At 35.9% G+C, this 124,520-nt stretch overlaps 1 long non-coding RNA gene across 1 annotated transcript; it reads right to left on the reverse strand.

Annotated features, from left to right (window-relative positions):
* Positions 1-2,104: 2,104 nt before the first annotated feature.
* Positions 2,105-91,856, reverse strand: LOC140326948 (uncharacterized). The gene is made up of 3 exons (XR_011919949.1): positions 91,609-91,856; positions 44,099-44,227; positions 2,105-2,159 (listed from the first exon to the last, which is right to left on the reverse strand). It is a non-coding gene; the product is annotated as an uncharacterized lncRNA (long non-coding RNA).
* Positions 91,857-124,520: the final 32,664 nt, after the last annotated feature.

The following is a 124,520-nucleotide window of genomic DNA, read 5'->3' on the forward strand; positions in this document are numbered from 1 at the left end:
AAAAAAAATTTCATGAAAAACAGTGGATCACTTTTGGTACAGAAATCTAGACCTTAGTGTAACGCTTAGGTGGTTAAAAAATTGGAAAACAACCTTTGATAACACAGAAAAAAACATCAAGGCTTTTATGAGCTTTAAATTACATAATATGTACAAAACTCATTCCATTGTATTGTAGCTGTTTATAAAAACATACTGGTATTGTTGCAGAGGTATTTTCTCATTAACAATTTATAAGAAATCATTTAATTATAAAACTTGAGATTTAGATTATTAAAGGAAAGACATGAGTGAGGTTGAAGAAAAAAAAAAGAATAAATTCACTACTTAGTTCCTAGCTAAGGCTCTGGCGGAAAGTTTGATTTGTTTCCCTAAAGCTTTTGTTAGGAGCTGAATGACCTCTTTATTAGAATGGAATGCATTTGTTCTATGCACCACAACATTTTTTTATAGACTGTCAGTAATGCTTGGTTAATGCGTGCCTTATGAATCCGTATATTCTTTCTTACCACACATAAATGAGAGGTATTGCATTAAGGTCTGCAAGATGCTAAAGTTTTTTGTTGTACTATTAACTATAACATTTAATAATATTAATAATAATACATAATAATACATAATAACCCTGAACATCTATTGTTTGTGTAAGACATATCAAGCAGTTTCTGGTTTTCAATAAAGTGGTTTTTTTTTAATAGACTCGCTATAGAAAAAGACATTTATTATTGTATGAATTCAGTGTGACAGCTCTGTTCCAAAATCAATCTAAAAGAGTTTTGACTATATAAAACAAATCAAACTATTCTGATAACTTTTTAATAATCCACTGTGTTAAAAAGAATGTGGTTTTGCATATTGTTTATTTTTTATGATATTCAAGACAAAACAGAAAAAAAGTCACTGCTTAGATGAATGTGACATGTGAACGTGACATATTTCTGTATTTTTATTTTATTTATTAATGGTTAAAAAAAATAGTTGGCCAAAATCCCATAGAGTTCATAGAAATCGACTTTATATGACCATTAAGCATGGCAGTTAAGAGGCTGCATTTGGCCTGCTTTGCAGTCCAATACATTGAACTTTCCTGGACACATTGGACCTGATTTATTAAGGGTCTCCAGGTCTACAAAAGAGACTAGACTGTCATGGGAGGACCTAGTTGATTCAGCAAACCTGGAATGGATTTCCTAAAAAAATGTTTCCTATTAGTTGGCAAATGTCTTCAATCATTGACAAGTTCCATTCCAGGATTACTTGATCAACAAGGATCTCCCATGAAGTTTCCCAGTCTTGGAGAGCTTTAATAAATCACAAAGTATGTTATAAGTAAGTATTTAGGTGTGTTACAATTGTATGCAAAGCAGGTCAAATGGAGCATTGGACAGGAATGCATACTGACATGAGCCATTACAGTGCTCAATATTTCACACTCATATAGTCCATTAAAAAAAAAAAAGGCCAAACAACAGAGACTGATTTAAAACCATAGCACACTAGCATAACTGTCTTGTGTTAAGGGTAAAAGGCTTAGATTTTGTTTATATGCTTACATCCAAATCTACGAGCCCCATTTCTCTATAGATTGTTCAGATGGAAAATCATTTCAGCTGCTTGCTAGCATGAGATTAAAATCGCGCTTGAATATATATCCCTAAAAGTAATTACATGATAATGAAATATTATTCTCAATAACTTAATTTTTGTTTCAGTCTTTTGTTCTGTTCCATATTCATTCAATAGTTCCCAGTAATTATTGGTAAAATTATTGTTTTTTATTCTAAAACCCAACATTTTACATAGGTATCTGAGTTATCTATGATGTGCAGCTATATCTTAACGTGTGAACTTATTTGTTACATTTGTCTCTTACTTGCTATACTCATGTCAATGGTAATAAAACTGTTGTTTTCCTACCATGTCATTGTATTGAACTGAGTGTTTTCTGGGCATGCTGCCTAGAGCTCCTTAGTTAACCAACACTTGAAGCTGTGAAACACCATGCTAGAATATCTAAACCACATAGACACAGAAGTAAACCAATTTCCCTTGCTATCTATCAACTAATGTTTTGACACCTCTCACTTTCATCTGCTCACTAACAAAAGTAAACATCTTAACCTACCTTTGTTTCTTGTCACTTCATGATGTCTTTCTTGCTGAAATCAAAAATAAAAAAATGTAAATTTGGCAGAATGAATTAGACATGGTTGCATACAACTAACAGCTGCATAGAATGAGAATCTAGTTAAAGTGGGTAAGGATGATCAGACAATTTTCACTAAGTTCTTGTTTCACAAGTATTACTACAAACATACAGAGTATGTACAGCCACTCCTAGCAACCAATAAATGATTCAACCATCCTATATAGGTTACAGAATAAGCCCTGGAAACAATGATTATGGTAAAGTTCCCCCTTTTTGTATATTATTTAGCAGATTCTCAATAAAGCTTCCTCAACAGTGAAATGCATTTGAAAATCATAATGCTTAGCAATCTAATAAACTGCTAAAAAAGTCAAAATCAAACAGTAACAAGCCTTAATATTTTACCTTCTTGATAATTCCTAATATTTTGCCAAAACGTTTGCAAAAATGTGTTTTTTACTAAACTTTCAGCAAATGTAAATTTCTAAGTTTCACTCATGTGATGGGTGTTATAGCCTTGAAACATTTATGGAAATGCCTGGAGATTGTTGAGATTTTCAATAAAGAGTGCAGGGTACAAGGTGCAGGTGCTTAATAAACACTACAAAATGTATTCATATGAACTTTTTTAATAAGCCAAAATGTACAAATACACGCTTGTGTAGTTCAGAAAAAAAAAAATAAAATTTAATCACAGCCGAATGTGACAGTCTAGGCAAACAAGTAGAATTTATTTTCTTTTTATTTCAGAACAAAATATTTAATCTACATAAAGATAACATAATGAAAAGTGACTTAACTAAGAGGCGAATAGTCAGGTCAAGGTTATGGGGACAGATTATAGCTGATGCTTTGGTTATATTTAGCTATGAACAAAGAAGATTAGGTTGCTGTGCGATAACTGTGTCTGAGATTTTAGAGGACTTTTGCAGAAAATCATCAGTTTGTTTTTCTTTCTAATACATTTAAAAAGAACAAAAACAACCACTTAAAACATATATTACCAAGGTTGCTAATGTTATTTTAACAGTATCTTTGAGAAGGGCAATGTGCCAAGATTTTAATTATTGTTTTCATTGCCTTTCGCAAAGTACTTTTGTATTTCACTCATAATTTTTTTCTTTTGTATATTGTCCCACAGAGATATTAATGGGACGCTATTGTAACATTTCACAGGCAGGCATTTCTACACTTTTCGATGTATTTACTCTTTTCTGTTGCTTTACAAACAATTGTTGCAAACAATAATTGTGCTTTAAACAATAATTTAAAGTTTGAGAATTAAATCAATCAATAGGTGAGTTTACATGCCTTAAGGCAAATCTGTGCTATTGCTGTGCTTGAAAAGTAAATACCCACCTTTCCTTTATTCCTCTGCTGATCTGTTGGAAGCTTTGGGGAACAAAAGAAAATACCCATTGTTTTTGGATATATAGGGGCATGGAACCAATTCTATGTAATAGTGCTGGACAAGTCATTAAATGCTGGTAAAGTCACATGGGGAGAGTTTTTAGCCCTGTGTTAGCTTTAGACTCCTTCCAGAAACCTGGGTATGTATAGTCAGGACAAAGGCATTGATGTGAACTTACTCATTTTCCTTTTCATAGGCAAAACACAGGTTTACATTATTTGTTACTGCCTAATGAATATATTTTTACATAGTCACCTTAAGGCTTGGTCTACAGGAACTGTTTTTTAAAACAGTTAAAAACTCCCATGCTTTTCAATGTGTTTATAAAAGCCTATATTGCTTTTATTAGGAGTTTGTAAAAGTTTAATTGAAAAACTTGTTAGTAAACTTTTATTGAAAAACACTTCTACATAAAAACCTGCCTCCTCCAAATGCTGTAGACTGGCCCATTGGAGTGCATGGACTTTAAAATGCTCAGGTTAAAGGCTTGGTAAAGAGTCCATGTAGACTAAGCTATAAGTATATGAAAGGCCAAAACTTGTTTCTGGTAGAATAGGGAAGGTTTAAAACTGACAGTATTTATTCTTGCAGTTTATATTTCATTGGAGAGATTTCCCTTCCGGCCCCTTACCCATACCAGGATATACTAATAAACCTTTCCAAAGTAGTAGATATCCTCTTAGACAATTTCCAATGCAACAGTTGTCTCCATAGGTAGTCTTTCCATTTGTTCCTGTTCTGGTGACAGCTTTTTGGATGTTCTCCCACTATGTTAGGTGACAATTGTAATAGGGCAAAAAATGAAAGTGAATCCCCATAGCAGGGACTCAAACTGAAGATAAAACCTTACATGGTTATCAACCTTGTCCACTTTATCTTAAATTTAAAAAAATGACAAAATACTTTTAAAAGTTCACCTTTACTTATATTACACAAATATTGTAATATAAAATGCTGAAATGATCAGGTATGTTTCCTAGTTCTTATAGAGGTTCTTGAAATGTTGACTGATTATTTTTAAACGATATAGTGGCTATAGGGGAACACTACACAAACATGTCTATGTAATGCCACTTTACATGAGCCCTCAAGAGAAAGACACAAGTTGTCTAACTGCCTTTGGATTCTCGACTTTCATTTGCAAATTGAGAACAAAACTTCAGCGAAGACTGAAAAAAATTCTATGTCAAAAAACAGGACACATACAATACATATAATTAGTAAAACTGATCATTTTCTGGCCTCTTAGGCTGCACTATACAAGTCAAAGCTAGAAAAAATTGCACAAGTTTTAGAATCAATGACACTAGTTTTCAAACCATTCTGCTTTTTACTCTGCTCTATTAAATAGGGATCCAGATGTTCTGCCTGGAATTTCAAACACCCAGAGTGAAAATAGAAGTCTTTAATCACAGCTAGTTCTAGAATTCACTTATAATAGCACCTAGTACATGAAGACGCTTTGCTGTTGCAGAAGCTTGATTAGAAAACCTCTAAAGCTTAATTGATGAATGTGAGGTATATATTTCCTCAAATATGAAGCTGTCTCTTTTAACAACACAATTGCAGGCACTAATTAGATAAACAACTTCCTATTTCATTGCTTTGTCTGGCTTTAAATTGCCCATTGACATTGAAGAGACTCATAAGAAAGCTCAATTGCATGCTAGTGATGACCTGTGAAGTGGTTTCTAGGGCAGGTAAAACAAAAGAAAACCAACATAAATACACATTTCAACTTTTAATTAATGGCTAGATAGAATGCTGCGCTATAATTTATTCCACTAGTATAAACTAAGGTTTAGAAATAAACCATGCATGTTGTTATGCAAATAAAAAATGTTTTCTTTCTTCATCCAAACTGGGAAGGTTAACAAATAGCATGTCCTTGAGGACATTTGAATGACTTACCTTCCTCAGATGTCCGGGGGGTATCTTAACAGCCATTTCAAAACTATCTCTTAAATGTTTTATTTAACTGACATTGTGCAGGCCACATTAAAGATTTGTACAGACCCATCATGAACACTGCTATTAGATCAGTGATGTAAGGAGGTATTAAACAAAGGATGATTATGATGTTTTATATATAGATCTGGCCCCAATATCCTTTTTTTTGGCCCCCAAAGGAATCCTAAATAGGAATTGCAGCTGGCCCGTCACTGCATTGAAATAGCGCTGCTACGGAAATTCCGGGCATCACTCACGTCTATGGACCAGCGGGCTCTCTGCCTATGCGTGAGCCCGCATTGGACTGTTTTATAGACACAAATAATGCCGGGAATTTTAGTAGCAGCACTATTTCAATGAGGAGGGAGATTCAGCGGCAGGCAACTCATAAGATTTAGCTCCGCATTGGCAGCATCTTGCATTTCCAGCACTCCCCCTCAGCTGTAAGTTTCCTTGCTACCCCAAGGCATGGACTTGAATAACTGGATTTTTATAGAAGAATTTTGTTATTATTTTTGTTAGCTTGTGCAAAAAGGTTACCATTGAAATTTAACTCAGAAGGCTACAGATAGAGAAAAAGGCATATGATTTTTTCTTAACTAAAATTAAAAACACAATGTATGCCTCTTTCTCTATTTTTTCATTGTTTCCATATGAAAAGGGTTTATATCTAATGAGAAGGAAAAATTTCCTCAATTTTTTCAATAAATTTCATGGTTGGTCCGCCACTTTATCTAAGTTTTTAATTTTGGCCCTCTGTGTATTTGAGTTTGACACCCTTGTTTTAGGAGGTCCTTTTTTTTCTTTTTGTTCTCGTTTTTTTCTTTTTATTACATAAGCCATGCAAAAGTAGAATAGGCATCCTTTATTATTCATCCATTATATAAAATACTCTTTCATTCCATGCAGTTTGGTAATATGGTCTTGCAATATCTTGCATCAATGCAACAGTGGGCTACGTCACCTGATCTCGCATCTGAGCAGTGCGAGATTGAGTGATGTAGCAAAAGGACCATAAGAGAAGAGCAAAGATGGAGGCGCCCAGTGCTTGCTCACTGCCTTAATTTTACATAATTTTGTGTTTCAAACTTTATTATACTCATACTAATATATTATATTGTAAAATAAAATTTCATGAAAAACAATGTACCGCTTTTAGATATAAATCCAGACAGAAATGTACCGCTAGGGAGGTTAAGGGAATAGGGGGATCTTTCTGGATCATGTACAACCCACACAAATCTTCAGTCCACACTGCTGACTCGCTTGGTTTCATGCTGACCTGCCTGGTTGAAGGATGAGGGGGAATGGGAGGGTTGCATCTGGGGTGGTGGAACTGTTCTAGAACAGCTCCGGTGCATGATTTTAGTGATGTTATAGCATTGCGATGTGTGTAGGACATCATAGGCTCGGTATACATGTGCAATGGTTCTCGTCTGATATTCGGCTCAGGACCCAGAATCTTGCATGTGTACAGTGCTTTTGTCCATCATCTGAGCGACTGTCCTACGGACGATGGACAACAAACGAACGTAATGCAAGTGAAGGTGAGAGAACGCAGCGTAGTGCCGCTCTGTCATTCTCCCCCTCCCCTCTCCATTGAGCAGAACGGTGTTGTACTCATTCATCGTGAAAGATCTTTTCCAACAACATTTATTGCATGTGTGTACTTAGCTATAGTGTCAGGCTGGGAAATTTTGGTAGCAAGTGATTTTTTTAAATGAATCAAAGAATGAAGTATCCCAATTTCCTGCAAATGCACAGCTCAGCATTTTATGACAGAAGAGGACAATGATCAGGCAGTAAAGAACATTTTATTGCAAAAGGCACATTGCCTGTCCCTTTCTGCAATAATGACCTACCTCAACTAATACAGCTCAGGCGTTTAGGTAATTTTGCACAATTGGAGGGTTTTCAATGCAGGAAAGTTTATATATTGAAGTTTACTAGCCAATAAATGAGGCTTGCCTTAAATTTTTTAATAATCCTGCAGTAAAACCTCCTGTCCCTGGGTGGCTGGGCTCACACACTGGGATGGATTCAATAAAGTTCTCCAAGGCTGGAGAGAAAACACTTTTATCAGTGAAGTTGAGTGATCCAGCAAACCTGGAATCGATCTGGTCCAGGATTGAAAACATTTGTTAACAAATAGCTATTGACTTTTAGGAAATCCAGGTTTGCTGGATTACCCAGCTTCACTGATGAAAGTGTATTATCTCCAGTCTTGGAGAACTTTAATAAATCAGTGCCACTGTATTTTTGTTAGGAGCCATGATTTTTACTCAGGCTGAACTTCAAACGTAACCAATATACTATTCTGCACAACTTTTGTGTGTGGTGCTCAACAATTGTTGCACTGTATAAATCCTAATAAAAAATGTCAGCACTCACAGTCCTTCAAATAACCTTTTATTGTGGTCCAATAGCAACCAACATAGTGCTTCAGGTGCACACAGGTCCTATTTGTCAAACCAATAAATGAATATTCAAAGAACAATGAGTACTGTAATTATTTTTATTTAGACTTTAGACTTGCTTTTGTAAAGCTCTCTTACATAGGGGTGGGGGGTATGATGAACTAAGTATTTTATAAAAAAGAAGATAACATTGTTTTTGCTTTCACTTACACACATCAAATGATTCTAGCCCAAACAGTCCTGCTTGGCTTCGGTGAAAATCTGCCATGTGCACAGTGAAGAGCCACTCACTTGTCCTCCCCACTTTCAAAGAACAGAATGGCACTGTATGTACAGTACTTATTCAATTATTTGTCACTGGAAATGATCACAAAAGATTGTTTCCAGCGACAATCATTTGACGTCCATTGGATGTCTGTACAGGGCTTAAAGGAAGTGGAAAGAACACTGACAAGGTCAAAAGTTTTTTTTCTACTCTGAGTCTGCAAAGTGAAATCTAAAGCAGTCACCACATCTAAGGAATAAACATATAGTACTGTTCTGGGGTTTAGTTATTCTTTAAGTTAAACTTTTAATACAAAAATGTAACTCCTAGCTTAAGTAACGAATCAGTGACCTTGAACACAGCCAACAATGTCTGAAACTGATAAAAGCACAGCCTTCATGCTTGTTTCACATGACTGCCTTATTTTTTAGCAAAAGTAGACACAATGACAATCCTTGAGCTTGTACCTTTAAAAAAAGTAAGCAATGACTGCTCCCCTATTTAGATTATAGGTTATCTTCACTAATATAACACAGGCTCTTTGCAGTGCCATGAAAAAATTATTCAATCCCTGTGCCAACAAATATTAAACAGATCCATGAAAACTGCTTCATAATATATAAAGTGCACAGTGAAAACAGGAAAATGCATTTAGATATTCTTTAACAAGGGATAAAAAAAAGATTGTCCACTAAGCCAAAATCAATCCAAAAATAAAAGTATGTAATCATTCCTTCAAACCTCAGTTTGTCTGAGCAATTTAATATTCCGCTGTCCTTGTTAAAATGTATGCTTTTACAACCCTTATTGTATTTTTATTTATTTTTTTTTTTTTACACAGCAGCGATCATAAAGTAATAATGTTGTCAAATACACTAAAGTGATTTTACGCTGTTGGCCATCAATTGCTTTTACTAGCAAAAGAGCTTATTTTGTTACATCAGAGCCTGATTTCTTCTACAAAAAGACCCATGTGTGGCAGGTTGCAAATAGATCTTAAGCTGCCTAGCTAGATTTGAGTCCATCTGGCTCTATTAGCACTGAGGTTAGAAAATAAAAAAAAGCTGACACAAGCGAGTTCTAATTTCGTGTTTTCTATAAATTACCACAAAATTGTCTCACTAAATCAAAGTTTTTAGTACTGCTGTTAAAGTGTTTTTTTTTTTTTTTTAAGATTATTTTTATCTTACTTCCTACTTGCTTTCATGGCTTACTTTCATTTATATTGGATGTTTTTGCCCTTGTAAAAGCTTTGGCTTTGTAGAAAGAGCAGGTGTAAGGCTTTGTTTAAATCGGTAAGCCAAGAATCACGGGTAAATTAAGTCCCACTGTTTTGAAGCACTGATTCAGAACAGTGATAAGGTGTCTAGGTTCAGATATGCACATTGCATGTAGGAGTTTGGGAAAGCACCCCAGAATGCAATTTAAGCACTGATACCGTGCAAACTGCTCTATTTTTTAGCCTAGATGATATGAATGATTTCAAATTTCATGCATTTTTTTATTTAACAATATAAATTGTGCAGTTTTTTTTCTCTTGCTCTTATAGTATATGTTTTTTACTTGTTCATTATGAATGACAGCCTAAACATACAAGTGTGCTTCAACACATTACAGTGCAATTCAAACATGTTTTAGCTGGAACTGGGTTTAAAATGCTAATCTGCCATAACAGCAAGTAATAAAGAACCAATCCATGAAACATAAAATAATTTGAATGCCTATGAAATCTGTATATTTAAAGAATCCCAGTCACCTATGTACCAGTTTACTTTTAAATTGTATTGTTTTTTAGTATATCAAGTCTCTCCACTTGCAGGCAGCTCTGGATAAACTCAGGAGATGAATCTTGCGTGTAGTAGTAGCCATGGCTTTCTGTAATGACGCATGCTGATACAGAAGAAAGTGACAGCAGGAGCTGCTTGCAAATAGTAAGCTCTAATTTAATTTTTTCATCCTGCAGCCCAGAACACTCTGGGGTGATTCTTTTTAAATCTGTTAGGGCTCCATGATCAAAACAAAATTTGGAATGATTCAAGCACTCAGTATGGACATAAACTGTGACATAATAGATGTGGGGGAGGTGTCAAACAGAAGAATGCAATTCTCCCTGAATTGCTGCACAATAGGAAACTGAGGACATCTATCAATCTAGAAGTATAAAAAAAGTGTTGGCGTAAATTCTTGACAATAAAACGATCCAAATATAAACCAAGGTACTCATTTTTGACTGAGAATACAGGAAACATTGTTGCTTTGACTCAAGTATAAACCTAACACACTAAATATGGCCATCACTGTTAATGTTAAAAACAGTAAATAATAGATATGTCAACAAAAGTAATGTGTATAAATATATTCATCCATCACATTTTTAAAAAAATTGTTTTCACATGGACACAGTTTGTATATGTTTTTCCAGATTTTTACAGAATATTTGTTTTGTACTTTGGTTATGATGAGTCAGTTACTACTAAATAACCTTTTGTGCAGGGTTGAGGCCACCAGTTATTGCTGCAATCTTTTTATGTGAAGTGTCCAACAAACTCTTTAACAACTGCACTTCTATCCAACAGCCCTGATCTGTCAAACCCCAGCACCGAAGACAAGTGCAGTTACTAGGACATTTCATTGGGTAAGACCCAAGTATAAACCAGGATTCTTATTGTAATAGCATTTTGAGGACAAAAAATATCTTGGTTTATGCTTGGGTTTTTACAATATATGCTGATGGGCTTTTGTTTGCTTGAATTGACTTTTGCCAGCAGCTTAACTGCAGATCAGATGATGGTCATCTGCAAATAATTGCATTGTCAATCATTTCTGAATGATCTTAGAGGTGTCTGATTTCAAACTGGTGCCATTGAAGCAAGCCAGTCAAGGGCTTAAAAATAAAAAGTGTGAACTGGTGTCAGAGTCTCTTTAAAGGACGGAATGACAGTTCCCTTTAGTGTTTAGTTCTCTAAATAAATATTCCGAAAGGAAATACACACAGGGATATTTTTATCTTCTTATAGATAAAAACATGTAAAGCAAAAGGACACCATTTACAGACTACATCAATGTGGCAAACTGCTAAAAAATTGTTCTAAATGAATGCAGCATTAAAAAAGAGAACCAAATAATCAATGAACTGGTGGGTTTGGGATGGTCTTGTGAATTGTGGGAGTTAAAATAATAAAAGCTGCACCTTATGATATGTGTGACCTATGTCCAGTAAACATTCACATATAGAATACCCATCTCTGTAACTGTAATTTACTAGTCTCTGCTCAGTTTCATATAGGAGAGATAGAAAGGAAGGATCTCATTCAAAGGTCAGACTGTTTCTTAAAGTTTACACCTTCTATATATCTCCAAAAAACTTTGAAGATACAACTGGGGCAAAAGTCAACACAATTTCTGCTTTTTTAACAATTAGACTTCAAAGTAACGTAGAAAAAAATGGAAAATAAACTACAAGTAGTGGTTCTGTTTTGTGTTCCCAAACAATAATGGAGCTTAGTCATCAGGGACATCAGTGCCCTATAATGATATACAACTACTGGTAATGCACAGCTACACCTTTGAAGTAATGTTATTTTCCCAGACAAGTATGAAATTGTAGCTCTTTCCCCTGCTCTAATTCCAAACTTGTTTAGGTCAATTTACTGTTTTTACCTTTGTTTGACAAAACAGTAGGAAATACGGCAACTATGTTAATCAATTATGTTTGCGGAGGGCACGCCACTCTCCAGCTATTGGTTAGGTTAACTGCTCGATTTCTTGTCAGAAATTTTGATTTAGTGGTTCTGAGCATGAACATGATAGAAACTGATAGCTGCCCTGGTTATTAAACTGTCTATCTTCATTTGCAATGTTAGGTAAAGATTAGGTAAATCATTCAATTTCTTGTTTCAAAATTATGTATTTGAAAGAGCTCATTCCCATCTGAAGTATTTTATTGTAATGTTTCTGTACTTGGCACCTAAAGACATTCAGGACAAAGAAGCCATACCACTGTGCCATATTGACCATGTAACAAGACTGAGATTGTTTTAAGTGGATTTAAACTAAAAAAAAAATAACAATTGTTCATTATGTCATTTTATTGAAAACATCTAAAAAAGGTCATTTCAAAATCAGTACTCCAAAAATGTTACCTTTTGTCTTGAAATATTCATTGGAGCTAATCCTTGGGTTTCATAGCTGTATATCAGTAGGGTTTGATCATAAAAACAATATTCATGTGCCATAATAGCCTTATATGATTTGGAGTGGAATTTGAATATGTTGCAACTGCACTGTTCATTGTTACTGGAGTGGAAGCTGTGCCAGAGAACTTGCAGTGGAACAAAACCTAAATAAAAAAAAACTTTAAGCATGCAGGTTCATTATTACAGAAGAGATAAGTGATGCCCTTCTGCCTGCTTGTTCGCAATCTTTTCCACAATGCACAATGCCAGGTATCCTGGCATACCCCCAGATGCAGAGAATAAACAATCCTGCATGCGTACGTGGGAGTTATATTAATGTGGCCTGACCAAATCAAGATTGTCAAAGATCTGGAACCCAGAGGAGGACCACGTGAATATAGTATCACCCAGCAAGAACAGGTGAGTGTAAGTAAAAAATTGCATCAGACAGGTACGTTTATTTTATTGTAGTAGCTATATCACCTGTCCCTTGCAATAAACAACCTGTCTTGTTGCAATTTTTCACTAGTTTAGTTTAGTTCTACTTTAAGTGACATAAAATTACACAATCATTAGTTATAGTGTCACTCACAGTGTTACCCTCAGATGATTTAAAATAGATTGAAAGTCTGAAAATGTATGCCAAAGTGTGTCTTAAAGTAGAATTAAACTTGTTGGTGGGTGGTAAACACTGAAAAGCATACTTGCTGAATATGGCATATACTAACCCTATGCAGTCAACCTGGAATGATGTCAGGTCCAGGATTTGTCATTTCTGCCTCCAAGGGAGCTGCCCTTTTAACCGGTGGACTTTTGCTGACATGACAACATTGCATGTCTCTTTTGTCAAATAATACTACCTCCTGGTGGTGTTTTGCTTTTCTTTTTAGTTTAGGTCTGCTTTACAAAAAAACAAATAGTATATTGCAGCTTTTTTGTTCTTAGATGTGTTGGACGAATGTGTTTTCTTTTCACCTGCGGGATCACCAGCAGCAACTGAGCTTCAGTGTGGTCTAAACACACTTGAAATTAAATACAGGTTCCGACTTGTATCTTTATTGCAGGATCGCTAATAAAACAGTAACAAATTAAAACAGTGGCTCGGCTTAGCATCTAACTGATTTACTTGCATTCTTGACTGACTAGAATGTAACGGAAATAAAGTCAGCTTCTAGTCAATACAGCAAACTCACATTTAGTGCAAGGTTTTTCATACGCTCTGTTCCCTCACATCTCTGGGGCCGGACTGAGCTCCTGGCTGCCTAATGCTGCCTGAATAAATAGCACACCTGTGCTTCACTTGCACAGGTGAAAATCAGGACATGAATCCAGTGGATCAAGGAAGCCCTCCCACCCTTTTTTACTGGTCAGGCTCCAGGAACCTAAAAATCCTTATCTTTCCAAAAAACACTGAAAAGCCAGACAATACAACATTTCCTGCAGCCTTAAAACATAATAAAATATCTTGGCCTGGGACAGTACACCCATCCAGTTCTTTCCCCACCAGGTTCCTTGGACACCTGAGAAAAAATAAAGAAAAGGGCAAAAACAAAATGCATAGTTGCTTTCCTGAAATTAACTTCGAGCACCCCTGCACATCATCTACATTGCGTAGACTGCAGTATACCAATTGCATTCCAGTACACCATTGCAATACACAAAGAAACCTGGGAAGGCTGATAAAATTGATTTTTCAGTATAGTGCACATTTGATTACAAGAAAACTAGGTTCCTGGAAGGATAACAGATATTTTTCTTGGCATTTGGTACACTATAATGCACCAAAATGCAATGCATTACAGTGAATGCATTCTTGGGGAGAACAAGCATTTAAATGACTAAAATGAAAAAAACATTGATATATTACTACTATTGATATAATATTACTATTATTACTTTAAACTTTGGTTAAAAAATATTTTATATAACATAGTAGTATTAAAGTAATTACAGTATCTTCTCACCTAGTAACTAGGGAAGAACTATTCTCATCTGGGATTGTTTACACACAACCAATGATACAATGTACTATACAATGTTTTGTTTAGCAGGAATAAAATACTTCTAAAAGTGAATCCAACAAACTTTTAGGATACTGACATCACTACCCTCAGCATTAAGTATTTAAGGGAAATCATTACGCTGTTACAAACGCTGTTAATTGATTCATACATTGTACAAACCTATGAAGAAAGTGTCACCTTTTTACAAGACTTGCAAAATAAATAAAGCATTGCAAGAAACCAAGCATGACAAATGAATTTTGTTGGAAGCTCCAAAGTAAAAAGTATATTGTACTTCTGTACACAGTTTGGAGCCAATGGAGTATATAGTCGTAATTACAAGAGAATAATGAAAATTCAGTTTCCTTTTAAACTTTGTAATTTGCTGGACCTCATTCTTTGGTTTGCAAGCCAGGTCGATAGTCCAAAATAACTTGCAAAGTGGGAAACATTTATTAATATTTCACTATTTTGTTTTCAAAATGAGATAAAGCTACGAAGGTGCTGCCCTAAAAGGGAAGTTCAATTCTATGGTATACATATATATATATATATATATATATATTTATATATACACACAATAACATTGGTGCTTCAGTCACTGTTTGGTTAATTGAAGTTTGCCCCTCCATCTACCCAAGCATCCTTAGGAATTGTTTGGACGGATCAGATCTCTATTGGGCTGGTAGCCTAGCAACAGCAAAAGAAACATTGTTCAGTGAAGGTGCAGGGGAGCTATTCAACTAATGAGTGAGAATTTGTGTCAAGTTTGTAGATAGCAGAACATAATGCGGCTGTATGAGGGAGAAAAGAAGACAAAGTTGATAAAGTTTTTTAAGAAGTAGATGGTTATAACGGCTTTTCAATATACTATTTTAGAGAGGAGAGAGACAACGAATGGAGAAAGCGTGAAACAAGAACAAAAAGATAAGAGAAAGACATACATATGCAGCTGATCTGGTAAAGCAAAACTAGACACTTGTTACAATAACAGTGTTGTTCACTGTGATAGAGCAAAAAGCTAAAATGCATCTGTGTTATCATTATAAAGTGAATCAAAATGGCCAAAAATATTCAATATGCAACACTTCAGTGTTAAAGAGAAAGTACCTGTATCCATTCTTGTCTAATACTGATATTTTTGCAGCAAAATTCCTTTGCCATATTGCAATCCCAGACAAGGTCTGTCTCAGAGCAATTCTAGGAAAATAAAGTATTTACGTAGAAGTGGTAGGGTAGGTAGGTAGGATGTGGCCCAAGGATAGGAGGTGTGTTACTGGCTGGAAAGTAGACTTATAAGTCAATAAACTGAGAAGTCATATTGGAAGAAATGGAGGAGAGGTACCCAAAAGTGAATGGTTCAAGCAAAAATATTATTTAAACCAAACAATGCTTTCTAACTTTGCTGTCCTGCTTTCCAATTATGTATTATTTTAATGCTTTACTATGTTTTGATGGTTTACAGTAGTTCCAGTTTAGGTATATTACAGGTTCATGTTAAATCCACTTTTTTTAAAAATACATCTAAAGCCTAAACTTTATTGTTGTTGTTGGTATAGGGTATAGAAGCATTAAAATACAATGCCATTAAAGAGATTTCCCTTACCATTTGAATGGTTTGAAAAGTTGCACATACAGTAGACAGCATGGTTAGAGACATGTAACAGGGAAATGTATTCTTAATGATGCAGTAACTAACTATCAGCATGCATGCGAGGGGAAATGGAGATACCTCCGTGTTTTCTATCCAGCCTGCCACCTTGCCCTGGATGTATGATGGTGGACAAGTAATGTATCACCAAGTGTAAGCTTCCCTAACTAAAAAAAGAAACCAGGTCAGAAACAATATTACCTAGTGGGGCTTAGATGTTTTATCACATGCAAATTTAAGCTTCAAGGCATTACATGCCAAATCCTATTGGTTTTGTCCAGTCTGACATACGCAACCTTCTTCCTAGTTAACTGAAAAGCAGGCCCTTTGTTTTATAATGACTCACTTTTTTCCTTGTTGTTAAACTAGGATATATTAAAAAATATGAGAAAAAAATCATAAACCATTTTGCACAGGAGAAACTCCAAGGAATATATTAATCAAGAATCTAAATATTAATAATTTGTTTTAGTTGAGTGTCACATCTTGGCAAATAGCTAAAGGCAACTGATTTATTATGCAGTGGCACCTTTACCATGTTCCTCAATAGAACTAATCCACAGTGATTTATGCTTAAGTTTATTAATGCCTATCAAGATAGAGAGAACAAAATTTTAATTATCTTTACATAATTCATATACTGCCCCAAAGTAATAAGAATTATGTATATCTAGATTAGTAAATAATTTTCTTTTTCATACAAAGACTGTACTTTAAAGGATGGGTCATGCAAAAATTACATTTAGGAGAATATAAAAAAGGTTTTATGTATTTTGGGCAATTTGTGCTTTTGTGTAGTCAAGAATAAAATTCTAAAAAGTCAAACACCATGAAATTGCTAGTCCTGAACAATACTAATGTTGATGATGTTTAAAATGCCAAAAAATCTGATTGCAAACGGATGTCATTAAATCAAACAAGTCAAGGGCTTAAAAATAAAAAGTGTGAGAAGTGTGAACTGGTTTTAGAGCTTCTTTAAAGAGCAGAATGATAGTTGCCTCAAGTGTTTAGTTCTCTATGTTAATATTCCTAAGGGAAATACATGCAGGGAGACTTTTATCTTCTCATAGGTATAAAAATTGGGTAAAGCAAAAGGGTACAATTTACAAACTAGTAATAGGGATAAGCAATGTATTCCTGTGAACTTAAATTCAATTTTATCATGTGGTCAGTTCCATAGAAGGATGTTCATCACACTTCTGCGTTGTGTTTCTAATATACTGACAGCCAGTTGAATGTTTTCAAGTAGCAATGAAAAGGCTAATATCATATACAGCCCCATCAGCCCCATAGTGTACCAAGTTACAAAATGCCAAAAGTGACATTGATATACCAGTGTAGACGAACTAGTTTCCACTGGCAGTGGTCTAACCCTTCCTTTAACAGTTAGGTATATTTGATAATCTAAAAATAGGTACAAAATCTTAGAATGATTGGGGAAATTAATTCCCACTTTCTGATAAAACCAAATTTGATGCAAACAGAGCAAAACTGAGGTGCAATATATTGGGTTATTGGGTAGTCAATTTACAAAAACAGTAAACTATCATTTTCATTCTACAATCCACTGTTGTGTAGAGGTACTAAAATAACATTGGAAAAGAAATAGCAACACGTTTTTCCCTGCTGCCCTTCGCTTATCTTAACATGGACAGCAAAAAAAATAATAGTATACTGATAAACCATGATGACAGCATGACTTATCTCATGCAACAGCAGTGCACATGTGATTCTTCCAATTCTTCCCTCCACTCTAAACTCTAAAGAAGTAAGTAGGATCAGTGTCCACTTACAGTGTGATTTTCCAACTGTGCAATATCATATATCTCTGGCTTCCTGAGGATCTCATTATTGCCTCCAGGTCAGGGCCATGACAAACGGCCCAATAATCTAAAGAATTGTTTGAAAACGGGACTATCGCTTGTTTCTTTTAAGCCGTTTAGGGCCAGCTTTTCTCTTCTTCTTTATTTCACATCTAAATGTTAGAAAATCCCCCTACAGACATTTCTGTTTTAAAGACAAAGGCTTCAATGGGAGAGTAGTACTGTAAGAGTCTAAAAATGATTATCCCACAAGTGTCTGGATCAGCAGGGATAGAACTGTTAAACTGTGAAAGTACTGTTCCTTGTACAATTGAACCAACCTCAAAAGTACAAAGTGATTAAACTAAAATAAATAAATATATCATCATACTTAACTTCCCCGAAAGCACTATAAAATATATATGGCACATGCTGCTTCCACACGACGTAGACAACTGATATGTAAAACAAAATACAGTTGAACTACGAAATGATAACCTGAGGGAATCTTGTACCAATTAGGAATTTAGAAAATGTTCAGTTTTAAAGGATAGCAGTTGCTTTGTAATGCAGTTGTCGAGGTAAGAATTGTTATTCATCTTTGATGTTTAAAACTCCTTATGAAGTGTGAAATTAAATGCTTTTAAAACCTTTCAAATACAAAATGCCCTGAAATAATAGTGGAAAGGAATAATGCAGAAACTGTTGTAAAGATCAGACATGTAAAAGAAATATTCCCTCAGAAAGCTCTTGCAGTGATTCAGATGAGAAAATGTTCCATGGAGTTAATGATGCTGATGTAGATATGGATACTGACTGTACAGAAGCTGATGGAACTGATTTTGTAAGACCTCTGTTATTTCTGCAGATTTTGACTTCTTCATTTGACCAAATCATAACTGTAGTTGAACAAATAATCAATTATCACCTCCCATGACATTCAGCTCTACCCCATATTTTGTGTACCAGGTTAACTTGTATCTGTGACATGTACCAAAGGGAATTATTATTTACAAAGAATAATTCATTTACCTCAGTGAAATAAAGACTTCCAAATAAATGCAATCCAAAATTATGTTTTTTAGAGTTCCTTACACATGATTGTGTATTATTTTTAAAAAGCCACAAAACGATAACTAAGCATGACACCCATGTCATTTACTCCTACCTCATCAAAAATATACCCCCCCCCCCAAAAAAAAAACAATAATAATAATATACTATGTTGGTAACAGTCCATATACCATTTGACACAGAGCAAAAAAAGATTGGCCGTAAGCCTTTTATAAACAGCTACGTGCTGAAGGACACTAGTTTTTCCATACTTCGAGCAACCAGATGGAGGTTAAGTAATATAAAAGGTTTTTATGCATCCCCTTCCCAGGGTACCTCATTACTAGTGTTGCTGTTCAGATTCAAACATTTCTGATTTATCTCTATTCAGTTTGAATCAAACATTGGCCAAAGTTAGCTCTTTTTTTTACAACTTCTTTTTAAACTAAAATCTTATCTGGTGCACAGGAGACTTGCACTGTAACTGAATACGATAGCTCACTAGTACTGCTGGTTGTATTTATACCCCAACCTTTTCCAGTTTATTAAGGTGAATAAAACACTCCGCTGAGATTTTGTCATGAAATATGTATATAGTTTGGCATTAAAAGTTGTGTAAATGGGTTACAATTTAGTTTCAAGAAAGTCCCTTTCAGCCCATATAAGCAATATATGAGGTTTTCTAAAAGACAAAGCCATTTAGAATAAGGGGTGAGTGTTGGAGTTTTTTTTCACACTCTTAATAGTCAATTGGTGTTAATTAACTGTGATACTTTCTGTTACATTTTAAATGAGATATATAAATTGAAACATGTTTTTAATGAGTGTAGTAATTTAGTGAATTCTATTTTTATTAAAAATTGTCACACTCCAGAACTTTATTATACTACTAAAAGTGAAATATACTACCATGCCTATAATATTCTTTTACATACATACACCTAAAACCATGACCCTGAGTCTCCTCTCTATTTTCCTTTTTATAGAAGGAGGGTGTCTATGTAATGAAAAAGAAACTTTCTATTGGCAATTCAACAAATCGATTCAACTGCAATCTAGTCTTCTCCACTAGATACAGACCCAACAGGGGACCTGGATGCTGAGTACATATTGCTTCACAAGGTAACAAAACAAATCTGAAAGAAATGCACATTTCCTGCTAGTTGTCTAGAGATGGGGTCCTCTCAAGATCCGACAATAGTTGATTTGGCCCTCATACAAACTGACGAGACCAGCCATAGATCCTGGTACCAAAGCAATAGGCAATGTCAGAGTCAGGTACAATCCAAAGGTCAAAGGAATGAGCAGAAGATGGTAACAAAAGAAGCAGCATGATAAAAATAATGGAGCACAGAGAGTAATGACATGCTTCTAGAATGCTGAGAGACACCCCTTTAAATTATGCATTATTTAGGAGATCTGTGATCTGATTGGTGCCACCTCTCTGGGTAGAATCTGAAAATGTTGGCATCTGTGTACCAGAGGAGGAATCCAGTACTGACATGCAATAAATGCTATATATGGTAAGAATTATGTGAAACTGTGCTTCAAGTACAAAAGCTTGAAATTAAAATGAATGAATTAAAAAAAAAAAAAAACTAACACTGTCTCAAGTTAAACACCAACTTTAAGAAAAAACCAACCACCTCACAATTTAGTTTATTGAATTAAAATAAAAGAAGAACTTTATTCATTTTATAATGTATTTTTTTTTTTAACAAATGAGATTTGGCTGATCTCCTCTTTTCTAACAGCTGCAGCTTTGGTTAGTGAAGGAAGATGTAATATAGAAGGCAGCAGGAAACGATTCTTTACAAATTTTCTCTGTTCTTTGTGAACCCGACAATGGTTATCACATGATCACTAACCTCCAAGAGAGATTACTGGTCAAGCCATTGGGTTTCCCAGCAGCCCACCCATGGAGATCAAAGGTATCTCTGGAGCATGCTGCAGCTGCTTAGAGAGACAGGGATTATTATGAACTACAGCAAATCATACTTAAAGCATCTCTTTTTTTTAGGAAATGCTAAATCCTAATTTATTAAGTTAACCTACAACACTGCTATAGCAGAATGAGGAAATGATGTTAATAAAACATTGAAAAAAGGAAATTCATGACTATAGTTCATAGTAACAAATCAGCAAATACAGAGGAGTTAGGGTAAGCCTGAAATCTGGAAAGCTAAATCATTTTGCTTCCAGTGTTCAATAATCAGCCCCAGTGCAATGTTTTAAATCAAAGGAATATTGTAGATCATCATCATAATGTTTAACGTTCCAGTCGTATTTTACCAACTTATTTGATCCAAAGAATATCCTAAAGATTTGATCCTAAGAAGTGTAATATAGCCAGATCTGTCTCACTTAACACACACAACATGACGAAAGATCTGACTATAACACTGATACAGCACTTTTATGTGTTTTAGCTGAGACTAATGCCATCTCCTACCGTAGTTCTTTTTTTTTTTTTCTTTGTTCCAGTTTTTGCACAAGAGTTACATTAAGATCAGCACTGAATGATGCTGTCTTGGATAGAAAGTTCATAGGTTATAAGTCATAGTTATTGACAAGAATATTGAAGATTAAGACTTACACTGAGCTCCTATGCCTGACAAATAACATTTTAGCTAGGGCCTAATGGATTGCCATTATAAAGTATACTGGGATCCAAGTTTCTCCCTTATACAATCTACTAGGAATTAGGGATTTCCATTGTAATGTAGTTGTCAATGATCTATTTCTAAAAACATTTCACTAAGTCAGATATTGCAGTATACATTTTGCCTAAAATCTAGTGACTACATATTACACCAAATATTGATTAGTTAGTCAATACTTAATTCCATTCCATTTCCAGGTAAATACTAACCATCTTCCCACCCTTTCCCACACCTCATCTTTCACCAATCTTTTCCATACATATATTTATATATAGGTATATATTTACTGTCCAGGTCACTTGACAGTTCCGTTTCTGGGTAGCCATTGTCCCTACATCAACCAGTCCCCTACTCTCCCTTCGCTCACGTCACTGTTGCAGACATCTATTCTGGATTAGGAGATTCTAAATAATCTGTATCTCAAACCTTTTTAGGGTTCATGCCCTCCTTAAACTATTATACTATATACCTGAAGAAGATCCTGACCTCTGTTCTTGACATCTACTGGTTTAATTAATCAATTATGCGCTATATAGCAATGGCATACAACATATAACATTTTATATATATATATATATATATATATATACCATGCACGCCCAAGCCATCACACTGCCTCCGCCATGTTTTACAGATGATGTGCTATGCTTTGGATCATGAGCTGTTCCACGCCTTCTCCATACTTTTTTCTTGTCATCATTCTGGTAAAGGTTGATCTATTCTCTTTATGGTAGACTTGGATATCGATACGCCTACTTCCTAGAGAGTGTTGTTCACTTGGTTGGCTGTTGTGAAGGGGTTTCTCTTTACCATGGAAATGATTCTGCAATCATCCACCACTGTTGTCTTCCGTGGACGTCCAGGTCTTTTGGCATTGCTAAGTTCACCAGTGCTTTGTTTCTTTCTCATGATGTACCAAACTGTAGATTTTGCCAGTTTTTCAGTTTTTGCAGCTTAAGGATGGCTTGTTTCACCTGCATGGAGAGCTCCTATGACTGCATGTTGTCTGTTCACAGCAAAATCTTCCACATACAAGCACCCCCCTCAAATCAACTTCAGGCCTTTTATCTGTTTAATTGATAATGACATACCAAAGGCATTGCCCACACCAGCCCATGAAATAGCCTTTGAGTCAATTGTCCAATTACTTTTGAGCCCCTAAAATGAAGTGATTGTTTAAAAAAGGGATTTAGTTCCTCACATTTCTATGCAATCTTTTTGTTCAACCCATTGAATTAGAAATGAAAGTCTTCAGTTCTACTGCATCTGAGTTGTTTCATTTAAAATTAGTGGTAATGTACCAAACCAAAATTAGAAAAAAGTTGTCTCCGTCGAAATATTTATGGACCTAACTGTATACTGCATCATCTCGATAAATGTACTCATTCCTTGATCTTTGATCCGGTAGATCTACTGTGGCATCTAGAAAGGGTTAGGAAAATTCTCCCCGAAAACTGAGCAGTGACAACTAGTTTTATAGCATTTTAGAAGACTTGATTTAAAGTGTACGTAAACCCCAAATCTATTTTCCAGTATGTTTGGTACCAAGGCTTATTATATCATGTTTTCACAATGTAAACTTGCTGCAGTATTTCTTATCTGGAGATCATGCTACAACAGCACTTTTGTTTGCAAGCTGACAATGCTAAGACACTATAATTGGAATAAGTATTTACTCCCTATTATAATATGCTATAAAGAGGCAGGTTCATTTATGTTTATGATAAAGTAAATGTTTGCTTAGGACAGCCATGTTTAAATGAGAGAAAAAATGAGGGAGTTCAAAGAAGCAATGTCAGAATACCTGGCTACTCTAGCAGCAGGGGGGATGGTGCATGGTGGTAGAGGTAGTCCCCGGGTTAAGAACAGCTGATATACGGATGCCTCCTAGATACAAATGGGGCTTCCCTGCTTGCTCTGTGCACTATGAAGAGTGGAGCTGATCTGTAACAGCCTTGTAACTCTTTAATGACCAAGATAAACTCTGCAGTTGCTTCTTTTTGCATATCAAAATACAGCTTGATCCAGAAGATAATGAATGTCTTTTTTGCTGTGTTTGTGATTTACTCACAGTGAGGATTTTATACGGTAACTGACACCTCACTGCCACTCCCGCATGTAACCCGGGGACTACCTGTACAGCATAATATGAAACAGTCCAAAAGGGACTTCAACTTCCAAAAAACCTTTACAAGCACATATGGAGTAAAAAGGTTCACTTGAAGATTCCCACAATTATTTGTGTGAACATTCCCAACTTCTACAGTAAACTAACCTCTAATAGTCTATTATTAAACTAATTTGTCCTTAAAAATGTTTACACTTCTGATCTTAAAACAACAGATTGGCTTCACAATCTCCTACTCCCTGCTAACCACCCTCTACCTATCCATTACATACTAATTGATTTGTACTCACTATAATAGGCGACATAATAATATACCTTTGTTGTATTCTTTTTCAAGTTCATGTTCACTTGAATGTACCCTTATTCCTGCTCATATTATACTTTTTGTTTGTTTGTACCCACATGTTTTATTTAGCCTGACCTACAATGCACTTCTTTTTTGATTTACTACAATAGAAATAGAATTTAAAAACTTTTTGATCTTGTAATATTACACAAAGATTTAAAAAAAATTTAGGCTGAACTTTTTGTATAAAAGTATTATTTCTTATACAGTTGCAGACCAAAAGCATCTATAAAAAATATTTTGGCATTTCAATTTTTCCCAGCTGGTTAAAGAGACTCATGACATGTCTTTTAAATATAATAAATATTGGAAAATCCTTGTTAGCCATAAAAAGCACCTCTGATGGTCATACATATTTTTACTTGTTAACCCTGTGCAATAATGAAAACAAATCAGGAATGGGAATCCATCAAAATCTGCAATCCACAAGTGCACCTTTAGTACTTAGCAATAACTGTTCTTTTATAGTTATATTTCACACTTTTTGAGAAGCAGTGTCAGTTCAGTGTCAGAATGTAAAGCCCCCATAAACAGGGGATAAGACAGTCTATGGCCACATACACTTGTCCGATGGTTGTAACCAAGATGAACAGTCGTGCTTGACTTGGGTTAAATCTAAGATGGGTACAGTGGTTCCCCGACATCATCCATCATTTCACCATGGTGGATTGTTGAATGACGACTGGGGTACAACTGCTGTGCACTTCTATGGAGGAACACACAGCAGGTGCTGCTTGCTCGCCCTCTCCTCTATGGAATAGATTTGTGTTTGTATATCTGTGACTGGAAATGATCACAAAAGATCATTTCTAGTGAGAGTAATCTGACAAATTTTACCAAATAAGAGCTGAAATTGCTATTTCTGAAAAGTAAGGCTGCAGTATTACAACAATGTGAAGGAGGGAATTCAGATTGTGACAATGCTCATTCTTGACTTATTCTCATTCCAGGTTTGCTGGATCACCCAGCTTCACTAATAAAAGTGTATGCTTTCCAGCATTTGAAGAGCTTTATAAATCAGGCCCATTGAGTCGACATACTTTCCACCATGCTTGAACCAAGCATGGACAGTGTCTGTTAAAAACATTTTTTGTTTGCAGGTAACTTAAAATAAAAAACATATGTGTGGATTAAGGTTCATGCAATGGTTTTATAGCTAGATACAATAACATAAAGTCATGGTAACTGTTAATTCTTGTAAAAGAAATGCAAACCTGTGTTAACTATGTGTCCCTCTTGGTTTTCTTTTTAAAGGCTGCTCGGTGCCTTCTTTTCATTGCTTTTCAGTGCTATGGGAACAAAGCTTCCTTTCAAGTACCAGCAATCTATTCAAGGTGCAATGCAGTAATCACCCGATTCTGATTAACCAAATAGCTTGAGGATATGATGAAAATGTTACTTGTAGAGCTTTTAAGCTTGGATTTTACTTTGGTAAAAATGGAAGAAAATGTAATGCATTATTTCTATTTCTATTAACACATAAAACACTGTATGATACCTTTGTTTACTCAAAAAAATCAATTGGCCCATTTCTTATCCATTTAATATTCCAAATAATATTAATACAAAGTAATATTAAAATCCAAATACATAAAAATAATATTAATATCCAAACACAGGTTGACATTCAAAAATCTGGCCATCGATAATCGAGTTCCTTCTGATGGAAGGATTTCGGAGCACATTTTCAAACTAACACTGATTTCTGGAAGCGCTGCTTATGTTTTGATGGCGCCGTACTCCAGAATCAGCTGTTGGGTCTTGCTTGTACGTGCTTTCCTGCTCATTCCTTCTCATTTATTTGCTGCTGTAAAGCTCCAAAATGGATTCAGCTACCATTTAAAGGACTGTACAGGTAGTCATTTTCTGTTATCGATATACAGCATATATAACCGTAAAAAATCTGGAATTTTTGAAAATCTGGCACTCCTCAGGGTCAGAGGTTGCCGGATTTTTGAATGTCAACCTGTATATAAAAGTCCAAATGTTAATAATAAAAAAAATTACAATATTCTTATTGATACCAAGTTTTATTAATGCTTAGGACTAATGTACCCATGCTTTTAGATTAATGAGTATCACATAAGGTACACAATAGTCAGACATGGTACGGACAACAGCAGGTACCAACCAGACAAATGCTGAACTGCCCAGGTTGTCTTTTGCCTCGGTGCAGAAATTAGGGTAAAGCTTTAGGTCACAGCACATGCTTACCTCAAACTAATATTCAATAATAGTTACATGATATGTAAACACTAGTAACACTATTTAAAACCAGAAAAAATAAAATTATTCAAAAATATCCCCCCTTAAAAGAAGATTTTTATTATTTACCTCCCTTTTCAAAATACTACTCATTAGTGTGTCCTGTAGAGATGTAAGGATTAACAGGATGTGAGTGCAGCAGGGGACCAAGAATTTGATACTCCCAGAAAGATTTGATTCAGAACAATACAGCGATGATTGCTGACAAAGGCAGCAGGGGAGCTGAGTATTACATTTCTTCTTGGCACATTATGGACTGTTTTTTTATTTAGAGACAGAGTCACCTTAAATTTACCAATGCCAAATATTAAAGTACATTTAAGGTTTTCACCTTCCTGGGAAAATACCATCTCCTTTTAACAACATTGGTAACAAGTCCAATTTGTATGGCCAGGCCTGTAAACTACTGGCCAGGTGGTAACCCTATGTTCTAAAGACTATTTTTTTGTGAAAAAGTGTGCTTTAAAAAGACTTACAAGAAAAAAACCTTTTCATTTTTTATTTCACAGTTTTTACCTATTCTCCTAAGAATTCAACTGTAAAATATGACATAGAAAGACTGACTGTTATCAATCCTAAAATAATATTGTTTAATTGGGAAAATTAATTTCAACCGCAAGGGCGCTGATTGTTACTATTCCCTCTCCTATATAATGCATTACAAGATGTTAATCATGTACAATAGCATTAGAAATTAGCTCTTGACTGTAATCCTGTAGTCCTTTTAATTAACAAATATAATAAAGCCATAAAACAAATTTGGCATTATGCTTCAATCATAACTTTGACTAAAGGTAGTTTTGCTTAAAGTAAAATAGTCACAGTTCTAATAAAGAAAAAAATCTTTGGGCAGGCTTACCTATAAAGAACTCATAAGTGTCATCTAGTTTAGTGTTAGCGTGTCTCATAATTTTGTCCTGCATTTCATTGACATCTTCAGCCATCCTGATTGGCTAGACCTGTATGATGTGAGTTCCCAGCACACACAGGAAAATCCTGGATTGCTGGGTATTCTGATAACCAAAACTGATCTGCCCATTACAGTTTCCTAGAGCTATAAAGCGGGTAGGAGGGATTACTGCAGAATAGACATCGCCTGTCCCTTTCTACAATATTGGCCTTCCTGATCAAGCACTTAAAAAAATGGAAGTTAAGTTGAACTTTGAGGTTATCTCTGGTAATGAGTTATATGTCATGTTTAGGTACAGTTAGTGGATTTTAAATAAAGGGGCACAAATAAACCTTTCAAAGGTAAGCTTGCAGTATTAAAGTCTTGTAGAATAACTATGGTTGCACAATTACAGTAATTTAAAACTGAATATTTGGTTACTTGCACAAACCGTGACCAGTTCTCTTTAATGTCACATTTAAATTATGGAAATTCTGGCATTTTTCATTTTAAGGGTTAAAAAATGAAACCTCAGGGGTTCTTTGCAAGAAAAAAAAGAATGCCACCCTTTAAATGATGGATGTTTGAAATATTCAGAATAGCAAGTTAGTAATTTCTCATTAAACAACATTTAATGATCTTAGAGATGAATCCGGTGACAATGAATATGAATAATCAGACACTTAACATTCATTTCTGTATTCATGCCACAATTTTTGATCTTTCTAACAAGCAAATACAACCACAAAAAAAGGTGACATTATGAGCAGACCACATTTTAGGAAATCTAAGTTGTGATTTAAACCCTCTTTAATGTCAAAAACACTTGTCAACAGCAAATTCAACCTTTAGGAAATCTTCCCACTGGAAGATTTGAAAGATATTTTGTTAGATATGATTTTTTTATATTATGAATGAGATTTATTAAGACTGTATATAATGTAGTTTCAGATGTTTGAAGACATGTCTAGCTGCTGTATATTGGATATGTTTTGGACTCTAGGAAGCAGTGAAGACGTAGCAGAGGGCAAAGGAAACACATAAAGCATTAACAAGATTCCTAAAACTATGGTTTGGTCAAGGACAAGTATGTTACTTTTTTCCATATCGACCAACTTTACCAAGAACCACTAAAACTGACTACTAGCCCTCACTGCCTTTCTCTGTAGAATGTAAAGTGTTTTCATGTAATTTGTTCCTATCTCGTATGTGACTTTTTCTTGCAACACATAATTTTCTGTTCCAGGTTATAGAAAATGTGATTTTCAACATTCAATCTAGCCACAATGTTTTCCACGGATATCTACAGACTATAAACCGGAATTATCATTAAGTCATCCTGACTGTCGGATGTTTTTTAAATTTCTGCTTGCATTTATATGTCATATGAAAGTGCATAAGAATAGTGAAATTACTTAGATAAAATACAAAATCAGAAATAGCTATACAAAACAAATTCATCTACTGCTAGAGGTATAGTTTATTTAAAGGAGTTCTAAAGTCATAGCCATCACATAAAAGTTGTAAAGAGCAAAAATTACTCAACCATATTTAAAAAAAAAAATGTTCTTACTTTAAAAAAGGTGTTGGTTTATGCGCCCAGTCTGCTTAAAAGCTGCTGGTGGGGTTCACTATTTCTGGAGAATAATTCAAATACTGCCTACCTATGGAAAAACGCCAAGTCTCATGATTCTTTGCATTCTGTATTATGGATGTGAGTCTTTACAACAGTAGTCTCAGCTCCCTACACAATAGGGTGGCTACAAACGGAGATATTCTAAACAAAGCAAGAATTGGAGCCACATGCCTATAAGGCTTTGGCATTCTCTCCACAGGAAATCAGATGTATAAAGAGGAACTAAACAGGTTTTAGAACAAGAGAAGGAATGTTTTATTATAACAATATGCTCTTCCTTGCATTAATGACACATTAAGGCACATTTCTTTAAGTAATATCAAACTCAGGACAATCACATTATGTGAAAACAAAGGGGGTTGTCTTTCACTGGCATTTTATTTTTGGTGGACAGGGGTGTAACTAGACATCAATAGGTGTCCAGAAAAACTCGCCCACAAAGAAAAATAAAAGACCCTCCCCCCACCACCACCCCCAAACAAAATATGGTCTAGGATTATCCTACATGGCTGCAGTAATCTCACTTGCTTCTGAATTAGAGAAGATTACAATACTAAGTATTAATAACCCTTCCATCCTTCTTCACCTATTCCTACCTTTTGTATCAGCAAATCATAAAGGCCTAGAGGTGATTTGACTCTTTCTAAAGAAGTGCAATTTGCTAGTAAATTCTTAAAGGCACGCTGCAAGCCAAAAAAAAAAATAATTTATTAAAGCAAAACTTGATTTTTCTGTATTTTTACCAGCAAATGTTTAAAGTAAAAGGGTTTAAATGTTTAAGGTGAAAGGGTTTAAGTGAAATGTTTAAGGTGAAAGGTGAACATATCTAAGAAATGATATAAGCACTTTTATTGTAAATACATACTGTGCATGATAACTGATTCACAAATATAAAATAATATATAATGCTGCAACAGCAGATTACATACAGTCCAACAAAAGGTATCACCAAGGAGCAAATCATAATGTAATAAACCATAATTGTCAATTGTATTATAACCATTTATACTGCAGTGAAAATATACAACAATGGCAAATGTTGTAGGAAAACCTTTTCCTAAACCATTTTTGAGTTTGAAAAGTATGCCATAGTTTAAGTACAGTATTATAGTTTAAGTAAAAATATGGTGAAACAGTATCATTCTGAACTTTTCTGCAGTTATAATAGTCTTTCTGTTTGCTGTGTTGGTGTGGTGCTGTTTTTTCCAAAAAAAAAAAAAAAAAAGTTCAAAACTATATTGCAAAGAGAAATAGAGGAAGACAAGTCATGTAAATCTTTTTAAACTCTACGTTTAGGGTAAATAAAAAAAAAATAACCTGAAAATAACAGTATATAGTTTTAGGAAAACTGTCATGAATTTCGAAATCAGCACAGCTGTACAGCTTTGTATATGACAGGAGGAGAGAAAGCCACACCAAAATTTTCTTTGTGCTAGTAGTGAATACAAGTAACCATTTTCTACATGGTACAGGGAATGCACATAGTGAATATTATTTAGGAAAATTGCAGAAAGCGCTATCACTCTTTCATTGAAAGATTTGGTCTTGGTATGGGGTTCTTGGGAGCTGTGGTAGTTTTTCATCATAACAAGTAGGAAGTCTACAGCTTTTCTAACTGTAATGAAAAAAAAAAGATTCTTACATAAAATGATCCCCACATATGTGAACCTCAGCTATTTGAGAACTAAAATTGTAAATAACACCCTTGAAGATGTATTTTCCCCGGAAGAAAGAGTATTTTTAATTCTGAACTTAACAAACTTTGGTACACTTCAATAGGCTGGTGGCTGCCAGGGTCAGGTCTACCACTAACAACCATCAGCAAATAGAAGTATGGCTTACGGTTTATCAAGGTGACCAGCTAAAAACAGACCTTTATATTCACCACTTACCAGGTTCTATTTTATAAGATAACCATAGTTCCCTTTACTGAGAAATTGAGTAGCAAACCTTCAGTTTCACTAAATTTGCCCTGAACAAAGGTCTATATTTCACCAAAAGTATTTTAGTGTTGGGTACATTCACTCAAAGCTACGTTGGTAATACAGTAAAGAACATTTAATCATCGATATTCGCACAACAATTCACACAACAACAATAAACCAATGGTTTATAAAGATTCTTTGACCTACTGTGCAAATGTTCTTTGGATTTCTAACACTATTTCACTCCTTATTTAATAAATACTAACCTCAATCTGCACCAGAAGCCTTATCATTAAAATAGAACTAAAGACCCACTTTGAAAATTGGCAATAAGGCAGGTGTTTATTGCAGAAAGAGACAGGTGCTATCCATTCTGCAATAACTATTATTACCTTCCTGATCGCCACCCTGCTGTCAAATTTTGCTGAATTGCACATAAAAAGCTCATCATTTGATGCCATGAATACCAGGTACTGGCAGCTTCTCTTGTGTGCACAAGGAATAAGTGAACCTCATCTGGCCTGGCCAATCACGATAGCTGAAGATCAGGATATGGAAGGATATAATGGAGAAGATTGTGATGCCCACTTTATTGCAGGCAAGTCCCATGCCCAAAATAAGTGTCTAACTCTTAAGATACGGGTTTGTAAGAATTAGGTTGCTTATCCCTAGCAGTAATGAATAACAACAAATTTACTTTTAACATATGGCCATCTTATTTCAGACTAAATGTGTATATATTCAGAGAAATACAACTATATGTTATAAACACAAAAAAAAACCAACACTGAATACAATTTAAAGCACTTTTACCCATATAAGTTCATAAAATACTAAAATTATTGTAGCAGCAGCATAAAGTAACACATCCTTATTATGCTTTAGAAATGTAAAGCAGAGAGAGACATTTCATTGGTGCACACAGTTCTGTTGTCAATCTGAATAAATACACCTAGCAGTCTTCTGATTTCCAGAAATGAGCCATTGTGTATCATTTGATAAAGATATCAACCATCTTCAAAGCCCCTAGATGCATTGCATATCGTTTATTCCTATGAACTGAGAGCACAGGTGTGGGTATAATGTAATTCTGTCCCCAGATACCACCTCTAGCGCCTTGCCACATTTAACATATACAGCTTTCCTATTGTTTCATTATAATAGGAAACAAATATGCACCAGGCAAACAAAAAGCATCTGAAAGCGCTGCAGGGTTGCCTAGAAAAGTATTTATGAATTCCTGAGCAGTTCATTTATTTTGCACATCACAGGATATTACAGCCTTTAAACTACAGCTGGAAATGTAGCAGTGGCGGAACCCCTAATTTTCACTTGTATAAATGTGTCAATTTAGTGCAAAGCATATTCTCGGGTTTCAAAACACAATTTTAAAAAAGAAGATCATTATATTTCACTAAAATTAACATGTAAGAATTTAAATTATGTACAATTTATAGAAACTGTATTTTTTATTGTGTTAGCCTATGAAAATCTAAAGCTATTCTTTAAAATGAAAATAATTACAAAATGATATGAACAATGTGTGTGTGTGTTTCTGATATATTATTTTGCTTACAAATATGGAAAATAGAAGAATTTCACTGTTAATGTATTTTATAGGTTATATTAGGTCAGTGGGAGAATGAGCTACATGAAATTCAACTTTATGTATTGACCACTTCTTGATTTGGACTATAGTATATTTATGTTGGAGGCTTCATTTAGTTTTCAATGGATGCCATAAAAGAGGACTAGCCCTAGTTACAAATAGTGAATGCAAGCATGTGCTCAGAAGGCTAATCGCTAAAAACTACTAATTTCAAATGCAGTGATCATTCAATAAAACTCTGTAAATACAGTGACATGACAATGGATTCTGTCAAGTAATGCACAATATATCAGCGCTATATAAATGCATGATATTAATAATACTTGCAAAGTTTCACCTATAGTTACCACAGTGCTTTCTGCCCATTTATTATCTTAATCGAAAAAACTTTAATAATAAATAACGTCAGCCTTTATGAACGTTTTCTCTTTTATTCTTATTAATTATTCTGATTATTTTTTTTACCATTCAATTATACATTTTTTTTTGTAAGGTACTTTTTCTGTGTATTATATATAGGAAAAATGATATGTTATCTCTACAGTCTCCCACTCTCCAACTGACTTTTTCAAGGAAAGAATGTGGTCTGCAATATTCAACTAAACATGGATTATCCCTTAAATGATAGTATTGTAAAGGTATGGACTGAAATAAAAGAAGAATATTTTACCTTCCCCCTTCTACCACCTTTTACCACCACCACCACTTTCCCATTCTTAACAATTTTGCATTACTGCCTGGATTAGGATTCTAATTATTGCAAAACTTTTAAAAGGAATAATATCAAAAAAAGCACAAAAGCTTAAGGGAGACAGATGGACCCCTTTCACAATGTTAAAGAATCCCCCCTGATCCAGGAGGCACATATGGGGGGATGTTTGCAGATTAAACATTTAATTATTTCAAGAATTTATGTATAGATTAATGATATCAAGATGGAAAAAGTTGTCAGATGAGCAATGATGGATGGTAGTTCTGGAGAAACTCTAGGGTTCTATAAAACCCCAGTTGGTAAACAATGTTTTAAGGTGTCTGAGTGTCTGTCTGAATTTATTCATATTCCCATGTTGAGTCTTCTTCTGTCCTTTTAAAACATTATCAGTCGCTGACTTTTTTTACAGGCTCCTCCAAATTTAGTCCTAGAATAATGGGCTACACAAGTCTACTCATTACGTCCTGTTTAGTTCTGAAGTTTTCTTTTTTAAGGAAATAGTAAAAAAAAACTTGAAATAATAATGGTTTAGTGTGTTCTGATAAAATTAAATCAGCTGGGATTCAGACCAATTTTACACTGCAATGAGCTCAGTATTCAAATTATTGCTGAAATATTCAAATGTATCTTCAAATGACCAGATAATCATATAAAGCCTGGGTATATAACAACTTTTAAAACCTAAGAGGGCCAGGCTGTGAAATTAGAAAAAAAAGACAGACTTGTTTTATGTACCCATTACAGAAAATTAAATCGGAGGATATTACCCTATTTGTAGCAAAATTAAAGAAAGTAATTTTATGATCACCTAACAACCTTGAGACATAAGCTCCCTTAGGCAATGTAATTCACAGTTGGATATTTTATATCCCCAATAACCTGCCTAAGGCATCAGAAAAGCAAGGGTACAAAGCAACAAACGCTCCTCTTCTGGAAGACCCTTCTATAAATTTGATAGTAGAAGGTTAGAGATAAATTGAATTCAGTCTGATGTAGCCTAATATTCGTAAAGCTTTTGATGTACGGCAGACATCACATTTTTTTTTCAGCCCTGCTTCTGTAGTAAGCATATCAACACTCCATTATTGCACTAATCCAGGACCTCACTGGCATTTTACATTCCTGTCATTTGTTGTTTGATTATGTATCAAATACTTTCCCATAAAATAAAATAAATCGCTAACACACATTTACAATATAAGATAAAAACATGGAAAAAAATCCACGTTCTATATTATGAAGCTTTTATTGGAAATATTGTATAATTGTAAGGCAATGAGTGGTAGGTGGCAATTAATAGCATATCAGAAATATGCTGGTAAATTTGCATATGGTACACTCCTTTGCATTTACCTTGTATTCGTGTAATGGAATCTTTAGAAAAAATAAAATAGGTTAGCATAAGCATAACTACACTGTTGTAATACAATATAAATTTAGGCAGAACTACATTTTCTTTCTTTGCAGAAGGGATATGTTACGTCCTTTCTGAATTAAAACAAACTTACCTATCTGTTTTCAATTTTCTGTTATTATTATTATTGTACAGTATTTATATAGCGTAGACAAATTATACTGAGCTGCCCATGCGCAGCTCAGTGTAAGATTTTGACATAGCCAGTTGTCAGGAATCAATGAACTCCCATGCGCATGCTCAAAAGTTAAGTCATTAAGGTAAGTCATCTGGGCAATCAAGATGGCCAAGGACCCACACCCAGAAAAAAACTGCCTGAAGTTGTGGGCATTGACCATGGAGGAAAGACAGGTAAGTTGAAAAGAATAATTTATTAGTTCTTCTCACTAGGCAGTCACATAGAGTGGGGTAAATTCCCCCCCAGCAGGGTCAGGAGAAGGACACCACTGGGAGGGTGCACCAGCCAGAGCCGCGGACCATGACTTTCGTATGAATTGCTGGCTCAGAGCGGTGGGAGAATGGGTGGGTTCTGGCATCATGACGTTACTCTCGGGAAGTTCCTTCCCCTTTGAGTGACATACAAGCTCCCCAGCCATGCACGGTTCGGAGGCTGTAAATTTAGTGATCCATGAGCTCCAAAAGGTTGGTGACCTCTGTGGTAAACTACAATGCTTACATTTTTGTTTTGTTTGTGAAAAGTAAAAATCTAGCCAAGTGTTTTGCAACAATAATTATACAATTAGTATGTTTCCCAATGAGAACACCAGTTTCAGAGACACCTTTCCTTTGTTGCCCTGTGCCATATATTAACTTCCCCAGCAGTAAGCCCGAGTCACACTTGGTGTAGTTAAAAAAGTTTAAAAAAAAAGCTTTACCTGGTCCCATCGGCATCCTCCAGTATCCTGTCATCGTCTGGTTGCGTCATCTTCCTCGATCTGTCCTCCAGCATGTACAGCCGCCACTAGGGGCACGGTGGGAAATGCTAATTATTTTGTATTGCATTCAATACAAAATAACTGTATTGAATGCAATACACTGAAATTTATATGTCTAAAAGTAGTAAATTTTTTTTCATTACACATTTATTTTACAGTATAATATGAAAAACAATGTACCTCTTTTAGACATATAAATCCAGAAATCAATCGCCCAGGGGGGAAATATACAAGCTGCTATACTAGCAATAGCACTTCTTAAATCACAGACCTAAAACAAGTATCAAATGTTCTAATATCACTTAGACTTCACTGCATGCTTGTTTTAGGTCAGTGACTTGAAAAGTATTAAAGCCATACACAAGCAACAGGCTTAAAAAAAAAATTGCAGAAATCCTTAACTACCTAATAATTTCACAACAATTTTCAAAGGCTTTAAAGTACTGCAGAATATCTCTGATCTTGAAAACATTAACTGACTGTAAATTAAAAAGAAATTGAATGCTGGTAATCCTATTTACAGATTATCAAGGGCATAACACATTTTCATTAATTTGAGCCACGGCTTTAGTATCTAGTCGCTATATTTGACATTTATCCTAAATGTTCCAAAAGCCAGAGACTGACTGTTTCAGTTTTCAAAGTGCACCTTAATACGCTATATTTATGATACCTTAGAAATGAAAATATTTGCCTGTTCTAAATAATGAGAAGTGAATGGAAAATATTAGATTTGAAGATTATCGTTATGAAGGAGCTTAAGGCATGCAGTGGCATACTTATTCATGATCCATTAACATAAATAGTTCTGTTTTCTCCACAGAATTCATTTCAAGCATTCCTAGAAAACGGATGCTCTTTCATTCATTGCATATCATTCTGCCCTTAAATTGGGAGCTTTGTGTTTCCATGGCGTGCAGCTTCAATGCAGAAATTCCTGCAATTGCTCTATGGGTAATGAATTGGATCTGGTGTATGAAACCATTATTAGAATTCTGCAAAACAATCACTTATGTTTCTTCTGGTCCTGTGTATTGAATTAGTGTTCCCATATGTGGCAGATACACAAGAAGCCTTGCTTTTACATTGTTGATCTTTGAAAGAAAAATCTATTTCCTTTCAGTAGGGAAAGAAGTCTTGTAAGGAATTTGCATTTCTTTGTTCCTTCTAAGTTGAATAGTTTTTTTCAAGCTAAATTAAACTGCAACTACTGGTTATGTTGACTTCCTCCACCCAGCAGCCTTTGGCACCAGTGGTAAGACCCCTGTAAATTGTTCATTTGGAAGAAACCGTTCCAACATTTTACATTTGATAGTTGTCATTGCCAATCAATAAATCTTTCTGCTTTATCAAGTTTTACCTGGCTATTGTCCAAGTGGACATATCTTCAATACAGACTTGTGTCCTAATAACATAATTTTATTTTATTTAATTCACAACTGCTTACTAGTAAGGTACTTACTAGTAAGTACTAGAATGAATAATTCTGTGAAATAATAATTTGCTGAGTGGGTATAAACTAAATTTGCTGTGGGTTCACAGAATTACTCACATAACGGCAGGCGTACCCCCTAATGTACCTCCCTTCAGGATATGCATTCCCTCTTATTGCTCCATGCACTGTCACTGCCGTCTTCTTTGTGGCTTCTTCCCATCAGGCATTTTTTATTTTGAGTCATCGAGCCTGATTTATTAAAGCTCTCTAATGCTGGAGAAAATACACTGAATTACCCAGCTTCACTGATGAAAGTGAGAGCTTGGAGAGCTTTAATAAATCAGGTTTATTGGGTTAGATTTATTTTTTACCTTATTTATTATGTTCTTTAACATTGAAATTGAAATTTCGGAATCCCGAGCCAGTCTCATGGTGGAATTGAGGTCCTCATAAGCCCACGGCGTCCTCCAGCGAAGCCGGCCCGGCATCTAGATCCATTTGGTGATGCCTGGCATCTGCCTCCCCTAGCCACTCATCCTGGCGTGTGAGCGTTGAAGATGTGAGGCTAGGGCAGGCATGTCCACAGTCCAACCCCGGGGCCATTTGCGGCACGTGTTCAGATTTCCACCGGCCCGCAGCCTCTGGCACAGGGAGTCCCCTACATCATTATAGTGGGCATGTGCTGTGCAGGACCCGCGCAGACTACGCCCACACTAACCCTGAGTACGTGCTGAATAGTTGGTCCCCACATTTTCACCTCACTAAATCTGGCCTCTTTGCAAAAAGTTTTGACACCCCTGGGCTAGGGGATGCAGATGCTGGCCGGGTATGCGATGTGTATGTGGGCGGTCTGCATGCATCAGGGGAGGGGGACGGTGGGAAATTTGGAATTAGAAGTATATTTTCATGTCAAATGTACTGATTTGACATGTAAAAATACTCAAATAATCATACTGCCAGGGAGGTTAAGATCGGAGAATATAGAATATCATAGTAGAACCTTGATTATACATTTTTTTTAAATTTTAAGTTTAATACCATTTTAAGGTTACCTATATGTTATGATATGATAACACAGTCGTCTTTAGATTTGCTACCAAATAGAGAGATTGCATAATTTTATATACAATAAAGGAATGTAGTTTAGCCTAAGCCATAGCAATGTATTGAAATTTTGGTTTTATGTTGTATATGTTTATTGTACCAACAGCAATGTGTTTAGTGTGTTGCATCACCCAGCAGCAGCTCCATGGGAAATAAATAGGGGCGGCAGTGAGCATTTACTAGTACCACTCACTGATAGCAGCTGTCAAATGTGCAGACTCTGCGGAGCAAGTGACCAAGCCACTGGAAGCCGAGCAGGATAACTTAATCTCAGAGCAGGTTTGTACTGGCAAAAATTGTTCCAGGTAATCTTGCCATCATGGTTCTTGATTAGTCACTTCCTGTTATAGAATGACAACACTGTCCCAGTCTTCTTAGTGTACTGCTGCAATGCCAGGCTGTCACATGGGCTTCCAATAAAGACTAAAAAGGGGGATTTAAATACAGTATCATCAGGATATCCACTGAGCACCATGCAGCCATTGCTGGAGTGCATGCATGTAAACCAAATGTTGCTGAGATCTTCAGAAATCATTTACTACAGTTGGCAAGAAAACTAACACTATTTTAACACTCCAAGTTTTCAGCTTCTACTATGTTATGCAGCAACACAGTTTATCAAAAAAAAACTCTTGGTTGTGTGGAAATCAGAAAAGGTAAATATATACACTTTATTTGGAGATATGCTCAGTCAAGCCCTGTTAAGTTAAAAGATAATTTCTGGTTTCAGCCAAAGCCAAACTAAGCTGTACCTCACTAAACTTTGAAGTCCCTTTCCCTTGTGACCACTAGCAAATGCTTAGCACTATTTTCATGGACAATGTCCCACAGTCTATTGTTAACCTACACTAGTAGCAACTGTCATTGATTGTACATTGAAGAGATACCGGAACTTGAACAATGCTAATGTTAGTTTAGGTAGCTCAGAACCGAACTGAAAGTGTAAATGTTTGGGCCAAATTTACAATCAGCCCAAATTTTAACAGTAACACTAGTTGCCTTAAAGTTTAAAAATAAATCATTCTGCATTTTGCTTTGGACTACAACACTAAAAAATACATGTCAAATAATAATATTATCTACTCATTATTTTTAAAATACCTGGTCATGACCTAAAAATTTAATATACAGCCTACATTGTTTAGACTGTCTTTGTCTCTGTGTTACTAGCCCCAGATTGACAGTTCAGGTTCTAGGAAATGGATATTCACCACTTCCTTATTGCTTGTATCATTTAAGATTTACCAGCACTCTCTATAGCTAGAATGTAAATTAAATGTGCTTGGAGACAAAGTATATTATTACTATGGAAAAGGAGGAACAGCAACAAAAGAGAGTCACTTGCTGATTCTGCAACAGTTCATTGCCTGACAGTTCCAGGCTCATACAGAAATACAGTTCTAAAAGAATGAAATATGTAGAAATCATACAGTATTTATAAATACTGGACAATTCATCTAGTGCAGCCATACTATGAAGCTCTGAAACTGGCACAATGTGTTAGATCTTTTACTGCATAATGCGGTACTAGTTTATTTTCCTAATCTAGTACAACAAGAGCAAGGTGGAAAAAGTATGAGAACTTCTGTTCCTAAATAATATTTTGGTGCAAAATATAATTTTAGTGTGAACAGTCATTATTAATACATTTAACGTGCAATTCTATAGTAGTATAGTATATTAACCAACACCTTAGACAGTCTACAGGTGTGTCAACTGCCTATCAGAGGTGCTCACAATCTAAAATCCCAAACTTAGGCTACGTACACACATCAGAGGTTCCTCGTCCGTAATCGCATCAGGGTGATATTGTATGAGAATCTGGCGTGTGTGATCCGTCCTGTCGGATCCACGATCGGCAAACAATTGTAATGGAAGTGAAGGGGAGAGAGCACAGCAGGGTGCTGCTTCATCATTCTCCCCCCTCCCCTAACCATCTATATGTAAAGCGCTCGTTCATGCATTGTTGAGTCTTAGTTTAAGGTCAATTTTAATGGGGAGCCAATCAAACTACCGGTATGTTTTTTGGGGATGTGGGGGGGACCAAACACAAAAATATACAATTTCCAAGCAAATAGTCCACAGACCAATATATAAATATAGGACCCTAGTCATGTGAGAGTGCTAGCCACTGAGCCACCCATAGGTATATAGTTGGCCAAGTAGAGAAAACACATGTGCATTAAGTTCAACCCAAACACACAAAAAAACAATATGAGGGGGTGCTGAGAAGTTCCTGGCTTTGCCCCCTTCCAGATAAAATAGAAAAATGAGTGTGAGGGCATATGACAGCCTAATATCTTAGAATGTAACTGTGCAAATACCAGGTCTTTGCGATTCTTAAAACTGTTTTTTATTTTAGTGAGAAGCTTTGATGGCAAAGGCACAAGCAAGTTTCACGTCATTGGAGGTATGGGCCATCATGAAGTTTTTGTTTCTCCAGTGAAAGTCAGCAAAGGACATTCACACTGAGATGTCACAAACACTGGGGGAGAGGTGTCCTTCCTACAGCACTGTCTAAATTGGATCTCTCATTTCAAGACTGGGCATTTCACCGTTAAAGATGAGCCCCGCAGTGGGCACCCCCCAACCTCAATTGACTGGGCATTCTGCGATGCTGTTCATGAGCTGATTATTGAGGACCAATGCATATTCGCAAAAAAGATAGCACAGATACTTGACATCTCACGAGAGCATGTTTGGGTATAGCGAAGTGGGTGCCCAAATGTTTGAACAGTGATCAGAAGAAGGAAAAAGTTAAAGCATCCAAAGCCGTTTTGGCCAATTTTTGGCCAATGCACAGGACTTTTTGGCTAGGTTAGTGACTGAGGATGAAACCTGGCTCCAGATCCATGATCCTGAAACCAAGGAATAGTCAAAGGAATGGCATCACAGTGGGTCCCTGCGGCCAAAAAAGTTTCAAACCCAAAAATCAGCCAAAAAAGCCATGGCGTCCATTTTCTGGGACAAGGACAGTATTCTGTCGGTGGACTATCTACCTCAGGGCTCTAGTATCACTGGACAGTATTATGCTAACCTCCTGGACCAGCTGAAGGAGGCAATTAGGACGAAATGCCATGGAAAGTTGACCAAAGGGATCCTTTTTTTGCAGGACAATGCACCTGCGCACACGTCCAACGTTGTGGCTGCCAAATTGAAAACCCTGGGTTTCCAATTGGTCCACCATCCCCCCTACTCACCTGACCTTGCCCCTTCGGACTATTATCTGTTCACGAATTTGAAGAAACACCTGAAGGGGCAATGTTTTGAAGACATTTCTGACGTCAAAGATGCTGCTGAGAGCTGGTTTGAGGCCCAACCAAAGAAAGGACTTTTATTTGAACGGTCTAGAAAAGCTGCAACTATGCTGTAGCAAGTGCATCAGTCTCAGGGGGGAATATGTTGAATAAATGTGTTATTTCATAACTCTGGCTCTCTTCTTTCTGGGCAAAGCCAGGAACTTCTCAGCACCCCCTTGTATAAAAGCCTGCATCAACCAGAATTGTTCACCTGCTAACTAAATAATGCGTATGAAGTTATGCAATGTCAATCTAACATTTTGTTTCAGTACAATTCACCAAGTGTGTGTGCTCAGTAAGTGTTATGTAGCAGAGGAGCATAGGATGGAGTTCTGAAGTATGATAATGCCTATCCATTAGAGAGGCTTTGGTGGGCAAAGGGAAGATTCTCAAGCCCTAGGTGTCCTCCAGGACAAAACCTAACACATTATAATTGGGAGAGTGACCTTTATTCTGTGGGGCTTTGCTGTAAATTTGACAGAAGCACTGACTGCTACTGTAAAACTGAAATTTGAGCCATATAGACCAAGCCTTTGACAGCTTACTCCCAATGTAATAAGCAGGACTATACTGTTAGTTGAACAATTTTGGGTGGAGAACCTGCACTCTCAAAGTACAGAGGTTTCCATCATTATTCTTCAAGTAAAACTGATATCACTGAAAAAAATCTCTTCCCTGAAAAATAAGGTGGCCCATGTCTACTGTATTCTCTGTCACAGTGGTTCCATCTTCCAACCTATACCTCAATACTGTGTCCAGTAGTGCCATAGTAAACTGAAGGATTGAACCATGGCATGCAACAAAATCAAGATTTGAAGATAGGAGACACACAAACCTAAATAGTTAATATATATTCTTTTGCAGGGAAGTTTTTTGGCAACAGTGTCTTATTAAATGCTAGTTACTTAGTTGTTTTAATTTATTATTGCTACTCCAGACCGATGGCTGGAGTTTTGTTTTTATTAGAACCTACTTGCACCAATAAAATGCAGTATGCAGCCATGTGCCTTATCCATGCAACTTACAGCATATATATATATATATATATATATATATATATATATATTATTGATAAACTATAAGTATTTTATGTGGATCCACGGTTTCCAGTATCATTCTGAAGAGGAAACTATATAGGAATATTGATGCAACATAGAACAAAACTTGCCATATAATTGTATATTATGTATAATCATGTTTTTTTATCCCTATGTAATATTTTACAGGATCTGTAATGGTGAATTTATAGGTTTTGCATCAATTGAAGCATTATAAGAATAGCTAGCATCTGTAGTAATATTTTGTACTGAATGTTATGCAGAGCTTCAGATAGATGTTGTTATCTATAAAAGCCCTATTATGCATTACAGCTGTGATTCTCCAAACTGTACCAGCCATACAGAAAAACAAAAACCATGCTGGGTAATCAAGCAACTATTTCTTGTCACAGCATGTTGTATAGTCTGGATAAAAAAAAAAGTGTTGCTGTGTTTTTAATGCTCTGCCGCATGGATGTATATATACCAAAATCTTTCTAGTTTAAAATACTTTTTTAAGTGAAAAACTTTTATATTTGTACCTCAACAAAAATGTGATTATTAATCAGATCCACCTACTTTGATGCAAATGGAAGCGACAAAAGGTGAACAGGAGGGACAACAGCAGGTCAATACACAAAGAGGAAACAGTTTTTACTACCGACCATATCTTTGCTTACTATTCCTGACTGATTTTTCATCCTGTCTTGCATTCCAACAGTAGCCTTGTCACTAATGCTACTCTACAGTAGAATATACCAGTATCTAAAGCCCACTGGGAATTCACATGTAGTCCAGATCCTCCAAGATGGCCCATCCATACATGCTGTTGGCGATGTTAAAGATAACAGGAGATGCATGTTGGACAGGACCGTAGAAGGGATTACGAGGAGGAACAGGATGACCGCTAGCAAGCTACTTGTGTATTGTGCATGTTTCTGACTAAACTCACAGCAACAGACTCCATTAAGCTACGTACACACGTCAGATTTTTATCGCCCGATAATCGGCATTGGGCGAAAATCTGCCGTGTGTACAGTCGGTGTCGTCCATCGTCCGGATGACCGATCTGCCGGATCCACGGACGATGGACGACAGCCGATCCTAATGAAAGGGAAGGGGAGAGCGCGCAGCAGGGTGCCGCTCCGTCGCTCTCCCCCTCCCCTCTCCATAGAGCATGAACGGTGCTGTATGTACAGCATCGTTCATGCATCGTGTAGTCCCTTGTCGTTGGAAAGGATCGTGAAAGATCCTTTCCAACGACAAAAATTGGAAGTGTGTACGCAGCTTTAGGGTGGCATGAGGGCCTGACATTCGTTATCAGGAAACACAAAATCAACAAGTTCACCATTGGCAAAAGATGAGAAAGCGTTCATACTGAACACATTTGACAGACGGGAAAGAGTTTCAAGACACCATGGTGAATGCCATGCTGCCTGCAATATTATCCAAAATGAAGATGGGAGTTTAACAGTGGTTCAGTGATGGTCTAGGTGGAATACCACTGGGAGCATATCCATGTGCTACCTAATTGTACCTTGACTGACGTTAGGTACCAGGATAAAATTCTTAGACCCATTGTCAGACCTTATGTGGGTACAGTGGGACTGTTCCTCCTGGTGCAGGACAATGCCTGGTGTCATATGGCCAAAGGGTATAGGAAGTTCCTGCATGACAAAGGCATAAATGACACTGACTGGCCTCCATGTCCCTCTGATCAAAATTCAATAGAGATAAATTTTATATAAGTGCATGTTACTGCACAAAGGATTACTATAGTATTTCCAGTGGCTTACTGATACAAAAATAAAGATTTATGTATTACCTTGTGCCGTAGCCTGATGAATGGTGAAAAAGGCTTAACACCAAACTCTTCTTTTCCTGGTCTCGCTTGAATTAGCAGGAAAAAGCAGCCCATGCATAAAATAATTGTGTGCCAAGATGACATCTTGTCCTGATAAAACACAAGAAAAGCAATTATACTATGCACATAGGATAACTTACAAAATATTTAACTTTTTGTTAATATATAAATGCAGTGATTACAGTAAAGGATGATAGATTTCCAGGGTGGTTTAGCAAATTTGATAAGCAAATACCAATCAAGCTAACATCATTACAGATTTCATATGGAACTAATTATCTACATTCCAGCCAGTGCGCTTTTATTTACTAAGTATAAAAGTGACACAGAACAGAAGTATCCTTACCAGAGTCATTATTATTAATGCATTTATGCAAACTTTCTGATGATAAAAAATGAATTTCTGGTTGACACACTAGCAGATTTACAAAAAATGGATAACAAGCTTGCACTCTAAAAACATTGTAACATTGACCCAACCTGTGCAGCATTTTCTTAAAAGCAAACCTAATTAATCTTTTACATAAATAGTAGCAAGCATGTGTTATGCATTATTCCTGGGCCGTTACTAACAGCTTATTCTTGTCATGTTCTTCCGGACACTTCCTGTCCAATTTTGCCATACCATCTTTGGGAACAATGGACTTATCAATGCCTAGACAACTATTGTTCTATGTATTTCTGTAATTAGGTGCATGTTTTTTTTAAATAGGAGAGTTTCCTTCCTCTAGACCTGATTGGCAGCAGAATATCTCTATTCCACTTAAGAAAGCAGAAGGTCTAGGAATCTAGGCCTAGATTGAAGTTACCAGATACATTTATCCTACAATGGCAAAAGTGTGAACCTCTGTACAAATGCTTTAAATGCTTTCAACTGCAATAATTCTAATGCTTCAACTAGGGTAGGGTTCACAAGAAGGGGCAGAGCTTACGCTAGAGACCTCATATGCATCTGGCCTGGCATTTAAAAAAAAAGACTTCAAAGGGATTAAAATAGATTTAAAATTTAACACAGGTAGAGTAAAATTGATCCAGGTAATAAATCCACGTAGGCTGAAAAATATACCTAATTTATAACTCAATGGTAAGTTTAGTTTTAACCCTGGTCAGGTTCACATTTAAAAAACTATGTCAAATTCTAAAATTGGGTGGTAAATTCCAGCTTTGACCTGTAAAGTGTTAAATCATTTATATTCCTGTTGCCAACAATTAAAATGTAAAAATTAGGTACTGAAAAAGATGCAAGAGTTATTCTGGGAACAAGTAGGCTTGCGCTCTCTGGCATGATAGACTACATGTGAATAATAGGAACAGAAGTTATAGAAATGTCAGATACACAACACAGATACACTACAGTATTCAAAAATAGAATACCAATAGAATACCAAGAAATACCAATATATAAAGGGTACAAGCAAATATTGCTCATTCAAAGGATAAAACATGATTATTATTAAAATGTACCCTGCACCTTAAAGTTACTTTATAAAGTTATATACATTTAAGCATTGTTCACCATAAATATTCACAAATTCCAAAGCTTACTTTAAAAAAAAACCTTGATTAGTACTCACATAATCCTTCTTATTAGGATTGATCCACAATATATCCATTTATAATGACATTATTTAACCATACCAAAGTAATAATTCTAATTCTCAATGTTCATTTAAGCAACAACAAATACCATCATGAACCCATCTAGTATTCACAAGATTCTAGTATCCAACTAGATTGTAGTATTCAACAAGTATTCTAGATTTAAGACTAGTACTCATAAGTTAGAATCATGCGGTTATGATTACAATATTATCTGTAGATCCTGATATCAGCACACAGGTAAACATTAACCTATTTACATAAAGGGGACCATTTTGCAATCTAAGTACTTAGAGTACAAAAACTGCTGAATTATGGCAAAGTTTTGTAACCAAATGTTGTGTCGACATAGTAAAGAATTATGTTTCATTTTTAGAGCTATTTTACAGTCACAAATGTAAGGGATCTTATGGTCTCTTAATCATGCTAAAATTTGTCCGTATCTCTACAAATACACCTCACTATGCCAAGGAAGAAAAATACAGTTAGAACTGCACATAACTAAATTCACTGAAAACTTAAACTGCAGAGCCTTTGTGTGCAACAAACACATATCCAACATTTTCTCAGCCAGTGAAGCCACATGGAAAACTAATGACAGTCTTCAGTCCCCTTGCCCAAATGTTTGAACCTAGAAAAGGCCAGATTCCTGATTAGATCTGCTGAGTCTTCAAAACAGACTGCATAAAATACCCATGAGGAATAAAGGTACTCCAAAACAATGCTGCCAACTTATACACGTCACTTTCATAACAGGTTGGAGTGAACCTTTATTAAAACTGTGGAAATGTTTGAATAATGTTAGTATAATACAGTAAGTATAACTAAGTTACAATAAAAAAATAATAACATTCATAGGAATGATTCTGTTTATTGGGCTCAAGAAAAATGTTTTTTTTTATAGTTGATAGTTCATGGTGTTCTGCATTAGGAGATTCACAGAGTAGTCAAATTTGTAGATGAAAAATGTAATATATACCTAAGTGGAGTTTTTATTTGTCACATTACAGCAAGATATATCCTTGTTTATGCCTCCATTATAGAACACTGTAAAATACAGTGTGGCCTATTAAAAAAAGATTTTTTGCTCAAATACCAAGAGGAACGGAATAGATTAGGGCAAGTTTTAAGAACCAAGGAGGTTAAACAAATTGTCACTTCATAAATAATGCTATGTTTGTTATGTAAGCAGCTTTTGGATGAACTATCAATCACATCGATCAATCAATCACACACAATGAAAGCAAGAAAAAGAGACATATAGATGGCACAATCTTGCATTTGTTCTGACTTATTTGCATGACATGTCTTCTTGTTAATGTTGGTTACAACCCAAAACATGTCATGTAATAATTTCAGTACAATTTCAAGTTCATGCCAATGTTGTACATTTTTGTCACTCTTGTTCGCAGCAATTTGTAATTTTGGTGGGCCGATGAAGAACAGCATACAGAATTCAATATGGGGTCTGGCTAATATATCTGGTGATAGATGGAATTGTAAAATTGTTCAGTCCAGACAGAAGACAGATTAATCAAACATATGAAACAGTCAGCAGAATAACGTCTTTGTCAATATACTCCAATAAATAACAAATTATGCATTTATTAAAGATTTTTGTCTTCTCTGTACTCAAGCATTCATATATATAGTCTACTTCAGAAGAACAGATAAAACAGACAGTCTGCAACCAAGTGCTCACATTCTCAAAATGAGATATCTCTAATATACATCTAAAACTTGTGCACAACCACATACAGTCACATACTAAGGTCACCAGCCTGATTTTTCAAATAAACAGATGATTGGAAACCCCACATCCACTTCATTAATCAAATCCCAAATGTTTCCTTTTCATAAAAGCAATCTGAGAAAAAGACACAATTTGTAAAATAATACTAAAGTGTTAAATATTTTTCCTTACCATAAATATATTTCCTTACCATTTTTTACAGCACTTTATAACTTTTTATAGGCACTTATAGGTGTTAATGTGTTTTTTTTGTGTTTATATACTTGTGGAAATTGGAAGTCTGTGCAGTGTTGCATTTTTGGAGTAAATGGGTCCCAACTACCCTTTTTAGGATTCTGGATATGGACATATTTAGATGTTCCACCTCTCCTTCTGATTGTTTTTGAGCAAATATATTTAGGAATTTAGATCACTTAGAATTTAGATAGGGATGTTCGTCTGTCTACCGCTGCCTGTATTGAATTTCCTGTTGGCTCTTTTGAGAGAGGTTGGTAGTCAATGTGATGTGGACTGGATAATCTTTGTAAATATATATATTTTGTAAGTTTGGATATATATCTTTTGGAACTTGTTTGATTTTGGATACATTATGCTTTATGGATCTCATTTGTCTCCTGAGGAAGTGTACTAAGATCTGCGAAACGTATTGAAAGCATAATTGTTTACAATTGAGCTGTATGAACACAATCATGAACAATTGAGTTATGTTTTTAATAAGTGTATTTAAATGTTATTGTCAATAAAACTTGTTCAAATTTTATAAACTTGATATTGATTGATGCCTTTTAAAGTCCCCCAAATGATTTTTGTGACCATTTTTTACAGAAACTAACAGGAACTACATTTTTTTTACCACTAACAGGAACAACAAATTTACAAATAAAACTTAAATAATTTGTTTGCCTTTCAGAAATTATTTTACAAAACATAATGTCTTGTGCAAGCTAACCTGTTTAAAGGTTTTTTCATATGAAAGGCAAATGTCAATGTTTTGCTCCTTTTACTCAGATATGGGGAATATTTAAAAAAGTATTCAAACAATGACTTAGTCATCAAAAAGTGTTTGTGTATTTGTTGTGTGTGAATTAGGTGTGTGAGTTAAGTCTAGAGTTCATCAGTAGTTGTGCTAATGGCGATAATCAAATTTTACGGGTGCTGTTGGGTGTAACATAAAAAACAAGAAACACTAAACAAGAAAAACTAAATGTAAAACCATGCACTACAAAATGTTAAGTTTGTGTAACTGCACATTGCATACACAAAGGTGTAATGTGCTATTTATAATCTTATTATATGGTATTGAGGTTGCAGTAAAGCTGTCAGTGAAGGGGGTAGGATATGCTTATGTTATATGGGGTTGGCTGGAGCTGATAGTTTTTACCGTAAACAATGGCTTTGGTCTGTCACTAGTGTATACCGTGGTCGCTTTCCTAGTGACTGGTAGTTACTAATAAACTAATAAACTTATTCTTTCTGCTGCATAAGGTAACAGCAGTGGGACGATTATTCCCACATTTATGCTGATTATTACAGCTACATACATCTTCTACTACATCTACTTCATCCTCTACTACATACATCTTCTACACCTATATGAGTGCTTCCCCTATTATCCAACATCACAACTCTTATCATCCAGTCCCCACCCAAATATCAGTTGCAAACTGTTGCAATACAATGCAATGTATTAGTGATTTTGTTAGAGGAGTGGCAATGTACAAGGTTTAGGGGAAACAGCTCTGACTGAACCTAATAAAACAAATAGCCCTACTACAGCAAAGAGAACCTGCTTTCCAGGTTATTAGAGTACTTAGCAAATAATTACCTACTGTCCCCAATTTACAATTTCATGATTTAGGACATATTCTCACCTATATGTGTTTGTTACTTAACACATTAATATCTACCTGATGATATCCATGACCTGACTTTTTTTCCCTAATACACCAAAACACAGCATGCAGATAGGGCCAACCTCATGGTATTTTCATGAAGCTCCTGAGTCCATTTTTTACCCAAGGTACTGGAGTGATTTTAATGTTGACCCCTGTTCAGAAGGCGAGTGTACAAGGGGGTGCTGAGAAGTTCCTGGCTTTGCCCCCTTTCAGATGAAATAGAAAAATAGTGTGGGGGCATATGACAGGCTAAAATCTTAGTATGTATCTATGAAAATATCAGGTCTTTTCAATTCTTAAAACTGTTTTTTCTTTTAGTGAGAAGCTGTGATGATAGAAACACAAGCAAGTTTCACGTCAGTGGAGTTACGGGCTGTCATGATGTTTTTGTTTCTCCAGGAGTCAGCAAAGGACATTCACACTGAGATGTCACAAACACTGGGGAAGAATTGTCCTTCCTACAGCACTGTCAAAACCTGGATATCTCCTTTCAAGACTGGGCATTTTACCATTGAAGATGAGCCCCGCAGTGGGCGCCCCCCAACCTCAACTGACCCGGCAATCTGCGTTGCTGTCCATGAGCTGATTTTTGAGGGCCGGCGAATATCCGCAAAAGAGATAGCTCAGATACTTGACATCTCACGGGAGCGTGTTGGGTTTGTTATCACCACTACCCTAGACATGCACAAGCTTTCAGCGAAGTGGATGCCGAAATGTTTGAACCGTGATCAGAAGAAGGAACGAGTTGAAGCATCCAAAGCCGTTTTGGCAAATTTTGAAGCTGTACAGGACTTTTTGGCTAGGTTAGTGACTGAGGATGAAACCAGGGAACAGTCAAAGGAATGGCGGCACAGTGGGTCCCTGCGGCCAAAGAAGTTCCGAACCCAGAAATAGGCCAAAAAAGTCATGGCGCCCGTTTTCCTGGGACAAAGACGGTATTCTGTTGGTGGACTACCTACCTCAGGGCTCCAGTATCACCGGACAGTACTATGCTAACCTCCTGGACCAGGCAATTAGGACAAAACACCGTGGAAAGTTGACCAAAGGGATCCTTTTTTTGCAGGACAATGCCCCTGCGCACACGTCCAATGTTGTGGCTGCCAAATTGAAAACACCCTGGGTTTCCAATTGGTCCACCATCCCCCCTACTCAGCTGACCTGGCCCCTTTCGGACTATTATCTGTTCCTGAATTTGAAGAAACACCTGAAGGGGCAACGTTTTAAGGACATTTCTGGCGTCAAAGATGCTGCTGAGAGCTGGTTTGCAGCCCAACCAAAGGACTTTTATGTGAACAGTCTAGAAAAGCTGCAACTACGCTGTACCATGTGCATCAGTCTTGGGGGGGGGGGTAAAGGTTGAATAAATGTTTTATTTCATAACTCTGGCTCTCTTCTTTCTGGGCAAAACCAGGAACTTCTCAGACCCCCCTCGTATGATATGGTTTGTTGAAACCAGATTCCATTGACTTGACCAAGAACTGCTTTCAAACACTTAAAAACACTTTTATGGGTGTTTGCAAATGCATGTGCAGGTATGTGTAAGTAATTTTTAGGTGTTAAACCAGACCCTTTAAAAGTGGGACAGCTTGATTGCAAATGATAAATGAATAGTTTACAAAAAAACACAAATATTATTATTATTTTACAAACTCTAGTAACTAACGCAAACATAACAATGATTGTATAATAATCGCAGAATCTCATACAGTAATTGGGTCTAGTACTGTTTCATGTTCAAACATTCAGAGGAATTGCTTGCTGGAAAAGCTTTCCTGCATATAAAATTCAGTTCATCTATGAAACTAGTGATCTGCTGTAGTCAGAAGAGAACAGTAGTGCTCTTAGATGTAAAGCACTTGTTTGATCTTTTAGTCTATTGTTTCTGTATATTCTAGGCAGATCAAATTTTACTGTAATACATTAAAAATGCTGAGATGTAAACCTAGCCTAACAATTTTGGAGAGTTACCATGTAGTATGTTTCACTGCAGCAGGCCTTGAAAGGCTTGAGAAGGTAAAAAATAAAATGATTTTATCAAAATACTGTGAAATCCTGATTCACCCTGAATGAGACCAGAACTTTGCAAGATGTATCTAACAGACAAGAAGACAAAGACTCCACAAATAAAGTCATCATTTTGAAAAATGACCTAAAACAAGGTAATGTTCCTGGAATTTCCAAGCCTAGATAATAGAAAAGATGTGGCAGGACTTAAAATATGATTGCTTAAAAAACACCTAAAAATTCCTGTTTTCACTTTGACGTGGCAGATTATATGTTTCTTGATGTGAAAAAATCAGTTCTGATTCAAAAGAAATAAAAAAATACATGTTTCTAAAAATGAAAAAAATTGTGTGTCAGGCCAGAGATTCTCTCAGCACACAAACAAGCACAATACTGATCAAAAACGTTACAGGTGGAATATTCAAACATGAGTCCAAATACATTTTTGAAGCTGATACAACAAATCCAAGAAGTCTGAACCAAGACACCTAGTTCATTTATATTACCATCTGCGAAGGGACAATTATATATGTAAGCTGACTCAGGCTACAGGTATCCCTGTACATGTATAGGCAGCTGTTACTAAGGTGAGATTATCCATGAAGAAATTCAAAGTCAGAAAAACCTTTATTGCTTTACGTTCCTTTTACAGCTTCAGAATGTGGTCTTGGCAATTTGCCCGGTACATCAGAATATTGCATGGCACCAAGCAACATGTCAATAAACACCAGACTCTTCCCATGTGTTTTTCTTAACAGTTCCCTTATAGCATCAATAGAAGAAGTCTGTTGGCAGCATCTTGGCTCTTATTTCCAGATACTGGTACAATGCCAGTTTGTTTCTTTTTCACTTTGATTACGATGGAGCATGAAACTGATTTCGGATCAATCAACACTTGGCTTCTTACACAATCTTGTTTGTTGGAAAGTTTCTTGAAGTGTGCTTAATTTACATCTTTAAACAGACACATAGAAAAAGAGTGTCATAAATAAAAGAAGAACGCTATCAAGCTACAACAGCTACAGGAGGAAGTGGGTTTATTCTCTCTATCTGCCTTATTGTAATACACAAGTTTAAAGAGTGGCCTCCCCTATGGTATATATATGTACATAAAGTTAGAGGAAGGAACAGATGGGTTTAAAGGCCAAAGTTTTGAGTGATAATGATTATGTATTTATACATTGATTCATACATAAAATAACAAAGATCGTACATAACCACCAGCCCATTAGATCATCATGGGGTGGGGTTTGACACATTATATATACAGTATATTGGTATATTTCAGTGAACTGTTTAAGTCTTTGAAACCTGACTCGTTTTGCTACTTGGGGCTTCCTCAGGGGAATAGGTTAATGACTTTTACTGTCTCTCACAGATATAACAAAAAAATAAACAATATAAATCATAAACAACAGCTACAGTATTATGGCTACAATTCACTTGTAATACCTTTAATAAAATATAGTTTATTAATATATCCCACAGTTTTTGGAGCACTGACCTACTGTTTCCTTTTCACAAAATGGACAACCTGATCTGAACGTAGCATAAAAGAAGAGCAAATTGACTCAGGAGGGTTGTAAAGGGGGCAGATATGTGGTAGATGGAAAGCAGTGTATTGGACAGATGACAAAAGGAATGGGGCATACCCAGGGAGTGTTAAGGTTTTCAGTATGACACATTTTCAGGTGATGTCATGAAAGCAGAAAGTGTGGGACCATCGGCTAGATGGGTTTTTTAGATTATCTTCCTGCCCATTAGCACAACTGCAAGCTTTGCAGAAGAGGCATGTTACGCACCAATGACAGCAGGGACACAGCAGCCAGTAATAAGAAGAATGTGTCCAGCAGATTTACTAGAAGTTGGAGGTCCCTGGAACAGACCAGTGGTCTTCAGGGCATATCTGAGGAAACTAATTATAGGGTGAAGCTTTAGGGGCTACCCTTTAAATAATAAGGAACCTGATGGGGTTATTTCAAACACAGTAGGTATGCCACAGATAGTTAGTGTTTCTGGTATTGGTGCTGATTGAGCAACACACAAAAACATCTCTGCTTTGTGAGACCCCCAGTTGAAAGCTGTGCCCTATGATTAGTTTCACTGATTTTGATTAGTACTCTGTTGTTCTTTGGGGTTTTACATTTTTATCATTGTTTTCCATCATTGTTTAACTTGATCAGTTTTGCCTCTGATAACAGAGGCAGCAAGATGTAGACTAGGGTAGAAGTAATCAGTTCTTTGAAACTTTTCTAGTGCTGATTATTATATAGTATAATAATATAATATATTATAATAATTATATTTGTCAATGAATAACTAGCAAAAATAAAATCCATTAGAATACTTGGCAAGATTATATGTCATGTTTCTGTTTGATAGTTTTATTTATTTTATTTTTTAGTTTATTTCATTTGTTAAGGAATCTTTGTCATAGCACAGATTTCATCTCTCTGTCAAGGTCCTAATTTGTTTAATTATATACAATTAAACTAAATGAAATGTAATTTGTAACATTATTTCAATTAAAAAAATCAATTTAATTATTTCAAATTAATTGAATTTGTTTAATTGTATAGGTTTATGCTGTCTGAATTCATACATTTGTTTTGTTGTGTAATCAAAGATTTTATTACAATGAAGCTGTTGCCGAAATTCTTCCAACAAAAGTGTCATGTGTGTTTTAATTAGGTATAAAAATGCTGCCTGCCCTTTATCCCCATTTTGGGCTCAGCTCTGCTCAAGTCATGGAAAATGTCAAAACTACACTGTAATGCTCCTAAGGATGCAAGGGTAAATTGTGTTACATTGCATACAATGTGGAATGTGTGTTTTTAAATGAATCTGTTATTAACCCTTACTGGTAGGCTATGATTTATTTTCTTAGGATAGGGCTATAAGGGTGAATACATGTCTTTCCTGCTGATAGATTTAAAGCAGAACTCCAGTAAACAACAATGTAAATTGTTATACTTCCCCTCTGCATGCCGTTCCCCTTTTTTTTATAATTTTTATCATTTAATTGATTGTTTTTGCCCTGAAGATGAAAACAAAAAGAGTTTGCACAGTATCTTGCTCTACGCTGGCCTTTGGAAGGAGTCGGGTGAAGCCAGCACATCTCTGCAGTAGCACCTTGCATCAGAGATTGATTGTTAGCAGACATCATGCCTATCCAAACTAATAAAAACCTTTACCTAAAAGTTAACAATAGATTACAGTAAACCAGATGTTGTGTGCCACATGTGGTTGCAGTCCATATCACACTGCCAGATACATTAGTCTGAACAGCCTTTCCATACGTACTGCTCCTGTGTAAATGAATAACACAACATACATGACTTCATAGCAGGTAAGTGGCACAAGCAATACGACTTCACAAAATATTTTTCTCTGCAATAATTGTATTTTTGTGAGTGGATAAATTTGTGCAAAATTTGGCCTTTTTTCTGTGAAGTAATATGAATTTGAGAAGTGAACTGGCAAGTCCATTATGGAAGATTTATCAACAAAATTGTTTTTGGGGGGGGGGGAGAGATCTATAGTAACATGCCCCAAATGAATCATTTTCTTTTAGTTTTTTAAACAAGAAATGTAATTTTTTTGTTAAAGTTACAGTATGGTTGGAAAAGTACAATTTTAAAGCTTCTGTCTTTTTGAGTTAACTGCATATAGTATTGTTACCAAAATTAGACAAATATTAAACCTGTTAGACATTAATGAAAACACACCCCAAGTTAGGACAAAAATGTAAAAAAACATGTAGTTTAATCAATTTAATTGCCCATATATGTCTTTCAATAGCAAAGAGATTTATTTGCCTGTAGGACTTGTCAAGATACTTCATTCATTTTGCAATAATTTCGAACAAAGGCAAAGGACATGGATATAAGAAAATCTAATATTTTCAAAAGAACACCTGTATTGAATTGGAACGGTTGATAGATTAGAAGTGAGATTTGATGGTGTCAGTGTTGTACTTTCTCTTGCTGGGGAGAAAGTTGTCATTGAGGAGCTGAAATGCAAGGATTTCCCTACTTCATAAGGGGAGCCCTTTTTTTAGAATGCAAGTCCCTACTCTTTACCAAAATGACTATATCTCCGTAAGGTAATAATAAAGTAAAACAGCTGCAAGAAGCCTATAGGCAATTACTAACGACTACTCCTTTTTCTTCTCCTTGCTTTTACTAGGTACAACTTCCAGAGACAACTTTAACACATGCCTTTTCAAGGAGATTTTGGTGAGAATGAGAGGTATGCCTTTCGAATCAGGTCTGGCCGGTCTTAATTTGGAGACTGTCGAAAAAGCTCTCTGACCTAGTCTCAGAGCCTGAAATATATCACTTATTAAAAGTTGATAATAGAGTCTGCAAGCATTTGCTGTCAATCATCTTAGTCATGTCTCTACTCTTTCAGTTAAGAAGTCAGTATAGTAACTCTCACTGTCAATCTATTATGAATTTTTAGTGGACAGATCACATATAATTGGATATAATGTTTTTTAAAAATACATTTTTATTTCTTTCCCTTTTTAACATACTGTATAGAGTCAGTACAGATACTTTTTTTTACATTTCCCACTTTACAGAATAATACCAACAATATGATAAAAAGTAAACTCAATATATAAGGCAGCAGAAAGTTAAGTATAGCATTCCAGTTCTCAGCTGATTTGTTTAGGGATGGTATTAAACAAAAATGAAGAGGGGACTTTGGTATTCTGTCCATTGGGGCATTGGAAGAGGTGGGTGCACTGGACAATTTCCCAATTTGATGTCCCACCATCTCTGTATTGGGTCAAATGTAATCAATTCCATTCCAGTCACAATGAAGGTTCATGTCCACCTGAATGCAAAAAAATCAAAGCAATTAAGAAGCAAATCAAAAGCACATCTTATGCAGAGTGTTGTACAGCCGAGCCTTCAAGTCAACTATGCCAGAGGTTAAACTGTTAGCACTGCTATTGTAACAGCCACATCATGGAGACTCACAAGACTAGAGGAGCCTTTCAATAGAACACTTCCAAATTAATCAGATGTTTATTAAAGCAAAACCCAAAGTGTCTACTCCATTTTCCAGTTTATCAAAAATTGTGCAAGAGGCATTCAAAGATACAGAACAGCATAATATATGTATATTCCGTCCTCGTGAGCCTGCCATGAACAGAAATCAGCAAGCATCATGGAAAAACAGGAGAACTGGGGATTTACCAGAGACACTGCTGTTCTACAGAAGACTGCTGCCTACGAGTCACAGCAAATTAACTGACCTTGCTGTTGGCATAAAAGCCTATTAGTACCATATTTATTCCAGCACTGTGTTATCCGTGTCAAATATGGATCAATAATAAATAGCACCTGGGATGTGGTGTCTCGAGAAAGCAACAAAACAAAGAAAGACAGAAAAAGCATGTTATCCCAGGAAACATCTGCTATGTCACTTATGTATAATCAATACATCTGTTTAGCCATCCAATACGTTTGGGTCCAAATGTAATAAAAACCCACAAAAGAATGTTTGGATATAAATTAAGGATGGCATGGAACATGGATCCAAGGCATCAAACAAAACTTGGAGACTGCTTACAATGCCACTGGATATTTAGGTTGTCTAAACTTGCAGGTTGCATCTCCCCATAATGCTTAGTGTAGTGTATAATAGTGTATAATACTACCAGTCCCACATGGCATTGGTAATCTTCATTTGAGTTACATACATTACATGTAGAGAAGCAACTTGGGAAATTAGCAACATGCAGTTACTTTGGTGATGTGCTTCCAGGTGTCTCTGGAGGCTTTGTTATGTGATACTACTAAACCACACCTGGATATGTTTTACTGCAGGTACAGAAAAGCTAAACACTTTGATACAAACTCAAATGAAAATAAATTATCGAATTGACAAAATTACTGCACTGGGCACTAATAATGCCACCCATTAAAGTGCCAAGGACGAGAAAATTACACTGCTTGCATTGTCCTACATTATGAAAGAAGTTACTTGGAGGACAAGAGTATGTAAAAGATTAGGTACAGTTTAGAAAATTTACAATGTTTTAATTTCCAGGTAGGTATATTAAATGCAACCTGTCAGGACTAAAAAAATATAAACTGCAATTTTTAGATTTTCTTTAAAGATGCATACTCTGATGTTGTCATCCTCATCCTTGCTTTTATGTGCAAATACTCCCATCCTAATCCTTCTACTAGCTTTATTATTATCCTAACAAAAACAGACATTAAACAAAGCATTCATAGGTAATATGGGCTGGGGGTAGGAGGGTAGTTACCTCCTTAGCCAATACAAATAAGATGTACTGGGCTAGAGGCTCATTTAGAACTTGATAAAAAAAGACATGCCTTTTTGCTCAGATCTGCAGTTACCAGAATAAGGATTTCAGGACTAGGAATGAGCACAGATGTGCATACACAGTTCTCTGCTGCAATGTTAATCAACCATTTTATTCAGCTTAAAAGGTGCTTTAATGTTTTTTTTTCCATTGTTTACTTTTTTTTATTGTTGATTGTGTTAAAATAACCCACAATAAATTAGTACTTTAATACAACATTCAACGTTTCCTAGGCCTTATAGTAGCCTTCTTTAGGCCACAGAAAAATGCCCATACCATTAAAAGGTAGAATTAGTTTTGTTTGCCCTGAGCCAAAGGTTGCCAATCCTTCCCTGAATGAGAATAAAGGCTGAAAGACAGTTGTTTGCTAAACTTTGGTACATGAAGGACCAGTGACCACAAGACTGTGTTCATATTTGCTCTTTGACTCAATAATGTCTGTGGAAGAAATGTTGTCCTACTCTGCTAGCAGTTGGTATTTTAGTAAGTGGACACAAAATGGGCAAACTATAAGTATACAGTACAATGTTCCACCAATGAAATGTACAAACACCAATGATCTTGCTGGATTGGGAAGTTATTTTAGTGTATATGAAAATAAAAGAATGTGATTTGTACGATAAATTATATGTACATGTCTGTGTGCACTCCCTGGCAACCCTGACTGCCTGTAATGGCCTGGGCACACAGACCACAGCCACCTCCAAGAATCCTTTTGTCAAGCTTTATTTGTAGTCATAAAACAAGGGTTAATCACAGATGATCAGTCCGATAAGCGTGGTACAGAAGGGTAAGGCAAAGGCAGGTCAGGAACAATCAGAGTTCAGGGCAGGCAACAGGCAAGAGTAGTCACAAACAATCCGAGGTCAGCACAGGCAGAGTTCAGGCAGAATCAGGTATCAGACCGGGTTGCTATTGGTAACGACGCAACAGGTTAATATGAACCAACACAGGGAACGCACCCAAGCACACTGTACTCACAGAGGCTTATAGCGGGCAATGGTGTTTGGGACATGTTCTCCTTAAATGGCCAGAGTGCCCAGTGACCTTGCGCCACCTGGTGCCATTTGGTTTGAGGGTAACTGAATCCCCTGCGGCCAATTCAAACTAACTATGTCCCGCCCCGTGGCGTGGCAGCCGAGTGCCTCGCCCCCGGGGGGTACAAGAGGAGAGAGGCAGGGAGAGACACGCTGCGAGCAGGGCAGCAGCCTCGGCCATGTTGCCTGCTGCAGCGGAGTCTCCCTCTGCGGCTGTGATGACCAGGGGCGCCACGGGCTCGCTGGAAAGGTAAGTTCCCTAAACTGCCTAGGCCAAAGTGCCCAAGCCAACAAATAACAGTGACAACGGTGTTAATATATTATCTGTTTTCTTTTTTTTCTCCACTTGCTTATTTTAGATGTAGGTTCGCTGTTTATTAAATGCTAGAGCATACTTACATTGCTATCACATTTACTGATTTGTTTTGTTTATTATCTTACTTAAAGCATCCCTATAGTTAATCATTATGTGTCCCTTCATTGCTAGTGCTTTGCAATTTACATTGTGTGCCATATACATACTAATCTTGGAACATCAATTCAAATGTGAATATTGTGGAACTTATCATCTGCAAGGACAATACCTGGATCTAAATGAGTATGGCCCCCATGAATCATGTCAGGAGTTCATTAATATGTTGAACACTAATGATCTTAATATCCATCCCACATCTATAATAAACAACAGGAATTCTTATATTTACAGTTTTATTCTCATTTGCCAGATGCCATCAGAGTTTTACAGAATACCTATGCCAGTCAACATTTTTTTTACATTTCTTTAGTTTTCAGCTTTACTGAAAAACAACATACTAGTAAAGTAGTTTTGGTAATGTGTAGGAATATACCAGAATATACTGATTTTTTTTAATGAATCCAAAAATATATGGTTTAGGATCCCAGAATATCCTCATTTTTTCTGCAGAATTTCAGCAAAAAATCAATGGAACAGTGTATGGTAGTAATCTAGAGGAATATCCCACTTATTTTTGAAAATTGGATTTAAGAGTTATCACATAAACACACATCCATGACAGCAAGATTGGCTACATATCTGAATAAGTATTTGATGCCATTGGAATTTATTTTTTGTACTTCAATATTTTTGATAATTTTCTTGTACAAACACATACCAAAAAAGCTTTTTTTTTATAAAGCCATTATAAAAACGTACAATCATTTCACTTAAAAGTATAAGCAGTGGGTTCTGCAATATAAAAAACATCATCTTTTGTGCCACTAATCTTAATAGTATTTGATATAAAAATTTCCCTGTGTTGTGGACAAACTAAATACCGACTTCTTTCCATCTTCACTACACCTCCACATGGGTGCATGAATTCTCTAAGTACTTACGTCAGTGCTTTGGTTACTTACTTTTAAATTAATATATATACATATATGTACCCACTCTTTCATTCTTCCCTTCCTTATTTCCCCTTTCTTCCCTTTTATCCTTATCCCCTTTTCTTTCCCTTTTCTCTTTCCTTATCCCACTTTTCAATGTTTAATAAACCCGTGGCTTACCCTTTTTCTCCAAATTTTACTAAAGTGTAGTTATTGTGTATTATTTTATTACCAATCTTTTTTTTTAGGCTAAAAGAACCTACAGGTTGTTCAAATGTTAAAAATTAGACATTACATCAGTAAAAGTAAGTTTTGGGGTCAACACAAAATAAAATAGGTAGGAGAATGCTGACTGATCCCTTTATTATACCCAAGGAATGAGAGCAATCACAGAAAAAAGCTAACCTTAATAGCCTCAAACGTTTAATAGAATATAATCTAATTGTAATTATATATTATATCATAATTATATATTATACTTATTTAATTATATATTCTAATAATCTAATTATAATAGATTATAATTATCTGCGTAAAATGAATATGAAATTTCAAAGCTTAAAAAGGACCACATAAGAGGCGTCCATGCATCAGTCTCTCAAAAAAGTGTCAGGTAAATTTTACCTGAAAAATGTTTGCATTTAAATTTCTTCCTTTTTTTCATTTTTTTGTTTTAAGGTGTCTGTTTTAGAGAGGATTTTTATCAGAGTATTTTTTTCTGAACCTCTTGGTTTGCAGCACTTGAATTCCACTGGTATAGCTCTACATTCACTACATGACTTTGACTCATTGATAGCTCTAGGGATCTTCTGAATGATGATTTGTCAGTTGGTTATATTTTTGAACAATACTCTCCAGTTGCCTGGATTGTATACCTATTTTTAGAATTAATCTTTGTTTTCCAGTGTATTTATCTACATGGCCTCCTATGTTTTACCCCAGGAGAATGAATTTCTATTTGGCAGATGCACTTTGGGATATGTGTTTACCTAGATATGGACATCAGAGGGCTTTTTTAGAAGGGCTATATAAATGGTTGAATGTTGATATATTTCCAGTAGTGACTGGGTGGCTTTTTTATTCTTCATAATCCTAAAATCTCGATCACAGAACAAAATACCTATTACATAGACGTTGCCTGCAGTAAATATTTGCATATATCTCCAAACATACAATGCAATAATATTACACTTGTGAATAAGGTTCTGGATATCTAGGAGGTCTAATTATATATAACAATTCAGTAGGAAATTTGCTCAGCAATTCTTTTAGGACTTACTACAGCTATTCATGACATTTTACATCATGGCATGTCACAATTTATTTGCACCAGATAAATGGGGCTGTTGGTGAATAGTTGTTGGATGTCACACATATAGGTGATCTATAAACCTGTTTTTTAGCATTGCAGGTGTATTTGTTAACAGGAGCTCTCTATAGTGCTGATATTACAGAAAAGAAACAGTTTACACTGTTAGTTGTAGATGTTTAACTCTAAAGAACGGTAAACTTTTATGCTACTACATTTGATGTTTAGAGGATAAGGAGGAGGGAGGGGTTGATTGAAATATAACTCTACTGATAATTGAGATCCTTTCTGGCAGAAATAAGGTTACTAAAAGCATACAAATAATAAAACCAAAATGAAATTTAAGTGAAGCTGTTCTAACCTCCATTGTTCAATTAGGTAAATATCAAGTTTTTAAAATTTTCTTGCACATAGTTGGGTATTCTTTACAAGTTGAATTTTGATTTAGCTTTGCCTCATTAGGTAAAACTTCACTTTGCAAAGTATAAACATTCCTTTAGTAAATCAACAACAATGTGTTATTTTGGCAAGTTAGCTCCAGAAACAGAATTCTATGTAATTGCATACGTTTAGAACAAAGGGGAACGTAAAATCATGTATTATTCCCAAAACCAGAGAAGCATAGTATGAGAATGTATACTAAATAAAGATGCAGATAATATTTTACAATGGAATATATTTTACTATTTCTAGGAACACAAGGAATAAACAAGATAAAGTTGAGCTAACCTAAATACAGTAAAAAATGAGCATAAAACTGTAAATAAAATTTGGTTAGATAATACTAAAACTTTACAATTAGATTAAATGAAATCACACAAAAATCTACAAGCATAAAAACCCTGAGAAAAAAACATCTGAAAAAGAGTGCTGTCCCAAAGATACATTAGGAATGAGTTTAAAGCAATTCAGACTTTTTGTTTTTAAAAAGAGCTGTATGTGTTTCTAAGTGAACCAAATAAGAATGGCTATTGGTATTTGTTATATTTGCCTTGGAAGACTAACTGCAGGTTTGTAATTTTTCTTTGATTATGAAAATGCAATGGTCATGTGTCACTTTTCAAACTACAGGTACAAAGCTGACACCTAAAGGATAATGCCCATTTGTCCCCTTCTCTCCATTAAAGCACCCCCACCAACACCTATAATAAAATCTCTTTTTTCCATGTTTCTTTGGACTGCATGTTTTACAGGTCCACTTCACACTCTTCTTCCTCCAGTGGTAGGTGGATCCAAATTGCTAGAGAGAATACAATGAGGTTGTGCTGCATTCTCCCGTAGGTCCAGTGAATGGAAAGAAGCAACAATGCCTTACAGGAAGGAAGAATGGTCTTACAGGAAGTGGGTTGAATGACAACTGGGTATTATTTGACCTATTTGGTATGTGGAAGACAACAGGGAAGATAGGATTGGAATGGCAGCGGATAATGTAGTGATGCTGTGAGCTGAAATTTTCAATGCATTGCCTAAGCTGGATTTGGTTTTAAGTAAACTGGTTGTGAAACAATTCAGATATTCCACTACTAACATACTTCTAAATATGCTAGTTATCATTTTAATATGGCTGAAACTTAGATATTGGTCAGAATGCCTGAGCTACTATAAATTCTTGTCCTAAGTCAGTGATCCACAAAGCATTAAAGCCAACAAGTAAGTGTAATAGCTACAGTAAAAAAGATACCTTAGATTGTTGGTCATTGGGAGATGGACCCTCTTATACAGGTAGCCAGTGGAAGAATGGCTCCATTACACTGGTGGTCAGTGGGATGAAAGCTGCATACATCGGTTCTTTCCTTTGCAGCTACGTAATTGATCACTAGCGTTAGTTGTTTTCCTATGAAATCCTACTTAGGAAACACTGAAAGCCCATGCTATGCCATACACAAGCCTTTGTATATAGCTACAAATGATACATGCTGAGGACTATAGCCAGTGTACACAAGGGAATTTCTACTGTGTAGTTACCATATATACACAATAAAAATACTTAAAAATCACATCTTGCATACAGAACAAGGTAGATACAGATTAGGAAGAGATATTGATAATATACAATAACAACAGGTACCAAGGATTAAACCCAACATAAAGATTGTGGTGTTCATACAATGGAATGCCAATAAACATAGGATAGAAACACATACTGAGAATTACATGTAGAATGCAGGACAAGAGAAGTTCTACCGTATATAGTATATACAGTACAGTATAGTAAACTAGTATATACAGTACAGTACAGTATAATATACAGTACAAAAACAGGTATTGATATCTGCACCCACTGTTGCAGACATGAGAAGTACTACTGTTACTTTATATTATACACAAAAAAACTAGTATAACTATATCCAACATACAGGACAATTAACTTTTTATTGTGCACAGTCGTGACAGGATAATACCTGATACTGAGAAGTACATCTAACAGTCAAGAAAACTGGTCCTTACAGTGTCCACACAGAATGAATAGGAAAAGACACTAAGAATTACACTTAACATGCCATACAAAAGAAGTAATATTGTACACGATCGATTCAGTCAAAATAAATTAAACCATATCAAAGAATAAGAACAGACACTCGAAGTTACTGTATATGCAGAATGCAGAACACGAAAAGTGTTACAGTGCTGTGGCTTTTTACCGTTTAACTACATATTTTTAAATATTCACCACAAATATCTCATATAAGGTTATTTATACATTATCCCTTTTTGCTACTCCAGCCCTTTCTATATATAAAAGGTTTAATCTATAGAAGCAGGGAAATGGCAAAACTATGTTTAATAGAACATGTCATTCCATAGTTCACTACTTGGGTTAACACACCTGTGAGCAGCAGGTATTTGACATAAGATCTTTTCGGAATCAGAGTGAAGACTGTTTTAACACACTGGGGAACCTGTCTCACTGTGTAAGTATTAGGCAAGCAGTACAAAACACACCAGTCAGGAATGGTATCTGTTTCCACTGCTCAACGTACAAAAAAAAGATTCTGGCTCACAAGTGATTTAAAGTTTATCCTACTTTACACTGCCCTACTCTTGTTCTTTGCTACAAAAAAAACCTTTAAAAAAGGGCAGTGTATGGGAGAACAGAGAAAAAAAAAGCTGTAAATTGTGCCTAAATCAGAAAAATTAGAGAATATTCTTGGCTTTTGCTGGCTATACAGAATGTTTGCCAACCGTCATGTCTTACTTACTCTTCTGCAAATCCCTGTAGGCTAGCACACTTGCTTTTCTTCTGTACATGAAAAAGAAATTGTTTGTTCAACAAACAAAAGGCAATGGATGTAGCAGTTGATTGCTGAGAACCAAAATCAACACATATACATCTCAATACACCTGAGACCTAAATACATATTGAGTCTTGAGTAGTACCAATATATACAGAAAGGGAAGAATAAAGCTTTGCTGAGGTTAGCAAAACAATACTAGAATATATACTATCGAGCAAGGGTGTCACTCAAATACACAGTGAGCCAAAATTAAAATTTATACAAAGTCGCAGGCCAAACTTGAAACTGAAATAGCACTGCTACTACAATTCTCTGCGTCAAGAAAACAGTCCAATGCAGGGCTTAATGTTATGAGTGGCTGGAACTTGCAGGGTCCAATGCAGGGCCACGCATAGGCAGAGAGGCTGCAGTTTTATTATTGTGAGTGATGCGCTACTACAGTTCCTGGCATTTCTTACCTCAATAAAGCAGTCCAATGCATGGCAACACATAAGCAGAGAGCCCGCTGGTCTATAGACGCGAGTAATGCTGGGAATTGTAGTAGCGGGGGCCAAAAAGAGGGAATTTGCGTGCCAGACTTTGCCCACGGGTCAGAGTTTGACACACCTTCTATAGAGGAACCATGCCAAAAAAGTAGGGCAAAGAAATGGTAGAATAACAGGGTTTGAGTTTGCTGGACCACATAGATGTACGGTTGCTACCTGTCTAGTTTTTTTCCCTGTTGACCAGTAAACATAATACTTTTGGCAATTATATATTTCAGGAAGGAGACCAAAAGACTGGACTCTCCAGGTATGGAAAATGGTGTCACCAACTGTCTGTAAATTCACAGACAGTACATAAAAAAGTAAACTTAAGCTGCTTTGATTTCTATTGTGGAGGTTTTTCAGAGGATAATAAAATCACCAATGTAGCGAGGATAAGCTAAGCACTTACCAGACCTACCCTACCACCATAAAGGATACTTTCACAGTTTTAGCCCTGGAGCCAGGCATAGAACCAGTAATAGCACAGTCACTACCCTGAAGATTAAAAGAATTATGGTAATGGCAGGTGGTGGTGATAGAAAGAGGTGGAGGAGTACCTAGGGTGGATAGGCAATTGGAGCAATTCAATTATATAAACATTATCACATTCCTAGCTTATTGGCTGCTCTGATTGGCTTGCATGTGGCATTGTGGGGAATGGAGCATCTTAATGTTTGTTGGTGTTGTAAGTGGAATCAATACCTTTATTTTCTGTCCTGATGGCATTAAAGTCTAGATGAAGGAAATGTACAAGGTTGGAAGAGCAGGGACAACTAGGGCTGTACAGAATAAACAAACCGGACAATAATCACATCAGGGGGCCGGACAATAATCACATCAGAAGCTGCACGGCTAACAAGTAGGTTACTCAAAATGGAATGAGAGGTGCTAGCTAAGGGGGGCACAGACATTCAAGGGGAAAGTGGTGCTATACAAGCCTTTCTTGGGCTTTCTAGAAGTTTAAAAGTATGACCATGTTAACAATTTATCCACACCCAAAAATTTGCCACAGAGTATCCAAATGATTTTGCTTCTTGTCCATGAAACCCTGATTGCAAAATAAAATGTACAGCCAAATCCATTACACGTCAATAGATACTAGGGCCCTGATTTATGAAAGCTATCCAAGGCTGGAGAGAAAACACTTTCATCAGTGAAGCAGGGTGATCCAGCAAACCTGGAATTTATCTGGTCCAGGATTCCAAATGTTTGCTTGTAAATGGCAAATAATTTTTAAAAATCCAGTCCATGTTTTCTGGATCACCCAGCTTCACTTCTGAAAGTGTATTCTCCCCAGCCTTGGGGAGCTTTATTAAGTCAGGCCCTTTAAGTCAGCATTCTATAAAAAATGAACTGTTGTGATAATATCTTACAAAGTATGTCACATTACCCCTATTACCATGCTTCCTGCCAGCACAAAACAAACAGCCCACAGGCAGGTATTCTCTCATACTAGGTGCACACTTACAATGCTTGATCCTTTTGGATGACATTTAGGAATAATGGCTGTATAGAGAGACCACTTATGTCTTTGCTTGTTCTGTACTATGGAGAGGGGAGGATTATAGTATAACAAGTGCAGCTAAAGGCAGATGGTGGTTGGTAATCCAGCATGTCAGATTACTAATGACCTACTTAAACACATCCAGTGACACCTGTACATACTTTACATATACATCTTTGATGGAAATCACCACTGACAATTGTTTCTGAGATTAAAATCCATTGTGTGTACGGGCCCCTATTTTCTAGTTACAGGAGGGAGGATCATTTTCAGAAAATGGAGTAGAAACTTGACATGACTTTTTAAATGGATGGAAGAGTTGTAGACATGGTGAGATAATTTTCAGGACAGTGATGCTATCCATCAACATGGCTGTCTACTGAGAACTGCCCCTGAAAATGACATCACAATGTACAAGGCTAAATCTCTGCATCAGATGAATATGGAACAGAAGAAGTCAACCTAGTCTCATGCTCGGTCCATAGTAAACAAAAAGCAAATTACTTTTCCCCCCCAATGTCTATATAAAGGACACTTGAGACTAATTGAAAATGTAAGTTTCTACATTTATAGAAGAACAGGAAGATGTTCTTGCAATTTATGGTAATATGGTAATGAGGCGGACATTTTTACAAGTTAATTAAAAGAACAAACATGTCACCTAAAAATAACTAGTGTTTGATTTTCTGTTGGATTTTGCCTGAGGAACGTCCATCTCAAACATCCAGCAGAAGCAGCAGCACACTGGGAATCATGGTACCATTTTGTTTAATGTTTAAAATTTCCTACTGAAATTGGTAACTGCATTTGTCAATGAGTGCTCTCAGATTTTCAAGAAAAATCTAAGAAACTTAAATGGCACGCCAAATCTCAAAGCTTGACTTCACAATGAACACTCCCTTTCTTCTGCTTTATGATATTTCATTCTACATCTAATTAGCCATCTTTAATTAATTCTCTTGTTTAAGGACCTTTGATAAGAACCTTTTAAATTTTAGATCACTAAGATATAAATCTATTATAAGAAATTATACATGATTGTTTTTAAGTAATACTTTAAACAACGACTCCCAATCTCATGTATAAAGCAGAAAGATAAATATTTTCAGGTTCAACCAATAGATGATTTACCAAATTCTTTTTTGCTGGAAGAAGTAAAGTACAATTTTACTATCCTTTATAATGTCCCTTTTTATATTCTCACTGTCCTATTCAAACTATGCTTTGTGTACCCAAGCTGCAAGCTGTGCAGAAATACATTTGCCTTTACACCATAAATATTCCAATATGCCATTTTTTATTGTTTAGTGTTTTTTTTAATCAAAAGAAATTTAACAGCTAAATTTTGTTAATACTTCATTGTAATATTGTAGCATACATAAATGTAAAGAATAATGAAGATGAAGTTTTAAGCAAACTAAGCCTAAAGTGTAAAAATCTGCCTAAAACACCCACCACAATCCAAGTAACAAACTTGTTGTTGACAATGATCACTATGGTAACATTTTAACCTAGGAATCCAATTGCCTTGAGGAGTAAAGAAGATTTTTGTTTCCTGTAAGGCAAACTTGTCTAAGGATATTATATCAAGTAAATACGACCAATCTTTGAGCTACAGCAGAAACCATTTTTGAAGCTAAGCTTGACCGATTTTTTAACTTGGCTAACTACAGAACTGTGTAACTTTAAAACAGAAGACAATGTTGTAGGTGGGCTTCTGACAAAGCCTTAAAAATACATGGCAGTGGTCCTAAAATCCATTGGATGGGATAATATATAATAATGCCTAATTGTATTTATTTTAGTCAGCATCTTAGTTGTTCCTTCTTAAGCCTGTGAACACCCGTGTGGCATGATGTCAGATATTATTAGGCTGATTTATTGAAAGAGTTGAGAATCATCATTCAAATAATTGTGTGAATATTAATTAGATTAGTCTGAATTGGCTCTACCATGTGGGATGCCAGGATCTCTGAACGCAGCCATCTTCTCACTGCTTACCTGGTCTTGTATGAGAAAAGTTTGGGAGATTTTTTCAAGTAACAGTAATTCCTCAAATTTATTTCCTGGGCACTAACTATTGGAATGAATTCAGCTTTCTATTTGGGAACACTTGAAAATATGTTTGATTTATATATGGCTGCATTGGTATCCTTGGGCGAATTCACTATAATAATGGGTGGAGCAGAATTTAGCAAAAGGTGGTTTTGATGCATTTTAAATGTTGTCTAGCATTAATTAGATGCATACAGCTCTTTTGTCTTTCCTCTAAAAAAAACACCAGTGTAGCTGAAAAACGTGTTGCAATATACTAAAAAGGGCTATAATGCCCGAACAGTAATTAGAACAGTAAACAGTAAAGAACTTCCTCTATAAATACGTGTATAAAGAGTTGTTTTGGTACATTCATGAATTGATATTAGTTGTGTATTATTTCATTTTAAATAAACAATAAATTGTATTTTTACAGTACCTAAAAATTCCTTATGTTTTGAGCACTTTCTTTCTTGCTTATTATTATTATTATTATTATTATTAAACTTCAATTAAAACATGCCAACATAATATGCAGCACTGTGCAAAAGCAGGGTTAGCAGACGACAAACCTGCATGCTTGACAAGTACAAACAATGACATAGGTGGAATGCCCAAAATGTACATTATTCATCCAATACACTGGAAATATCATCAGTGCATGATTAGGTATTCAGTATAAAGGAAGTTGCTTTCATATGATTGAATTACTCGAGTGAATGTTTGCTGTGAATTTCAATTCTCAACTCCTTTAGTAAAGCCTATAGTAAAGTAAGGTTGCTTGTGACAAGTTAGTATAGATATATAGATATTCCTAGTAGTGCTATAAAATACTATGTACTCACATTACTGACTTTACATATATATTGTAAGAAATATATATATAAACAGTATAATTAAAAAGCTATGCAAAGAACACAATGGTAACAAAACAAAGCCTGTTTTTTTAGAGAATGATGCAAAGCTTAAGGGAATATTGTAACCCAAGAGAATTAATAAGCAAATCCACATCTGAGACCTTTCCTTCTTTAGAACGTGATGACACACGTATTCACTGATTGCATTATCTCTGGAATGACTTGTCCTATTATACATATAAATCTACTATGCCTTTCAGTGCTGAGAAATGAGAAATACTGAGCTTTGACATAATAATAAGATTAAAGAAGAAGAAATAAATAATCTAAATAATTCAAATACCAGAGGGCTGTACTGTAATGAGGTAGACTAGAAGTATATCTAGAATCAGAGTTTTCTAACCTGTGGCATGTTATATTATTTACTTTTTTTTATCGTAACAATAGTTTTAATATACAAAATATACAAAAACAAATAAAATATTATGGTAATGTTTGAAAAAGATTACAAGCACTAAAAGGGTACCTGCATGAGATAGAAGTTACATTGAAAACTAACTTATTGATAAGATTTTTTAACGTATATGGTGTAACCGCCAGGTGTAGACTAGAAGCCTGAAATTTGCCAGAAGGAATAATATTTCTGCTGTGTTTCTGGACTGTGTTTATTTTCTTGTTTGCAACCTGCTATTTTATACTTTTTTCCTCAAAAAACAACTGTATAAAAAGAGTTATTACTAAGTTATTCTGCTTGCAATTTACTGGTCCAAAGTAGAGCATAGTTCCACCCATATAATTCACCAGATATTATCTAACTTCTCATAACTTTTTACCAGTAACCTCACTTTTCCCAGTTATTGCTAAGGTGCACAGCAGCCACAGCAACTCCCTTTTTACTGTATTTTACTTCTTACATTGTTTTTGAGTGAAAACCATGCAAACCTTTTGGGAACAGCTGAACAAGCTACATATCATGTTTCAGTGCTATATTCAAATTAAAAAACAGCATTTTATGAAACTTATTCCAAAGGTAAAGTGTAAGGAAATTAACAATTGCAATGAACTCACCCTCGCAAGCTCAACAACTCAATATCTGTTATATTAGAGGTAACAATTTTAAAATATTTATTGTGCAGCACAATAAGGAAGCAGTACCTTTTCTCTGAAATTTCTCCTAAAATTTTGCAGTGTACTGCTTGGTATGTGAATGTGCCTTGTTAGCCCTGTGTATACAATTTTATAGCTACAGATTTGCAGTGTAAGATCTAAGACACTACTATGAGACTGCTGGTCTCAGGAGATTTGGTGTGAAGAAGCAGAGCCCTCTTTCCATCAAATTGGTTGCCTCGACACAGCAAGTGCAGAACAAGGCATGTAAAGTCAGTAATGTGGGATAGATCAGCCACAGGGAGTACATAGGCACTACTAGTAATTAGTCTTTTGCTCTCTGCCTGCTTTTTTTTGCACACAACCTTCAAAAGTTGCTATTTAACATCTAACCCTCAACCTAACCCCTTAGCCTAACAGTTCAGTAAATCTTAATCCTCAAATTAAATTCTAATCCTTAATCTAAACCTAACACCAGGGGTGTAGTTGTAAAAGAAGAAGAGGGGGCAGAGTACTATCTATGGCGAGCGCACATGCACATCATTGTTATGTAAACATGCCCGCCCCACTACACCCCTGTCTATGTGTCACTCAAATGGGAAGAAACTTCCTCCAGAGTGATATCACGATACCGGAACCTGCCCACTCTCCCATCGCAGGTCTGAGGTTGTGTTCAGAAAGACAATCTGGTCATCGCACTAAGCCTGCACTTCCATACAGGAGACATAGTCCGCGGCTTTGGCGGGAGCGCCTCCTCCCAGCGGAGTCTTTCTCCTGACCCCGTGAGGGGAGCGGACCACCAAAGAATTCTTTGCAAAATAAGAGTGGACACGCGTGCCCATTTTTGAAAAAATTGAGGGCACCAGTGGGAACCCCCACTACACCCCTACCTAACACAGCCTCCTAACCCTAACTACCAATGTAACACCTAACGCTAAAAAAAGTCAAAACTAGACATCAATAAGTCTAACAAGTGATCCAGCTAAACAAATCTAATTTGCAGTATGTCTACTAGTCAATCCTAAAATTTACAGTGGGAATAGAAAGAATCACCCCTTCAAAATAATATTTTTTAGTTTTGCAGTGTGATGATGGCACGGACAAAAAATACAATTTTGCAGCTGCATTTTTGCAACCAATAACATCCAATTGAAATATAATAGAAATAGTTAAAAAAATTAAAAACAAAATCACTGAGGGATATAGCATCACCCCCCTCAGAAATAATACCTGTAAAATCAATCAGGTGTAATTACCTTCTCCATTGCACACCTAGCTATGTAATTGGCTTCTGCCTGTGATCAGTTGTAATCATTTTGATTAATTTAGCATGAAACAGCTATTCCTGGAGCATTCCAGTTCTTGATAGTGCAACTGAAAGGGCGGCAAATCAACTAAGGGTGGCAAAAGCACTGTCATAATATCTTAGGGATACATTTGTAGACAGGCAGAAAGAAGATGGATACCAAAAAGTTTTATTAAACCCTAGGCACATATAATTAACAAAGTGGCAAGTGTTAATTACAACTAGGACCCTTCCTAGAGCAGGCTGTCTCTCCAACCTAGCATCTTTGAGGCATTTACTAGAATTTATGGCCTAGAATAATCATTGTGTGAATTTTACAATAATATCACAAGAGTTCTACAAATGTCACTTGTATGGGAGGCTTGCAAGTAAAAAGTCACTTCTCAAGATGCAAATTTTTTTTTTTTGGAAAAAGATGTTATGGTCAATGAAACAAAAATTGAATTAGTGGTTTTAACACTAACATCTGGCAGAAAGTCCAAACAGTTCAACATCTAAAGAATACCATATAAAAAGTAAAGCATGGAGGTGGTAGCATATGTGGGGGTGATTCCCTGTGGCGGGGAATGGGGCACTTGTCAGGACAGAATGAAAAATGGATGCGGTAAATTACCATTGAGAGAAAATTGTCAATGGGAAGAAGGTTCACCTTTTTAGATTTGTAGAGAAGTTTCCTAACAGACTCATGCCTATAATCAAAGCAAAGGATAGTTTCACAAAGTACTGACTTGGTGGCGATCTCTGATCTATCTCAGTGATTTTGAGATTTTTTTTTCTGAACAGTTGCCATTACATATTTTTCTTGGATGAGAAGTCCCATTGAGTAAAGACAACTAGAAAAAATTTGTGTGCTTTTATTTTGAGGTACAAAGCAACAAGAGGGGTGATTCTTTTCTTTACCCACTGTATAGAATGCATATGATTCCTGTACATAATGTGAATTTTTGATTATTGCTGGGCTGTAAATGCTGAGTTCTGTAGCAAACCCCTATAAAGACCTCTTTGCTGCTTTATTTCTAAAACTGAAAAATGTGTAGCTGCCTTACAGACCAAAGTTAGATTTCAGTTCCCTTCTAACTATCCCAGAGTGGCTGCTGAAATTCATCTTTTCATTTTCTGTAGCTGCACACTGAACCCAAATTGCGTCTTGTGTCACCACAGGCCTGTTTCCCTAGAAGTGTTGTTCAAGACCATTTAACAAGCTGCTCAACCAACGTCTAGGGCTAGGCCAGCTCTGTTTGTCAGAGCAAAACATTTTGTTCTTAAAAAATACCAGCAATCAAAAGAACTTGTCACTGGATATTTTCACAATAGCATATCAGAAAATATCGCATTTCATGTGGGACTCTCTCTGCTTACTTGCTTTTTCTGGCAAGTCAACTCTCTACTTATAGGTATGCATGTATTTATTGTTGATTCTGGAGAAGTAAAGAGAAGTGCGTGAATAATGCATGCTGTGATAGCTCGGTGGTGGAGTTCCCAACCACCACACTGCTTATTGCAGCCTTGAGACAGTCCATATCCATAAACCTTCTGCTGGCTCCTGGGATTAAGAGAGGAGGTGAGTCAGGTGGACTGCATTGTACTCAGGAGGAAGTAGGTGAGTGTCATGAAGATGGGCATGATCATGTGATTTGCAATGTGCTTAGAGTGAATGAGCAGGGGATGAAGTCCAGGTGATGTGTTGGACAATGAGGCAGCGTGCACAGTCGGGTGAAGCTTTCTGCTAACAGGAAGGTTAAAGTGCAAGGTAAGGGTGGAAGTACCCACCCTTACCATTTGTGATTCTTATGCCTGGAACAGTAATCCTTCCTCACTACCTGCTATCAGCAGAAGCCTTTCACAGAGAAAAAGCAAAGAAGTTTGCAGAAAAGGGAAGGGGGTTCGTTAAAACTCTGTTAAAGGTAAATGTTACTAAAAAGAATTTGGTGTGGGTGAGGTTATCTTTGCCAACTTTACCAAGAGCAGAATATGTCTTCTTTAAGAATACAGAGGTAAAGGGTTACATAGAGAGCATTTAAAAGGGTCTCACTGTAGGTTGCATTTTCAGACAACAGCTGCCAGAGGTAATATTAATTAGATAATCAGCCACAATTAATGGCCACCCTTTTAATGTCATCTACCTATCCAACTGTAGAGTAGTATATCCTGTATTCGTGCTTTATTAATTAACCTATTTACAGCTTTTTCACAATAAAGCCAGGATGTTGCACCTCCAGACGTGTGTGGCTACTGAATGTTGGGTTTCACCAGGTTGAGATGGAGCCAGTATTTTGAATTTCAGTCAACTATTACACATGTGTACAGAATGTGCATAGGCAATGTGCCCACTACTGCATGCATGACATGGTACTGCCTTACCAGAGAGAATAAAAACTAGTGTTTTTAGCATATGGCTGTTATTAAAGCAAAAAGTATTGTGGTCACAAGAAATAAATTACATCTGCAGCAAATCTAAATCTAAAAACATAAATCCTTTCCTGTTAAAAGAAGCCCTGTTCCCACACATCAATACTGTCCCTTAAAATTGCAACATCAACACATATGAATATCTTAGGCAAAAAGTCTTACATACAATTCTATGCAACTTAGTACGCTACTAATACATTGGTTAAAAGATGGGTTATGGTGCATAGTTTGAACATGTCAAGTACCCCACTTTATCTCTCAATAAAAAAACACAAAATTGTCATTTGTCAATACTGAAAAAAGAGTCATTTACACAGGAAGTGTGCCATTGTCAATAAAAACTCCAGTAATATATTTAATTAGAGAGTAATATATTATAAGGGAAAAATGTGAGGTGAAAATAAATCCTTTCTTTTGTAATACAGAAAACTATTCAATACACTCAACCTACTCCTACTGGGTTAAGAGAATTATGAGAAATTTTCTGTTTCATGTCTCCCTTTCTTTGGAACTGCACTTTTAAACATATTGATGGTGCTTCAGTAGTTGTAATAACTTTCATAACTGTGCAGCTAAATCCATTGTTTCCTATTGGTGGGATATTGAGCAACATTATTATATTTCTCATAAAGGATTAGCAGCAGTACATAAAGTATATTTTTCTTAGAATCAGAACAAGTCAAAGTCTGCCAAATTGCTTTAATATATTTAGAAATGTAATATTATGTTGTAGATCAGACCATTACAGGCTTCTCAGCTGGACATTGGTCTCAATCAATTTAAATAAAACTAAGCTGTTAACTTCATCCCACGTTTTGCAAACTGAACATTCCAAGCACAGTTTGCTCTGTGTTAACCCTAATCTAAGCGGCTAACTTGAAAGGTTTTGAGGTTTGCATTATTAATGGCATCTTATTTTATGTAAACCTGAGAAAGATATGCATGCTGCCATTTCCAAATCTGGCCTAATATTGCCAGTTGTCTGACTGTCACTTTGATAAAGTAGCATCAGTACACCTCACCTGGGGTTTTGGGGTTTTGGTTTTACTTGCAGCATATATTTCTTCATGCCAGTGATTTAGATATGAAAGGCCATGCAGTACTCCCACCTGCAGTGGGAAGTCAAGGCCCTGGCACGAGAGTAGGTGACATCACCAAGCCCTTCATTTACTGTGTAATATTGCAGACAGTGGCAGTGACCTCTACATACCTGGGTGCCAAGAGCCTGGAGAAGAGGACCCTGTGATGCTAAATGACAGGCAGACTTTGGAAAAGTTTTACATAATAAGTTTTAAATAAGAAAATTTAAAAAGAAAAGTGTATATTTAGTTCTTGGGAGCATGAGGATTCTGACCCATTCCCGGTTAAATATAGAGGTTGGACCAGTATATGTCTACTAACGGCTAGGAGAGTGATTCTGAAGGATTGGATTAATTCTGAGCCCCCGTCTGTACGGGAGGTACTCGCATTGTTATAAGTAGTATTTGATAGGGAATTATTTGAGTCGGAGAGAGAGGGAGATAAACGGATCACCCGCTTCTTCCAGGTATGGTACCAATATATAGAAAAAGTACTTAGTGTACAGGAAAAATTGACCATCTATGAACACTTCAAATGTTCTACGTGGATAATAACACAGGGACTGCTGTAATTTAAAATGATTGTGAGCATCCTGGACGGTATGGATTGTTATGTACTATAATGCTTTCCAGTAAGATTATTCATCATTTATGTTTGTAAAGAATTTTTGGGCCTATAGATAGATAGATAGAGTTTTTGTGTTTATTTACTTTTCTTTTTATGTTATGTTTTATGTTTTATTGTATTGTATTTTATTTGGATTGTGATATGTTATGGATATGTTATGTTTTTTTTGTTGTTGTACTAGTTGGAAAAACAAAATAAAAATTATATTTAAAAAAAAAAGAAAAGTGTATTGCCAGCTGGGGTCACAACGTGAGGGTGGAAATGTTATGATTTGAGTGAAAACACGGAGGTTGCTTTACTTGTAGTAAGACTGCAAAAAATAATTACTCCAGGATATGACATTAATATTTTACACTGAATTACAAATGTTCACTTTCTCTCATTGGCAAAATGATTGCTTGCTTCTGTATCAACCTATATGTATATTCCTTTGTTCAGTGGTCAGTCTCTGAATTATAGTTTACTATGAATTAATGATATCATTGACTCAGAAAAGTGAATTTGACATTTAATATAGTTTAAAAGTCTTTTATCAATAAGAAAATCTTATTGTAAAATGTTAAATTATTTAACAGACTATCAACCGAAATAAATGTTAATTTTTCACATCAAGAATGGTTGATTAGTTTTTATTATTCTTAGATCAGATCCACGCAGCTAAAATGTCCTGAGGCTGATTGGGCACAAATGCATAAAATAAATTTACCATTTATTCATTTGGTCTTGTCAGTTGGAAGCACAGGTATAACATGGAAATTATTTTTTTTCCTAGGGCAGTACACATTTTTGTAATGATGTATTATTATTTTTCCTAATATCATCAAGTAATAATATAGAGCTGACATAATTACATAGTCCCTTTTCTGCCCCTTTCATCCATTGGGTTTTATGTCTTTCATTCATGGAGACTCAGCATTACACGTAAGCATAATCTAGATGGCTAGTTTACATGCAGATACAGTCTGAGAATCATCTCCCATCCTCCAAACTTAAATTCATCTTCCAAAACATTCTGATCATTTATAACTCCTTCCCATGGCTAATTCAGTGCTTACAACAGGACGGAGGGCTTTTAAGAGGAGTATAAGAGCAGTTGAGTCCAAAGGGTCATGATCTACCTGTATTGCGGAGGGAGCACAGAGAAACACGGGTGACATCACAGGGTCTAAAATAAGGTATGTAATGAAAGTTGTCATAAGTATGTTGATGAGGGTTGATGGGGAAATCAGGGAAAAGCAAACTATACGAAAAATAAACTTTGGCTTAATACAAAATTAATAAATTAAAGAAAACTCTAAATCCTAGCATAATTAATTGTTCAAATAAATATCTATCCTTATATAAAACATTTTTTATTCAAAGTCTGCATCAATCGAATGGTACAGGAGCAACACAGATTATTTTGATATGGACCTGCGTTTGGCCTCTTTCAACAGCTATTATTAGATAGCACTGTATACCCTACATAATTATATATTACTGCAGTAAATTACTATGAATCACTATAGTACTACATTGGGAGAAAGTGTACATTCATTTGAACTAGCCATTTTTCACATGAATATATGGATTTCAGCTGTTGCTGCTCACATCAGGATTATGTCATCGGCAGGATTACAGTCATGCAATATACTTAACAGCAAAGGAATTATATAGTGTCCTAGGAATTCAACTCATTCAATTTATAAATCACGTGAGTACTGATGATCTGTACTGTTAGGCAATCTGAATATATAAACCCTTTCAGAGATTATCCTTATACGTTGCACCCGATTTCTTAGTCTCTTTTCATAACTTAACTGTATATCCTTTTAGATAGAGCAGATGCACTGCTAAAGCTGATTGCACCTTCTGGAACATTAAACATGCTATATTACTACACTTTGGGGGAGCAATAACCTTTTTGGTATCTATAATAGTCATAAAAAGTTGCATATATTGTGCTAGTTTGTATATCCGGGACCAGAGGGATACTTACATTACAAAAAAGCAAACATAGATACTTTTATATAGCATGATTGAATTTTCTTACTATTAGTGTGTTTCATATTTACTAAATAAAATTTTGGGTAGAATATTAGTGGTAATTTAATTCTCTAAAGTCAAGCACAAATCTGTTGAATGACAATGTAAAGCTAGTCTGGGTGCACAACCAGGTAAAATATCACAATTTCCTTGATGGGCTAGCTCAGAGGTTAGCACTCTGGCCTTTGTTGCGCTAGGTCCGAGGTTTAAATCTCAGGCAAAACACTATCTTTAGAGTTTATAGTTTCTCCCTGTGTTTGCATGGGTTAGCTCCCACATTCCAAAAACATGTAATTAGTTTATTTGGCTTCCCCCCTAAATTGACCTTAGACTGCATTAATGACATATGACCATAGTAGGGACATTGGATTGGAAGCCCCTATGTATGTTGTAAAGTGCAAGTACATAGTAATATAAATACAAGAGAATAATAATATCGATCACCACCCTACACCACTCAACCCAAACATCCAACAGAGTTCTCCTATTAGGTCAATTCATACAGCCCTGGAGTGGAGGGGTTCAGGCGAGAGTGGACACTTGATTAACAGAAGAATAGGCATTCCTATTGGTTGATAAACAGAGTTTAGCTAGATTTGATGCTTTTATCAAATTTGACATCTAACAGAAGGGTAGGCAGCCTTAAAAAAAGTGTGAATCTTTTCTCACTGCACTGAGATGCTTAAAGATCTACCATGATTAGTGCTTTTTGATTTCAAATTTTAAATTGAACATAGGTAATGCGCATCTCTATGCAACAACACACTGTACATGTGTTTCATGTCATATGCACACGTTATAGGAAAATACATGGTCTTTTTTTCCCATAAGACTTCGGTTCAGGATTGAATGCTTTGCATTGTCCTCGAGTTATATATATGCAACTTTTAGACATGGACCACACCATTTGGATTGACATTTTTTCCTAATTCATGTGCATTTTTACAGCAAGAATGAATGCAGACTCTTGCCAAAGCCATTAAATAATCCATTACATAAAAAAGTGATTAGCCCAACATTGATTATAATTTTAAAAACAATGGAATGGAAAGCCCTGATGTACACATTGTCAATTGTCACATTGTACCTGGCCAGCTTGTGATAACACTGTTGTCAATGTACATATTGGGTTTTAAAGGGAACCTGTCTAGCCCGCTTTCCTATTGGCTACTTGTTGATAGGGCAGACATGCCCATAAATGTTTGATCAGCCAGGATTTTTGTTTGTATAGTGGACTGTTGTGTGTTCTTTTATACTAATACAACTTTAGTAAAGTTGGTTCCCTTTATGTAATTGACATTGTTGGTAAAGAAAAAAAAGATTTAAAAGTGTAGCTGTAAGTATCTGAAATGAAGGGCAAAGTGTGTATGATCCAAATTATTCTATTATGAAATGATTGTGCATCTTTTATAAATTTTTAATGAATGCAGTTTTATTGATTAACCCGGGTATAATACTTTTATGTAGTAGCTAATTTGTGTATTACAATCTTGTGGGCATGTAGGGGAGGAGGGAGGAATGTTATAGATTGTGCCCCTGGGAATTTTATCTCCTAGAAACTGGCATGCTTGAAAGAAAAAGTTAAAATGATGTCTTGCAGTTACAAATTGGTAATATCAAAGACCAAAGATGTTGCTTTCTGCTTACATGTTTAAAAGGAACATCTTTTATGTATTATATTGTTATATTTTAGATGGAAAAATAAATACATTGCATTCTTATTGATGTGAAAAATTGATCTGTCATGTGTAATTAAAAAGTCCAACAGGAAACATACTGCAATAGAGGACTGGAATGGTCAGTACAGAAGCAGAAAATGGTCAGCACTGTAGGGGACACATGACAGAGCTGTTTCTTGTTTTTATTTTTCATCTAATCAGTCTATATATACATACTTCTGTGAATTATTTCAAGTATGTAGGTTCTTTAGGTCTTTACATATACAGTTTATAATATATATATATATATATATATATATATATATATATATTTATATATATTGGCACTATGCACTTCATAGTTGTGATGACCAACAAGGTCCATGTTAACCATGTCCATGTAAACAGGAAAACACAGGACTTCTGTATTGTTGATGGTGCAAGTTTTAGCAGGTAACAAAAATATTATTCTATTTTTCTGATATCTAGATCAGATGCCATAACCAGTCCTAGTCATATCTATTAACTTTGCTCATCTCCAGTTCCAAGATCCAGTTCCAGCCAAAGTTGACTGAAAATCTTAGAGCAGGGCTACCCAACTAGTGGCCTGGAGGCTCTATGACCTGTTTCCTCATATCTCCTGCTTGCCTATATGTAGCCTTTACCTTCAAGTTTATTGCAGGTCAGACCTGCAGAAGATGAGTACATTCAGACACTTCAAGCACTGCAAACCCTACTACAGCTGTATCTTGCTTAGCCTGCTTTCTGGCAGAGAAAAGTGGCTGGAATCCAGCACAGAAGCGGCTTCAAGAATACAAAAAACAATAGGAAGCAGCTGCTCTCATTCCCTTGGACAGCTCTAATACAGATCTTTGAATTAGATGACAATGATACTGCTTCCCAGCTCAAAGACCCAGAGAGAGCCAGGGAAACCATGGAGCTGGGAATGAAATGCTGTGGGGTGGGGGTAGTTAGGATGAAGGAAGCTGGAGGATGAAAGGCGTAAGTGGGACAAGAAAGCCTTCCCCCACCCTTAGTTTATAACACATGAAGCCTCAGGCTGGTCCGTCTCATTAAGGATAAGAACCCCTGTGTACAAATCCACTATACATATAAAGTATGCTTGTCTTTTCAGTAATAATGCTGAAAAGAAAGAAGTATTGCACTGCATACCAAGCGGTGGCTATATATACTGCTCTGTTTGTGGATCTTGAGAGTTACAAATCTCAAACAGTTGTAATCTTAATAGTTCTTTGCGTTGTTTTCCTCTGGCCTTGCCCCCTCCCTTAAGTTTATGTTAGCATATCACTATTAGGGATATGGTTCCAGTATGCCACTTCCATGGCAGGTACAGAAAGGGTACTGTCCAAACAGCCATATTGTCAATGTATGTTAGATTGTTTCGTTGTTTGTTTTTTTACATTTATTTATAATTATTTAGGATACACCTCGCTCATGACTCTGCCCAACTATCCATGTCTTATATTTTACAATAGCTTACCTATTTGCCTTACAATTAGCCCGGTTAACTAGGTTAGTGACCCCCAAAGATTTTAATGAGGTTTGCCAGTTTGAAAACTTCGAGCAAGATTCACAAAACTGTTCACAACTGAAGCCTGACAGATTCTCTCATCCTGAATCATTATGACAAGCAGCCATTCTGCAGCCATGAGCAACGTGTAAAAGAAGACCACAGACACATCATAACACATTCCAGATGAAATTACTGAAATAGGAGAGAGTGTCATCCAATACAGATCATGATTGCTTAACTCCATTCTAAGATAATATTAGAGGACAGCAAGAAATAATTAGAATGTCGGATGAGCTGCTATTTTTAGTTATTTAGATAAAATTTCAATTGTCAATGTACGGAAAAGTGACAGTTGCTACAAAGTGCAATACTAAATATACAAATAAATTCAGTGTCAAAGTAAAACATCACCTCAACAAACATCAACTGATAGAATGTAAACCAAACCACAACCACTAAAATTAAGAATTCTCCTTGATTTACCTTTATACAAGCTACCCTATATAGCTAGCCCTTTAATGTTTTACCTACACTTCACTTCATCTATGATCTTCAAGAGCTTCAGTAAATAAACATTATTCTGGGAATAAGGAACAAACAATTACATCTGCTAACCTCCCAGAATAAAGTGCTTGGTGCTGGAGTGTCTTCTCACATATTCCTCTCATGATGGCGCTTAAGGTTTACGTTTAATGTTGCCCTAGGTTTTCCAGGTGATGGATTTGAAGAATCCCTGATCTCATGATCTGATTAAGCAAAATAAAGTTTGCAAATGTGTAGTTATTATCTGCTTACTACATTCTATCCTTTACATCAAAAGTTCTCAAACTTTTCCAGTTCTGGCACCTTGGATTTTATACAAGGTACCCATGGGCCAAACAAATACTTAACAAATGTTAAGAAGTAATAGATTTTGTATTTGTTTTCCAACAAAATACATACATGAAAATATTGCACAATAAAGAAATTAACTAACCTTACTTGACAGATCCTTCAGAAACAGATCCTCATTGACAGACCCTCAGTGACACACATTTACTTGACATTTTGCCTTTGTGACAGAGCTCTCTGTGATCGCCTAGGGACATATTCCTATGGAAAGAACCCCTCAGTGACAGACCCCAAGTCAAAGAACCCATTTGACAGATGCCCTAGTAACAAATCTTGGAGGCAGATCCCTTGGGGGCTGGGCCTACTTGACAGATCCCCCAAGGGCAGACTCCAACTGACAAACCTCAGTGACAGACCTCAGTAATAGATCCCTTAGCAGATCCAACTCATAGACCCCCACTGACTAATTTCACTAACAGATACCCAGTGTCAGACCAGTGACAAATCCCAATAAAAGATCCCAGTAACTGATCCCCAATGTGACAGAATGCAATAAAAGATCCCCAGTGACAGATCCAATTGACAGACCCATGCCTCAGAAGCTTCTGGCTATAGAACAGTAATTTGAGCTTTTTAGTCCAGTTACTGGCCCTTTGGGTCCATTCGGCTATTCTTTTCTCTCTCTGTCTCTCTTTATAAGCCAGTAGCCCGTTCTTGAAGGACCGTAAAGGAATAGGGTAAGCAGGAGACTTGAGAGATTAGCTGGAGAAAAGGAGAGATGGAGAAGTGGTGCCATCCTCTGCTGGGCCATACATCATCAGAGTTGCCCATTGCTATACCCTCGACAAGACCACCAGGTAAAGATCATATAGCTGGGGGAGTATACCAGACAGAAGGCCAGTACAGTTGAAAAGAAAGAGGGGCATTCAGTACAATGATTGGCTACCAGACCAGGAAAGAGTTTTTCTTGCTTCAAGAAAGTTCTAGGAAGAGGAGACAATAGTCACCTGAATGGTCAAAGTCACATAACTGACCTCTCTTCTAACTGCAGAGAATGCTCTTTTGGACACTTTTTTTTAAATTACTTATTCTCCATAATGGATACCCTGAATATACCAGCATCTATATCATTTTAAATAAAAGTTTTTTATTTAGTTATTCTTTAGAAAACTCCCACAATTAACCATCTAAACTCTAACACAACATTAAGAATTATCCATGAATCCTATCCCTTATACAAACGTTAACCCATACCCATACCCTAAATTTTAAACTCAACTAAACTAAATTTTTTAACACTCCAACTACTCCACAGCTTGGCTCATTTGCTTGCCTTGTTGCAGCCAACGTATACAAGCTTTTCTGGATCTCAGTGCTGAAAATACTGTTCTGATTTACAATAGACATTCATCAATGGCTGATTTTTTAACAAAAAAGATTGCCAGATTCTGTCTCAATATTACAAATTACTGTCAGAGACTGGTCACTTGTTACAAAAGGCTGTACACGACTGAAAAAAAATTACATGTCTGTTCAAAGTGAGCTTGTAAAATTAGTAAGAGTAATTATTCTGTATAGAAAGCACTGATGTATCTGTAAAACAGTTGAAAAGAGAATAATGCAAAGAGCATTCTTTCACAAAGATAACTTTACTGTTACCTCCAGCTCATTTTTTACAGTATATTAAATTAGTGCTTTATCCTTTGCCCTCTCATGGATCTGTATCAATCATGAAGTAAAAATGTTTCTTTCTAAGACATGGTATCACAGAATACTTAGCTCAGTAATAATAAATGCCCTAAATATTCAGAAGTGTCATGTGACTGACAATTACATTTAAAGCCAACAAAAATGGAATATTTTGCAACTCAACAAACTGTAGATGTAGTGGCTGCATTATTTTCTTTCATATGTTTTTCTTTTGTTTTATTTGTACCTGTTAATTCTGTGTTAGGGTGGCTACACTCACTGTAGTGTCTATAAAGAAGAAATGTTGCCTCCCTTGGACAGCAGCTACTGTGGACAGGTGAATATCAGATGTAGACTTTACTGGCTTGAATTACAAATTAAGAGGGGATAATTACTGCATCATACAGTATTTCAAATACATATTGAGCTAATTGGTGTTCAGTTTTACAATGGTATGAGTAGGTTTATTTATTTATAACTCAGGAGATACACAGGACTTTGCGGTCACAGAAAGATTTGGCATAATAAAAGTGATTTGTTGGTCCAAAAATCTAAAAAGCAGCTCTTACTGCCCCATTGTTAGCAAAAGCATCAGAATCAGCTTCTCTAACATTTAAATCAACAGCATTTCATAACAGGGAACTTCTGGGGGGAGAAAGGATAATATATGCTTAGTATTATTTTGCATGTTTTTGTCAATTGTTAAGTTTAGACCAACAGAAAATGATTAATATTTGTCCGAATGGGTCAGTTCATTATCTTTTATTTGACAGGTGGTAGGAGACACTACAGCTGTGGTTTGCTATCCCTGTCACCTTTAATAAGTGTTTGCATGCAGTTTCAATTCACAAAGATAAATAAAAAAAATAAAGGGAACCTTCAAATTCTCATTGGTTTTATAGAGTAAATGACACCATGGCTATGGAGGAACTGGTACTCTATGGGAAGCAGGGCAGGGAGAAATGTATGAATCCATAGTTTTTCTGGCTCCCATTTTTTTCCAAGGATTATCTTACTCAGTATCAATCAATCCATGAAAAAGTTTTAGTTTGCAATGGTCCACAAGAGTGGTTTATTTCCCCTTCCCTATCTTATTCTTATTCTTTCCCTGTTCAATCACCCTCTTTCCAAACACAATTTTTTTACCCTGGACACACAATTGGTCTCTCTTATGATGTTTTTGCCATTTATTGGATTAGTGTTTTTGTTATAGGCCTGTTCAATGTTATTGAGAAAGACATTTTTCTAAGCCTTTGTGCATTTTGCATTTTTGTTCTTTACCCTTATAACGTCATTATATGTTTTTGTATACTGTATTGCATTGTTAACTTCCAGAGCGCCTTTCTTAAAACAATAAAACTTAAAAAAAAGTACAACCAGTGTTTATTATCAAGAATCTGGTATCCCCAGTGTTCAAGGGGCATTATTAAAATGTATCCTCAAAGTAACTTTTTCATCACTGTATTGAATCATATTAGGAATTCTTGTGCAAAAAAAGCCCCCCTAATTTAAAAGCACCAGCTGCCTAACAAGACTACTAAACCTAAAGCAAAAAGGTTACATTATGTAAAGGTAATAATTATTCAGAGAGATGTGTGAAAATGTACCCACACTGGTACAAAAATAGAGACATTTGACAATTATTTATCTTACTACGGAACATACTGCTTTGTGTTAGTAGAAATGCAAGGTAAAACAAGGCACTTGGCAGTTTTATGAAATTACTGGACAAGTATTGCTCTGTGAGCCTAAAGATAAAACTCCCCATTATAGCTCTTTATATTGAATCCTTTAGGGATACTACACATATACATATAATACACATATCACATATACTATGTATAACAGCACAACATATATGATATATATATATATATATATATATATATATATATATAAACATATATGATATATATATTGAAACCGTGCACAGATGTCTGCCTGGAGTTTCCGTTTAATTCTGCATATGATCTCCTGAAAGATTTAATTAACCTATAATTAGAACAGAAATTTTGTCAAAAATAAGATGAAAATAAATATCTCCTTAAATAATTAAATCTGAAAACTAGCTTTTGCTATAATATTCATTCTGCAATGCTTTATTTTGTCCTCCGGCCTTTGCAGTGCTAGGTCCCAGGTTTCAATCTCCAGCCAGGACACCATCTGAAGTAGTTTGCAGGTTCTCCCCGTGTTTGCGTGGCTCCACTCTGGTTTCCTCCCACATTCCAAAGACATGCAGTTAGGTTAATTGGCTTTCCCCCAAAATTGACCTTAGACTGTGGTAATGACACATGACTATGGTAGGGACCCTTTAAGGCACAGCTAGTGACAAGACTATGCATGCTGCCTAATATGTCAGTATATATAAAAACTGGTCAAAAATAATATTTTAACCCACTTCTTGTAATAGACCCAAGTCTGCTTCCCCTTCCTATCTATCACCAATCTTTTTGTCAGAAATCCAATACTGATTGGATTATTGTGCTTTTTATTTCTTCCAGCACTGCTGAACAGGGACTGAATATACTCATACCTTTTTCAGGTACTTGTACTTACTGCATTAAAAATGATGACACATGATTATGTGTTAATGATTAAAGAGACACATTCATTTATGTATTTTATATTTACATTACATAAATCTAGTAGTATGAGAATAAAGGTTTAAAAAAACAAGTCATTAAAATTCATAGAATTTCTGAGCACGGAATCATGTTAGCTATAATATATTTTGCAGATTTTTTTTTCTGCACAGCATATCACATCTGTACTCCAATCTTTCATAAATCACCTTCCATTGCCTTTGCATAGTCCATATGTTATTTCATTCTCCAGCATCTTGATGTAATCCCTACAGGTATAAACCACACTCCCAGCTTTGTGATAATAATAAACTGCAGGAAACAGGGTACCGAATAGAGGGCTTAATATCTGGAGGTATGTGTCTTTTATGCCTACTCTCCTTGACTTTAGCACCCTGCAGTGTGACCTCTGCTTGTCTGATCTATTACAGTAACCTCTTGACTCACCATCTGTCTCCTGTGAGAACTGATAGTTCTGTGGTTTATAATATTGTTAATCCATAGTCTAGACAATATTTTCCACAGTAAAGCACTACTTACAAACATGTGTCTTCTATTACTATTTGCATTTACATGATCTGTGAAATTCTTAACTGCACTATTGCACAATGTACAAATAAGAACAAAAATGAAAAAAAGCAAGATTTATCCAAAAGAATAAATAATTCTATCCAATTTAAAACTGAAATTGTAGTAAATAAAGTACAGATATATAAATACATAAAGTCAAGTTAATTTTATACATAGGTTACATTTTAGAACATAGCTTTCAGCAATATATGTGCTATGAGAAAGATGCGAAGACACAAAGGCTGGCATTTTTCTGACAATAGTAGTCACCTGTCATGTTGATCATCTGGCATCAATCATTCCATCACTGAGTCAGTCGGTCACTGACTGGAAACAAGTATTTATATGGGGACATCTGAATTTTCTCCCATTTTTTTATCAGGTAACTTGTTTCAAACTGCTTACTTAGAACAGGTTTAGACCCTGCATGTCTCCTGGTAAGGGGCACTTTGCCAGCCACTCAGTAGCTTGGACAGCTGTGCCAGTTCTAGAAAAACGGAATTTGAAGATGGACAACAAGCTGCAGTATTGAACTACTTATCGCCACCCCTATGCACTCTCAATAGGGGTACAGTTCGCTGGGGTGAGGAAGCAGTAACTGCATCACAACGTCAATGCCAGTCTAAACATTAAAGTGTTACTTAATGTTTTTGGGTCAGCAGAGAACAAACATTTCAGCAGATTTTTTTTTTAAAACAGCAGCATCCCAAGCTCTGGCTGCGTTAGTTTTTTTCCATGCATTTTTAAACTTTTTTCACCTGGTAATCCCAAGAAAAAAAACACTTTTTGCCAGGGATAGTCTTCCAGGAAGAATATGCTCATTTGTCTACTGTATCTGTGGAAACAGCCATGGTTACCACCCAGGCCAGACTTCAAACCCTTGGTCTAACTGCAAAGCGGTATTGGTTTCCTACATCAAGAAATTTTCAAAGAATATGCACAAATAAAGACGAAACAGGTTTCCTACATACACATCTACTGTCCCTAGGAGACTCTTGCTCCAAAATGTCATGCTTTTGGTAAAATACTAGCAAACTTTCGCAGTTACACCAAATCGTAGAAAGCTGCCCTTCTTTTAAAATCAAGGCTTTGGATAAGTCAAGGTGGTAACTATGGTTCACCCTATAGATATAGTGAAGGTGGGACTGTAACCTCCTGGGCTTATGTTATTAAATGTGCTATTTGCAAGATTACGAGGGTCATTCTTAATGCTGATAGAGATTAGTGTTTTACAGAAAGAAATTTAAAGCAGAACCAAAACAACAAAAAAGTCATTACAATGAAAGGTTTTTGGCAGAAGAAACATGCAAAGTTTTCTCGGCCAAAAAAAAAAGGTCTTTTTGCTTACACTGCACGATATATGCATGCAGTGTAGATGATAGAAGGAGTAGGAAAAGGAATTAGATCATCATGGGTCACCCATTGTGGAGGATTGTGGTGGAAGAGACAAGTAAAGTCTCTTTAGCCATAAGAACCTTTTTTTCACTGAATGAGGCATGTGCCATGCATTGTAGTGCCTGGTTCAATTCCTGGCACAAGTGAGAACAAACCTGGAAGCTGAAAACAATATTACTCCTGTCCACACCAGGAACTATATTATTGGTGGCTCTCTAATAGACAAGAAGATTGCAGTGGACAGGCATAGTCTTCAGGGAATGATGGCTTAGTGGGATGCAGGAGTGACAGGTCATCATTGCAAGGTGCTAAGAAAATAGATACAGTAGGTGTATGCCATAATCAACAGATATGCTGTGCATGTTTTAGCTGATTACAGCAAAAACTCAGCCCACCAACACTGGTTTATTGTCACTTCAATGCTTCTTGTTCAGTCCACAATATTTAACAACGATTGCCTGTCTGGCAAGATGAACAGGTATTTTCTACACTTACTTAATATAGTTTCTGTCTAAAAAAAGGGAACAAATATAGATACCACATCTAAGCACTGATAAGCTGCAATATATTACATTTTTTTCTTGGGTTCGGTTTTTCTTTAATTTTAGGAATCAGGAACTGTCAACAACCTGCAGAGCAACCAATGAAATGCCACTTTTTATTTCTCAGCTAATATATAGTTGAATGTGTTTGCTTGCTATGGGACAGACAACATATCCAGTTCTCACTTCACATAATAATACTTTTTTTATTATTTTCTCTTATTTTTACAATTCCTACTATCTAATGAAGAAACGTGAATATAAACCACAGTCTGCAAAAAGCATATATATATATATATATATATATATATATATATATATATTTGGCTTGAAGATATTTGAGAAGGACTTGTGATCCCAGAAGGAATGTATTCCCACACATAACTGCCTTTATATTATTAAAGCCATTGAAATTCACTATAGGTGGCCTCTCCTGAGCCTAAAATGGCTTACTGAACATGACAACAGGTTGCAGGCAGCTTTATTGCAAATGTACTTATAATGCAAAATACATCTTAACACCACGGCATGAAGAGTTTTACATACATATCTCTGAATCCTATGAGCTCTTTCATATTAATCAACTTGCTGCTTAGATTTACTGGTCATTTAGTAGAGGATCATAGAATGGCTTGAATAAAATTCTTGCTGCTTGAAAGAAAATAGGAGGCGATTTAAGAGAGAACAGAAGCTAAGTGTATTATTCCATGAAAGGGTGAAAAAAAGCGTGCTCTTTGTAAAATATAGAGTAGCTGCCATTTCTTTTTTGACATTCATTTGACTCAGCAAGTGAAAGCTGTGATGGTTATAGATGTCAGGCGTTAGCAAAGTGGCATTCACAAAACTTATACAGTCCTTATGGGTTTAATGCTCTGTCACCTACAAATAGATGAAATGTGTGCATGTGGAGAAAGATAAAGGTGTGCGTAGATATAAGCAATTCATGTATGACTTGTATCATTATGTCAGGGTGCTATTTACAGCGCATAATAGGGCTGTTTTTTTCTAAAACCTGGGGAGCCACCTACCTATTCCATCTGACATTTTTCTAAAGCAAGTTGGGAAATATACAGAAGACTGCGATTGGTTTATATGGGCAACACCTCCATGGCTCCAGTTCTTTTTTGGGAATGTTTATGGATTGATGGCTATGTATTACTCTTCAGAAGTGTGTTAGCTCGACCATTGTGCTTGTTTCTATGAACACTCCTGGGGAAAAATGGTCATGAACTGTGCTGCAATTTCCATTGCCAGAAGCCAGTTTTAATTCACTTTACAAATGACTTTGTCACATACATGACATACTGTATTCTCTTAAACCGATGTGATTAGTGCAAATCTTCTACACAAGCCAAAAGCTTACAGATTGCGATTATATAATGAGAAACCCAACACAGAAAGCAGTAAAATAGACATTTCATAACCAATGCCCATAGTCCCAACATGTTCCAGTAGTAATAAACTGGAATATACCCTACACACACTTATAAAACTCAGCAAGTAGAAATCATTTATTTATCAGTCTTTTCAGGAGGCTTATCATTATCACTCTTAGTATTGTGACCATCTTGGAGCAGATGTTAATGAAGCTGTCTATTGAGGTTGCTTTTCTCTAGTCTGTGATGTAGAGAGCCATATAGCAGCTGACATTGTGCAGAAACAATGCATAGACAATCTGTGGCTTCTCAGAATAATATACATTTATCCATACTATTCATAACCCACTACAGACACATTACAACCTGTAAACAGCACTCTCCAGAATATCAGCCATGCATAAACAAATCATTGCAAAGTTGACAGCCCATAACACACACTGGCTCATTCAACTCCAGCTTTTTAGCAAAGACTACAGAGTGCTAATGCAACCAAGAGCTGAATTGAATGCTCATTAAAAAATATCTCACATCATCATCTACCTCCTGCTCTCTATTCATGTGGCAAGGGTTGCACATCAACTGAAACTTTTATATTAACTTCATAAAAAGTTCCCAAGCTTACACAAGACCTGAAGCTGTTAGCAAAAACACTGAATCAGATCATAGTTTGATGAGACATGATCATCAGTGGAAAAACAATAAGAGATGAGAACAGAATAGATGAAAGGAACCTTTTTCTACATGCCCAGCTGGGAGATTGTTCAGTAAAGCCTGGTGCCAAACCAGAGGGGATACATGTGACCCATTGGCACTCATTATACAACCCCCATGACCCCTGCCTGTGTTTTCCTTACATAATAAAGCTTCTTTAACACTGTCCAACTCCATCCTGTGTTGTTTATTTATTTTCTTTTTTCGGATCTACTTTCATTGATCTTGCTAAAAGAATAATACAAGTGGAACAAGTCCTTTCTAAGCAATCTGCAGTAAAAGAATTGATTTGTAAATGGACTATAATAGCAGTGATCTCATTGTATCTCTAGTTTCCTATAGACCCTAACAACTCCTATAGAATGTTTGCAAATTAAATATAGTTATTACAAGAGTCAGCACTGATTTATAAATGAACTGGACAAGCAGTAATATTTAACAATTCCAAGCAATGTGTCAGATCTTCTATAACTCCTATAGTAATCTCTGCCTATATCTATTCATAGTTATATTACATTCTGCATGATGATCCCCGGATCTAAAAAAAAAGTTGACCAGCACTTGTGCAATCGCTGTACCTGTGTTGTATGGAGACTTCCCAGGCGTATCAGGGTAATCCAGAAAAAGCATGCACACTAAATCCAAAATAAAAAGTATCCCGATAAACAAGCTGCGATCCCCAACAAGTGCTGCAATCCAGAGGTGGTCTCCTGTGCCAGGACTCCCCCGATTGTCAGTGCCCGGGGTGTGCGAGCAGAGTTCAGGACCAGCAGAGAAGTGGACAGCGCCTGCACAGCACTACTCCCCAGCCAGTCTCCGAGCAGCCGAGCCCACCGCCTCCCATCCCCGCCTTACTACACACGTCATGCGAGCTGTCATTCCATCTGCTGCTTCACTTTCACATGTTTGATGGAAGCTCCTCTATGCTGGTGCAGGGGATGGCAGGAGAGATCTGGGAGCACACACTATGGGATGTGACACTCCTATCCTACATTCATACATCCAATGTATTCAATACTGCAATACTACTCAAGGTTATAGATCAATATCTAGAAGACTGATCATCTCTAAATACCTGCTACAGTACATAGAATTACATAAGATAAAACACTAAACATACCAAGTTATATCATTCACAGATGTATGCAATGTATTGATGAATGATTGATAAGTATGTCCAATATACAGTGAGGGAAAGAAGTATTTGATCCCCTGCTGATTTTGTAGAAATGACCAGTCTTTAATTGTAATGGTAGGTTTATTGTAGGTGAGAGAGAATAACAACAAAAGAACCCTCAAAAACCCAGTGCTCAAAAGTAAGAGCTTAATGTGCACTGTAATGAGTGAAATAAGTATTTGATCCCCTATCAACCAGTCTGGAGACTGGCTAGGCCACTCCAGGACCTTCATGTGTTTCTTCTTGAGCCACTCCTTTGCTGCCTTGGCCGTGTTTTGGGTCATTGTCATGCTGGAATACCCATCCACGACCCATTTTCAATGCCCTGGCTGAGGGAAGGAGGTGCTCACCCAAGATTTGACAGTACAATGCCCCGTCCATTGTCCCTTTGATGCAGTGAAGTTGTACTGTCTCCATAGCAGAAAAACACCCCCAAAGCATAATGTGTCCATGTTTGACAGTGGGGATGGTGTTCTTGGGGTCATAGGCAGCATTCCTCCTCCTCCAAACTCGGCGAGTTGAGTTGATGCCAAAGAGCTCAACTTTGGTCTCATCTGACCACACTTTCACCCAGTTCTCTGGATCTATCAGATGTTCATTGGCAAACTGCAGACGGCCTGTACATGTGCTTTCCTGATCAGGGGGACCTTGCGGGCTCTGCAAGATTTCAGGCCTTCACGGTGCAGTGTGTTACCAATTGTTTTCTTGGTGACTATGGTCCCAGCTGCCCTGAGATCATTGACAAGTTCCCCCGGTATAGTTCCGGGCTGCTTCGTCACTGTTCTCATGGTCATTGCGAGGGGAGATCTTGCATGGAGCCCCAGACCGAGGGAGATTGACAGTTATTTTGTGTTTCTTCCATTTGTGAATTATCACGCCAACTGTTGTCACCTTCTCACCAAGCTGCTTGGCGATAGGCTTGTAGCCCAGTCCAGCCTTGTGTAGGTCTACAGTCTTGTCCCTGACATCCTTAGACAGCTCTTTGGTCTTGGCCATGGTGGCTAGTTTGGAATCTTTGATTGTTTTGAAAAGATTGATTGTTTCTGTGGACAGGTGTCTTTTATACAGGTGTTGTAACCAGCTTGGATTGGGAGCACTCCCTTACAGAGGGTGCTCCAAATCTCCGCTTTTTACCTGCATACAGTGAAGATGGTGGGAGCCTGAAATCTTGCTGGTTAATAGGGGATCAAATACTTATTTCACTCATTACTATGCACATCAAGCTTTGACTTTTAAGCACTGGGTTTTTGAGGGTTCTTTTGTTGTTATTTTGTCTTTACACAGCTACAATAAACCCATTACAATTATAGACTGGTCATTTCTTTGTTAGAGGGCAAACGTACAAACTCAGCAGGGGATCAATTACTTCTTTCCCTCACTGTATATCCAACTATATATATATAGGACAGCAAAAATACACCATTTTCTTTAACCTATATGTTTGGGGTATTTTTGTGATAGATGAATGTTTTAGACATATATGCAATTTATTTTTATTTTTATGAAGGATATGCAATGTATTAATAAATGATTGATAAATATATCCACTATATATCCAACTATATATATAGGCCAACAACTAGACCTTGTTCTATAACCTATGTGTTTTCTTTTGTTTGTTTTTTTGATAGATGAATGTTCTAGACCAGTGGTCACCAACCACTAAATAAATCCAATATACATCCAACTATATAAAAAAGACAACAACAAGAACCTTTTTCTAGAACCAATACATTTATTGTTTTTTGTTTGTTTTTTTTTTGATAGATGAATGTACGATAATCTGTCATAATCATACCATTATGTCCTATGATTGATGAACACCCTACATAATTTGAGCTGCATTGTTGTATAATAATGTCTTTTAATTAATGCATATTTCATGGGTAATGGATGCATTGTGTAAAAACGTTTCCAATTTGTTACACAATGTATCATATGAATGTACAATGATATTATGTTGTTCTATCCAACACACATTGCTATGTCACTGTCAATACCACCCCTCTTTAATGTACTGAGGACCTGATTTGTTACATTTTTCCAAGACCAGAGAGAATAGACTGTCATAGAAGAACCTGGGTTAGCCAGCAAACCTGAAATGGACTTCTTTAAAATCATTTGCTATTAGTTGTCAAATCTTTTCAACTCTGGTCCAGATCCCTTCTAAGTTTGCTGGATCACCCATGATAGTGTATCTTCTCTAGTCTTGGAAACCTTTAATAAATCAGGCCCCCTGTATACAACCTACAACACATAGATTTAGAAGATATCAGTTTAAAAGTATCAGCCTCTGTATTCAAAGATTGGGAATAATACCACATATGGATGAATTATATTAAATCCACTAAATATATATAGACATATATTGAGAGCTGCCTACCTATTAAACCAATTTGAAAGATGTTATTATATAGAATGTGAGACTCATCTCACTTAATCTTTCCATATCTTTCCACAGGTATTCCCTGTCCCTTTTTAATGCTGCCAGATTAGACATCACTTCTTATCATCCAGGATTAGGATATCTCCCCTCACACAGGGGCTCTACAGGACAAAGCACTTGCAGTTCTTTGTTATTATTAAGGGGTTGGCCAAAGAAACTAGCCCAATCATCATAATATTGGAAACATCCATGTTTAGATATAATTCATACGCTCACCCCCAACCCTCCAATACTCACACAGCCTGGGGCCATGCTGGGTGTGTTGGATGGTGAGGTTTCTGGAGTACTCTTGTAGATGCATGCAAAACCAAAAACTAAGCAAAGCTGCAGTCAGAAAGAAGAAGATATAAATCCATCACCGGGTAAATGGAACTTTTTGGTAACATAGGGGAACCCTTGAAGTAACTTTCAGGTCTTTGGGGAACGCTTGCTATAAATACTATATCCAAAGCTCACAGTATATTTGTGTGGTGGTCAGTGGGAAGAATTCTTTTCACACGTTTACATGTGCACTATTTTATGTCTATGAAGGTGGCAGGGGCAGCAATTCTCCCCTGGATGCTACGTATAGCGTGGCACCACTTTCACCTCCTACCACCTATCATTTAAAGAATAATGAATGAATCCCAGTCTAAGCCAATCAAAAAAACCTGCTTGAAACAACCACTGGGCAGGACCTAGTTTTATCTGTATATTTTGCCAATAAAGCAATCTATCACAGTCCTCCTGACACCACAAGCTTTAAAGACACAGACAGCCAGGCATGTAATCTTTTTTGTTGTTTTTATTTCTTTTTTTAATGGTAGAATGTTGCAATAAACACTGCCATGGAGACCACTCTATCCATCCATGTGTGCACCTCCCATGAGATTTAATTAAATATAATTGAGCCCAGCCTACCTAAGGCTTCCTTACATAGTTAGGTTTAAAAAAAAACCTAAATCATAATTTTCTCTGGAATAAAATTCTGACATGGGCACTGCAATAATACAATGCACTAGGTCAGATTTCTATCTATAGGAAACCATGTAACTGTAAAATAGACAGCTTGTCTACTCCATAACGTAGGTCTCCAGTAATGAAACCCCTTGGATATAGACCAATACTAATATCACACATTGCTAGCATATTATCTATGACTGCACCACTATTCCAAATGTCTGTCATTGTAATGAACTGAAACTGCCTAAAGCCAAGCTTTATTGGGCTTTCCTTACAATGTTGGATTCATGGACATTTTGACGACTGTTCTTCATCTGTTCTTTTGTTCTGTTTTTTCAGTTCAAAGTGTATGCTGTATTTTACTTATTAGAATTTAATGAATAAAACAATACATTTTCATTTTTAACAGCTATATACACTTATTTTTTACTAACTGACTCAAAGCTTTTTATATTGTTTTAGACTTTAATAGTTCCATACTCATTACCTTTTTTCCTCTGTCACCTGGAGGTTCTGCAGAACACCAGGACAAAAATCTTGGTCCAGTAATATTCCATTATACATGTTGTACCATGGTCTCCAATGTTCTTCAAAATCAGTCTACTATGCAGGTAGTACAAATACTTCAGAATTTTACATAAAAAGGAATATTGGATGCATAGTCATTACATAATTGATGTTTTTCTGCTTAGCAGGTTTCTGTAAAAGGCGGCAATTAATGATACAACAAAATATTTCTTTTTTTTGTGATGTGACTGTCTACATAGAATGATTCAACTTACATCCTTGCCTGCAGGTATTCCCTGTTAGCCATATACATTCATATGCAGAGACAGTATACCTGGAAAAAATCCCCTGAAATATTTTTGATGGTTTAGAATTTATATGCAATATATAATACGCCAAATTGCACATGTTAGGAATGATTTACTAAAGAAATAATTTTCCTTCAAGCCCTTCTTCTTTTTATATGCACTGGTAGAAGGGGAAATTTCTTGTTTAATATCCCATGAAATGGGACACCTGATTGAATATTTCATATGAAATTATCCATTAAGTGAAAATAAGTAACTGCCTTGTCTGTTGTTCATTTGCTATAAATTGCTCTTTTTTTCTATTTCGGTCAGGATTAGGCCACCTGAACCTCACAGAAAAGATGAAAATAGATCCTATGTGAAGTGGTTTCATATAAATGCATTCCTTCTGATCCCATATGGTTGATGTTTCACACAAATGCTGGGGTCTTTCAGAAGCATTTAACCAATTATCTAATTTAGGCAGTTATCAGAAGGCAAGTGGTTTCACCAAGGATACTTTTTATTTGTAATCATTTCAAAAATGATGTTGACCTTGTCCACCCCATTGACATAATAGCCTTTTCTTTTTGCTAATCAGAGAGACTAAAATCCCAATAATTCTATTTTAATTTAAAATTGGGGGTTTAATGGTGAAAAATCTGGAAAGTACAGGGGTTTATAACTATGCAATCACCTAAACAAAAGAAAATATTAGTGTTTTTTAAACACTTGCTTACACTGTCATAGTATTTTATACTTTATGATATTCTCTTTATATTAAATGTTACATTTAATACTGGCAGTAGTTTTAGACTTTCAAAGTAAAATTCCTTTTGTATGCTTTTCCTTTAAGAATGTAGTAAAATAAATAGGTATTCCGTACAACTTGCCAGATAAAAAGGTAGCTAGAGAAACTGCAGTCAACTGAATATTACTTGCACTGATTACACAGCTTCAATGGCTTTCAAAATCAACTTCAGTAACCTGGTGTATTAATCATAGCCTGGTGTTTTTCAGGCTGCTATGCAAGTGGAATACAATAGTTAGTACGGTAGCTGATTCAGTAGTTTGAAAATGGTGGGAAAAGACCAAATGCAATGAGCTAGTTTCATTAAACCTGTGAATGTAAATTTGTCCTAAATTCTAAGCACCCTTTAAATACCAAACTGTACCTTCATGTAGACTGTCTCTCTGCTACCCTCTGGACTAGAGGTGCTTGGAACACAAAAATTCCTACTTGGATTAAATCCGGTCAGATCAGTCAAGAAATCTGACTACATTCAGAAATTTCAAATTGGATTTTTTTTAATGAGCCATATTTTACCTGTATGTGACGGGTATAGTAGGGTTCAGCCTATCTGGTAACTGGACAATGACAGCTGTCATCAAATGGTGGCCAATCATACCAGTCAATGAATGTTGGATCAGAACAGATTGCTTAAATTCCTATGCAAGGTCAAAATAAAGTTCAGGAATCAGAGCTATCCAACCACCACTACTCTGGTCCACTCTAAATCCGAACTTTTGAAAAGTATCTTTATGCATAGACTATTACATGCCCACTTTCCCCCATGTGAGTGATGTGTGAGTGATGATATCTTGATAGGGAGGGGGTGAAAATCACCCGCATCTGTTCTTTCTTGGAAGCTGCCTGGCTATCATAATGATCTTCTAGCTTTAAAGCTTTCAATGTCACTGACCTGAAACAAGAATGTAGATCAGGTACTTAATCTAATGTCCCTTTTTGCCTTGACTAGTTGGTAACATATACAGAAACGTATTTGAAAGGTGTGGTCATAATGACCCCACAAATATCTTTGTATATGCTTTCGATCTGGCTCAAATCAAGTTACATTAAATAAAAAAAAACGTTATAATACCGTGACACTGCAATATAATGTGTTAAAATTAATTTGGTGATTATTTAATCTAATGAACGTTGTTGGAAGAGATTATTATGCCCCGTTTTCCATACTGCACACCTGTACAATGAACCGTGCCATCTGGCTTCCAGTAAATGATTATAAAATGTGAGACTCAAGGATATTTGTGCATTGTGTAAAATAATTATGGAAATGAAATCTAATTAAGAAAACTGGCAGAATTAAATAAAAAGGCTTCATCCGCTGATCAGTTTTCAGGGTATATTATGTAAAGTACATGGCTCAGAGAGTTTTTTTTAAGAAAATTATGGAACAATTGAGCCACCTTAAAGTGCCCTCTTTGGACATTAGACAGAAGTCAGTTATGGTTAATCACTTAATTTGCTCAATTATATGTCTTACCTGAGATGTAATGAAAGACGTGTAAATTTACATCCTATGAGTTACACACACTTTAGTGTGGCCCTGACAAGAAGAACGATTGTCTACTGGCTGATTGATGCTATGTAAGCACAGGTATATTTATCCATCCACCCTGTGCTCTTTGTCAAGTGTGTAAGTGTCACAGCTCTGCATATCTTCTTTTCGAAAAAAGTAGCATAGATACAGCTAATTGTGGTCTATAATAACCTACTGATATTACCATTATATTTCTTATATATTTATACTGGCACTAGGCACATTTTATGGAAAATGTGTTGCCATTGTCATGATTGATTTAATTAGGAAATTATAAAGAATCAAATAACTGTTCAGCTTAAAGGAAAACTGTAATTAAAAAAATAATACAACTATAAACCAAGTATTCAAGTTAAAGCAAAGCAGTATGCATACTCTCCAGCATTTGTCATTTGTGTCATATGGTGTGCAAGTAGTACAGAGAATGGGATGGGTGTGTCATGCACCCTCATTATATATTTTGGGCACAAACTTCAATCTTCTTCTTGAAATGAACACTGCTATCTGCATATCTTACTCCATTATACTACACTCGAGGAAGTTAGCACTAGTACTGACCCAACACAGACTGGGCCCATCACTGCTGTGATTGAGGTTTCTGCCTCACACAGATACATACTGTATATAGCCCTGTTTTTTAAGTAGATTTAAACCTGACAACTAAAATGTGAGCTTTAACTTTTAATGATTTTCAGCCTGATATTTATGGCATGAAGGTCCTTCATTGGGCAATCCCAGTTATAGGATGAGAACTGAAATGTCACATTCCATTGCCATGTACCCCTTGCAGCGGTGGCAAGCTAATTAGTACAGGTATGGCTCACTAATGTCTCTATCAGGACCAAAGCAATGATGTGCAGCTGATAATGCGCCTGGAAGAAGACAGGTAATGGATAGAAGAGGCTGGATGTTTTGTAGATGACAGATGAATACTCCCACTGTTATCTGAGAGATGTGATGAAGAATTGGAGGAGATTAATTAAGGAAAAAGGACTTCAAGTCTCTAAGACAGTGGCATCTGTGATTGAAGAACAGCTTCAACTAGAATTAAAAAATACAGAAGCATAAAAAAATACCTTCTCCAATGTCCTCAGAAGATTTGTTGTCTCTTTGTATTTATAGAAACCCCCCCAGTTTTCTGCTTTTGAACAGCACAGCTCCACTGTACTTCTACTGCTCCAACAATAATGGTCCTGATGTTGTTTCTGCTCCCTTTCACTCCTTACCCGGCCACTGGTCATTTACAAAATGCAACGAGAGAACATGGGCCTTTGAACGTGCGCCTAAACTGTTCAATAGTGCTAAACTCAGGAGAGGCAAACGGGGGGAGCTGAATATTATTGTGAATTTTTAGGTCTATCTGCAACATATTTTGAAAAAAAATCACGGGCTACCCATGCTGACATTTGTTTCTTAACATTAGTTGCTTGACTGCTGATCTAATAACTTTGACACTTCCTGAATTATTGACCTAGAAAAATAATGCCGATCGGGAGTACAAAATTTTCTCTGGGAATCTTGCTGCATAGTTCCTTTGGGTTGATGATTCAGAAATCATTAATGTAAAAAAGATCCCCATGAATGTCAGGCAACCATACTTGTCAGCAAAGGAGCTTTTCTATTTCTATCAGCACTGTATTTTTTTTATTTTTTTTTATTTACATATAAGGAAAACAAAAATATGTATTTCCAACATGCACAACAGAGACCTAATTACATTATTAGGTGAATTTACCTTTAATTAACACCACTTTATTTGTAAAGTACAGATAAATAATTATGTTTTTTGATAATCAATAAATTTTGAAGTGGTTTTGTTAATATTCACTAAAATGTATATATATATATATATATATATATATATATATATATACATTAGGAACTGCTGTGTGTCAAACCTCTTTTATTTTTATACAATATAGAATGCAAAATGTACAATTTAAAATTTACCATAATAGTTGCAGTATTGTTATTATATTTTATGATACAGGAGACATCTAGCGCCATCTACTGACGAGCTTAGTGTAACACAAGCCATTTCAAGAATTGTAAAAGTTTTAAGTTATGTAATTTACTATATAAATATTGCAAGATATATATATATATATATATATATATATATATATATATATATATATATATATTTTCTGTTCTACATTATAAATAGAATCAAAACTTAATGTAATGATCAGGTTCTCAATTATTAGCATTCCTATGAGGCAATGCCAAAGGACAGTGAACATATGCAGTGTGCATTAACCCTCAGCAACCCATTTAATTTCAGATAACCATAGGCAGAGATATTAAGAGATGATTTCTGCTTGACTGCTATTGGCTTTTGTAGTCACAGTTACATATTGTCATTCTTTTTTGCATAAACCCCAGAAAGTAAACTCTACTCTTTGGAAAATTAAGGATACTAAATTGCTCTGGGCATGTCTTAACTAACATGATAATTCTAGACAGTGCCTGTGTCATTAAACCTTGCAATATTATGTTCCCCTCTGTTCTACCTCTGTTTGCGGCACTATACAATTATTTTAATAAAGTTCTGCTTTTGTCTCTAGAACATGACAATAATAAGCACAGGAGAAGGAAGTAAATACCATTTTTTGTGGTATGATAAATATCTAAAAATGATATCTCGAGAGTGTTAAAATTACAATATGCAGCCATAAAATAGTAGAATTATTTGTGCAACCACTGCTTGGCAGTCTTTTCACTGTCCCTCACTCTTTCTAAACCTTTCCATTAATCCGCTCCATTTCTTCCATATAGTCTGTACATTTTTAGTAATTTTAATCAAAACTATTTATATATATTATATCTTTTTGAACACTAGGGCAATATACACTTGCTCTATATCTACTAATATAATAACACTATATGCACAGCAATATTCTTATGCTATCTAAATAATTCCCACACACACTAAGTATATATTGTAGCAGTACTAAATATGTGATGCCAAATATCTTCAACCTCACCCTGCATTGAAAAAGCTTTACAGGGACTGGATAGAGCAATGCATAACTGTATTGCTGCAGATTTGCAGGTCTTTATTTGGAATCCAGGCTCAGAATGTCCTGGAAGAAATGGGTGGAACTCCCTTTTGCAGGCTAGAAATTGGTAATGGCTTTGGAGCACCTGGCAATATATAATAAAAAGGACTTTGAGATTGGGGAGGTTGCAGCCAGGTGGCTCAGGTGGACAGGCTGTGTGCAGTCTGAATGCTGGGGGAGCCTAGGAGGTCTACCAAAGCTGAGGTCGGTGGAACTGATTGAGAAAGAGCCAGGAGGCTAAAGCTGCGTACACACTTCCAATTTTTATCGTTGGAAATGAACGACGAACGAACGATGAACAATCGATTGGGCAAAAATCGTTCGTAAAAAAAGTAACCAACGACGCAGACGAACGAGGATAGTCGTTGGAAATGAACGACCGGACCGGCGGATCGGATTGGACGACGATCGTTGAGCATCTATCGTTTGTACGGTCGTTCATTGATCGTCCATGGTCTGAGCATGCGCGGTAAACGAACGTTCGCTTACTTCCTGTGGTGCACTTCACTTCCTGTATCGTTCAAACGAACGCATCTATCGTGTGTACAATATCTGCGAACGATCGTGTCGTTATCTGTATGTACAGGATCGGTGCTATATGATCGTTCGCAGATATCGTGCAGGATCGTTCGTCGTTCGTTTACCAACGATAATAATTGGAAGTGTGTACATAGCTTAAATCTGTGTTTCACTCTATCAGGCTGTAGTGACACTGATCCCCTGCAAGAGAAAACACTGGAATCTGCTTTGTTTTTGTCAATTAAAGTAAGCAGCCCTAAAATTGAACTGAAAGATGGAAATACCTCTCTGCAGTGAATGTGTTTGAAGCTAATCCTCAATATATAGATATTTGGGGAGCTAGAGATTATATTGACAGGAAGGGAAGGAAAACATGGCACAGCTTTTACACTGAGATATAAAAGTGCTCACTGTGATTTGTATTTAGTGCATAATGATCACAGAATCAGGAACCAATAACAAGGTTCCTGATCCCATCCGTAAGAGATGTCAGCTATCCAATGCGTGCTTATCCTCAGGTCTGGTGAGGAGTAGTAAAATAAATAGTGAATTAGGAATAGAAGCATTCTGAATACCAATAATTTTCCAGTTTAGAAGCACTTACCGTAGACAGTAAGTCATTTGACTGACACATTAATATAGCCAAGGATGTGTATCAATTTACATTGAACAAATACCTTAGCTATTCCCATATTATAATGTTATCTTTTATTTTTCCTTCTAAGCTGATTTTTAGCTGTCATCAACAATATCAATGACGTTAAAATTAAATCATTTTCAAATGTCAATGAATGAGCTAACCATTGATTTGGCCCAGAGTGGATACAACAGAAGCTTTCCAAGCAAGTATAATTAGATTTCAGCAAATTAAAGAAGTGTTAACAGAGATAACCTTTGAGGAAGAATTAAAGTAATGTCTTCAGAGAGTTTCAGTATACCAGCTAATGAGGGATTAACGCTGATGGTAAGTACATCTCTGAAATACTAAAGAATTGACCATTTGTGACACTTGAATTAAGCTGTCGCTTTGTTTTTTTCCTTCAATACATCAATATGAAATGACCGTTTAGAAGATATTAACAATTGAAAGTATGGCCTTCTTTTCCTTCGATATAAAGCTGAGTTTGGCAGCACAACTGGTTTGTTGTAATCCAGAGTGTAACATCCCCGCCATGTAATACCGAAGCATAGAGATGAGAAAACTTGTTTACATTGTCCCCAAGATGATTTTCACAATCTGTCCGGTTTGCAGGTTGAAAATTCTCTGTGATTCACAAAATGACCACAATGGGTTTTGATAGTTTGCTTATTTTGCCTTGCAGAGGTAAAATTTACCCTGTTAATTCCCTGCATGTAATTCACCCAAACCTTTTCTATGAAGGTGTCTGGGTCTATTAAAATAATGAGGGTTTAAAATGTGTGTTTTTTCGGACCTGTATATAAGTTGTCAGAAACCTGCATTTTCTTCAATTCACCTGCTGGCACTGAAAAGAAACTGCCACTATTCACCAGCAGATGAACATTTACTGTCCTGACCCCTGAATTATGGTTCACTGGTGTCTGGCTTTAGAGAGGCTATACATCTTTGACCTCCCCCCTGCCCCCTCAGTCAAAATCTAATAAAAGTCATATTAACATCTTGGTCCAGTCAACAAAGCTAACATTCAATTTTCTTTGCTGGGGAGGGTACAGACCAAGTGGCCTTCCAACCTTGCCCAAAAAAAAGGGACCAAAAATGGGGGCATACGTTTCTTTTTACAGGGTACAACATCAGTAAAAGTCTATACCATTCGTCCAAACAGTTTTTTTTACTGATATTTTTAGATTGGTGGAGCACATCCTTGGACTCTGGGTCTGGCAGAGAATGCCAAGAGACTTAGCATTAGCTCATAATGAGCTACCTACTGTAGAAAATTCTTTATTTACCTACTGATTTTATTGACACTAAATCAGAAATGATACCATTCTTAATAAAGACATCCAATTGCAATCATCATGCAATAAAAATTACCATGTTGTAACATATTTCTCATACCATAATCAAGTTACCATATATTTGTCAAATATTACAAAATATTGACACTAGCTAACTGCTTTAGATTTATTCACTTATCAATGTCCTGGGTTTTTGAACAATAAAGAGGACGTGCAATAAACTAGAATTGTCACTAATTTTTAATACATATTAAAAAGTAATAATACATATTCTGGTCCTCAGTCATTAATAAATTGATCCTACCAACGCTGTTTGTCAGGGTTGGTGTACCTTCATTGTATGAGGCATGTAGAGTGCCACCTTTCCCTGTTTGCTTTGATATGGTTTAAATAGGGCCTGGGGTTACACTAAAGAAATTGTGGGAGTAAAATAAGCCCAAATGTTAATGTTAGTGTCTCCAAAGATAACTCCTTTCAGTTGTCATGGCCCGAAACACCTTTCAGCAAGTCTCAAGTCTAGCAGTGAAAACCTCAATTTCTATGGTGAGCTAAAACACAGCAAGTGCCAGTGCCAGCAATAATAAGTCTAGCAAGAACCCACATTACATTTTAGGGCCAGCAATGATATCCCCCAGCAAGTGTTAGGATCAGCAGTAATAACCTCTATTAAGTCTCAGGGCTAAGAATAATTCCCAGAAATAACATCCAGGCACTAGAAAAAACTGGCAAGCAGCAAAATCCCCAGTTCAGGAGTAACCCCATTCCCTTCATTACCCATGGCTAACAATATTCCCGAGCCCAACAATGTTCAAAAGCTTCAGGTCTTATTACCTGTGTGTCATACCTCTCTCAGAAAAAGCAGGGCTAAATCCTAGGCAGTGCATTCCATCAATCAGGTTATCCCTGCACCATGCTGCCTAATCAAAGTAAAGGGGAAGCACAGGGTATGAAGGGGGCACAAGCAGAAGAAAACCTCTTGCAGGGACTACATGTAAATAACAGGTGATAGTGGCTTCCTGCACCTGTAAATTCCCCTGAACAAACCATAGAATGTAGCACACATCTTTGCTATGGGTACACTTTACATCGGCCATTATACTAGGCTACTATCTCTCAGGAAAAAGGTACTTTTTTTTACATAAAAATAATGTTCAAAAAGAAAAAAAAAATGTGAATAAATGGACCTTGAAATTGCAAACTTACTGATATTGAAAAAATGGAAAATATTAAAGCATAAAATAACTGTATATAACAATACACAATTATGCAAAGAATGACGGTGGCTTTTTATAGGAACTACAATTGGGGTGAAGGAATTTAGTATGACAAATACTAAATTACTACTGTGTACATGCACATGAAAAAGACAGATATGTTGAAAGAAGTATTTACGTCTAGAGATTGGCAGTGAAACCTTCATAACAAAAATGGTTGGATTTCTTATATGTTGTCATTACAACAAATAGGACAGATAGCACAGACATTTACCAATCACATGTATATTACAAATATATATGTGACATGACTTTGGACTTTGTAATGCGCTGAGTAGTAGGTTAGCGCTATATAAATACTGTATAATAATAATATATAGATATATATTTACTTAGCTTACAACCATGCTACATTGTTTTTACATTTCTTACAAATAAAATGCATTATATTTTCTTGTGTGTTCACTGCTTTAAATTTTTCAAAAATAAATCAGATTTCTATTTTTGTAGACTTTAGTTTTAAATGCGTTCCTTGCAAAATATTGCCTTGACTATTCAATTACTTTACAGCATTTTCTGCAAACCTTCTACAGCTAAAAGTAACTTAGTAACTCTAAATTCAGTATTCTGCACTACAGCTTGATAATACATTTGTTCTCATGTTTAAATATAAAGTACTTTTGTGGCAAAAATTTTCAATTTTATGAACATCAATTCAGTGAATTAGAATGCATTAGCACACTGTTAAAATTGTATTTGCTTTGAGCTACAATGTTTTTTGCAGGCTGAATATTATATTTATTAGAGCTACAAAATGTAATTGCTTGCAATGTTTTTGTCATGCATGCATTCTGTTGAATGTTACGTAGAACAAAATATCTGCAAATGCAAGTACTTACCCATAAATCTTATCTGTATCTTTTGTAGCAGATTTGAAAAAGAAGGCCTCATTGAATTTATGTATCCATCAGGAACATTAAAACCAAGTTTAAATGCAGAAAAAGTCCATTAGCACTGATGTTCCCTGTGATATAATGATTACATAGTTACATGTTAATTAACTCAACCAAATTCATGGCAATTTCTCTCTAAAGTATTGTCAAACAGCTTGTTGACAAATTCTTATTTTGCTTCATTAGGCTGGTATCATAAAAATCAATCAAGCTTCTTTTTTACATAGAGTTAGACGGAGAAAATGTATGTAAATATATGCACAATATGAAATCCCAGAGATCATGCTCTTTATAGCACAGATGTCACAAACCGAGAACTTGGGGACGTGGTCTGCAGTTTCTCCACATTAAAAGCATAACTTTAGGATCTTCTAGTTAAATGAAATGTAGACTGCTGCTTTAAAAACTGGAACCCAATAAAATCCCAAAATATAGCTAATTAATTTGCATTTCCACCTTCGGGTCAAAATGCATATTGGAATCACAAGTCATTAAATACTTATTTACTTACTGATTGTTTTTGTGATATGCTGCTGTTTACTTAATGAAGACATATGTCTTTAGTTAATAAACTTACATGTAAAAAATATAAATTACAACTTAGAATTTCTAAATGATAAGTTTTCTGGACTGATCTTACTGATATTAGTTCTGACAAAAGACACCTGCCGCTGATATGTATAGCAGAGCTCTTAAAAAAAATGAATTCTGACTTGGAATTTCTGAATTGGAGTTTTTTTTTTTTTTTGATCATTTGGACCAGATTGTGTTCCACTCGCTTCTAATCACAACCAAAATGCAGGTGCATGGGAAGGAAATTGACAGAAGGCATGGAAGGAAAGTTGACATTAGCACAATATAACCTTATCCCAAATGGGTGCCCTTTCCAGCTGGAGGTATTTTAGAAATATGTCTAGTTCACCTATTCCTAGACCAATGTCATGTGTTGCACAAAACTTTCTTTTGCCAAAGGATTACATTTTCTGTTTCTTTTACAACTTTCATTATTGTTTAGGCACCTTGTGAAGTTATTTAAACAGCATGGTCTGTCCTGGGGATTTTCATCTATGGTGCAAAGTTTCTTGATTTATTAATGATGCCATTATTGAACAGGTTCATTCTGGTAGTCAGACTGATGATATTCTACGGAATAAAAATACCTTGGTGTCAGTTCTTCCTTCCTTTTCGTAAGTATGACAGGAACACTTGCTTTACTGAAGTTAGATTCTAGCACCATGAACAGTAACAATATAGTAGTTCACAGGCAGTGTTCACATATACCCGGCTGGTTTTAGCTGTGAGCAGTCTCATGCACAAAGACTGCAGATAACAGTGGGGTTCAGCTTTGATGGTGACAAGAATCCCCCCTGCTCTTGCAGTTGTGACAATTTCTATCCGTTCTACATAAAGTGACAGTCTTACAATGCTCAACTTATGTTTAACAATGACAGATCTTGACTAGTACTGCAACCTGATACCACAGACACATAATGTCAGCTTACAAATTCATTGCAGAGTTTGAAATAAATGGCTGAATAACCTTTTCTACTATGATTGTCTTAAAACTGGCATTGTTCAATTTTTTTTTTAATGCACCTATTTAAGTGTAGCATTTTGGCCTTATTGATTCTTTGTTTTGTTATCTGTATAACAATGTAAAGCTGAACTCCAGCCTTACCCTATAGTCACACCTACAATAGTGGAACTGAAATACACCTGGATCAGTCAAAAAATGTGTCCATATTTCAAGTTAGCATTAGTATTCTTTTTTATTTAATTAATTGGTTAGCAGAATTCAGTGGAACAACGCAAAAAATAGTACATACCCAAAACAGAAAGAGTCAAGGGCTAATCGGGCAGAATAACAATACAAGAGACTGTATCCAAAGACACAGGAGTGACTAACCGGCTCCTTGCTTCTAGGTGCTATTAGGTCATGGCCCCCAGGAAAAACCAACCAGAAAGAAGAGGTAGACTTCTGTGTGGAGGCAGCCACAGACTCATGAGTGATTATAAAATGCACCACAGGCAAGGCGGTGATAGTATGCAGGTGGAGGGTCGGGGCGGATGGCAGGCAAGTTGGCATTGTTAACCTGGCAGGCAGTCGGGGCAAGGTACAAGGTAGGAGCATGCTAGGGAGTATACTAAATGCTAAGTTACTGGTGTAAAGTCACAGCACCAATCATTTCATATCTAATACAGCCTCTGCCACTTTAGGTTGGCCCTGTCTCCTCAGTTGTCAATTACTCAGGCTTAGGAGTATTGCTGTTTGTACCATAATTTACCATATATACTCAAATATAAACTAATCTAAATGTGGGCTGAAGTACTTATTCTGGCCCGAAAATAAAATAAAATGCTTTGACTTGAGTATAGGCCAAAGGCACAAAATGCGGTTGTTACTGCTAACATTCAAAACTGTAATCAACAAAAATGGCAATAAAATAAAACATATAAATACACCCATGCATGCTTTTTTAATGGTAATAAAAAGGTAAGAGCCTGAGAAAAAAAACTAATGTAGCAAACACATCTAGTAAACGGCAGTATATTATATTTTTGTTTTTAGATTAAGCTAAAAGTTAGGGTTGCAGACTATTTGGCTTCATGCCTTTTCCAGGTTAGTGAAACACTAAGAAGTGAAGCAGCTATGAGAACCATGAAGCCAGAACCTACACCTTTAAAACAACTCAGCAATGGATAGTCCTATATTTCTGTCTTTATTGGTTCACTTTATTGTAACTGCTAAGTAGTCTTCCACAGAGTACAGTACATGGAAAAGGCAAAACCAGTACATTTTAGCTAAAAGTACATCATCACTTTCACTGGCTCTCCATAAGTATGCATTATTTGAATTCACATATGCTCCCCCTTTGCAAAGTACTTTTCTGCCTGTTTCCTGCTAATAAATCCATCTATCCCTAGTGATTCTGTTGTTTCCCTTAAAAGTAGAATCACATAGCGTGTATTTTGAAGATCAGCATTTAAACTAAAATTGGACAAGTCATTTCAGCATTATGCTGTCCGAATAAAAGCCAAACAGGTGGCAACGGTGTCTTGTGTATTTTCTGCCATGCAGCTTATCTGACCCAGAAGGACCAATTAGTGTTACTTGTCAGCATGAGTCTCTATGGAAACTTGCCAGATTAAATCTCCATGTAATAGCTGCAAGCAAATCCTGTGATTGCCGTTCTGCATAAGATCACAAGTGTTTGTGGCCTTTGCATGCTAATTTGAAAGAAGAGAATGCTACTCACTAAATACATTTATTAAAGGTTGTATTGGGCCCGATTTACAAAAATGTGAAATGCAGCGTAGTGTGTGCAGTGAAGTGCGATGAAGTGAAAGTAGGTCAGATTTACTAAAATGTAAAGTAAAATGATGTGAACTTGTGTCCCTTTCAACCATTCAGCCGTTTTAACAAGCAGGTCTATTTTTTAAATTTTCCTGCAGTTGGTTGGACACAGTTATATTTCAGCTTATTTTATACTGGAATACTTTGTAGTATATAACAAAAAAATTTGGTTTTACATGGTGATGACCAAGGCTATGATAAAAATACCAAATGTGTGATTGGTATTTACAATTAGGGGTAGTTACAATATAATGTGCAAAATAAATGAAAACCTTGTATATTGTATTTTGAACTATTCTGATTTTCCCCATCATTTATATTTGATGTTTAATATGGAGAAAAATATAAAACTGAACACAGGAATTGTACAGATTTTAAAACAACATTTATGAAATTGTAAAAATGTCTCAGGCTGTCTTGCCCCACAGCAACCAATCACATTTTCTTTATTGTTGTCTTTCACTGCAAGAAGAAATTCTGGTTGCTGCTGGGCAACAAATCCATCTTAAGACAATTTTACCACCGTCTCCCACTGTCATAAATGAGGCCCTGTGTGATTACATTGTATACCTCAGTGTAGATGTCAGGATTGTTTGGAGATTCAATAATTGCTGTATGCCAGGATGTATAGATTCTGAGTAAACAAATGTCTGCGTACCTGCCTGCATTTCGTTATTGAAAACATATATATGTATTACCATAAAAAGAAAAACATTCAACTTTTTAAAAATTATTATTTAAAAGGGAAAAATTCTAATACCATGGGTATACTCAGTCTGTATATCTTCGTGTCCCCTTTTACCAGGTTACATTAGTTTGTACTATTGATTTGGTTATGATGGTTCACTTGCTCTTAACTGATCCTTTATGCAACTTTGTTGGCTATCAGTAGTCTGTGTTCTCATGTAAAATGTATACCAGACTCTGTATTAAAATGTCTCTGATGGGTCTGATCTGTAAAACTCTGGTGCGGGAGGTAGTTGCAGTTATTACTAATCATTCATTCTGTGACAAGGTAAGACTCACATACAAAATCAAAATGATTTTTCCAGTGGTGTTTTGCAAAAAGGTACAAAATGGGTTTGTATGGTTTATATTTGAGTATATATCTAGGTGTTTTACTAAGGTTTTATACATTTAAAATACAATCAGTGACCAAAATGACCCGTATTTCAGTTTAAGGATTACCATAACATAAGTTTTGACAGCATTGCATAAAAGGCTTTATTAGTTGACAGTTTTTCCAATTCTTGTAACTTGTTCACAGGTAAGAGACAAGTGAGCCTTCATGGAGGCCATATAGCCGGATACAGGGTTAAAATGTATTTTACCATAAGAATGAATAAAAACAAATAAACCTATGACTCAGGAGTAAGGCTGGACTTTTAAAACAACTTAAGAGGGGAGCCTCAGATTCATACAAATGCACATTTTTAAATGGATATACGGCATGCCCTGTTTCTGTACTTTATTTTTTTCTGTTTATTCTCTGCTGTTTTCTCTATATGTTTAATGCATTGCAAGAGGCAGATTTCTGTCTTATGTGACCCCAAGCTTTCCACAGGACCCACTAGCCATCATGAATATACTACACTTGGTCTCAATAACTGCTGTTGCATACTCGGTGCAGGAAGGTCTCAACATAACTGTGGGGCCTAAAGCAAAGTTGAAGGATGAGGCCTAAATATGCATTTCCATGGTAATATATAGGCATAGTTACTATGGAAAAATAGTTGTGGTTACCACAAAATGGATGTGGTTACACTGTGAACATTTTATTGTTGTCAGTTGCAAAATCCTTACTGCTTTGGACCATATTTTTCTAGCCCCTACAGCCATTGAACCCCCATGTAATAATCCACATCCCTCTAGATCCACAAAACAGTTTTAACAAAGCCTCCTCTATGCTAAAATCCAATCATGATCCCAGTCAGATCCACATGACTGTAAAAAGTGCCTGGAAATGGGAGGAAAACACGGCTGCCTGAGAGGGCAGATGACGTGATGGCACATGGGGTTGTGATCAATGCGGAGGAAGCTGATGGATCACTCAGGCTCACCCAAGATAGTCTATCTTCTCTAGTCTTGGAAAGCTTTAATAAATAAGGCCCATCATGTCTGTGCAGTGTGATCTATACTGTACATGTAATAACAAATTTCATTATCTGAGTTAGAAGGGGTTACCTGCTAAAACTGCTTCATGTTCACACTAAAAGGCTGGACTCCAGATCTCTCCTGAAACTGTCCGTGTTCTGTAGTTGTTATGTAGATTAGTATAAATATATATTGCTGCATACTGGAGTTTAGGTAACCTTAAAAAGCCTGAATAGGAATATTTGTTACATAACAGAGTTTTTACAGTCACATAACACAATATCATTCTTTTTTTGCACTTTATTTGCCAAGTTTAAAAAAGTAGAGTTAAACTTATACCACCATAAAAAATAGTTCTCTGTTCTGCAATGTCATCCCTCTGAGTAATGTCGCTGGAGAAATAAAATAAACAATAACATCAAAGTGGGTGTAAAGGATAACTAATTTATGATTGTGACAAAGTGCTATCACAGATTCCTCCTGTTTAGCATTTTGATTGAGTTATAGAAGACATTTATCATGCTTGAATTTTGAATATTTTATAGGCATCAGACATATCTTAATCAAAAAGAGTTGTTGCACAGATCACCTTCCATAAAAACAGGTTTTAATTCTGCTGAAACCTGAAATCTGATAATGTCTTTGGATGCACAGCATAATGAATGTCTGGCAGGACTTTTATTTTGGCTGCATTGTCTATTAACCTTTTCTTGGTTTTACAGATGTCAAATGTATAATAAAGGAGATTTCCACAATAAAGTCCAATTACCTAATTTTTTGTGACCCCTCTGTATAACAGCATAAATTAAATTTTTCTGTTTTCATCCCCAGGCAATTGCAGGGTTCTGAATTATCTATTCGTTAACATTTGATTCACCCAAATATTTCAATGTAGAGCAACTGAATCCAAAAGAATGCATCAAAATTCTTAAGCCATATATTCTGGAGAACACAGTGTCATGTGCAATAACTATAAGCACATAAGGTAGGCTGTGATCCTGTAGGAATATATTTGCTACAATAAGCTTTGGATGGGCACTGGATAGGCAAAATAGAAAAACAAAGGTCCATGCTCTACCCTACTAGTTTATTGGGGGCTCTAAAACTTTCACTGCCTCCTCCAAATAGTACTAATACTTTTTAGAGTTTTGGGGTTAGCAAACAAAAGCAAACCCTTTCTGAAAATGTATGGAGTCCCCTAATAATATATATTAGGGTATTTCTACTTTTACAACAAAGTTGTCAGTAAGGTTGGCCTGATTTATTAAAGCTATCCAAGACTGAAGAACCTGGGTGATCCAGCAAATCCAGAATGGATCTGGTCCAGAACTGAAAACATTTGCTAACTAATACCAAATGACTTTTAAGAAACCCATTCCTGGTTTGCTAAATCACCCAGGTTCACCTATGATAATCTATCCTCTCGAGTCTTGGAGGTCTTTAATAAATTAGGCCCACAGTTTAATAAATCATTTAGGAACTGTCAATGATGATTCCCCAATTTGATGGAAATGACAGCAGTGCATCCATATAAGTCAGGGGCAGACTCCTGCAATGGATGCTTGTCTTTTTTAATCCACGTCCATTGCACAAAAGTAATCCCTGTTCATAACACTACCAGCGCCATCTGATAATCGTCCTGCTCTGTAACAATACTGCAAGGTAAATGGATGACATGTACCAACTAGCATTTTGCCCGTTAGGTTCATACCTCTGGTAAAGTTAGTGCTTGGGGAAAATCACATGGGCTCTCTGAATTTTACTCAATGCAGTTGATACAGGCAACAAAGACAAGCTGCTGCCATGTACTATGACCGTAGAGCTAGGAGCATGAGCTTTTCCAGAGCCTTCAAATGGCAGCTATTCAATGATGTGTGTTGTCTGTTGATGCCATTAGGACATTCACAATATATTGTCCTTTTATTTGGACATAGAACTTACCTAGCACACCAAGACAAAGAAGAACAATCTATTCAAGCTGACTCCCCATCTTGCTGGTGTTAGCCCACATGGTGGTGGGGCACCACATAGAAGAAAGTATGGGAAAACCAGGAAGGTCTTAGGTGGACATGTTGGTGGTAGTAATATTAGTTGTGCAGCAGGCCTGAAGGATATCTCAGGAAATATCAGGATATCTCAGGATATCTCAGGAAATCTCACATTTACAATCCAGCAACCAGTAGAAGCTGTAGGTTTGCTTGTTTTTAAGATATCAAATATATAGTTGTTATTGATAAATGAGATGACCTTTCATGGGAAAGCCTCTCCATTCTTTCCCTAATACAAGACAGACTAGGGCAATATTAACACAATTACTCAAATCTCAGTTTGCACATTTCATTTGCAGGTTAAATTGAAATAATACCAAGTAAAGTCTCCATGAGAAAATCCACCCCAAGAAATAGAATGCAACCAATTCTGGTGTGCATGCATGAAGACAGGAAAAGGATGCAGGAGATCAGCTTCGCCAATATGTCACAATACCAAAAACAAGGTGAAAACAGTACTTTGTTAAAATAAAACAACATGACAAATAGGGACATTAGATATTAAAATATTAAATGACCCACCAATAGAAAAAAAACACATTGTACCAAACTCCTAATTACCTAAAAACCATTGCCTGTAGCAAAAGACAAATAAAATTTGATAATGAATTGATAATGATATTTATGTTTGCTACCACTTTCATGTAATTCTGTCTTTAAGTAATGGATATACTATAACCTTATTATTTGATTTTATTCACCACCACTGTCTCTGCTTCCCACTCTGGTGTAATGGTTATTGGTGTTGTCTCATATGCCTGGGTTTAAATCTGTTTGGTGATGTTTTCACTTAAATACATTTAGCTTGGTTAAAAGTTATAAATAATTTAGTGATATTTCTATATAATTTGTAAACATTTGTACTGATATATACTGCATATAATTAGTCTATATATCTCCTATTACCCTTTGTATGCAGGACAGAAAAAAATGTATTTATTTTTAGTGATACGATTTCATATAATCAATTATTTAAAAAAATGCCAGCTCTTACCAACTTATGGACCTTTGAGCAGTAATACGTGAAATTGATAATACAGGCAATTCCCTGTTGCTGTAGGGGATCAGGAAGGATTTTTCCTTGACAGAGATATGTGCACAATGCTTAATATGAAATTTAAAAGTTTCTGACCATGCATCTTTATTTTGTCAGAGCCTTCACTGGCCAGCTCTGTCTGAGATAAAGGATCCTTTGTATGCCAACCTAGGTTTTTGGAAAACTCTTTAATCACTTTCTCTGCACCCTCCCTAAGCCAGGATGTCATGTTCATTCTCTCACATTGCTTCAGAAATTGAGCATAAATCACGAGTCTGTGCATGATATCCCAGTTTCATTCACTGAATTCCCCATGCCAGTTTTTGTACCCTCTGGTATTGGTAAGTGGGAATTGTGACTCAAATTACCATCTTTCATATTATTTTATATAAACCCTTGATCAGAAATACATATCAGTGGACAGATTCTAAATTTCTTACTTTGGTAAAGGGTTCCCTACCTCCTACACTCTGTTTGTCCAAATGATCCATGCTGGCGATGTGGGACAGGTCCTGGCTCACTACTGCATATTTTGTGGATTAGCCCATGAATTAAATCTTTTCAGAAGTAGGTTAGGTTAATCTCATTTGACATGTACTGATACCTGGGTCCTTTTTGAACCATGTTTCTTCCTTCTGTATCACAATGATTTTGGCTGCTAAGCATACCTAACGTATATTCTTATTCAACAGTTAGATGCAGATAGAGACGTTATTTTTGCGTTATAACGTCAAACGAGGACTCCCACGATGGCACAATGGTTTGCTAGGATTAACCATATTCAACTGATAGAGGACATCACTTTTACCTTGAGAAATACAGAGGAGGACTTTTGTAAAAGTTGGTTTGACTGCTGCCCTGTTTATTGGCTTTTCAAGAGCAATTGTTACTTTTATATTGGTTTGATGATTGCTTGGAAGTGTTACCTCAACTCTTCATTGACTCGGCTTCCTTTTATATTCTTTTTCTCATCTCCATCACCTTTATATCCATAATCTTTCTCCTGTGCCGTCCTTTTTCCTTCTAATCGTTAGCCTGTGTTTATGGTGACATAAATATAAGTGATTACATCAGAACATGATGAGAACTGCAATCTGGAAAATATAGTTATCAACACCTAATTTATTTTACAGCATACCTGTACAGGCTATTGGTGTTTTTAATGTTTAAATCTCTTTCATGTATTGTTGCTTACACTTTTTGTAAATAATTTTATATACTGTATTTTGTTTTGTGTTATGTCTCATAACGTTTTTGAAATAAAGTTGAAATTTAAAATATAGTTTTTTTTTTAGTTTTCCAATGGATAAACAGTATAAAGCATAACGTTTTGTATATGAAGGGATTTAATTTGTTTATTCTATTCTACTAGTTGAACTTTGTTGTCTTTTATTGAACTTTTATGTCTTTTTTAACCAGACTTTCTAATGTGTTTTTTTAACCTAATTTTTTAAATTCTGAAATACATTTTCAATCCACCATTTTATTTATTTTATCCACAAATGCTATTTATGGGATATCATGCCAATACACCTTAATATACTATATACACATGACATAAGAACGTTGATGGTTATAATCCGGACAGTGTGACCCTTGAAGATTTAAATGAGAAATTTACATACATAAATCTCAGTATATTTGATATAGATGTATAAGCATCATTCTTTTAAGAATATTTGCCTTTGAGTCCCAGAAAAGTGTTTTGTTTGATACTGATTGAGCCAGGTACCAGTAATGGTGCTTTGTGAGAAGCAGTGTTGTGGTTGGTTAGGAAGTGTGACTCATGTTTGGCTCCATAAACATGCATCTGTAGATTGGGAGTCAGTTTAGGAAGTACAGTTAATTTCAGGGCTTATTGGTTGGTTATATTAATGACAGGCCCCTTAAAGCATTATTGCATTCTTTGGCAGTGTTGGGATTGTTTGTTGGGGATATCTGTTGAACATAAGGAAAAAGAGTAATAAGTAATTATTACTTACTACACCATTGCTCTGAATTTAAAAAAAATATTTTTTTTATCAATTTTCATTTCCCAATTGTAAAAGGCCAAATATGACAAGAAAGCTTGCTTGCAGAAACTTTAGTAGTTTAAGCCATGTTGGAATCTGTATAGTGAGCCCCTCATGGATATTTAGGATAAATCCTAAACTTGACCGAAAAATTAAAGGAACTGATAAGGAGATTAAAGGGCTATTTTAGATTTTTATACTCCAATGCCCTCCCAACTGCTCCTTTTGAACAGAGTGTTTTGGGTTTTTTTTGTTCACACATTTGCATTGGTTGTATTGAATTGCGGCACAGTTTCTGAAAGTAACAAGTCTATTCCTCCTGGGAGCATGTCAGCTATTTGCTATGTGTCTGGGAGAGCCTAACTGCATGGTTTGTCACTAGAAATTTGAAATGGAATCACAGTCATATTTCAGTGGCTTCTGTTTACAGCAGCAGTATTTTATATATTATAGGGCTTGCAGGTCATAGAAAGTACAGTCGGAAAAAGCTATAACTTAAACTTAACTTATACAGAATAACTTCATATTCATAACAAAGCTAAAGAAATGAATAAGGGCTTGTTTTAAAATGCTTTTAATGTTTGTTTAGAACATGTAAAAGTAATATGCATAGTAAGGGCATTGGTTCACAATAAAAACTTTCACTCATCAACAACAAACAACACTAAAAATTACACTAACAGACTATCTTTTTGCTATCTATATTATCTATTCTCCAGGTAAACCACTTACACACACCTGGCCATCCACATGATCTAATGGAAAAAATGATTCACCCATTGCTGCATGGTCTGGTTGTAATGCTCAAATGCTGTTTAGAGGAGCTTTCAGTAGTGGACCGAGCATGGGCATTTGGATACACAGCCCTACACACAGAATGCTGCAAACTTTTTCAGCACTAGTTGTTTCATAAAGTTGGACTATCTTTAAATATGCTTATTCCAACTGACCATACTGTTTTCCTAAGGCTAAACAGAATATAATATAAGCAATAGAACAATAGCCAATAATATCATATTAATCTGGCAATTCTTACATCTAGATGCTAAATCATAATTGCTTATTTTATACCTTTATTCTGCACAGTTTAAATAAATCAATTCATTATACCCACAGACCACATCACAAGTATGATAAAATGGTCTGCATTTATCAAAGTAAACACTAGATGTCACCAGCGCTACATTAATTTGGTAGTGTTATAGCACAATGTATGAATATTGAAAATGTTCATATTTGTGTGTCAAAATAGGAAGCATCCTAATATGTATGTAGAATTAGATCTTGTTTATTTTTTTTAAGCAGCAGTTTGACCATAAATAACTTAAGTAAAATTGGTATATTATTTGTAATTTAACACTTGGGAACAATTTTGAAAACATTTTTTGTTGACTTTTATTAAAATAGGTATGCTGATTCTGAAAGTGCAGTTAGTGCAGTTTCTTCTATCACGTCAGGTTTTTTCTCTACTGCTTATATTAATGCCATTACTGTAGTATGGATTTGTATAGGCTATTTATTTACACCAAGACAGTGTAGTCAGAGGTTGTGCGCTGCTCTACATAGTGAATAGGCAAAATTTATATTTCTACTTACACACGTATTTCCTTTCTTTCAGATCATATCTGACTCTGCTGTTTCCGTCCTAAGTGCCTAAACAACCCTGATTCATTTTGTTATATCTGTGGCAGTTTAACCATTCCAAGGGCGAACATCAGCACATTTGTAGAGCAAGCCTATTTGGCATATTTCAGAGTTAAGCTTGGTGATCAAGATAAGTCTTGAGCCCCCTCATAAGATGTGCAAACAGTGTGTCGAGGGTTTACGGATGTGGACAAAGGGAACACGTGATAAGATGCCATTTGGTATACCTATGGTTTGGCGAGAGCCAGGATATCATTTCAGTGATTGTTTTTTTGTTTTGTATAGTGAAAACTTCAGGCTATAACAGGAAAAATAAATATACCATAGAGTATCCTAGTCTACCATCGGCTATACGCCCAGTGGCTCATTCAGATGAAATCCCAGTGGTGATGAACTAGGTGACAACAATGATCAAGAGTTTGAAATTGAAGACTTGAAATTGAGGACTCTGTTCGTAAGGGATTTGATCAGCAAGAGTTGAGTGATTTGGCATGTTGTTTGGGACTATCGAAGAAGGCTTCAGAACTCCTAGCATCAAGACCCCGTGAGAAAAACTTACTTGAAAGAGGAATGACAGTATGGTACTTTCAAGAAATTGCATTTCTGCAGTACTTTAGAACTGACAGTGGCCTTGTCTATTGCCATAACATACTTGGTTTAATGGAGCAATGTTTGGAATTCAATGTTTGAAATGTTTAATGGAGCTCAATTTGGAATTCCAATCTATAACTCAACTGAAAGGCGACTATTCATCGATAGCCCAAAGTGGAGCCTAAAGTGTGTCCTCCTTCAGAATGGCAATATATTTGGGTCAGTCCCCATTGGCCATTCAGTTTCTCTTTGTGAAGAATATGCAGACATAAAGAAAGTCATTGAGTTGTTGCAATGTCACCAACACAATTGGGTCATCTGTGTTGACCTTGAAATGGGATGCTTCCTTCTTGGTCAGCAACGCAGATAGACCAAGTATCCCTGTTATCTGTGCACGTGGGACAGCATAGCTCGTGAGAGGCATTGGGTGGAAAGGAATTGGCCTCCAAGATCTGCCCTAAAACCAGGTGATTTAAACAGTCTACATGAGCCACTTGTTGATAGAAAGAATAATATATTCCCGCCTCTGAACATGAACCTGTGTCTGATGAAGCAATTCGTTAAAGCTTTGTTAACTGAAGGAGAATCTTTCAAGTACCTCATTTTGGCATTTCCTAGTCTGTCATTTGAAAAAATAAAGGCCAATGTATTTGATGGTCCACAGATTCGGCAGCTTATCATAGATGAACATTTTTTCAGAAGTCGAAAATAATTTTTGGTTACCATTCAAATCCAATGTCAAGGACAATATTGGAAACACACAAGGAACTAATTACACAGAAATTGCCCAGAAACTCTTGGAGAGCTACAAAATGCTTGGTTGCAATATGAGCAAGGGGAACAATTCCAAGATTTGAAGGGCATGAAAAGATGGTATCAGGTTAGATGGGATGTACATATGATGGCTGACTATTGTTGGAGCATCCGGCGAGATTGTCCTAACACTGAACACTCCAGGAAAAGATATTTGCGTAAATGTTTACCTTAACTGCTTGTCCAATTAATTTTTAAATGTTTTAATAAAAAAAAAAAATCATAGAGGAACAATAAATCCTTTGTATGAACAAAATAAATTTAAATAAACAGTACATTTATTTTTATTTCATTATTTTATTATTGTATGTAAATTTTGTATGTAACTGGGGTCATTTCTGGATTCACCACCCAAAAATTTGTAATAAAAACAAGTGTAAGATCTAACTCATCATAAAATGTGTTCCCCAGTGTAATAGGCATGATGAAAATAGAATGAAAAAATAATATTACACAAACAATTTTGATATAGAAAGCATTTATAACACTTGTTACACACACTTTAAAGTGAGGAAGGAAGGAAGCTGATATCTGAACCATTTAGGGTATGCATGGTATTACTTTTATTTAACTGTGGAACATCACAAGGTATAGAACACACAGGTATCGAAAATATAACATAAAATTACCAAAAAGATTCACAAATTTCTTCTTCCCAGTAGGTCGATATTACGGAGCTTGTCAAGCAACACTGTAAATACAGACTTACACAGCATTAGATGTCCTAGTTCCTCAAATAGATACAAAAGCAAATTAAATAAATCCAATATTTTATTTAAAAATGGGGTAATTTTCTTTAAACAATTCTAATATTTGCTTATTTCACTTTTAGAGAAAAAGGGTTGGTATCACTTATGATAGATTAAATTATTTGCTTGATATACCATGTCCACAGTAATAATTTACCATAAAATTTTAATCTATACAAAAAATATTTTCTTTTTTAACAACCAAAAATATTTATTTTAGAATTACTGTATTCAAAATTTTTCATACACCAAGGTACACTTTGACAACAGTTTAAAACCTTCCAAGCCATACATCAGATCTGATACATGGGGGTTGATTTACCAAAGGAATATAGGCTGTTCACCTAGCACAGTGAATTATCACTGTACAAGAGATTATTTCCTTAATTTAATGAATGAAGTAAAGCTTTCCTGACTTCAACCATTCAGTCATGTGCAAACAAACATACTTTTGTTTCTTTTAATTGCTTTGCACATGATTAGTTATTCTTCGCAAAAAGATTTTTTACTACAATCACTTAACTAAGTAAATTATCCATTGAAGAGTGATAACTTACTTTGCCAATTGAACAGCCTAAACACCTTTAAAAAATCAACCCCCACAGTATCCAATACCATTATTAAATATAGTATGACATGCTAGATGAGTGAACAAATCCTAATTTACAATACTACACAACTGAACTGACTACCAGCCCACAATCATGTATCTATTTGAATCTTCATCTTAATTCAGCATTTTGTAAGAAAAATGCAAGTATAGATCCAGAACAATGTTCAGACTTTTCTGTTGTATAGTATTTAAATGATTGATCTATTGAGTTTCCTTTTGCTTTAATCTATGTTCTTGATCTTCCCTTCTGGCAAAGTGAGGGACAAAATCAATTACTTTGTATTTAGGCTAAGTAATACTATGTGCATGATCAATAATATGTCTTGCAACCAGCAGATCTTTTTCCTTGTTTTAAAATGAATACATTTCCCTTGAAATATATTTTTAAACCCATTGTGTGGTTTATGTAACATAAAACACAGGGACATCAAATCACATATCTAAAAAAACAAGTAAAACAACTTTTAGTTGTATATTCTTTCCTACTATGCAGATATAAAAACATTTTCCTGTTATGGACAACCCCTCAAGGCTGAGGAGTAAAAATATGCTCTTAGTAAATGCTTATGCCTTGAAATTCAATTATAACCCCCCCCCCCCCCCCAGGGGAAGTATTTAGTCTATGTACAAAATTTCATTTAAAATATCTGTATCAGGGATTTCCCCCACATCATAAAGAAGATGACCTTCATAAACATTTGGTGGTATGATACTATGATGGTTTATTCAGTATCAGGCTGCAGTATAAAAAAAGACCTATTGGTTGTTTTTCTAAATGATCCAGAAATCTTAGAGACAATCACTTCCAATTTCTCAAACCTTTGTGGAAACTAAGCATAATGTAGTTTGAGTGTTTTTGGGAGATACAAAGATCTCTGGAGGTCTACAAATTGCAATTGTTCACACTTTTATATTTGCTTGTTTTGTCATATCTTTCTAATACTTCTTGAAACAGACAAACAACAGTTCACAACATAGTGTGTTTTAGCCTTAGCTATTCAACTATAATTAAACACATTTTTATTACCATTTGAGTTGCTGCTGAAGATTTTCCCTGACTTTCTGTCCAGTGAAGATGTTTTTACCAGAACAGTGATGGTAAACTTTGTTATAAGTGACTCAGATACCCAATGAAGGTTCTGATTAGTTCCCATCAAATTCACAAGAAAAATGCAGGGATGATTCACTGTAGAATAACCAGGATTAACTAAGGCACCAAAACATGAGCTTACAAATCATTTAAAAACTTGATTTATTTACCATCTGCCATAAGATATATCTACCCAGAGAACACTATTAAAGCCCAAGCAGAGGTAGTCTGGTGGCCAAGACACACTCACTGGCCAGGCAGAGTGAACACAGATACAGAGATGAATCCACCTCTACATCATAAGACTCCTATTTCTTAATAAGACTATGGGGTTAACAGTGCTCTACACATCCAAGAAAAAAAAGTAATTCATCAAGGATGGTAGTAGCTGTATCCCTGCAAAATTATTAAACTCAGTACAATCCTTACCTCATTTGTATACACTGTAAAAGCCTGTAAGATGCTCGACACTCATCAGCAAACAGTTTGTTACACAGAATTCATGAGCAGTTATTAGCAGTTATTTTTCATTAACTCCATATATGGAGGTTAAAGTCATTTATACTCATGTTTTTACTTATTGAAAAAGTAGTGATATAATACAACATTAAATATTTAGTTTTATTGAGATTTTATGGATTTCTGTTTGGAATTTTAGCCAATGATGGTCACACTTTTTTCAGGTAAAAGTAAGACTTTCACCAGTGAAGCTAGGTGATCAAGCAAACCTGGAATGGATTTCTTCAATGTCATTTGCTATTTGCTAGCAAATGCTTTTAATCCTGGACCAGATCCATCCCAGGTTTGTTGGATCACCCAGCTTCACTGGGGAAAGTGTATTCTCTCCAGCCTTGGAGAGCTTTATAAAATCAGGGCCTTTGTGTTATAAACATTTTGATCTGGATTTACAGTACATTATTGCATCCTTTGAAACTCAATAAGGCAATAGCATTAATTATCAAACCGATAAAGGATGCAGCAATAAGAAACACAGTAAGCTGCAGCTGATGCACCATGTTTGCCAACATGTATTACTTTTTTATTGTTTTAGAAAAAATTCTTTGCTGTAAAGAAACTTTGTAAAAGACCATCAGCAATGTTTTCTCCCAGAAGAGGGAACAGCATTCCTTATATTGTTCCTTATTTTTTATATTAGAATTATACCTGTTTACTTCAACCTCCAATTGTAATAGCTCCTTAGGTACAAAATGAACAAAAGATTGCTCGTATTGTTACTTACACAGAAAGCTATTTGTTTCTGCTTTAGTATGTGTTCTAGAGAGTATGAGATTATTCATAATGAAAATATTGTTACCTTCTAGGAAAGAAATTCTATTTAGGCCTTTGTTTAGCTATAGTTAAATGTTTAAATGTGAACAAGAAAAATAAAGAGAATAATGTGACTTTGGCCAGGTAAAATGTTTTATGGAAACTTTGGCATTTGCCAGAAGTGCTGGTATATATTTTAAAAGCATTTCAGTTTACTCTGTCTTGGGGTGGAATTGTAGTGGTGGTGGTGAGTGATGGGCTCAGAACATCTCTGTTTAGCCTCACTTCCTGTCCTGCAGAAATAAACAGAATACCAGAAAAAAACATATTTTTTAGTAGAATAGAGAAAGGTAGAACCTTTGCCAAATTTTGATTACTGTTATTGCCCTTGTGTAAATTACCCCTCACTTCCTATCTGGTAAAACCTGTGTCACTGGGCTAAAAAGTGAGGAAATTTTCTAATAGTAAAAAACAGTCAGGGATTCTAATATCCTGCATGTCAATTTAACTCCCTAGCGGTCTGATTCTGGCCGTATTTTTATGCAAAAAGCGGTACAATTTTTTGCATGGAAATTTATTTTACATTGTAGACCTATACTTCTTAGGCATTACTTATCAACACTTCTAATAGTTAATAAATTTAATAAATTTAATATTAAACTTAAAAAAAAACACATAAATCTGTTAAAAAATAAAATTAAAAAATATTGTATATCGTAAAATAACTGTACAACAGCATATATAATATAAATATAATATAATTATATATATATATATATATATATATAT

Source organism: Pyxicephalus adspersus, chromosome 3, assembly GCF_032062135.1.
Source record: "Pyxicephalus adspersus chromosome 3, UCB_Pads_2.0, whole genome shotgun sequence".
In the NCBI taxonomy this organism is placed as follows: domain Eukaryota; kingdom Metazoa; phylum Chordata; class Amphibia; order Anura; family Pyxicephalidae; genus Pyxicephalus; species Pyxicephalus adspersus.